Source organism: Pomacea canaliculata, linkage group LG5 (genome assembly GCF_003073045.1).
Source record: "Pomacea canaliculata isolate SZHN2017 linkage group LG5, ASM307304v1, whole genome shotgun sequence".
NCBI classification, from domain to species: Eukaryota; Metazoa; Mollusca; class Gastropoda; order Architaenioglossa; family Ampullariidae; genus Pomacea; species Pomacea canaliculata.
This window is the reverse complement of record NC_037594.1, coordinates 32,785,151-32,929,329: the sequence shown is the minus strand read 5'-3', so window position 1 is coordinate 32,929,329 and position 144,179 is coordinate 32,785,151. Positions and strand designations below refer to the sequence as shown.

General features: G+C 39.8%; 6 protein-coding genes across 11 annotated transcripts; 3 read left to right on the top strand and 3 right to left on the bottom strand.

Annotated features, from left to right (window-relative positions):
- Positions 1-52,807: 52,807 nt before the first annotated feature.
- LOC112563875 (116 kDa U5 small nuclear ribonucleoprotein component-like) lies at positions 52,808-75,238 on the bottom strand. Of its 2 annotated transcripts, XM_025238293.1 has the most exons (28): positions 75,088-75,238; positions 72,267-72,391; positions 70,895-71,014; positions 70,388-70,424; positions 69,928-70,006; positions 69,504-69,579; positions 68,716-68,781; positions 67,827-67,862; positions 67,557-67,647; positions 67,317-67,399; positions 63,221-63,387; positions 62,597-62,724; positions 62,085-62,148; positions 61,425-61,515; positions 60,287-60,422; positions 59,958-60,085; positions 59,585-59,778; positions 59,059-59,170; positions 57,420-57,560; positions 57,196-57,289; positions 56,584-56,674; positions 56,058-56,271; positions 55,440-55,527; positions 54,756-54,874; positions 54,441-54,535; positions 54,037-54,190; positions 53,504-53,611; positions 53,268-53,363 (listed from the first exon to the last, which is right to left on the bottom strand). In XM_025238293.1, exons 2-28 carry the CDS (start codon positions 72,384-72,386, stop codon positions 53,268-53,270), a joined length of 2,928 nt encoding a protein of 975 aa, XP_025094078.1. In that variant the 5' UTR covers positions 72,387-72,391; positions 75,088-75,238. The 2 variants fall into 2 exon arrangements, with proteins under 2 accessions (XP_025094079.1, XP_025094078.1); XM_025238294.1 differs by lacking the exon at positions 75,088-75,238 and having other exon boundaries at positions 52,808-53,363; positions 72,267-72,386.
- Positions 75,239-75,395: 157 nt separating this feature from the next.
- On the top strand, positions 75,396-82,441 carry LOC112563877 (methyltransferase-like protein 5). The gene is made up of 6 exons (XM_025238296.1): positions 75,396-75,556; positions 75,857-75,987; positions 77,380-77,494; positions 78,689-78,879; positions 79,777-79,859; positions 81,357-82,441. Exons 2-6 carry the CDS (start codon positions 75,873-75,875, stop codon positions 81,501-81,503), a joined length of 651 nt encoding a protein of 216 aa, XP_025094081.1. The 5' UTR covers positions 75,396-75,556; positions 75,857-75,872; the 3' UTR covers positions 81,504-82,441.
- A 13-nt stretch (positions 82,442-82,454) lies between these two features.
- On the bottom strand, positions 82,455-113,207 carry LOC112563874 (deleted in lung and esophageal cancer protein 1-like). The gene is given in 38 exon segments (XM_025238290.1): positions 82,455-83,119; positions 84,110-84,233; positions 86,378-86,531; positions 87,520-87,666; positions 87,899-88,087; positions 88,904-88,979; positions 89,271-89,362; positions 90,085-90,207; positions 91,130-91,368; positions 91,630-91,761; positions 92,369-92,439; positions 93,660-93,766; positions 95,456-95,607; positions 95,936-96,012; positions 96,218-96,388; positions 96,821-96,951; positions 99,075-99,185; positions 99,463-99,616; positions 99,982-100,124; positions 100,554-100,718; positions 101,092-101,222; positions 101,668-101,764; positions 102,226-102,365; positions 102,602-102,752; positions 103,420-103,633; positions 106,205-106,266; positions 106,268-106,368; positions 106,888-107,071; positions 107,601-107,734; positions 107,941-108,114; positions 108,312-108,399; positions 108,873-108,954; positions 109,208-109,422; positions 109,856-110,034; positions 110,555-110,665; positions 111,110-111,263; positions 112,073-112,314; positions 113,068-113,207. Coding segments are annotated over 37 exon segments (5,133 nt in total). The 5' UTR covers positions 112,307-112,314; positions 113,068-113,207; the 3' UTR covers positions 82,455-82,995.
- A 115-nt stretch (positions 113,208-113,322) lies between these two features.
- Positions 113,323-121,281, top strand: LOC112563876. The gene is made up of 2 exons (XM_025238295.1): positions 113,323-113,450; positions 115,647-121,281. The coding sequence occupies exon 2, from the start codon at positions 115,697-115,699 to the stop codon at positions 118,046-118,048; it is 2,352 nt and encodes a 783-aa protein (XP_025094080.1). The 5' UTR covers positions 113,323-113,450; positions 115,647-115,696; the 3' UTR covers positions 118,049-121,281.
- Positions 121,282-123,394: 2,113 nt separating this feature from the next.
- On the top strand, positions 123,395-132,226 carry LOC112564543 (sodium-dependent glucose transporter 1-like). 3 transcript variants are annotated; one of them, XM_025239426.1, is made up of 4 exons: positions 123,395-123,559; positions 127,377-127,569; positions 127,829-128,114; positions 129,368-132,226. In XM_025239426.1, the coding sequence occupies exons 2-4, from the start codon at positions 127,414-127,416 to the stop codon at positions 130,441-130,443; spliced, it is 1,518 nt and encodes a 505-aa protein (XP_025095211.1). In that variant the 5' UTR covers positions 123,395-123,559; positions 127,377-127,413; the 3' UTR covers positions 130,444-132,226. The 3 variants fall into 3 exon arrangements, with proteins under 3 accessions (XP_025095211.1, XP_025095210.1, XP_025095208.1); XM_025239425.1 differs by having other exon boundaries at positions 127,217-127,569; XM_025239423.1 differs by having other exon boundaries at positions 127,019-127,569.
- A 439-nt stretch (positions 132,227-132,665) lies between these two features.
- On the bottom strand, positions 132,666-142,830 carry LOC112564542 (putative aminopeptidase W07G4.4). Of its 3 annotated transcripts, none has more exons than XM_025239420.1 (17): positions 142,722-142,830; positions 141,344-141,490; positions 139,877-140,009; positions 138,234-138,299; positions 137,940-138,022; positions 137,235-137,343; positions 136,742-136,869; positions 136,251-136,350; positions 136,048-136,123; positions 135,711-135,796; positions 135,301-135,405; positions 135,026-135,101; positions 134,568-134,686; positions 134,298-134,381; positions 133,940-134,047; positions 133,537-133,668; positions 132,666-133,298 (listed from the first exon to the last, which is right to left on the bottom strand). In XM_025239420.1, the coding sequence occupies exons 2-17, from the start codon at positions 141,358-141,360 to the stop codon at positions 133,161-133,163; spliced, it is 1,560 nt and encodes a 519-aa protein (XP_025095205.1). In that variant the 5' UTR covers positions 141,361-141,490; positions 142,722-142,830; the 3' UTR covers positions 132,666-133,160. The 3 variants fall into 3 exon arrangements, with proteins under 3 accessions (XP_025095205.1, XP_025095206.1, XP_025095207.1); XM_025239421.1 differs by having other exon boundaries at positions 141,344-141,428; positions 142,722-142,801; XM_025239422.1 differs by having other exon boundaries at positions 141,344-141,431; positions 142,722-142,738.
- Positions 142,831-144,179: the final 1,349 nt, after the last annotated feature.

Below are 144,179 nucleotides of genomic sequence, written 5' to 3'. Positions count from 1 at the left end.
TACATCGGTTCAATACCCGTGTAGCGCAGCTGGCTCCGAGAAAGGTGATGTCTCTCACACCTCGCTACCTAACGACCGGCAAAAGGTCACGGGACGACCTTTACTTTTTACTGGGATGTGTGATTTTTTTTCTCTGCTCGCAGTGGTGGATACGCGAGAGTTTCACAAACAAGATCACTATCTCTAGCGATGCAAAGATTTATTAAATACTCTGATCGCCTGAGAGCACTAAACTATCCCTAGTGACACAGATGTAAGAGATGGATAGCCTGAGAGCGGAAGGTGGACTGGTGATGCACCCACCGAATGGCATGAAGGCTGCAATGTCGTGTACCCCTGTGTGAGCCCCTGTCACTGTGTGCCATAGCTGTGGACCCAGTCTGCGTGACAACAAGGTGGCGGGTAGCCACGTGTCCGATTATCTCACCACAAGCAAAAGACTTTGTTGGCACAAAGTGATTACCACGGGGCGCGAGGTGAAAGCGGTCTAACCTGACACACTATGTCATCGCCAGGTCGGAAATGAAAGGCACTGGCAACAGAAACCCACTTTATGTTTTTGTCATAAAAAAGTGAAAGAGTCGATTATTTGGTTAGAATTGACGGGGTGTCAATCACTCGGGGGGAGAAATGACGAAGCCTTAATTTAATCGAGAGAACATGAATGGCGGTTGCACTCTTGTAAGGCCTCCGTGTTTGTCCGCAGCGTGGGCAGTGATCAAAACATTCAGATGTAACAGCCAGCCAGCAGTCAGCAGGCCACATGAAAAGGACCTAGCTCAGCGATAAGAGACATTTAGAAGAATCATCAACACCCCACAGTCAAAGATGCAGAAAAGACGGAGGAGAAATCCCATCACTGATGAGGAGAAGTCGAATGAAGGCGGAAGTGTGGAGAACTACATCACAACAAGAAACAGAAATAATAAGAAAACCATGCAAAGTTTACGGACAGGTTGACATCTAAGAGAAACCATTCAGTCACATGAGGCGACAGCAGCGAAGTAAATTAAGAGGAGGCTGTAAAAATCTAGAAAACACTTTGGCCTTCAGACTCAACTCTTCTCTGGTGGAAATGGGAAAGTGAGGAAGGAGTCCAACATAATTACCCACCACACATTCAATGTGCACAGATGTTTGAGTGTTAAGAATATCTGTATTAATCTGTAATGATATCTGTAATAATCTATTACTAACATCTGTTGTATTCATTACAAACGTATTCATAATATTGGAGGCAGCTGCATTTTTAATAACCAGTAGAGGCCTGGGCCTGTGTGGGTGGACTGCTGTCTGTCTGCCGAGACCAACGCTTAGCCACACCAGTGTTTGATCCCTTATATTCATAGCAAACTCATTTTCTTTCTTTGTTTCTTTACTTTCATTCTTTCTTTCTCTCTTTCTTCCTTTTTTTCTCACTCACCCGTTCTCTTATTCCTATACGATGGTGGGTAGAAAAAAATTTTTTCTGGCTACTTGTAAGGGAGTACAAGATGAGTGTCAGCACAACATCAGCCTCGGAGATTGTAAGAAACATACTTCGACAACTTTCTCGATTTTATTTCTTTTTTTAACTGTGTAAGACTACCACCTGTGTCCTTTTGTTGTACATTTGTTCTTGTGCCACACCTGGAGCTGTGTCTGATGATGTGTGGATGGTGTTACATGGAAACCAGTTCTACACCTGCAAAGCAAAAAGTTGTTGTCTTGCAAGTTTAATATGTTTACCAAATGTGAATCTTAGTTTGTATAGTTCAGGCACTCAGGATCCAGTGTCTATTCGCTGGCAATCTCGGGGATCAGAGGTATGTGGATCCTGTCTTCGGTCTAGATGGCAAGAAATCCAGAACATCTGAAGAGACTGAGACACGTGGATCCTGCATTCACTCTAAGTGACAAGATATCAGAACATGATGATACTGAGACACATGAATCCTCTAGGTAGCAAGATACCAGAAGCCTGGACAGACACGAGATACAGTCGCCACTCGTTATCTTGCCACTGTTATCTCCCACACCTCGCCTTTCTCCTCACTCGCAGGACGACTGCTCCTCAACATCAGCCCTCAGTATAAGTCATCTGTTCTCGTTATGTCGCCACCCTCGCTTCTCGGTGTGGATGGGATGGTGACGAGGCAACAAGCTGAGAGTATATGGATCCTGTGCTCACTCTAGATGCCAAGATATCCAGAACTTCGGATAAGAATAACAGACATGGATCTTAGACCGTATAATACACACCACAGCCCGAACTGTGTAAGAAGATACTCAGGGTATCTCGTACCCAACATGTGCAGGTAACCAGACACTCAATGTGTACAGGAAACAATATACTTCGTGCGTTTCAAATGTTCACGTGCGATGCTAGACTCGTTCTTCCATTCACGTTATTTCCGTCTGTCTTCATCAAGTCTTGTCGTTGCATACAAATGAACTCCATGCGGGAGACATTTGCACACAAAACAAGCGGCGCACAAACGAGGTTATAAGGCAGAGAACTGTCACTCGCCCTCAACCTCCTCTGTCCATGGCACCCTGTCATTATGACACGTGCATGACATTAGTGTCTTCAGACTCGGTCTTAGAGCTGACAGCCAGACAGACGGACAGCCAGACAGACGGACATGACGTCACGTGATGTGTACAGCGGCATGCAGCGTGTGAACTCTCTTCTGTCGCTAGGAGACTACTGCTGGCATCTGCAGTCTTATCTTGAGATCAAGCGAAATGGGAGAAAAACATCAAATTTCATTTTACGTGTTACTCAAACAAATACACAGTTCGAAACAAGCAGACACATCATGCACGCTCCGGGTCACATGACATGTTAGCAGAGCATGCATGATCACATGGTAACAGTGTTCAACTATTATAAATGTTCTGTCTTATAAAAGTGGACATGTTGCAATGAACGGACAAACCTCCATGCAAGCGATTTATGTCTCCGGTAGGTGTCAGCAGCGTTTTCACGTCTATAACACGTGTCGGCAACGTTTCACGGAGGCTGACGTATGAGCGTCTTCTCCTCTGGACTGAAGCAAATTGTTATTGCGACACCTCAGTTTTTTTTATGATATTTCTAATTATTTCTGGCTCAACGGCTAAGAATCCTCTCCTTGACAACGTGAGAACCCTTTGTTTTATCGGCAATAGAGAAGTTCTAGATAATTAAATACGTGCGTGTGCTTTATCTAGAATCTCAGACTTTGAGAACTTATCTTCCTTGTGAAGCGAAGACATTTTTAATTAAGTACAACTTTTAAAACTGGATATAACTATTTTCGTTCCCTTTTTATCGGCTACTAAACTTTTTTTTTTTTGGCTACCACCAGTTTTAATTTGTCAAAAGGAGAAACGAAAGACCAAATATTAAAACAAATATAAAATAAACACGCAAGTGGCAGAAGATCAATCAGCTTAACAGACACCAGATGCTTCGTGGTTTCTCGTCTTCTCCTCCGTGTTTCCCTCCCTCCACCACTTCTCATGCCTTCGTCTCTAATCACTCAGAAGAAAGCGGAGAACAGAAAAGTTTTGTTAAAAAAAGCATGATGGATACAGTGGTTCCCCTCACGACCATATTCTGTCTTGTGGTAGTGTTTTTGTAACTTTTCTGACTGAGCAGATCCATTATCAGTCTCTCACAGAACTTGCACATCGTCCGCCATCTTTTTTGCAAAGGTTTTGCAGAATCTTCCTGATGTTCCATGCGAAGTTTTTCTTGGCCTCGTGGAACTCTGGATGATCGAGAATCTAAATGTGGCAAGGATGTGATTTGACACTAAGTAGACACCATTTCTCACCCTGATGTTGGTCCCTGCATTTTTTCTGAAACCCTAATTACAAAAATAGAACGTTCAAATTTTATTTATTGGTCTATTTTACTATTTTTTTTACTATTTTACTATTTTCTATTTTACTACAAAAGGCCATTCATTCCACATCTGTGGCTAATGCTACCTGCGGGTCTTCTTCATGTTTCTCGTTTTTAGATTGCTGCTGTCACTTTGTCTCACCGCTGTCATCTCCTTCCTTCCTTTTCCCCTTCATGTTGTCCTAATGCTGTCCTCATGTTGTCTTCATGTTGTCTTCATGCTGTCCTCATGTTGTCCTCATGCTGTCCTCATGTTGTCTTCATGTTGTCCTCGTGTTGTCCTCATGTTGTCTTCATGTTGTCCTCATGTTGTCTTCATGCTGTCTCTAAACAAGAGAGAAGGAGAGTATCGAGGGAAGAGCTAATTCACGACGCGCATGAGCAAGACCAAGTCAGACACTCGGCCTTTCCGCTCGTCCTTCCTGCAGAGCTAAGGTCGTAATTATTTTGCGTCTTCTTTTGCGAAATCAACAATGTAGCATTTGACCACTGTGTGAGTATGGGTAGGTTAGTGGATACAATACTTGTGTACCTCATACAGATGCCTCAAAGCTTACACAGCTGACGAAGGACAATCTGTAAATTTAAACATCTTAATTTAATTACGGTTCAAGACATTCCCACTGTAACATCGATTTTTTGAGAGTATAGCTCATTACCATAATTATTATTATCACCACCAGTGTAAACCCTGAATGCCCAGTAAAGATCTCCAGGCAGATCCGGCGAAACCACGATTAAGCAAAAAATCGCTGAAAGTTTAAGAGAATAACATTACAACAGTTTTTTTTCCACTTCCCTTTTCTCTCTCTGTCTCTCGTTTCCTCTCTATCTCAGCTATTTTGGAAATGAATAAACTGTTTTTTTCTAACCTCTTTTTCTCACACAAATTTCTGACTACGTGTTCCCAAAGAATGTTCTTGCAAAGGAAATTAGAAGTCAGCCATTATAACTAAGTTATTCAAATTTATATAAAAAAAAAGTATCCGTCAAGTTCACTCTAACCCTGCTGAAGCAGTCAGTGTAAGATGAAGGAGCATCGCCACCGATATTGTTTACCATATCAGCAAACGCGATGTCATCGGAATAACAAAACCCATGATGCATGTGTGTTCTTACTCAGTTGTCTGCGCCACTGGTCACCCTCCAAATACTGAATTTAAATTATTTTAAATCTTGCAGGTTTCTCCAAGCATGCATCCAGTCCCTGCATCATACCCCTTGCAATCGCCTCAGGGTAGAAGCACTTTCCTACTTAGCCAGCCAGCCAATTTTCTTATTCCTCTCAGTGAATAATTATATAATAATCTCACACAGAGAGCGAGAGAGTTAGCCTTGTCAGCGCGAGTTAACTCCTCTTTCACTATTGTTTCTGTCTTTTGTAAAGATTTTCAGAAACTTTTGTCAGTGGTATTTTTTCACTTTTTTCTTTCATTCGTGAATATTCCTCTTGTCCTGTCTGTTTATCTACTGCAGCTTGAGTATTAAGATCCACACCTTTTCACGCACCTTTTGAGTCAGCGACAATGGACCTGCTAGTAATTGCTTCAAGTGCTCTCTAGGCATCACATCTGACAAAACTCTGTTGGCACGCACTGCCGCTGCAGCTTATGACAGTCATCATACAGAGGGATGAAGTGCTTCGCAGATATTGATGAGCCTCGGTCCGTTCGCTTGAAGAGTCGGCGAGTGAACAATGTTGAACAACATCAAACGCCGGTGCGAGGATATTAAGAGGCTACTTTTGCTGCTCCGGTCCCTGGCAGCAGGCGTCAGGTGCTTGTGTCCAGCCCTGGTGCCCGGATGAGCCGGCAATCTCGGTATTGATACTTCAGAGAAATCACCCGCCATGGATGTCGGCACGTAGGGGCAATGACCAAACAAGGAGATGTGTTTTGCATGCATCGTCGTTCGCTGGATTGTCCTAACGAGCTTCGCAACTTTACCTGATGATCGACCTCCACGTAGTGTGGGAGGAAGGGGGACGTCCAGTCACATGATCCATCAGCAAACACCAGACCTGGTATTTACCCTCATCTGAACCAGCTCGTGCGATTTTAGGTTTGCGCGCGGAGCAAACACAACCTGCGTTGCAGGGTTCTGTCCTGGCAAAGGCCAAGACCTCAACTCCATCACGATCTGTCACTGACAGGCGGACATGTTCGCAAGAGCGGACGTCAGAGAGGCATGCACGTCATAGAGGTTTGCACGTCAGAGAGGTTTGCACGTCAGAGATGCATGCACGAAAGACGTCATACAGGCACGCATGAGAGACGTGTGGACGTCATACAGCATGACGTCACACGACGTGATGCAAACTTTCTTGGTGCAGTGACGCATTAGCTGTTGCCACCGTTTCAAGTGCTAAATATAAAATAGTATCAAGTGTATGATGATGGCTTTTGTCGCACACCTGGAGTACCTGGATTCTGGAATGGAAAGACGTCATAGACTGACGTCATTTTCCCTCTGTTAATCATTGAACTGCAGTCTGACGATGACAGGAAAACTCTAGTTACGTCTGACAGTTCCTTTTATTTTACCTTTGAACTTTGCTGACTGTCTAATTCGCTTTTTCGTGTTTCTTCACTAACTTAAAATATTCAACTGGGGAACAGGTGGGGCTGACTTACACTGTTATTAAAAAGAAGAATTAGTCTACAAGTTTGATATGATATTTCATTTCCAATCCGTCGTGGCCAATGCCTTACAATGCAGTCAAGAGCACTGTCCTGAGAGCTCCAACAATATGAAGTTTTTCAATCTCACAAGAACTCATCATGAACTGTAAGGTATATGATGGAAATAAACTGATTTGCCCTTTTCTTGCAGCATCTCAGGTAGAAAGCAAAGCATTGATACAAAACTTTCAAAGACTGTTTGTTAGCACCTTGTGCAGCAGCGCAAGTTGTGTTTCTCGCTGACAACAGTGGATTTTGTGATGACTGTCCTTTCATGAACTCTCCGGCTAAATCCTTTCATATCAGAAAAACCACAATGAGAAAAGTTCAGAAGTAGTATTAACATTGTCGTGAGCTCGGTTAGCCCGTGATCGCGCCGTGTGCAAATGGAGATGAGTACAGACCGAACTTGCGAGAAGCACGAAGACGGGAAAGTTGCAACAGACGTGCGGATGTGAAAAAACCCACAGGCTGCATCGCCAGATTAGGAAATCTAATTAATCGTCTGTTTTAAAGCTTTAATGAATAAAAGAAATATTTAAGATCACTGTCGGATAAGCGGCAAGTTCTCTTCTTAGAAGTCAGTCAATTCAATCGGAAAACAGACAAAGACGTCTGGACACAGACACGACCAGGTGACTGTTTCTACTCTCATCCAGTCATGTGATTCACCCGCATGTGAATCAGAAGGTGTGTGAAAAAAAAAATAACGATGAGAAAGAGGGAAAACAGAAATTAGAGCGCGCGTTGCTCGGCATCGGCATCTTTGTGAACAATTGATTCCGACCCTTGCTTTCTGTTGACTACGTGCCGACACTTGTCTCTCATGCCGTCACGTCTCTCCACGTGTCACGTTTGTCACCACGTGCTGCACTCAGAAATCTTTTTGTTCTCACTTCTGATAAGTTTTCTCATCTGCCGACTTATTGCATGCCAGCAATCTTCTTTCTGACCATACAAGCTCCCGACATTCCGCTTTACAGGGTAACACAAAGGGTTGAGGTGGCGACTTCTTCAGTCAAAGACTCCCAGGAGAAGCACACAGTGCCCACATAGTCCCTCTAGACACATCCTACCACTCACTTCATTCTCTTCTAAGCCTTAGAAGTCTACGTCTTGGACAAGTAGATGACAGATTGGAAACTAAGAAGGGAAGGGACAGAGACCGACAAACGCGTATGTAGAGAAGCCTCTAGTGAACACTTACAGACAGACGGACGCTTGTGTGAAGAAGTCTTCGAGTGAACACTCGCAGACAGTCGGACATGTAGACAGCCCTCAAGTGAACACTTACAAAGACCAGCTCAGTGCAAATTGTTTATACTGCGCATCTGGTCAGATGTATGGCTAGAGTGGTGGAGGGCTGTGGTTAAATGAGGGATGACAAGTACGCCAGGAAAGTCAGACTTCGAGATGTACGTCAAACTGTGAGACAGTTATGTACATTTATAGATTAAGATAGACCCTTGTTTATCACTTTAATAAATACGAGACATTTAAATGCATTTTCACAATCAGGTATTCTAAAGTACATCACCGGCCAGTACTAGTGGCCCATATACGTGTCTGCATATATCATTCACACACAAACACACACACACCCAGACAATGTGCGAACACGCAGCCAAACACTTAGAAAAAGCAAGTCCAGAGCATGGAAGGAGCGAGTACCAGGTGGCCAGCCCCGCCAGTGCAGGTTGACGTCACCATGGTAACGCTCTGCTGAACTCACGGCCACCTTTGTTGATTAATCTCAGCTTTACTTGATAAACCCAAACACTGTAATTAGCCTGTTTGAGTCTGTTTTGTGGCGTGGAGTTAATATAAAGGGAATGAAATGCTAATCCATATAAAACTCTACAGCAGGAAATATCAAGAAACCTCCATTGAATGCTGCTGCAAGATATCACACCTGTTGACTGAATTTGTGAGCTTAGTCAACACCTGCGTGTGACACATTGGACTAAAGTTTTAGGCTAGCTTTACATCTTTGACTAATCTTTATGAGGCTAGTCAGCACTTGTACTCTTGACTAAACTGTATGAGGCTGGTCAGCACTTGTGTATTACAATCTCGACTAAACTTTACCAAGCTCCCCAACACCTGTGCAGGTTCCGTGCCACCCGCTCTTTGACAAATGACAAAGTTCAAAGTCTTGCAGACCCTCTGTGCATTGAATTACCAGAGCATCAGACGTCAGAAGTGAAATGTGAAAGCAGACAATTTCCTCTGCAGAAGACAAGTGATCAGCATTTGTAGGAATTCACAGACGAGGCGGCACAAAAGGGTCAAGGTTAGCCAAAAGCAAATAATCTTGCGAAGAAGCAGAGAGAGAAGCAGACCTTGGTGAGTTAGCCACTCGATGGCTGAGAGGCACACTCTCGTGGTGACAGGACCTGAAAGTTCACTCCCGGTCGTAGTATCACCTGAGGCACTAGTATGGTCTTCATCATTGCAGTTCAGGTTATTGCCTCAATGACCTCTGACCTTCACAATGGCTCCCCAAGGTCGCTGATGTTGACCCTGCACTGATGTCCATAAATATTGCTTTTCTCTGCACCACTTCCAGCTCCAAAACAACCCCAAAGCAAGAAACAAACAACGACAATAACAACAACAACTAACAACCAGCACTACGGTTTTAGTTTTATTTTCACTCGCATTTGTTATGAAACTCGCATATTTAAAAAAGAGAAGTTTCGTAAATATGAGCGAAATAAATCAAGTATTCGTGGTTTATTACTGAGCAAAAAAAATCGGAATATCCGAGATGAACGGATTTATTTCTTAAAAAGCAGTTCTTCAAGTTGGGAGGCGTTGGGAAACGAGCACTCATTTTACGGTTATCTTTCTGATCGAATTCCTGTAACAATCTCTTAAAAGGAAACGTTTCTTAAGTTGCTGTGATTTTACTTAAAACTTTGACGAGCTGTTGAAGCAGTTCAGCGAATGTAAGAAAACATGGAAGCGGGAGAGCTGACCAGGATTTCAATCTGGAGAAAAGGGTGTGTGAGTAGTGAAGTGAATTTATAATGAAAATGTGATCGCAACCGGAAATCGAGGGGCAAAAAGCATCGAGGAATTAGGGACTAGCGATCTTTTGCTGACAATGGGACACTTCGCTTAGGTTTCTTACTTGTCAGTCAAGCTGGAGAGGCTGGTGAACTCCTGAAAGCTCTCCTTGCTCGCAACCACTCCAAGTTTTACACCACCATTGTCATTTGTCGGGAATGTGAATGTAGACTTAGGTTATAGATGTTTTCATAGGAACTTTATTTTCAAACAAACAGAAGATAATTTTACAGTGATTGAGATTTTTAAAAAAGACTGTCGAGTACAATGATTTGTTAACAGACGGCAAGCAAACACGATAAAAGAACTACACACAGCACAGAAGGTGTAAATAAGAGGTATTCAAAGGGAGACAGATGGGAATCATGGGATTCTGACATCGGCGAAGGTGTTTAGTCCACAAAGGTCTTGTTGCTGTGGATGCCACCAGCAGGGGAGGCTTCACAAGCTGGAGGCAAGTGAGGACAAGACACAGGGAGGCAGGACACGCTGGAGGCAGGAGACATTTGGACCTCGCATCCTATCCCCGCCGTGTGACCGATCCCCATCCAGTCTGGCAAAATATTCCTGTCAAACGAGGCTCGGTCCTAAGCTTTTTCGTGAGTTCTTTTCCCTCCTTTATAAAATGTTGCTGGTGAGTCCAGGTGAAATAACTGCGACTGTCATAACTACACTCTCTGGACATGTGCTTGTTTTTCAGCAACAGTAAAACGGTTTACCTTTCGATGAATCAAGTTTCTTGGACGAAGAAGTTTGATGAGGACAACATGGAACACTCCATCCTAACAGTGTGTAACTCCCGTCTCACTCAAAACACTTTTGAAACATTTACCAAACACATCTGCTTATGTTTTCACTTGTAAACTGGAGAGAGGAACTGGAGCTGAGGGTACATTTGTGGGCAGGGGTGGAGTTTAGGTGTCTATATATATATTTGGGAGGAGCGGAATGAGCAGATAAACTTTCGGTTGTAATCAAGATCTGATTGTCAGCAACTACTTTGGGATGTTCACGCATGCGTAAAACAGGTCTCTGTGAAAACATCGTGGGAAAATATAGTCTCCTCCCTCGCCAAACATCAGACTGACATCATCAATGAAAGACGGTCATCGTAGACTAAAGATCGCATCGTGCATGGTTCTCTAGCGGGGTAGCCGGGTAGGTGGTTAGCAGACGTTGACCTCAAGGACCTTTAGCGGCTTTTGGGAACAACAGTTGCTAATCATTAACAACGACCTGTGTAAACAAACATTAGGTACCAGCAACAGGTATCATCCCAGTGTAACTTGGGTATCTCTCAGCGACAGGTAAAAACGTCGGGTACCATCCCGCAGACAAGCAGAAACATCTAGAACCCAAAAGAGACAGGTGTTTGTAATAAAAGAAGCACCTGTACTCTTTTTCACGGTTTGTATCCTAGAATGAGAGCGAGGGTCACGATAATGAGTTAGTGTGAGGACTGATGTACTAAAGAGACAGTTTGGCAGGATTGTTGCTAACCCAGATCAGGCCTCCCTTTGTTGATGAGATGCTCCGCTCTCTCATTTCCTCAGGAGAGAGAGATGAGAAGGAAGACACGCTCTCACGTGGTCAGCCTACAGTCACTAATAGGTACTCGCCTCGGGGGACCGTCGGGAGGATCCTCAAACTTCTTCACTATTTTATTAACGACGGTACTGTTTGGAACATCTTGGGTACCGCAGTCACTTGACATTGAGTTAACGAGGTTAGGAGCACCCTCTGTATGGTGGTCATTAGACATTGTATAATTTAGAGCACTGTAGGGTGGTCACGTGACAGTGTATACAAGGGAGTACTGATTCAGACATACTCTCTATGGTGGTCGCGTGGGTGTAGTGTTCAGAACATCCTCTCTAGCGGGAATAGGGGGGTCTCATGACATTCGACACAAAACAACTATTGAAGCATTGGTCTAATTTACTTTTCGATGGTCACGTGACACTCTACACCGAGCTGACCAATGAAACCTTGAGTCACACTCCTGGATTTTACACATTTCCCTCATATAATACAAGGATCATCTGCTGGTGTTCACTGACAGCTGGATGAGGGTCCCACACAGCAAAGTGAAACTCTGGAAGGTATCATCTACAACTTTAAGTTGTGAGAAGACAAAAGCAGTTAAGTTGTGCTGGCAGTTAGATTGTGAGATGGTGGAGTTAACAGTCTGACTAACAACGGTTGTACTGGCCATCATGTTGCCTATCAGACTGTTAAGTGTTGGCGACCTTATAGTCTCTAGTCATTGTCCTTGTTCTGCTCATTTTGATATCGCTCCTCCTCCCAGAAAAAAAGGTTTTCTTTGAATAATTCAGCACATTAGTACAATAATTTACTGCAGTACGGCTTAATGGAGTGTCTTGTAGTCTAGTCTGTCCACAGACTGACACCACTGGTTGTGGGCGTAGCACCTTCCACAAATCCTCATGAAACATTCGTAAGCTGCAGTCGCCGTCTGTGCTGGTCTCGCAACCTGACAAGTGTTTCAGCACTTTCGTTTTTAAAATGGAGAGAAAGTTGTTCAAGCTTGAAACAGCACATGCGGAGTGACACTGTGCGAAAGAATGAGCTGTCCCTTGTTTTTTTAAGTTGTAGAATTTTCTAGAAAGGCAACTAGCCCTATATTTTGATAACCCGACCACTTTTGTACTTCTCTCAAGCCACGAAATCATACTGCTGAAGTACATGTAACACGTGAAACTGTAACTTCCTGACATTGTTTGTTTGTTTGTTTGTTTGTTTGTGGGTTTGAAAGTGAAGGGACCAGAGTAAGACAGCCTCCCAAGACAAGCGAGTCCAGAAAATGTGTTGTAACTAGAATGTCGATCCCAAGAGACGAACCCTACGCTGTCAAATCACGAACTTGTTTTACTGGACTGCTGGCAGACGATTTTTTCCAGTTAATTACTAAAACGAGGCTGACACCAGACTTGAGGTTATCACGAGCGAATGACTGCTGTGAACGATTTTGTGTGAAATACATGCACGCGCCTAGTTTTATACGCACGCGACCTCACAATTGCCGGTTTTCTCTCTGTTGCAAGACAGTTAATTGACATGCACACGACCTTTCTTTATTTATTATTAAAATTTTATCTTCGCATGCACAAGCAATACGCAACAAAGATTGAACTACGGTCACTCCCTAAGCATCAGTGTCATGTGCACAGTCTGTCTGTCTGTCTGTCTGTCTGTCTGTCTGTCTGTCTGTCTGTCTGTCTGTCTGTCTGTCTGTCTTGTCTTGTCTTGTCTTGTCTTGTCTTGTCTTGTCTGTCTGTCTGTCTGTCTGTCTGCCTGTCTGTCTGTTTGAAAGTTGCTGACCACAGATATGCCATGTTTCTGCGTGTGGTTGTCAAGGTATTTAAAGAAGCGATATATCGGCCATTTCCAAACTTCATTGTCATTCTAGAACATTTCCAGTCTCTTACAGGGAATTTCTACAAGGCGATGGAGTTGCTGTGGGCATGATGTCATCGATTGTGTGCTGCAGCCCACGGAGACCACTTACACACAGCGTGCAGAGAGGTGTTCATTGTAGTCAACACGCCTGCAGCAGGACGGGGGAGGAACCTCTCCCACACCTCTCGAGCTGTAAACACGCCCTACAGCTACACAACAAGTAAACAATTTCTCAGAACTCAGCACCGTATCATAGTTATCTTGCCCTGCTGCTCCATCACTGAGTGGATTGCCAGGAAAAAACGGTAAACTGGACTTGATTAGTGACAATCATTTGTCTGTGCAACGTTTGTATTTCTAAACATGGTACAGACAATGGTCCATCATATTATACTTGTATTTTATAGCAGTTGCTGCCAGACGGTCCGACGAGAGAGGTCATGTTTGTCTGTTTAAAGAACGTGGAAATTCTCATCTAAAGGGAGACAAATAAACTAGAGACAGATTATCCAGGAAAGGTCAACGGACGGCGACACGCCTCGCTGCGAATGACACTTTGTAAACTCACTTCTGCTTCACATCAAACATCTCTCCTCGAGAGGCATCAAGATGAGAGGATGATGATGGGCCTCACGTGATGGGTGAAGCGGTAACGGGGAGATTGCGAGTAGCAGGCATCCGCTGGAAACATTGAGACTGTAAGTGGCAGACGTCCGCTGGAAAGGGGAAAGGACACGTGACACGTGGCACGCGATGCACTTAGCACGAGCAAGTTTGTAAGTGTCGTCAGGTTTGGGGTTTGTTCTTCTTTCTGCCAAGTGTGTGACAGCGATGAATGCACTTGATGGCGATAAAACAGTTTATCTACTGTACATCGTAGCTCCAGGAACAGCTAACCTACCGTGTATATGGTACAAATACTCGCCAACCGTGTGTTATCTCTGTAAAACCTTTGTCCGCCATGTTTGTTTCTTATCCACCGTGTATAATGTTCTTAAAACTCCTCACATCACCACTCTAATCCAACTTTATTGTGAAGTCATCTCTTTACACCTGATGGCAGCATTTCATGATGAATTTTATGATGGAGTCAGCACTTAGCCATACTACCTATGATAGTCATGCCTCTGCTGAAAACAGGTTCACTTAACTTTGTAGTTCCCGCTAAGTGTTCCTGATGTAAACAATGACAACAATAATAACCTTTAACAGATCATGTTTCTCCAACAGCTGGACTCCAAGCGCTGTACGCAGGTTGTTAGCAGTTTATTGAGTTCTACGTGCTCACCTGTAGTCCTTGATGTGGCCGGTGAGAGAAGAACAACAAGGACCTTGACTGAAGACTCTGCCTCTCTCGTTGCCTGCAGTGATTTGGTGAAACCTGGTGGTCCTTGACTGACTGTAAGGGGCTGGACCGTGTGGTGCTTGCTTCCAGTGACTTCTGTCCCATAAGGTCACCAGGTCGTGGGGGTCAAATGGCGCCACACAGCGGCAGGCGGCCTCAAGTCATGGAGGACACGACCAGAGGCTTTCATCCCACCACGTGCTCAATAGGATGGAGCCGTGCGGAGCAGCCATGATGGCTGTTGACCCTCGCATGGTCCGAGCATCTGTCCGATGGCGACGTCATCAAACTCACCAGTCCCCTCACCCACTTCTCTATGGATCTGTATGTAAATGTACCCCCTACACCTCCCTCCCACAAACACATGCGTGGTTGGCGCAGTGTGACGCGATGTCTTGGAGTGAAGCGATAAGTTGTATGTCTTCTTCTCTCACCGACGACTTTTTCTAAAGCTTCACAAGTAATTGGCGAGGTAGATAAATGTTTACTGTAGTTAAAAGTAACGCTGTCGAGTCTTTTCTGAATCCCTTTACAGAAGGAGTGCGACTACCACGCACACTTGTCATCCAGAGAGAAAAGTGAAGTGGATCAGACAGAATTAACGACCCGTCGGACCCCGGCTCCCTGTGCTGCCCTTATGGCTTCCATTTAGATTTCAAAGCAGAACCAAAATGAAAGCTTTTTGCTGAATGTTTGAGTAAGGAATACTTTGTCAAGGAGATGACTCCTGAAAAACGATTTTGCTGAAGCTCACAGTGGCAGACTAGACTGTACAGGTCAGTTGTATAGGTCTGTATACGTCACCTGTATGTGTATACGTCACCTTTTGTATACATGCTTATGTCTAAATACGTCACCGTGTGTATATTTACTGCTTTTCCTTGTTATTTACTAAACTGCGTATTCATGTTTTACATGCGGGGTTTTTTTTTTACATTTTTTTTCTCTTCGTTTTTTATGAATGGTAACCGTTTGCCTGCCAAGCTGATGCCAAGATGGCAGCTCCACATTGCACATCAAGATTGCAACACTGACAGCTTCAATGACCACTAAACAGACTTTGTCACAGAAACAATATCAGGTTCCCAACAAGCACCGACATACAAATCCCTCGTATTCTCTGGCGGAATTCAAGCTTACCTGAAGAAAATGATAAAATCTTAGTTCTGATCCCACTTGTGTAATGTTGTTCATTAATCTGTTTGTATTGTAATCTCCTAACTAACAAACATGAAAGTGTTCATTTTGTTTAACGACGGTTATAAAGGACAGATGCCTATTTTCTTATTTAGGTTGCAGATTTCTTTCTCAGTTCAGTGTTAGGCTGTTGAGACATGTGTGTAACGTGTGACTGAATGTTTGCAGTCATTTCCATCTCTATTATCTCTTTCTCTCTCTTTTTTTTTCTTTTTCTTTCCACTGCAAGAACTGACCCAAGAAAAAATTAAAATAGAATAAAAGATGAAGGAACGGTATGCGTGTTTGTGAGCGCGCATTTCGAGTAAATACCCAAAGTGACGAATGTGTTTGGAGAGAAAATTTAAAGTTGACGAGATAGATGATGTTCACTTCAGCCATCAATGTGTGGATGAACACGTGTTTCCAGAGTTAATGTGTAGTTGATGGAGCCCGTGTTTTTGGCGGTAACTGCCGAGATGTCCAAAGTGTTGTTGTTGGAGGAGCCCGGTGTTAGGGCCGGGGTGCCCCACCTCGGTTCTTAGCTCCCTTGTCCAAACATCATTACCAGCCTCCTTCTATACCGCCTTCTCCTCCGTCAATGAAAGGAGATGCAAATCCGAAAAAGGCACACAATGCAAGCCGGTCGAAACTGTTTTTCTTCCGTACAGTGGTCCTAATGACTTGTAACTTCTTTTTGTTCTTGTGTCGACTGGCGGGTCTGGTGGAGCTTGGGCTGCAGGCGGTTGTTGCTTTGTCCATTCTGACCATTATGCAAGCTGCACGTTGGCTTGTGTGTTCGTGAGTCTGTTGCCCAGCACGAGGCTTGGTTCATAGCATCCCCCACCCACTCCTTGTACTGTCAATAAAATGTTAACATTGTTTGTGGTTTTGGGAAAACTGGTGTACAGTAATCAAATTGTTAGAATTGTGTTGAATTTTGTAGAAGGATATATCTTTTGAAATCCCAAGCTTGTCTAATATAATTATTTGAAATTTGTGAGCCAGTTTCACTATTTATTATTTGTATAATGTCACTATTTCATTTCATTTTTGCGTGTTACTATAAAACATCACTACTTCATTTTTGTATAATACTATTTTTTGGTTATTTATACAGTGTTATAATTTCATTATTTGTATAAGTTACTATTTCATTATTTCAAGTTCTGTTATCATCTAAAATGCTAGTCATTTCCAATGATAAGAATACAGTAAGCTCTTAACGCTTAATAAATTAAAAATAAAACATATGTTACAATATTATCATTTGGCTATCATTTGACAGGGTGACAGATGAAATACTTTAGGCGAAATTATTCTCACACATTAACTGCAGTTAGGTGCAGGAAGGAGAAAACGGAGTTAGATGTGAAAAGCTGAATGTAACCACGGATGTGTACAGGTGGACTGCTGTCTGCCGAGACCAACGCTGAGCCTCTTTGTGGAGTTCTCTACTGCTAGTCCCTGCGAGCCTAAACAATGTGTGTGTAAGCCGGAAGCTCTGTATACATCTGCCTCGGTTTAGCAGTTAACTGGAAAAAAGTCTGCAATCAGTCCAGTAACACAAGTTCGTGGTGTAACGTAAGATGGAGATGCATGTTCGGGTGATTTAAGAAAAATAAGGACGCTTCCTTAAAAAATAGTGCTTGTAAAAACAGTTTATTACCATGGCAACCATGTACTAAGATGCCGCTTTTCCGCTCGCCCTCTGTCACAGACTAACGCGCTCAACACTCGCCAGAACATTTTTGTGTTCTTTTTGGTTATAAACAAGATAATTAAATCTGCCTTTTGCAGGTCCTGTCTGATTTAATAATAACAGGAATATAGTACAGAACTCAATACAAAAATAAACAACGATAAATGTAGAAAACAATCTATTAATGCACGTCCAAAAACAAGTCCAATTATCTACCTAACAACTCTATTATCCACTATACTCATAGAAAATTTCTTTTAATCAGACTGATAGTCCTCAGAATTCTAGGACTTAGGAATAAAGTTACTGTTAAAACTGTTCACACTTGAGACTATAATCACGATTTAGTCACAGGGAGTGGTGTCCTCCTGTACTCTCTTTAAAAATCTGAACATAAGGCTCGCCTCTCTTTTATAACAAACCGCATCAAGTCTAGTTATCTACCTTTTTTTTTTTTTGAAAATGTATCTTCTAGCACCTGAAAATATCTGAAAAAATCTTGTAAGTTCTCTAACAGTCCCTGTACGTTTAGTTCGCAAAAGAGCAAAAAGCAAAGAAAGAGTAGAAGCGAAAGCAGAACAGTTGACAGACGAGCAATAGTGAAGCCAAGACCTGGCCACCCACAGGCACCAGCACGTGCTGCAACATTCACACCTAATTGTTCACTAGCAAAACAAAAAAATGAAAGACTTAGGGATGATAAAAACATAGCACGGGAGAAAATGTTCATTCCAGAACCTTCTTATTACTTCCTTTCCTTCATCTCAATAAAGGCTTGTCATTCACAAGCGTGTAATTGGAGTTTTAAAAACCTATCTTTTGGCGATACCCGCCTTCGGTTCATCGATTTGACTAAAAAGTTTTCCAGCAAAACCTCCAGCACCAGACAGAGACCTCTGGTGGTCGGAGAGCCCCGCCCTTTGCAGGCGGCGTGGTTACCGCTGTGTAAAAATGCTGGACGCTTTATCGACATCAACTTCCAAGACATTACTTCCAGCAGCGACTACCCATCGACCGATGGCCGGCTCCAACATCCTGCAGCACCAACCACCAACCCCAAATACAGTTTGTTCTTATTTCCTGCACTCCACACCAAGAACCATAAATATCGTTTCTCTCGGATTCTTGCAGCACAAATACATGAAGGACATTTGTATACGGTTTTTTTTTTCTTGATCTTCCAGAACCAGAGAGTATCAAACCACAAGGACGTCTCCTGGTCAGTACAAACTATCTACTGATACCATGGAAACATAAAGATGTACAGAACTCAGAATGCTGTGAGGTGACCGACGATTTGCTCGCACAGATGACTGGATGCCTGTTAAACATCTCCTGATGCCAGCTTCCTTTATTCAGATGGACCGTGAAAAGACAGACTCGGCAAAGCCTTGTAGCCCATCCGAACAACCAGTCGTCTGCTCATTATCGTCCCAGTTTGAATACTCCGATAATGGAGACACTGGCAGACCCGGTCCCATCTTGAGCACTCTCACATGTTAGATGTTAGTAGTTTACTCTCATACATCAAATTATAGACACCTCATAATTTTATACATCAAATCATGTTCAATCTTATCTCCATTAAATTATAGTTTACATCTTATTCTCATACATCAAATAATAGATAGCATCATCATCATCATCATCATCATAGTCCTATTGCACACACACCACACCACAAGATAACACAGCACAACACTCGATAAGCTCTCACAGATGACAGAGTCACAAGCTCAGAGGAATATCAATGAGTCACAAAGAAGATGGCGGAGAAGACCGTTGTTTTCCCGCTCACTCGGCTATTTTTAGGTGTTGTTGTTTATTTTGAGGGAAAGTGCTTCCACCTCGCGGTGATTTCGCACTGTGGGGGATGGGGATCTTTTAGGGTGTGTGGGTATGGTTGGTGTGGGTGTAGGGGTGGGGTCACAGTCTTGTGCCGCCCAATGTATTGTCTGTTTTATTTGTGCTCTCTTTTTCTGTTGGTGATTAAGTTTGCCGAGTCTGTTTTGGTGGTGTACTGTGCTTGTGTCCTCTGTTTGTTGTCACTTGCTAACTGTGTTTTGGACTCCTGTCTGGTCCGGAGGGTGGTGTATGGTTTTAGTCTTGGTTTTAGACGGTTTGGTGTCGTCTTTCTGTGGGTGTATGTTAGTTTTAATCTAGTTACCATCTCATCGTCTATCTTACATTAGTCTGGAGTTTGGTGGCTTGTTGCTACTGATGCCACTAATGAAAGTGTATTGTGCAACAGTTCCTTTGGAGGATTGAGGCAGCTATTAAGGTTTAGTGCCAGTCCATATTTGTCTAACAAGTGTTTTAGTTCTTCCCTTTCTAATTTGTTTTCAATTTTTTTGTTTCATTAAGCCTCATTCTGTCTGTTTTGGTTTGTGCAAACCTATTGGACTTGAGCAACTTCATTGTGTCTCTAGGCATGTAGTATGATGTATATACTATGTATATACGAGACCCACAACAACTCACTACACTCCCCTTCCTCCCAAAGAAATGAACATGTTCTGTATTCATGGTAAACTAATGATCAATTGAATAAACTAACAGTGTAGCCAAACAAGAGATACGACAGAGTAAATATTACCTGCAATACACACTATAATACATAAAGCTTTCTCAATGGTGTATTTACTTTTCATGTTGTGCGTGAAAAAATAGGCAATAAAAATATTGATGCGTAATAAATGTACATGTTGATATAAGTATACATTTTACACTAAATGTTAGCTAAAATACTAATATCCCAGAATCACATTTTCCCCTGAAAGAATTGCTTGTCGCAAGAAGCTCTAGAGCCTGTTCTTAATTATTTTTCCAGACAGGAGCCAGCAGCCATCCTCAAATCTTTCATCAAAACATCGCGAAATGCTGGCCATGAAAACGCCGTGGGAACGGGGTGAACATTATTACCCAATCAAAGGTGTTCATTATTTCCAGCAGATATGAACAGAAAATACACAGTGAGTTAATGGCCGGCTGCTAGTCGCGGGCCAAGTGAGGAAGATGAAGGACTACCACCAGGTGATCCTGCATTGGATCTTCTCAGGGCAACAGGTGACTGTCTCAGTGCCAGTAGGTGAAGTGATGGTGTTTGTTGACAAGACCTTCAGATGTTGGTGTGGGTCTGGCACGGGGCTCCTCGGCCTCTAGGTGCAGACGATGCTAGTCATGTGAAGGGAGATATTATTATTATTATTATTATTATTATTATTATTATTATTATTATATTATTATTATTATTATTATTATTATTATTATTATTATTATTATTATTATTATTATTATTATTATTATTATTATTATTATATTATTATTATTGTTGTTGTTGTTGTTGTTGTTGTTTATGTTGTTTATGTTGTTATTATTATTACAATAACAATAACAACAATAATAACAACAATAACAACAATAACAATAACAATGCAGTGTGAGCTGTTTGCATTCCACCATGTTTCACTCGCGAATAAACTGAAGTGATGATCATATTTTCTGCAGTTTCAGGTGATAAAATTTCTTCATATTCTCAAGAATACTCAATATCTTCCCAGCATTCTCTTGATGTCACTAACCTTATTCTCTGGTGTCGTTACCGTTAATCTACAGTGATCGCCCTTTACTGCCAGAACGCAGCGAGTTATCGCGTTGTGAACTTGTTCTACATCTTTGTTACTATTGTGTGATCTGTTCTACATGTTTGTTACTTTGCTGTTGTTGACTTGTTCTACATCTTTCTTACTTTGTTGTGATCTTGTTCTTCATCTTTGTCATTATTTTGTTAATTTTTTTTTCAGCGCAATGAGTCCGCCTTTGGCTGAGATATTGCGCTTTAGAAATTCCCACTTCTTATTATACTATCACAAATATCACTTATTATAATATCACGGACATCACTGACATTGTTAGCAAGCCAGTCTCTCTCTCTTACTCACACACACACAGACGCCCGCGCGTGAGCCACGGATATAGATTAGCAGACACTGAAACAAAGAGGAGTGAATAGATAAAAGGAAAATTAGAGAATGATAACAAGGGAACGGCAACATCGAACAGTGTCCCAAGGAAGCAGACAGCGATGATGAAAGTGAGTGTCTTTTTCAGTGCCGAGGGCAGAGCACTTCTGTGACCAATGCTGGCATCGAACCACGTCTGCAGGCCTCTGTCCGACTGTTGGGTCGTTACAGTCATCCGTCAGTCCGCCCGCAGCAGCGACATCTGTCGTGTCTCGGGTACCTGTCGTCTCAACCTCGCAGACACTTCAACACCACCGGACTCGTCAGTGATCGAAGAAACTTTGAATGGTTCCCAAACACTGGGAGCGGCATTCCTGGCGGCAAACCCCTTACACGTGCAGCTCGCACGTGCCTTCAGTCGTCCACTGAGCTTGTTTGTAATCTAAACACTCGCTGTTTGTTCTTGTCTTTGGCTGCTTCTGTGAATCTTCAAGTTGGGACAAAAAAAAATATATATATATTTTTTTTTTTAAATACGGAATATTTTGAGCAACTTCATTTTCTAAAATTATTTTGCCCCGGGGAGGAGGGTTCTACGCCAGTGTGCTGCCCAGTAATTTTCACCCTCTCTGAACAAGACAAGAAAATTTTGCACGTCCAACGGAGCTGATCTAGAGTTGCGAGACAAGGCAGCTCCAATACTTCATTATCGGAAAGAACAAGCTTTGAAGGGAGGAGATTTCTGAGTGTACGAGGCGAATGGCAAGCTGTAGATGTGTTTTTTCTGAAACTACTTTGACAAGGAGTCGATTCTCTTCAATGCGCCCACCTTTTAAGTTTTTTAAAGGGAGAAAAATCAATGTGTTTCAGCCCCGAATAAAGGGATGGCAAGAAAGTCTTCACAAGCATTGATATGCATCTCCGCGGCTTGCTCGTGGCCCCCGCACCTCTATCGTCCCGTCTCTGTTTTTACTGTCCTCCTCCTCCGCTCCTCCTCACGCGATGCACTTTATACAGACCTGGGCTTGCTGCCTGCAATGTCAATTAGAATAAGACCTAATCCTGTCTACCCGACGGGCATTCTTCTGTCATGGAGGCGCGAAAACTAATTAGAAATTTAAGGCTTCACTTGTTACTTTCTTCTGTCATCCTAGAGAGTTCTGTAGTTATTTTATGGCACTATGATATCATATAACATTCGTGTAACCTTATGATTAATAACATAGCAACTAAGAGCAAAACATGACTTTTTCATTTTTATGTCTTAGCCACTCCTGTTTGTTAGCAACTCATTATGTCTTTTATTTGCTTAACTCTAATTTATTGCTTAGCATATTTTATTATTTATTTTATTCGTCAATATCTCGTTTCCTGTAACTCTCTTGCTTGTTAATAACTCTTATTTGTAAGCAGCTCTTTTTTTTGTAATTAACTTTTGCTTTATTGGTAATAATATTTGCGAGTAGCTTGTTTCGTAACTCTTATTTCACAAGTTTTATGTGCTGCTCAAAATATTGCCATTTCATTATTCGATCCTGTCTTGGTGAATTTCATTTAAACAGACGATGTGCTCGATCTCGGTCCTCTAAAATTTTACTACAAAGACAGGCAGCAGCAGGCTAGCTCGATGGAGTGTGCAAGAAAATGAGTTAAGCTGGATACTCCCCCGCTTGAGCACCCAGAAGTGAGGTACTTGCGTCAGAAGATAATGTCTTTAAGAACCTCCATCATTCCCCCAACTATAGTCTCTACAACCTCTCCCTCCCCATAAACAAACCTGAGCTTGGACAAGCCTTCTGTCATAAGTCATACACACACCTGCCTCACGTGTACTAATCAAAAACAGCTTGACGACCAGTAGACGAAGGGAGAGGAGAGAGGAGACAGTTGACATTCAGTTGTAGTAGAGGAGATGGAAGTGTTGATGTTGGACAACGGTCAGAAAGGTGGAAGTTTGGAGATAGTTCACTGTTTTAAGGAGCTGCTTGAACACGTCAACAACAACAGTAATACAGCTCATCCATCGGATTGTAAAAACAGAATGTTGTTCTTCACAGATGTTGTCCACAGGTCTTTCTTCGTAGCGCCACAAGAACATCTCCAACTGCCTCTCAATGATGCACTCAAATAAGTAAGCCGCATGACACCATTCATATCATACACTAAGACACCATACACAAAGTAATGTAAAACATCATCCATACCCGAAGTCATGTAGGGAGGTTTGATTGATGGAGGCAATCAGATGGATAGCTTATGCCGATCAGTCTAAGAGTGTCGTCTGCAGTTGTCATATCTTTGCTACGGGTTATCTCTCTGTAAACGAGTGTCACCATTCTACAAGCTCCTTCTATCGACAAAGAAACAATGTTTAGCTTACGCTTGATGTGTGATCAGTTTTCCTTTCGATCCAAATTTCCTGTTTCGTTTAGTTGATTTGATGTGCAGCCCAAAATTCTTTCAATATTGCACCATTTCACCATTGCAGGATCCTTGATTAACAAGACATTGGCACCGTGAGAGAGATTCCCCGCTCTATAATTACAGATATTGTTAACCACTTTGGGGGGTTAACTACTTTGTGTTTCATTGGTCATCATGTCTTATGTCTTAGTCTGTAATGAATGACTGCCATCATGATCTTTGTGATGAATGACTATAATCATGTCGTATATCTTAGTCTGTAACTTTCTTCGCGAACAACGTGATGACTGTAAGCCGTACTTAAGGATGCGAGAATAATTTCTCATCCTTGCATTAGACATAAGCAGGCTTGAGCGTAGGATGAAGTGTTCTAAATCAGGTGAAATTCAGTGATTTTCCTCGAGAAGCCGTCATTGTCGTGTGATGATTCAGTGGGTCATGCGATGTGATGGCCGCGATAAGTGATGACCCATCAGGCAAAACAACGAGGGACTGTTTCCAGCGCCCTCGCCTGTCCACTGGCAGGAACTCTTCACGACGGGAGGGAAACACTTTCGGGAGGAATTTTCCCTGGAAGCAGTTCGCTTGCCCTGTGCGTCCAGCGTGCGAACTGTGACAGCGAAGCTCCATTACTGCCACCACAGCATTGTCACCAGCGCCACCTACAATCGGATTACCGTCCCGCTGCACAGACCAGGATGCACGCGTGTTCTTGTGGAGTAATCAAGCTGTCAGGCTCGGCGTCAGACTTGATCGCGCAGAATGAGGATATCGCACCTAACAAGGCTCGAGACAGGCGGGAGGTTGTTTGGGATGAAATGATGCGTCAGCATCAGGCATCATCCAAGATGGCCGTCAGCCTCGGGGTGCGTGTGTGCGTGCTTCTGTGTGTGTGGGCGCGCGCGGGGGTGTTTTGTGGGTACTTCGATGTAACGTGAGTTTCAATTTTTGTGTTAATGCAGAAGAGAAGATGAAACTGTTTCTTGTTTTATTTGTAGAATAATTACTTTGCATTTCCTTTGTTGGTGACAAGAACCAGAAATAGTGTCAAGTCATCCAGCAGCCACTCAAGCATCCTCTCTTGATGATTTCTCCTCCTCTTAGTAACCAACTCATTGTGATGGAGACTGTCTGGACAACTCTCATGCCAGAGGGGGGGGGGGGTCATTGTTTCCCTTTTTCTCTCAGTCGATCATTTCCTCTCTTGTACAATCAGTATGTAAAGCTGTCCTCTTTCTTGTGCCCCCGGTGTTGTCCATGGGTGAGAATGCACAGTCACAGACTGAAACACGAAACAGATGCCGCGGTTTTTATTCTGGAATTCTTCTTTAAAGTCACAAACTGATCAACAGAAGAGTTGACAAGGAACACAACGACTTCCGCTGTTTTACCCAAATAGTCCTCGATAGTAATCGCTAGTAGCATCTTAAATGTAAGCGCTGCATATCCTCGTCAGTAGTCTGAACTACTTCCTAACTACGTCTCTTACGTCGAGTAAGTGTTCCGTCTACGTCTTGATTTCTGATCAGTGTGTCAGTGTGTCAGTGTCTTGTCTGTATTTGTGATCACACCTACATCTGTGCCAGTCCAGACATCTATCTCCTTGTCAGTCCTCACATCAAGACATTTTGTGCTCACATCTAGATGTATCACTATCACTAATCCCATTTTTATCAATTAATTCCATTGACAATTCATCTGCAAGAACACTGATTCAATGGAATCTTCTTCAGAACGATCCCCACTTTACTATTGGGAGATACTGACTTATTGGTACTAAATGTCACAGGTGCTACAGTTTTTGAACTTTTCGCTTGACTTTGGCTTTGTACCGACAAAGTGCTTAGCGCCGCGTGCAATCTCAGAATCACACAGGAATACCTGTCACAAGGCTTAGCGAGGGTCGAGCAGTCTGTCCCCGACGGCGTCCATCTTTACAGTATCTTAAAAGTCTTTAATGTTTATTTTATGGACTTCTTTATAGTTTCTGCACAATTTTGCACCAAGAAAGAGCCTACAGTCAGATGTGGCCTTCCCAGGTTTAGGTCCGTTGAGGAAACACCCGCAATAAACTCAAAGACTAAATCTCCAGACACTTGAATGAAAGTGGCCAGACAAGCTCTTTAGCGCGAAGTGGCGAGTAAACCCAGCCAAAGCTGAAAACTCCTCGACACTTTAGACAGTCTGAAAACTTAGACCCTCGAGATAAAATAAGTAAAAAAAAAGCTTTATTATGATTCTTTAGCAAAAGGTTAATCGTTTAGTCATCTTGTCATCTTAGCTAGTCCACATAGCCACAGTTTAGACCGTTATTCCAGCCATCGTGACCACTCATTAGATCGTAATTCTATTCAAATGACCCACTATTTATGCCGTTATTCTCCTTTTCATCATTCTGCGTGACATTTTACTAGCCCACTTAGCCACTTTAACGTGCCGGATGGACACAAGTTTCAATCAGAATGGCTTGCTTAACGTCTCCATGGTGACAACGACGTGGGACCAGGTGTCAGTCACCTCTCGGTCAGAGCAAATTTGTTAGACTTTGCAAACACAGCAGATAGGTTGTTCCTGCCTCTCCAGACACGACCTCCACACAGAACCAATCTGCTTCCGGTACTCTTGCCAGCATCCATCCTCACTCCGTCACCGCAGCTGATGGCTTTGCCTTGACTACACAGCCGGGAAACGGATTGTAAACTCCATTGCGCCCTTGACCCTTCAGTTCAGAAAAGAACGCTTGTATATGCAAGACACGACCACCCAACTATTAAGTCTCAATATGGCGGTCTACCCTCTTCCTGTGGGCCAGGCCACCCGTCGAGCTCCCAGAAATGGCCATGACAGGGTTGCGTGGTACACTTCTCACTTACCGCTCCAACCGGAAATCAAACTACACCCAGGTCATTATAATCGCACTACAAACCAACGACTACAGAATATGAGGACGTACGTCAATATAATTAAATATGGTAACTAAAAATAACATGTAATATTTGACTGTATTTTTAGTTCGTATAAGTACAACAAAGATATGGAAGTGTTAGAAAACTAAAACGAATACAACCGAAAAAAATCAAACAGTAAAATATAAGGATGTCAATCATGCCCCCAGGATCCTCCCAACCCATCTGTCAAATAACCAGTCAGTTTGTGCGCGTGCACTGTCATTTCACTGTCATGTCACGTGTTTTTATGAAGCTTCTTGCAGGTAGGCCGAGATTCAAACTCCTGGCTCCAGGTTACACGACATCATGCCTCCAGATACCCGAAGCCCCCGTGCAGCACCCCGATCTTGTATGAGAGGTTCACGCCAAAGGGAACTTGCTGCTTCAACCACAGCTTCAACCGAACGTTGATCGACAACCTGTCCACAGCGCTCACAGCCCTATGGCTGCCTTCTGTTTACTTCTCGTCACGTGACGTAGTTTCCGTAGAGACGTGTAAGCTAGCCTGCCACACAAGTCTCTTGTATCACGTAGTCAGACACGACTTAAACTCCACTGATATTCCATTTTACAACATGGTTCTTTCTAAAACCTAAGACATCAGCTTGCTGCCGAGACATCTCTCTCTCTCTACCCACTCACTTTAATAAAAATAACAGAGAGAGAAAGCCGGAAACACAATGGCAGTACAAAAGAACGCCAGTTATTTAAAAAAAATAATGAATGATTGCTAGTGAAAATGAGGACCTTAATTACTGCCATGCAGAGGACATGTATTTCATTAGTGGTCGTTACTGTATTTCGCTCCAGCCTCCCATCGATTGTCTTTGAGTCTCTCAACGTACTGCTGGTCCAGCAACATGAGTCAGTCATTTCCCCTTCACAAAATATCGTCAGCCTCTCTCCCGCTTCATCGGGTCTCGTGAGGTCCAACATCTTCTGAAGCAGATTCTCTCACCGCTCACAGCTCAGGCCATACCAACCCTGATACAGATGTTGACGACATGTAACTCTATATTCAGACACCATACATATAGATACATTGGATTTTAAGAAGGCTTTTGACTCTGTAGACAGGGAAACCATCTCGCAGTTGATGCAGCATTACTGATATCCATCAAAGTTCATTGCCATCATCCAGCAGCTGTATAAAGACTCGACATGCCAGGTGATCCACAACTGAAAGCTGATTGACTCCTTCGTGAGGACTGGAGTGAGGCACGGTTTGTATGCTCTCGATGACAATCTTCCTGATCTATAGATGGATCATGAAGAACAACCTTTAACAGCAACACGGCGTTCAGTGGACCTTCGTCATGCAACGAGCATCTCGACTTTGCAGATGACATCAGCCTGTTGTCCCACAAACAACAACACGCACAAAGCTCACTCAGCTCTCAGAAAAAGCAGCAATGACTGGCCTGACAATCAACACCAAGAAGACGGAGGTAATGCGGGTCAACAACAAGCAAGAAGCCCCACTACAACTACATGGAGAATGTATTACAGAGTCTGACTGTTTCACCTACCTTGACAGCATATTCAGCAAAAATGGAGGTACAGATGAAGATGTAAGAAGCTGAATAGGTAAAGTCAGGCTTGCATTCCACACCCTACGACCTATCTGGAACTGCAAGCTTTATCTCTACACACCAATATCCCTATCTTCAATGCAAATGTAAAGTCAGTCTTTCTATATGGATCTGAGACATGATGTGTGACAAACACCATCACTAATAAGATTCAGACATTCGTCAACAGATGTCTGTGCCACATGCCCAACATCAGATGCCCCAAGAAGATCTTTTAAACATTCCATGCGAACGGTATAGATGTAGAAGTAATAATAAATTTTGATAGTTATTGATTCCATGTTTATTGGTAGACAATCTGCAGCAGTTTGTATGGCGTTGTGTACTACATGGCAGCACTGCCAGTTCCTAATAGTTGACACCGACAGAATTTTGCAATTTTACACAATAAATTCGGCAAGTGAAGGCCATTATGTACTTATTTGTTGTCCATTCCATCATCACAAGGTTTGTTGTGCGTGGGGTTAGGGTAACAAGAAAATAATGCCACGGGGAAGTCGAGGAACTCGGACAACCGTAACCAAAGAAGCTGACACCTTGAGAACGATGTCACGGACAGTCTGTTCCTCCCGTGTTTTTCAGAATATTTAACTCTTTTGGGGCTCACGAACTAAAGGTGTATGTTGAATGTATGGCTGAAGAGATGAAAACAGTAGATGGGAAAGGGTTAACTGTGACAGAAAGTGTTTCGTGAACACAGTTCACCAGTAGGTTTTGGCGGGAACGAGTTGAGGAGATTTACTCAGGCCCCGGATACCGAGAGAAGAAGACGTGATGGAGTGACGAGTGTACATGTCCCGAGTTGAGATTTGTGTGTAGTAGAGGATGGTGGCCATCGACACTGGATGCGGCGCGGTGCTGACCCCTTGTGGATTAACCTCGCCTAGACGAGGTATGACATCTTTTTCCGTTAGTACTTATGAAATTGTATTAATGACATCTTTTTCTAATATTTTTTGTGAAATGGTCATAGTGCTTACGTAGGTTTCGAAGCTGGAAACATGTGAGAGAAAGGAGTGTGAATTGGAGAACATTGTTTAGAAGTGTAATATAGTGTAACCTCGTGTTACAGGTTTAATAGTATGGGCTGAAGAACTGGAGCCATTCTGGAGAAGGAAGAATCGCCTCCCAGCACCATTCCACGAGACTTTGGTTCAGCACCCAACAGCACGTGCCTAGGAGCCTCGTGACGTCACCTCAGAGTACCTCCCCCGGATACCACCTGACGACACGGCCAGTGTGTACAGCCAGTGTGTTTGTTTGTTTGTGCTAAAGGATTCTAGTTGGCTGGACATGTGGAGAGACAACCCAAAGAGGGACGATGAACTGAGTAACGTACTCAACGATTGGAAGAGCGGACATAAGATGGGAAACAGAACTGGAACCTCGTTGTTAGGAGAGTGCGAGGAGTGCAATCTTCATACTAGGGTTGTATACTTGGACTATGTTGTGGTTGCTGTACACCAGCGATGTACCAGCGGCACCGTGCAACAAGATATCAGCCGGCAGGTCATCTTTCTGGTCACGCCTCAAACACCGGAGCCCGCGGAGCGACGAAAAATAAAAAGGATCAACAAGAAAACAGCAAACGGCAAAAAAGCCAAAACCGAAGGCTCGGGTGCGAATCAGTGAACGGTAATCAGATTTTAAAGACAAGCGGGACATTTATGGACTTGCCAGAGAGCGGGACATTGGGCCAGTCCTGCCCGGACATTTGCACAGGTGAGGTTTCTCATCTCTGTGAGCCATCCTGTGACTTTTTAAATCCACTAACCGCTTAAAGGTACACTTGTAAGCTTCCTCAGTCCTGTGGGTCACCATGTGCGCTTTTAACTGGTCTAAGTGCTTACAAGTAGCTTCATACAAATTACACTGGAAAGGTTTTATATCCCTGTGGATCCCCATGTTTTAAATAGACCGAGAGCTTAACCGTTGCCTTACACAAACTGCACTGGTGGGGTTGCACATCCCTGAGTCTGATTTTAGTTGCTTTCTGTAGTAATATTCATCTCAAGAGCTTTTATTTGATAACTAGGATCTTGGCCATAAAATTAGAAGTTCACGTGCGCATGCCAACAAAGCCAAAGACAAATTTTTGAGAGAAATAAAAATCGACGAAAACGGAAATCGACAATAATGGAGGTAAACAAAAACCAAGGTTTCGCTGTATGTTTTTTTTTTCAAGACAGGAGGGTAGTAGATCAAGTTTTACTTTCCTACCTCCCTCAGAATGCATATCGCCTTCCCTATCTTTCTGATCCCCTCTCTTTTTTCCTTCTCATCCTCAGAGCTGAAAACTTACAGCATTTCAATCCTGTCAAGTCAATGTCGCACACATAACTGACTGAATGCACCACAACTAGCTGTTGGTATACACTTAATAACAATCATAATGAGGACTTTTAAAAATTTTCTAGTCTAGAAACTAACTTGTCAGAAGGTGAGGGAGAATCTGTCCATACCTCTAGAACACCACGCTTGTATTTTTTCCCGTTCCTCGCGTCGCCTGCATCAACAGACGACAGAAAATGTTTTATAAATTGTATATTTTTATAATCTTTTGGAACGAAACCAGTAAATTACTATTATAATTCTTGCTAGCAGGTCCAAACATGTAAATGATTTATGCATATTTACGTGTCTTGGGCTTAAAGATTTAAACTTGTTGGTTTGGGGTTCAAAAAAAAAAAAAAAAAAAAAAAAGCGGACAGAAACATAAACTGTTGCTTGCTTAGGAGGCTGCTAAAGATGTTGAAAAATAAATATGTTTACATGTACACAAGCATGCATAAATGTAGGTGTATCCTTGTAATTTTTTTTTTTCAGCATGCACTTACCTCTCCATTGTATAACTGACAGACTCGGACTGTGTGTGGTGGTGATGGAAATTAAAATCATTGTTCATTTTCGCGCCTGAAACACTTTATTTAGCAAATTAGCTGAATTTAACAAGATGAATCTAATAGTGGACTATGAAAGACTTGGTGAACTAAGAAATTTAAAATATTTTCTAGAGAATATCAATAATCAATTGCAACGTTTTCATAACTGGAATGTAAACCTGTCTAATCAAGACTGAGCGATGAAGATGACTGACGTAGATGACAGCGATGTACAATGATAAATGAAGTTGACCATAACAAAATCAGCTGTTTACGTTGTGTTTAAGAAGACAGGGAGTTCTACCAATAAAACAACAAAACTTGAAGACAAAAAAATACTAGGCAGATTATTATTTATTTTTTCCAGCTTGCAATCATATCTTAAAAATCTGCAATATTCCGCGTTATTCATAACCGAAGGGAAATGTTGATGAGGTAAAATAATGTTGAATTAAGTAGTTCACAAAGTGTCCTCATAAAATAGAAAGGATACCTACTGTATGACAGCCTTCTCAAATATACCTTACAGACTCGGACTGCCATACTAATAATTGCCTCGGTGAACGCAACTCACTCTGATCTGTAAACAGGAAGCGTTGCTCGCCCGCAGCTTTGCGCATGCCCCGAAATGAGATTTCAGTCCCCCCTCCCCCCAATCCTCTTTTTTTTCTTAAACACGCTCTAACACAGACTGTTTGCCTCGATTATCGTCGACTTGCGTTTTCGTCGATTTTCTTTCATCTCTCTGTGCTCTCCACATCTTTGTGTAGCGGTCCGGTGGCGCAACGGTTAATGCCTGTCACCAAGACAGTGAAGGCTGGCTGCCCAGAGTTCATTTCTCGTCTCGGGCACGCTGTTCTTTCTCTGCATGTGGCATCTGTTTACAGGGCTGGCTGCTTGCCGTGATATAGCCTTAGCTGCTGACACGGCGTAAAACACCAATTCCCCCCCCCCTCCCCCACATCTTTGTTTTGTTCCGTGCGTTGGTATCTCATGAATGAGGACATTAGGAACACTTCGGAGCTTTGCCCGGTTCGCGGTTCAAAAGAAAAAATAAGTTATTTACGTCCAGGGACATATATATATATAGATAGACATTAGTGTTCAAGACTGTACATGGGTTGTAATTACATGGCCTTAAAGTTTGCTTGACTGCTCGTTCTCTTCATGGCGTGTAATTATGTATGTTTGACCTGTCGCCGGCTGTTCCACAAGACCTTCAAAGGTTGCTGCTGTGTAGGAAACTAAACATCATTGACAGGTGGAACATTTCTGTCGTGTGTCTCTATTTATTCCAGTGGCTTGACATTACAATTTTAAGCAGAACCAGATAATTGATTTATGTATTGTTTAATATTGTCATTAACATTAAGTCTCAAAAAGTTTACTCCACTGTAAGCCTTGAACGAGAGAATTCTGACATCTACAAGGTTTCATATAAAGGGTCAACTGCTATTTCCTTTGTGAATGTTCTGTCATCGGTTGGTATGTTGTTGAACAATTGAATTGTCTTCAATAGATCGCCACGTAAATCGTTTCTTTGAAAGTTTTGATAAAGCTTCATTTTGTGAAAGGCTGCTGAAAGGTTTTTGTCAAACTAAAACTATAAGAATTAATCTGTATATTTTTTAGAATATTTCAATAAAGAAATTACATACAAAACTTTGTCCTTCTGTTTTGGAAAGAAAGGATAATTGAACAGCCAAAACATTTTATAAACCTAGATTTCAAGAATATTAACTTCCCGGTTACATGGTTTTTAGCAGAATGTAGGAGGACATAGAGGACACAATTGCTGTGAGATGGAAAGTGTTATGTGCTGTTATCCGATGAGCAAACTGCCATCATGAGGGCTGACAGACTTGTTGTGATCCTAACGAGAGACGCGCGGACTGTTGTCTGCTTTGTAGCTGCTCGTCACCTCGGATCCACAAGACAAACAAACGACTCGTCACACTACAATCATTCACGAAATGAACTTTAAAAAATCCGTAAAGTGAATAAATTACTGAGTGATGTAGAGATGAATATCTGAATATCAACACACTGGCACAGAATGACAGTGATGTATAGATGAATGCCAAGCTCCAGCAAAGAATGGATGTGATGATGAACATCAGCACAACGGTAAAGAACGACCGCACGCTCGACAGACCAGCAAACCATTCATCATAGACGATGCTTCACAGAAAGTAGGTTAGATATATTTCAAGAGGAAAAGACGGGTTTGTCGACATCACTCACTTTTATCGCATCGGGAACAGAAAATTGGGGCAGAAAACGGTGGGTAGGCTTCAGTCTAGCGGACATTCGGCCTGGAATGCCTCCATTTTCTGAATCCCTCCTCCCACCACCACCATTACCACCACCACTACCACCAGCACCACCTCACCCACAGGTCCTGGGTTTGGGGAAAGGTCAAGGCTAAGCTAGGTGTATCGCTTTTCTATCTCCCTCCCTCCCCTCACTCCCCGAGCAACGGTTGCTCCAGTGACGCAGACCTGGACACCGACACCCGTCTTTCCCCAGTCAGCCTGTACTCGGGTGACAGAGCATCAGGGAGGTTCTCGTCTCACTGCCACGTCACCCGACCGACGCTCGTGAGGCCCACTGGTGTCGGCACCTCAAACTACAAAAGTAATTCCAAAAGAAACGTGATTTCTCCAGAGGCCACGAGCTGATAGCAATACACATCATACGCTGGAATCTCACTGCACATCAAATGATAGTCTGTCTGCCGGCCTCAAAAAGCCACGGACCACGCCAGTTCCGGGCGGAAAGGAAAATCTGATTTCACAGGTCGTCCTTTAGGGGGGTAAATACGACCACAGCGATCAGAGGAAAGGACGACGACTAACTGGACAGCCAGCCAACAACAGGTCAAGACTGTCGGGTCAAGAACAGAAGACACCATCAGTCTGGAGGAGAAAATTGAGAGGCATAAAAAACCAGTGATATGTCAGGGAAACTCGACTTCAAATAATAATAATAATCGTCATCGTCATCGTCATCGTCTTTTGCTCTCTTAGATGCTGGTCTCTCTCTCGCACACACACAATTATACAAGCAAAGTGTGTATACTTTTCTTCAACATTTTCAACACCACGCAAGAGCGCGCGCACACATACATATAGATTAATATATGTAAACATGTACAGGACATAATGATATAATTATATTTGTGCAATGTCACTTTGGCCGATAACTTATTACTGGAGGTTTCGTCTTCTTCCTGTACTCGCTGTGCCTTACCTCTCGTCCACAGCCGTTTGTCATGGTTGTTTCCACTCTAGTGAAGAATGTTTTGCCAAGTAGGACAGATTTATGCCAAAACAATCCGAGAAAAAATGTACGAAACACTGTCTCCATTTAGAAACAACCCAACCTGGCAAAAGAATCAGCCCTGGGAGGTAGGAACCCACTGCCAAGCTCTCCCATCAGAACTTTGGCTCTCACTCTCACAGTGGAACTTTGCGAAAGGTAAGGTGTGAGATCATGTTTCATATTTGACATTATCTAAAATACATGCAGAAAGCTGTGTAGATGACATCCTCTAAAACATTTCTGAATGCAAGTGGTTTAAGTATGACACTGACTGACACATATGTACACTTAAAACATTCGTGAAAGGTCCAGACTGCACAAATGACAATATCGACAATATCTCACTTTGGAGATTTGACAAATGTAAAATATTCTGTCATGTGGATGACACCATCGAAAACATAGGTGAACGGTCATGCTGCACAGACTTCACATTTTTAAAAAGGTGATATAGACATCTGTTTGTTGTATTGTCATGCGTTTGTCGCGATGACAGGATGTCAATGTTCAGCACTTTCTTGTCCAGACTTTTTTCTCACCATCTACCAAAAAAATGGAAGACCAGCAATTTTCGTCATCCGATGCTGTATTCAAATGTCACTCATTCCAAATGTGACCTAGATATAAACAGTTGGTACACAGGTGAAAGATAGACGACTGTAAATTCTCAACAGATTTATCGAGTTGGAATGGAAGAAGGAACAGAGTTTATGACAGCCATTAAGGAAGACAGAACGACGGTCAGAAGTTTCTCTGGCACTGCCCACTGTGGGGAATTCCACAGACAGACGGCAGCAGCAGTTGCGGCCGCTCCCCTCTCCACCCTTGAGACGAGTCTCCAATTCAGCCAATATCCGGTCGTCAGCAGACGACCAAAGGTCTCGTGCAATAATTCCGGCGACGGGCGCTGACCAGTGGCTGAGAGAGACGATATGTTGATGGCCATTTGCAGTCTCTTTCGTGAGGTTTGTCTAGAGTCAATAAGCTCTCTAACCTCTGCATCTGAATCATCAACGGTTTGCCGATGCTGCGAAAAGTCTGACAGCAGCACTTGACGCACCCGGAATCGACTTCTCCTCTGTACTTCGTGTCTTCATGCCACATGTAATCACACTCATCATTCTTCTTATTCTTCATCCTGCCTTTCGCCGCTTCTTACAATAGTAAGATTACATCAAACATTAAACACATTCATGCAGTCGGCACTTTGTCTGATGTTTTCCACAAGACTTCAGGACTGAAATAATACTTGACAACTGACGATGCTGTTCTCCATGGACAGACCGTCGCCTTCAGGTTGTACTTTGGTTGTCAGCGGACAAGAGAAAAGAACTCAGCCACCCTGCTACGAAAACGACCGAGTCCTTCCATTCTGCTTGGACAGTAATTCGCTGAATAAACTGACAGTTTTGGGTTATTTCCACGCGTTTTGAGTTCAGTGACGTCTGCAAGTGCCGCCGGGTGGCATGTGCTACAGAGCTGCGCAGAAAATGACTTCCGGTTTATTTGTCCGATTCCCTATTTCCACTGTGCCGGCACAGCGCATCATCGATGTCGGTCTCGGATGAAGACAGTGTGAGCAGACAGAGTATAGTGGGCTCAGACATATAGATCGCCATCTTACATTAACCCTCCTCAATCCCTCCCACCTGTGTGCCGCACACACACTCCTGCCTCCCCGGACACAGTCACCCCCAGTGGTGGGAGGGAAGTGTGTGTGTGTGGGGGGGGAGGTTCCTCGGCTCTGACGATACTCATCACCGATGCTGGTGCCCCTTATCTATGTGGGTGTTGAATATCTGCTCCACCAGCAGCTGAAACACAGCCAAAGCGGTTTACGGCGGCTCCTCAGATGTCGCTCTTAATATGACAGATGCTGCTTAGCAAGCAGTTTATGTGATCACACAGCAGCGGGTAGTATTTTCGCGTATCATCGGGTGCCGGTAATTGAATCCAGTGATAGTAACACTTTAATGTGTGGTCTTACTTCTGTGAAGTCTTGCAACACTGAGAAACATGATCCTGTAGTCTTGTAACATACTGGACAATATACTTCCAGTTGTAAGGTCGTGTAGCTTGTGTTTAGATCGTACAGGTAACAGGTACAATTAACCTTAGGTTGTTTGGGAGGGTGTAGTATAATATCTCTGTGCCGAGCCAAAAGTCACTATACTTACTTCACCACAAATCCGGATGTATCGTTTATGCCATCCTCATTATTTGCATAACTTATTTGAAATCAGATGGTTCATCTCGTACTGCCAGTATCACCAAGTGACTCTTTATTCTACGTTTCCTGCTGTGATTTCAGCGAGTCAGAAATGCGCTATCCCTGGCTATGCATGTATTTCATTTGTTCACTTTTCTCGAAGGAACTTTCTTCTTTGCTTGCAAACTAAAAGCAGCTTGTTCCTTGCTTTGAGTTCCGCCACAGACCTGCTCTTACATTTACATCATGTAACTTGCTGGCATCTTACATCCCAGCCACAGTCTCTTACATCCCAGCCACTGTCTCTTTTATTTGCAGTTAGGTTCAAAATTATTTTTATTCTTTCGCCCTCTCATGGGTATTGAGATATTCAAACTTTAGTCGTCCGCATTACATAAAGCCTGTATAGAAACATTTATTAATATTAAGATTATATTTATAAATAAATATAAACTGATCAATGTATACCAGCTAATACATTAATATTCAATTTTTTGCCTTTCTCTGTCTTTTATAATTTGCTTTTTCCTCCTCTAAATCTTCTAAATAGCAGCTACAAAAAAGACAGAAAATGTCATTTCGACTGCTTAAGCTTGCACAACACAGCCTAGCAGCTGGAATATCTCATTAAAACGACAAATCACAGCAACACCTTTATTTCCTTGATGTAGCCACCTGTTTGTGTGTCTGTGAGCGCGCTTATGTTTGCTAAACGGCCAATGGGTTAATGGAATATCGGACAAGTCGCTTCCTTTAATAAAAGTTCATGGTTCATCTTGTAGACAACTGTAGTACGATAGATCATTTAGGTAACTGATGAATCCCTTGGTTCAATGACAGGATCCCTAAAATAATTTACAGTCTTTCTATCTCAACAGATGCCTGGGATAATTTCCATGTTTCGAGTGACAATAAATTACTGAATATGACGATACAGAACCCTAAAAAAATATATAAAAAATACAATAGATCCTTGGAAAATTCGAGGCAACTTCACTGGCCCTACCCAGACTGGTCAGGTTTGTCGCCTTGCTTGTGACCTTTCACCGGGTCGGCGTGCGGCCATGGCCTGGTGTCGATGGCTGGAAGCCACCAGTCTACTCGATGTGTCTGGAACCACAGACCTTCATGAAGGGCCGTGTCTGCAATCGCATCTCATCTTTTGGCCCATCCTCCTGTTGACTACCTCTCCTTCGGCTTGAAATATCAGTCGTCTGTTATTCTCTCTGTCCCGGGATTCTGTTTCAATGCCCGTCGGGTCGTGTCCCACACGGTGAAGGTTGACAATGGCTTGCAGGCTATAAACTATCCCAAAGCAGTAAATTGACTGCAGTTTTGTAGAAACTACGGAATCTGTAAACACCATCCAATCTCTCATGAACTTTTATACAACCGGGCCGGGGACAAGGTCGGTTGAATAGAGCTCGCCGCAAGGCCAAATAAAGTAGGACAGGTCAAAGGTCAAGACAGTGTATACATTCTAACTTTAACGTTCCATCTTGGTATTTACATGTACTGAAAATTGTTCATCCCGACATTTACAAAATGTTGCAGGTAAACTATCCAACAGCAACTATAGCATAGACACTCCAGACACTACTCGGAGTTTGTTTTCCTGACCTTATATATTTATTATTTTAGTTTTCCATGCGGAATTGAAGACACCAACCGCATGGCAAGTAATCTCCTCTTGTTCTCAATCCAGCCTCATCAGCAGCTGAATGACGAGGCGCAAAATAACTGAAAAAAAATGAATTCGCTTGTGAATATTTTCAATTTTTGTGAGAGTCGACAGCACTGGCAGGTCAGCCATGTGCAGCGCAATCTTCTGCGCATTTCCGAACATCTGCCAGCAGAAGACCTCCTATAACAAGAAGTAAAAGAAGCTGATTGGCCACACGGCACCGCAGTGCATTCGGTCATCGACAATAACAATCAAGGTGAGCAAGTGTAGAGGCGACAAGCAGGTGTGACACCAACAACAGTGGATGTCTCAGAGCACGATGTGCAGCTTTTAATTCTACGCACATGATAAATAGTCCCCGTCTCCATCTTGAAGAATACGAACGATAGTATAAAAGCTGTAATCTTTCCGCAGGGACGATCGTGATTCTGACCGGTGTAGCATGTATCTTGATAAGATTGTTTTCGAACAAAAACTTTTTATCTGCTTGAAAATTGAATGACAAGCGAGCGCCAGTGATGACTGCCAATAGTGAAAAGTTTTGTATTTGTGTTGGGGAGCTCTTCTAAAGTGCATGCTTACAGTACACGATGATTAAACTCAAAAAGTTAATATTTTAGTGAAACTTAAACTGTGCTTATTAAACATGGCGCCTGTTGCAATCTTATTCAATCGCAGCTTACAGTAAACTATTTATCAGGTTGTAAGGTGGTGCTGCACCAGTTAACATACGGGACATTGCGAGACGAATGCAATTGTCATAAACATCCATACACTCAACTAGTAACATTTCCATAAAACATCAACATTGTAGCTCAAAGATGAGTTTACATGGGCTGCATTGCGAGTGGAACAAAGCCATTGGTGGATGAACAGTAGAAAGGAGTGAAGGATGGAGCGAGGAGTTGTTAATTAGTGTGGGGCGAGGACGGGGGAGACGCTGTTTATGCGACTCCGACTTCAGGGTCCCCGACATCAGACTCGGGGTTGGGTTCACTCGGTCGATTATCTCGGAAACACAACAGATCGACTGGAGCACGAGTCGTCTGCCCATCTGGCCCGCAGCTGTGGCAGGATGTGGCGGACATGATGTTCCGACATCGGCTGTCGGACGTGGGCCCTGCAGGCGGCGTTGTGCGCCACGTTGAGCACCTCCCTGGGCCGGCAGAAGCACGGTTCCGACCTGATCAAATCTTTATTTGCCCAGAAAACAACGGCTGAAAGCCTGACAGTCCGTGGTGTCTTAAGACGAACAAATAATGAGATAAAGATTATTGGCATGGTGAGATACAGGACTTCGCTACACCACATCGCTGTTGACCAAGCAGACATCGTCAAAGATGAGGAGCAGACAAATAATGAGTTGGCAATCCAATAAAAAGCATGAAGTGACCCGCTCGGAGGAAACCTCGTCATGTGGGGGAGTAAATGTTTTAGTGAGCACTCAGAGCCTTGTCGGGAGGCTTCTGATTCACTTACCACAAGGAAGACTAAAGTGACACTAATGTGAGCTGTCAGTAGAAGACAGAAGAGTAAAGACTCCACGAGAACGTGCGGCACCGAGAGGTCACACGGAGCCATTCTGAATCAGGGTGCTGTGTTCGGCTCGCTTCTTTTTCTTCTTTTTTAATTGCAGTCAAGTTTACTAAGGTCTAAAGTCTAAACAGAGTCCAGGTCATGGACAAAAGCGTAGTTCCAAAAAGCACTTGATGTATGAAAGATTACAAAACATGGCGGTCTAACGGCTTCCTCGCCTTGCACGCCTCTTTCCTATATTGGAAATTCTAGCTTTTTCATTCATTTGACGAACTCTATCAAGTTCCATGTGGAGTGTTAGAATGCATTCAGCCCTTATTCTTACTGGAATGTCAATAGTTTCATTTTTGCATCCGTCATATTGTCGTCAAAATGTAAAATCATAGAAAAGTTCAAATATTATTACCTGACTCCAACTTAGGACAGAGCGACGGTCCTGTTAATCAGAAACTCTAAGATAGTTTCTTAGATTTTTAGACTGTTTAAATGGTGTATATCTTTTCACGTGTGGTAGACGTGGATAATATTTATAAAAAAAATTAAACTCTCCTAGTTGGCGTAACCCTGAAATAGAGATTGATTGAAAAAGTAATTCATTCCACGCGAGTAAATTATATTCTCGCCCTAAGAAAACACAACAGATCATATTGTAAAATAATATGTATTTCACAGAACTGTAAATAAATTTATAAATCTTTCAACTTTATTTAAGTTTTAGCGAAGACATGTCAACAAGTAACTCAACACCTTTGTGCGACTCCTCTGAGAAGTGAGAAAGGCAGAAAATAAAAGATGAGAGTGAAGCAGTGGTGTGTCATCAATATTATTATCATCAAAAATTGTTAGCAGATACCAGTGGTGGCCTTCTGTAAATCTTCCTTCCGTCGTTTTAGTGCAGAATATTTTTACTAGAAATTATCTGGCAGCTCTCGGCTGTCTTTCAGTGCCTTTGGCCATTCTGATCCCGAGTTTTATCTTCTAAACAGTGACATCCGCTCCAGGAGTTGCTAAGTGTTGTCTCCTTAATAGTGGCATCTATTCCACAAACTACGAAGTTGTTTTGTTTTTTAATAATAATAATAATAATATAATAATAATAATAATAATAATAATAATAATAATAATAATAATAATAATATAATAATAATAATAATAATAATAATAATAATAATAATAATAATAATAATAATAATAATAATAATAATAATAATAATAATAATAATAATAATAATAATGTTGTGAGCCTTTACAGCTCGGTATCCCACCCACACCCAGGCTCTCCGCGCATTACAAACACAAAATCACAAGACAGACAAAATTCCTGTGAAGTTCATGAGAATGTCAGGTCGTTCTACTGGATAACATTCAAAGACCAAGATGTCATTGAGACATCTACAGTCTCTTTGGACTGGAGCAGAATAAATCAATCATGAAACACGTGAATCAAATCATCAGGAGAATTTCCAGATTATCACAATGCAGGAATGAGTGCAATGTTGACACCCATGACTGGAACTGATGTCAGGTCTGTCCCAGGGACGACTTGTGAAACTGAAAGCAACTGATGGCGCTAGTCAGAGAGGGTCAACGGCGATGAGAGAGCTGATATTAGCAGAGGAATAAACAAACAGCCACAGGCAAGTAAACAGTCAAACACAATGCCAATGGAGTCAGAAAAAAAGAGCAGATAAGTACAACATGCACTACAAGCACAACAAATCCAAGAAGAAAACAAAAATGTGGAGAGCTGACCACCTCCAGCCTGTTAGGAACACCACTCCTGTCCTCCCCCGAGCTGCTCGTGTTTTTCTCTCATCTGTGACCTCCGCTTCTAAACTGCTAACTCTTGTTACCTCATGGCTTGTTTACTGGTTGTCCTGTCTCATGTGCGACCACAACCATCTTGTCATTTCAGTTTGTCGTTCCTACCTTTTTCGAGGGCGATGGCGTGGGCGGGAGCAGATCGTTTTTCCCTGACGAGTTTGTGATTTTACTGTATGTTTATTGGTTTGTTTGCTGAAAACAAATCATCATCCGTCTACTTATGCCCTTCTTCTTCTTCCGAAGAGCAGACTTAATTAGTAACAAAGTTTATTTTGTTGTGTGGAATTAGTTCTGTATTACTAATGAAAGTTTGTTGTGGAAGTTGCTAACTTTCTTGTCTGCAAAGGCGAAGGTTACTTCGGGAGAAATGCTATCACATCATCTAGTCTAAGAGCAACTCGCCTTTGGATGAAAACAGTCGACTGTTTTGTCAAGAAACTGTTCATTGCCATATAAAATTTGAGGCTATTTTTGGACAAGTGACGTCATTTCCGCTGCCTGTTCACTTACAGAAATCTCCACATCAGCACGCGCTGGGCCCCACACATCCTGTCTGACTTTGTTTACTGGTAACCTTATACATTCGAGACACAAAAATTATCATCTTCAGAGCAGCTGATGTCATACTGCTGTATTTTTCATAAAGAAATGGCGACAACCAATAATCACCGTCCCCACTTCACTTCCATTTCTTCAAAAAAGGATTTCCACTTTTTTTAAAGCGGTGTGTGTTGCTGGACTTAACTCTCTTCCTTTTTTCTAATCACGATTGGCATCTTTAATTCTTATTTCTCAAAGGTTCTGTGTCATCGTGAGTTCGTGTTGTTATCTCTCACAGTTAATGGGAATGAAAAGACGGTTGCCTTTCTTGAAAGGATTACAGTCTCCACTTGGTGTGAATGAAATGTAAAACTGCTTTTTCTGTTGCTCTTGTTTGGTATAAAATAAAATTGTATTCTATTTAGATTTTATTAGTCTTTTATTAGTCATCATCAGGATGACTTCATCATCATCCTTCCGTCCTTGTCTCATCGATAGGAATATGCTCCTTACAAATCGAGCATTTTTATTTTTATTATTATTATTAGAACTCAACTAGTTATTAGCAATGACAGTATCTTCTGCGCTACAAAAAGCATGTACTGAGAAAACTTATCCAAATCATAAAATCTGTTTGTGATAGTTGTCATCAGTAATATCACTAGTTTACGTCATGTTAAAATATTTGTCATTCTAAATATTTTAATTATTTTAAATGTTATTAAAATTATTGCCATACATAGTATCATTAAGTTTTTTTATGAAATACTTATATTTACTTTTATTCAAGCTCTGTGAAAATTGTATGGGTCAACTGCTTTATGTGTCTAATGTCAATTTATCTACCCCTCAAGGGGCTAAGTGAATAAATTAATACTTAATGTCTAATGTTTAGTGTCTTATGACATGACACTGCCATGATAAATGCTTGTTCACGAATCAGCTCCAGGGTTCCCTCTACTCACACTCACAGGCTTCACATTTTCTACACCATCACAGACTTCTAGACTGGGAAACTACCTCCGCAAGAGATGTTTGATCTCTCTTTCCCCCTTTGTTCTAGTGCCAAGCGCAGGTCAGCAATCGTTGTGCCCCTCCCTTCATCGTTATCGCTTTTGTCAGCTTCATTTTCCTCCACTGGCCTTATTCCATCGACGGATTTGCCTTCGACTATGTTTCTGCATAAAAAAAATAAACATGACTACATCACAATAAACAATTAATTGAAATAATCGACTGATCAATGCTGACTTGGCACGACTTCTTCCTGGAGCCATTACACGGGTCAAACGGCCATCAACATCGTCTCACCATGGCGACCGTCCGTGTTGCAGGAAACAAACCAGTGTCTCACGGAGAAAATGGGTTGCTATAGTAACTTCCGACACTGTAGAAACATAGTAAGAACCAAATGGAATGTGGGGAATGGAAACAATTTTCTAGATAATATCAGGTTTATGGACACCAAGAACGAGTGTAGCTTTCGTCACTAAGTCGTAGAATCGAAGCGGATGTAGAAGATTCAGATACAGAGCAAGCTGTCAGTCGTGTGGTTTAAATAATCTTATGAATAATCATCTGAGAGTCCAATGCGAACACTGCTGACATTTTAATAAAAAATAAAAGCAATTGCATGTGACATCAAAGAACATATACACACTAAGTTACACCGAGATATGAACTACAATACTTTGCTCACAAGCCCGGTGCACTCATGAACTACGAGCACAAGAACTGTGCTAATACCTGCTTCCTTCACAAAGAAGTTCTCGCCATTCATTTCCGGCAGAATAAACATCAAAAGCCCTACTTTCTTTGTATATTCCAGATCGATGCTGTTTATCTGAATTGTCATTTTTAAGTATAAATGACATGTATTGGAAAGGTTTCGAGTTGAACGTGACAACTGCAGCTTCAACATCTCAGTTTAGCATCAGGTGCTTAAACCATAGAGACACCCGTGAGCTGTCATACCTGACTTGTATGGTTACAGTTCAATATTCAAGCTGAACAGGCCTCACCCTCACCTCCCGACATGACTGCTGTTGTCTTGTGCGTGTCCATGACAACGCTGGGTATCACTGACACGGCGACACTAGTCTCGGTGTTTCCATGACGTCTGCACTTGATGCATGGTAAATATTCGTGCCATCCGAGGCTGTGTGAAATCGTGATACCATGAGAACAGTCTTAGTGCAGAGGGGACAAGGCAACCAACTAGGTCGTCATCACGGGTGAACCTCGCAAAATCTCATTCCCTCCCTTAATCCTGTCTCTCTCAACTTTTTTTCAGTATAAAATCCATCCATCCTTTTTCATTTTGAAAGGCTGAACATCTACCTTCCCCCCTCCCCCCATAAAATCCTTCTTTCGGCCACATCTCCAAGGTGAGGGGCACTTGCTTTTTAAAAGTGCTTTTTAGACTATACGAGGATTTTTTTGTACCTGGTTAATAATTTGTATCTTGAAAACTCTATAGGCTAACCAATTTAGTCGATTTACTTCGCACACAAAAAACTGTGCTAGAAATTTTGTTTTAAGACATTAATTTCTAACTAATGAATTGGGTATGAGTGCTAAGACGCTCAGGCGATATACAGAAGAAGATAAAATAAAAATACGAGATGGAGTATTATGTCTATTTATGTATGTGTGATTGTGTTTGTGTATGTATCTATCAATGTACATATATGTATGTCTATATGTATTTATAATGAAGTGATGTGTGTAGGTGTTGTGTGTGCACGTACGGTATATAAACGGAGTGGCAGAAGAGAGAGAGAGAAAAAAAAGACACAGAAAGACAGAGAGATAGAGATAGAAAGACAAAGAGACAGAAGGAGAAAAAAGAGGAGACCGTGAGTGAGAAAGAAAGGCACATCCCACACAACATCAGGTCAACCAAAGGTGCGATGGCCTTACATGTTCCAGAAGAATCGCCGTATGTATTAAAGGTAACTTGAGCCAGACGATGAAGAAGCGAAAACTACTTTCAACTTTTTCTTGCCTTGACATATTAGCCATCGCTGAAACATGATCCTTGATGTTGTTCCTGGTGTCAGATGGCTGAACGGGTGAGGTGCCAGCTGCAGTCTCGGACCAGACAGAAAGCCAGGATAATTACCGCGCCATACTGTTGCTGACGTCACACAAAGACTTGTTTGCAATCGTTTTTCCTCCACAAGCACGCGCTGAGATTATAACATTTTTATTTTATTAGTATTTTAATTGTTTTAATTCAAAGATTAATTGAGCCGTCCTTTCCTGGCAAGAGTTTTTGGGATTTTTGTAATGCAGCGGAAGCTAATTTCTAATCACTTTTTTATCTGAGTTTTAGAATACGTTTACATACTAATTAACTTGAACGTTAGCTATAAAAAAAACAACACAAAATTGCAGTATAAACGATTGCTTCAAGCTAATGTCATCAGCTGTTGACCTGTCTCTAGTCATCAACCTTCCCACCAGGTGAACGGAATCACGGCCATTGGAACAGTACAACGATGACACTGGAGGTGGACCTAGCTTGTTCTTACAATCAAACTCTCTCCCCCCTACACAAATCCTTCCTCCCCTGTGTTCAAATGACTTTGTGAGACAGAATAATCATTCACCGGCCATAGAGATTGTAAGAAGCTTATTGCTTAATGCCCTTCCTGTTTATCGATGGGTTGCACAAATAGCACGTGATCCAGATTATCATTTTTATCATTTCAGCTCTAGTTTATTTTCTTAACCAAGACAGAAATCGTCTTTCTCCACTATGCAAGATTCCTTTATAATCCTTTGAGGATTTGGCGATAATCCTCTTACATCGTGATAATCATTTCACGTGTCACGTTGTTTACTCCCCCGGTGTGAATCAGGCATAAGACATCTGTTGGTGTACACGGCTTATTTTCCTTGCATCTTTCTAGCTTGTCCATTTAAAGCTTTCTTAAATTTCGAATATTCTGTGAGTAAGTGTAATGTAATTATTGAGACTGAATGGAATTGTTAAGCTGCGTCAAAAGAAGACAAAATCTTGGAGGTCTGCTTCACTCTTTTTAATAAAAAAAAATTATGCTTTGAAATAGAAGACGAATTCTATGAGAGAGGAAATGTAAAAAGCCCCTTGTCAGAATGCGGTAGGCTAAAAATTGCTTTGTGAGTCATTCAGAAACGGACACAACGTCTCCAGACTTCTGGCTGCATGGCAACCAGACTAAATAACAGTTAGGTTGCATTCAATAAAAAGGGAAGCAAGTTTACATCTCCGGAGCCCTAATCTTTGTCTGTAGAACTTTATTGAAAGGTCGGAAAGCTAAGAAAGGAAGATGAGACAGCAGGTCCACAAATGAGCTTGCCATACCAAGACATGTTTGATGCTTCAGTAGTTGGAATAAGCAAAAAGGAGAGAATGCTGGAGCACACTCAGGTGCGTCTCTTATCTTCAAAGGCTGCTGCAACTCTTTATTTTCATGCTTTGAAAACATTCTCGAAATAGATCATCCCTAAATACGCCCATAATGCACACATACCAACATACATACAACCGTAGGCGTGCAGTCAGCAAACTAGTCATAATTACATGTCACATGAGTCAGCACAGTAAGAGACAACCGTTATTTCCACATTTGAAGACACGACATTGCGAGACATGTTCTCTCGGGGAAAAGACAGGGAATACCACTTTCTTTTCCGAAAATATTTTTTCAGCACTCTCAGTCTCCTTGACAACACTCCAACACTGCCTAATGGCAGAGGTCGCTGGTGCACAACATCTAACATTGCACTGCATGATGGCGGCGGTATTTAATCTTCACAAGGCTTTCCTCAACACTCCATCTTTAAATTTTGTTACAACTTTCTCTCTCTCCTTTAACTTTTCTTTCGGAACTTGTCCTTCGACATTAATAAGGTCTCCTTTTTCGAGCCTCGATCCGCTGCCTTAATTTTATGCGTGTTTTTGTTGTTGGTTTTGTGTTACCTTGGATGCCGCAGCACATTAGCACCGTCTCCGGTCATGCGATCAGCCGACTCCCGAATGTTCGATGCATGTTGATTGCGACATAGACGTCCCTGGCCCATCACTCTCATCATCTCGGGTACTTGCTTCCTTCTCCACCCGCTAAGCACTGGAGGCTCGTGGGTGCTGCCACCTGCTATGTTTTGTCGTTAGATGTTCCCCTCTATCCCATCCACCCGCCTTTACCTCTTTTCTGACTTGATCTTCTACCCAGCACAGCAAGCGACTTAACATTTCATCATCGCAAAATATTTTTTTTTTAGAATATTCACTTTCAATTACTTTAATACTATACAAAGTTAGATTCATAAGGTAAGAATATACTTTATCACGCATACATAATCCCTAAATACTCCGTTTTACATCTTTCATATTGAAGAAGAAGGAACATTTCCAACAAAAAAAACCGGCTCTGCCTCAGTCTCATTTAAATTAGAATTTAAAGAGGCATAGAAATACTTTGCTTTCCTGCAGTCAAATACTTAGGTTGTGTCATAATGATGTTTAATATACATGTATGTCTTTTAGTCTGAACTACACCTCTCGGCTGTAAAGGGCTCTAAAGTAAGTATGTAAGACAACATATTGTACTCTCATGGCCTGATAGTCAAGAGTGTAACAACATATAATAATGTAGACACAGAGTACACAGACTCCTGGTGTCGCAGTGGGTGGGGAGCAGTTACAAGAAATGTGAGGAGACTGGTGCGGACAGGCTTGATCTTCCACTTTGTAGATATGAGAGTCTGTAACTTGCTACAGCAATGTTGTTAGTGCTTTGCTTATAATGACAGTAGCAGGAGGATTGCTCACAATTACACTGGTAATATAGGCGTCATAATCACACTGGCAAGAGGACTGCTCACAATCACACTGGCAAGAGGACTGCTCACTAACCCAGTCTCAGTACTTCTACCCCAATCTTTCATTTGATCAGCATCAGTGTCCTGCGACCTTCTCCACCTGTCACCTCCACCGTCCCGACCTCTCCCCATTCGCATCATTTTCTCACAACACTGTAATGTTGCCTCTCGCAGCTTGCTTCTCCCCGGTTTCTCAAGCCCCCGTGAAAAGCCCCTTTTCCCAAGTGTTTGGTGTTTCGGGTTTCGGATTTCTTGCGCTGATTGAGAAAGACTTTCTTTTGTTCGGAAGTAACGTTGGGCTCACGCTTGTCTGTCCAATTTTCCTCCTGAAGAAGCTTGGGCGAGATAATCTGGGACTCATTTTTGCACGTAAAACAAGTGTGGTAGTTACAGAGAGACATCGCTTTCCTGGGGCTAACAAAGCCAAACTTAACATCTCCAGAAGGAAACAGCAAAGAAAGATCATAAATATTTGATGCGCACTTAACTCTCTCTCTCACACACACACCCACGCGCACATAACGAGATGCGTGCGTATGTGCGTGTGTGCGTGAAGTTGAATGCTGTTGTGTAGGTTTGTGCTTGACATCACTAACAATTGCAAAAATAGCCAGTCCGAACATTCCATTTACATCCCAATTGCAACTTCAAACTGAAACAAGATTCATACAAACCAATCTGGTTTTTTTTTTTCAGAAAAACAGAGAACTGGGAGAGAATAAAAGCAATCTTAACTCTCTTCCTCGTTGCGCTGTAAGAATCTCCTGCTGGAGAAAGAAATGTTTTAGAATGATAAAGCAATTCCCTGGTCCATGAAAGCTGAAAGCTACCCTGGACCTGAACCTTGAAGGTATCCAACAGACATTTCGTCCCTCTACGTCTCTCATTTTTCTAGGATGGATGCTGCTGCTGCTCCTCCTGTTGTTGCTGCTGCTGCTATGTGGAGGTATTTTCAGGCCACAAGGACCGCTGGAGTACAAGGCAGGCACTACAACTGACTGCACTTTTATGCCACTACAGATCGTAAATACAAAGGATAGATCATGTTCACGTCTGGAAAATTCGCGACGCGAGCTCCCCCGAGCGAAGATGTGAGGTTGGGTGCAAAAATGCAATAAAGAACACGAAATGTCGACAGAGGCAATCAGCGCCATGTTCTGTACATATTCCAAAATTCGTTTTCTTACCAAAGACGAAAGCTCTGTGATTTTCGCAGCAAAACGTTCAGTAGATATAAAACTGGCCTTACCTTGGCCTTGAACGGCTGAGCTACTTTCACTGCATTTTTTTTTGTTGGATTGACAGTTCAGGCACAATTAACGCCAATAATTAATCCATATTGTTACGAAACAAGCAGATAAAAACAAGGGCTTGAAAGTGTGGCGCGTGTTTGGGGCGCTGCGTTATGCATGAACTCGCGTCACGAGTTATTTTGATATTTACTATGTCTGTTGTATATAATTCGACTTCACCTCCCCACGTACATCATTGAGACTACATGGCAGACACCGGAATTATGCGCCAGCAGATAAACTCTCCAAGTGACAGAACCTGATTGCTCTCTTGGCACTTTCTGTGGAATACATCACCTGGCCGAGCAGTTATCTCCCATGATGCTCATTTCTTAACAGCCATCAGTTGAAAGCCAGCAGCCGCCTCATCAAGACGGGGAGGGGCGAAATGCCCACCCTTCACCTTCTTCCTTCCGCTTCTCCAAAGCTGTTTAGAGTGACGTCAATGCCACATTCCTCCAACCAGCTCTGCGACATTCCGGAAAACATGATGGCGGCATGCCGTCCCTATTTCTGTCAGGGACGAAGACAAGTTGATTTCCTGTTCTGGGATATGGAAGTCTCCGAACTCATCTTCATATCACAATAACTGGCCTTGACAAGATGCTGCTGTTCAGACCCGTTTATGTACAGACATTCGTCGTCATTTAAGTGACGTCCAGCAACAGCAGCAACAGCAGCAACAGCTGACAACAGCGCCATCACTGCTCGTGCTTATTGCATCAGCTTCAGATGCACACGTAGACATCCGACAGGGACGACAATTAGGCAGCGCACTAAAAGGCGCGAGTTGTCTGCCTCGATGTCTGGGGAAATCTGTCTTCCGGTTTCCAAAAGTAATCGATCACAGATCAAAGATCGTCTTCTAGAAAAGAGGATCGCCACATCACAGCCAAAACTACTTTCATATTAGGAGGGAAATAACCTAGCCAGTTCTTAGTAAAGTATTTTTAAACATAAAACGTCAATCATCATAAAAATATTTCAGCAAAAAATGCATAACCTTTTATGACAACTTCCTAAAACAGTCTTTCAATGTCTGTCATGAGAGAGACACTAGCTATTCACCTACTGGAGACATCTATTATCAGACATTACTAGTTCCACAACTAATGGAAATATCTGTCACGAGGTAGAGGCTGTCTGCAGTAAGTGTGACTATTTTTAGGCTAATAATATTAATACTACAATTAACAAAAAGGTAGATTAAGGCTTCTACCGCAGACTAACAGCGTTTTCGTTCTGAAGGCAATGTCTCTCTCTCTCGCCATGATGCAGATTGCGGCTTACAAGCTCCTGTCTCACATGTTCAGTGGGCGTGTGTGTGGATGAGGACGACAGGGTAACAGCCAAGTGATGAATTGCTTCCTTAGTGCCGTCCAGCGACGAGGTCATTAATATGCTTTACAAGCTGACCGACTGGCGGCGCAATTACTGTATTACCTTGGGCCGCCGCCTTGCCAGTCTTCGCGGGCTTCTCGGACCATTGTATCTTAATACAATGAAACAAGCACACTGTGGTCGACTGGGGGTTGCCAAAGTTTCCACTATATCATTATATAAATCTCGTTTCCTCCAGCGTTGACTGGCATTATCGCGGCCTTTAGTTGTTCTTGCTCGAGCTGACTGCCGTGTAATACGGTTTTTAATTTACTCTCGTCTTCGGGGTGATTTAAATAAAGTCCACTGAGATTAGTCATAACAGTTCAAAGCATTCGCTCCATGTCTGAGATTAGTGAGCGAACTGGAGTGAAGCAACGGCCTTGACCGATGGAGAGAGAGAAAGATGTAATTTATTTGCGGCGCAAGTCCCGTGCACAGTATGGAAAAGAGATACAACTCAGTTTAAAGCTTCTCGTTGCCTTGGTAAGTTCCCCAGTTAGGACAGGATTTTTTGCTTTCTCACACTATGTATTCTATAGCTTTCTCAGAGTATTTTGTTGCTTTCTCGTAGTATTTATAATATAGCTTTCTCACACCTAAACAAGAACAAAAACATCACCAAGCTTATATAATAAGAAACCGAAGCACCCAGACAAAAATCTGCAAAATACATGATAGTGATGCGACCAAAATACCCTCAACCTTATAACGGAACAAGTTTAAGTGAGAATTTACTATAAACACGACACTGTGAGAGAGGGACGGGATTTCAGAAAAAGAACGAACGTACACAATGAAGTACTCGTTCGTAGTTTCCAAGAACGAAATAATTCTCTTGGCTTTTAGTTTGTCATGGTTTAGCTATGCATCGATGCCATCGCCATCTCATAACACCACCCACAGTCTTACCCTCACTACACATATGCACCACACACACTATATATATACACACACATCAGGAAGTCTTACATACACACAATTAAAAATACGCCCGCGTTTCCTTTATTGCCGAGTATTTTCTTGCCTGTGAAACGCAGTTTCATTATTACTCTTACTGTTAATATTATTACTGTTCATATTCTCAGAGTTTTTGATCAAGGGATGAAGCACAATAATGGCTAACATGATTGTTCCAATATTCTTCTATAATGACGTTTTCCTCAGCACGAATCTAGCTTTCATCTGCTTCATTCATCCCTAACAAACTGTGTACATGAGTATTTATCTCGCCTGTGACATCGCTATTTCTCATGGCGTCCAGCTCAACATCCAGCCAGAACAAGAGCAAGCGACATATTGGGGAGCTTTGTCCGGAGAAGCCGTCGAGCGATTCACGTCCGGCGAGACTAACAATGAAGTGGGGAGGTAATTACAGGAAATTGCACGGCACGCGTGTGCGCATGTTGTTAGCTGCCCCTGGTGCACTCAAGCGTGTCACTTCTCTCCCCACCACCGTGGCAGGGCCTGGGGCCGCAGCAACACAAGACCATTCTAGTAAGACAATAGCACCGGACACGGTTTCCACCGAAGCGGAAATGTTACTCATTTTTCAAACTCCAACCCAGATCTTATCTATTGTTTGCAAAATGTATCACATTTTTGTGGGCCTGCTTCATTACACTGCTGCTGTAGTGGTGGCAACCCCAGGTGCTTTCAGACATATACCTGCACATATCTAAAAGCCGAAATCAATCAGCTATGACTGACAAACAAGCAACACAGTGATCATGGACACTTGAGAAATCCCCTACCATCCTCCACACAGCATAAACCCAACCCCAACTGTCAGCATCTACCACAACAAAAGGCTTGCACACATAAGATATTTCAGTAATGTACCTTTCTTTAAATGACTGTTTAGTGAATAAGGTCTCTAATGCTGTTTAATGTGACCTAGCTATTACATTAACCAAACATTGAACTGAAGATCTGTTGTATGTACAAGGCTAAATGTTGGCATAAAGTTTTGATTTAAAATTCTAAAAGTATTCATGAACCCACATGCACAATGCAACCAATAAATGCATGCACATGCGCACACACACACACACAGAGAAGCACATGAATTTTTTTAACTAAGTTGACAGAACTGAAATTTATTAAACATGTTTTCAACATTTAATGGTCTCTGGCAAAATTTCATACTACCACCACACTTGTGCATGCATATACATAACACGGCACAAACTCCTGTTCTCTCTTATACACACACACTCACAATGCACATTGCTTCATTTTTTTTTTCTTCAAAAGGTATGCAGCTGATGCTAATGCAAATCTTAGAAGATTCAACAGAATAGAAATGATTTAGTATTCTTGCTATTGATATTAAAAAATACAAACAATACACCCAGCAATTGTTGAGTCCACTTTCAACAGAAGCTGTGCATTTCAAGTTTGTATAAAATGTCTGCAGCAAAGGTCTGCTTGACTTTTGCACTAGTAAGTCCGCAACATGTCTGTCTGCACACCAGGATCAGCACCATCAGATGCCCAACAGAATCTGTTGCTCTTCACTCTCATGCCCTACATTGGATAGTTGAGTAAGACATCTTGCTTGGCCAGCTCCAGCAACATAGGGTCATCAAAAAACTTGTTGATGCTGACATCCTCACTCAATCCCTGAACACAAAGCACCATTTCACAACAGATATCAGATTCGTGTGGAAATCTAACTGCTCATAAAACTAACAGCTCGTTTATGACATATATATACACAAGGCAACATATTAGACAAATACAAAATATAACCATTTGACTACCTTGCGACGCCGAGTCTTGATCATGAACTCGCGGGCTAAGTGAGTGGCTGGCTGTGGCTCTAGAGGACGGATGACAATGCTCTTGTCTAGGGGATCACCAGGTACAATCTGCAATTATGTCACAAAAATATGCAATGGCATTAATAAACATTTTTTTTTTTTTAAAAAGACACAAAATATAACAAGCTGCCACTGTCTGGGCCGTCACATTCAGTGTCTGACAACACACAGTTGAGAAGGAGAAGATACCCAAACCTTAGTCTGGGCAGAAATAAAGCTGATAGAAAGTAAATTATGTCTGTGCTGACAGCTTGTAGGAAATCCTACAAGCCAGGCATTATCAAGAAGCAGACAGTGTTAACATGCTTGGCTAGCTCACATTAGATCAGGTGCTCAAACAAGTGGAGAAAAACGGATATACACATTCAAAGGGCAAGAAACGATGTGTCAATTAGAGCAGAATAAGCTCTGATTGAGTTCAGGCTATAAGACATGGATGGCTACAAGAAGAAGAGCTCAAACAAAATGCATACCTGCCAGTGATGGAAGACAGACAAGCAGAAGGCCTGGCCCTGGGTGTGAGTGCGCAAGTCAGTCTCAAACCCAAAAGAGTCGATAGCAGGTAAGAATGCCTTGATGGTGTAAAGAGGTGATCCAGGCACTGGGGCATCCTGCGTCACATGACCCCTGACCAAACACAATGGTTGCATTTCTGATTACCTGGTATTTCTTTATTTCATTAAGCCGAAAAGCAAAGTTTTCATTCTTATCTATTGTTTTGCAAATCTATTGTTTTTATCTTATGATAAAGATCATAAACTTGTAAGACTTAAACCAGCATAAATAACCACTTGGTCTTTTGGGATTTATGGTTCAGGTACAAATTATACAATTTAAATAATTTTCTTAGCTTTTAAATGGTAGTTTCGAATCTTACCTTCTTTTGGCTAAGACAGTGTAAACAGCAGAAACACAGTCAGCAGGGGCCATAACTTCTACAAAACAGTAGGGCTCCATCATGCGAGGAGTAGCCTGTCCATAAACATCACAATCATTATAGTAAATTTCTACAGGTTTGCTCAATAGATGAAATTTACAGTTATACATTTGAACCACTCATGCATTTGACACTTTATGAGTCACACTCCTTGCTCACTTACATTCACCTTAACAGACACATTGTCACTAAATGCAATTTTATAAAAATTTTAGTTTACATTTTAAATTAAAGTTTAGAAGAGAAATTTCTCACCATAAGAAAAGCTGAATATGCCACTCGGCGGGCTGTTGGGATGATCTGACCACCACCACGATGAATGGGCTCACCAGCAATTGTAGCATCAAGAATCTTGAACTTGACATTGCGAATTGCTGTAATATTAAACAATAATAAAGTTATTTTATATAACGAAGAAAAGTGGTGTAGACAACAAAATTAACCCAGGAATACATGAAATTGCATTATAGATGCACAGATCAATATTGCACACAAAACTTCACTCAGATTAACTGGAAAAGATGAAAAGTGACGAGAGCTAATCCTCTCTAGCCAGTTAGGTGAAGGGACATTACTCTTCATCAAAAAATAATAAACAATGCTAAAAAAATATATAATTTTTGTCAAGGAGATACCAGACCGGACTATTATCCTACCTAATTAGTGCTCTTATTTCTGTCTTTTCCCTGTCAAATCTTCCAAGTGACTAAAAGTAACCACTGTCTTTAAAATATAGAAACCTTCATGTCCAAACTTTTGGAAAGTAAAATTTCACAATTCAAATAAATTATGGCACAAAACATGAAATTCCAAATAAAGTAGATAGCTATAAAGAAAGACAATTAGGAAGATGTCACTATCTTATTTAGCTTGTCACCACTAGACTGCAGCACAGTGTCTTTCCTAGGGGTGATGGGGAAGAAGACTTCACAAACTTACGTTCATCACAGAGGGGACCTTCTCTTGTGGCCCACTGGAAACCTTGAACTATGCTGTCTTTCACAGCACTCAGCAAATTTTTGTCCACCTAAAAATACAAAACAAACAGTCATTCATCTGCAAGACAGAAAATTATAAAAGATCTGACTACTCCAATAAGTTCCTCCACAAATGGCAATTTTCAGTTGGCCTTTTGTCAGCAACAAGAATCACAATGTTTTCATTGACAACCATCACTGCTATGCTGCAAGCGAAATCTTGCACATGCAAACCTTAAAAATATTGCACTTCATGGTCATGATGTGTTTCATCTTTAGGCTCACTATAGCAATCTTCTCCTAACTGCTGTGCTTTACCCACTTCAATATAAAAATTAAACAAAATAGCCACCACAGAAAGTGTTCGCTAAGAATATACATGGCCAGAAATTCTTACTTAAGGCATGACTGTAGCTTTGAATAAATTGACCCCCACAAAAAAGTGTTTTGGTAACTAAAACAGAAAATTCAGTTCGATTTAATTTTAATACACTGTATTGTGAGGTGGATATCCGTAGCAGATGGGAAAATCTTACAGTAGGCAGGTCTGTTATACAAAAATGGACCAAAAAAAGCATACCTCTGAAGGCAAAGTATCGTCTACTAGAATATTAGGTCCTGTAGCATCAGGACCAAAGGCCCAGATTGATCGGGCAGCCAGCAGATCCCAGTCATATTTAGTCTGGAAAAATTCTCCAAGCTTTTTTCTGGGCCATGAGATTTGTACAACTTCATTCTCAATATCTTCTGCCAGGCCCTTCTCTAGAGGCTCTGCGATCATGGTCAGCTTGTTCCTGTAGGAAAAAATTGTCCAACAAAATGACGAAGTCTGCATTATTCACATCTAGTAAAAATCCTGCTCTACTTGACATTCCATATTTCTCAGTCTTATCAGTTTCAGTAAATGTTTTGCTGACACTTTACTTTTCCCACAAGATAATGAAAAAAATACATTTATGGCATTCTGTTGAAGATCCTAAAAACGAACAAACCTCCTCATTAATTCAAACAAAAAATTTTGTAAAACTCTTTTTGCTGAAATTTGCCTTAAAATAATAAGCAAAAGTCCTGCTAATGGCACATCAAAAACCACTGAAATTTCTTACTTTTTGTTGGGTGTTTCAGCAAAGCATTTTAAAGAGGATGTCTCCACAACAGTCTCGCAAAATGACACCACTGGATCAGCAACTTTGATGTCTGCAACACAGCAGTTAGCTTCCTCAAAAGATGTGAAAGATGAATATATGCTCTCCCTGTTTCTTGATTTCATCATATAAAACAAAAACACCTTCACTGCCATGCTAAATGCATGATAAAAAGATGTTAACAAATAACTGTCAATTTCACACTTCTCTCTTTATATATCTTATTTTTTAACGTACAATACAGTGCAAACTACTTTAATAATTCAAACTGACTTTGCAGAAACATATTTCTTCATATTTACTGATTTGCTATATTTCTTCATTACCAGTCTCCACCAGCAATTTGAAAATGCTGGGCATCAAAAGGTACAAGTTACTGCAACATGTTTACTTCTAGACTTCATTGGTTCACCTATCTCAGAGTATATCTTACATCATGCATCACAGTCCAGGTAAAGTTCACCTACCTTAGTACATCTTATGCACGTCACACATCACACAGTTCAGATAAAGCTCACCTACCTCAGAGTACATCTTGCAAATCAAGCATCACACAGTTGAGACAAAGCTCACCTATTTCTGAGTACATCTTGCGCAAGTCGTGCATCACACAGTCCAGATAAAGCTCCCCCGTGCCGAGCACTATGTGCTCACCTGACTCCTCCACCTGTTTCACAGATACATTTGCCATAAAGAGACTTGACCATTATAAATCACTAACTGGCAGGCAATTCTCATGTCTTAGCCCTTCAACTTGTTTTACAACCATGCAGCTCTATGATGTGCTACTAACTTACCTTTGTGGTCAGCAAAGGATAACTCTTGTTGACCTTTCTCAGGCCATCTAACATTTTAGGTAGCTCCGATGGATTGACTGGTTCCACTGCAATCTTCATCACTGAGCCTGTGTTGAATTTGAGTGGTCGAAAGATGTAAACCTGCAATCATTCAATAAACTTAAATCCATAATCTGATTTACATGCAGTCCTCATTTTCAGACTTGGAATTAATAACACATAGCCATAGCACTAATTAGAATCTGCCAACCAGTCAGATACAACCATTTCCATATGTTCCAAAACTCTGTTTCAATCACAGTAATCCTACTGCTGTGCCCTAAAATGCTTTGCCACAGTTTCATAAAGGTGTTTAACTTTAGAGCAGCTCTGTGGTAAATATATGTGCCCTCACAAACACATACCTAACTCTATATTACTGCCAGTATCCCAAAGACTACAAGTATAATTGTTACCACACATTCATGACCTGCACTTTATAAATTCAGGATGTACAACACTCATTTAATCTTCTTAAATTTTAGATGATACCAAACTATTTACTCTGTTGAGGGTAAATAAGCAATCAAGATCATGGCAATGCCTTATTAAATTTTGTACCTTGCTATGATTAGAATTTTCTTAAACTGAATGTAGATTAAGACTCAAGGGATGAGCATAGACTGAAGAAAAATAAAAGATAGTGTTGTTCTCAGCAAAATACACAAAAAACCTGTTGAGATTTTTGACTCCTTTAGGTACCAAAGAGACTATTTGTGATTGCCAGCTTAAGTTGGATGTAAACACTAACATACCATTACACATGGTCAACAAACAATAAACCTTCTTTGCACACTGAATTGTTTTTCAGCCTACACAGCTATCTCAAGCAATTTTTATGTCTTTCATTGAAAGTTTCTTGTTCGTTTGAATGATAGTTCAGCAATATGTCTCTCCATGACAAAATAGTTTTGTCCATGTTGTTTTGAGGTCATTGGTGTCAAGTAGAAGGGCTTTGCTTCTTTTTATGATCAGTAAATTGTCAAAAGAGCTTCCAGTAGTTCATCCATACCAGAACGTGTCCTAGCATGAGAATTTGTTTTATTAAGTTCAGACAACATTGTGCTATGCCTGGATGTAGGAGTAATAGGCATATGAAATAATCTGTACCCTCACAGGTCCAGCTGCTCAACCAGAGATGAAATTCTGGTTGTGTAAATGCATCGGTATGTGATGATGTAGGTTTGCTTTAAAAATGTTTTTCATGATCCACATCAATATCAGAGAAACAAATTTCAGACTTTTTCTATGACAAACTTCATTCTTCCAATCCACCCAGTCATCCAGCATCTCTAAAAAAAAGTTTCTTCTTCCTTGCCATTAAGAATAACTCAAAAACTTGTGTCAACAGTTTTTTTTTTCCAAATACTTTTTCCAGGGACTGGAAATCATTCTTTAAAGTATACGGACTTATATGTTTCCTGTGTCGAAGATGTTTGATAGCATGTTTTTTAATTTGCTATTTTTTTTCATAACCAAGCACATTTCCCAAGTTAAAATTGCCCATAAGGATTTATAAGGTTGGTCATTCTTATTGTCACTATCTTAGTATATAACATCCCTCTGTCATCAAGCAATTTGCACAGGAAAACCTACTAACCTCTTCGTGTGGTGTCATGTCTGTGATGGTGGATGTTTTGACCACTGGCTGGTCAATGCCTTCCATCAGTATCCAGTTGCCAGCTGACACTCGGTTCACCTCCACCTTATACCTGCAAAATAAATATCAGATATACAACTATCAACTGCCACCGAATAAAGGACTGTCATTATGCATATTCAAGGAACAGTGTTAATTTTCTTCCTCATCTTTTAGCCATCCTCTTCATATTATTAGCTGTAGGCATTTAAGCTCTCTAAATGGTTTTTAACTCTACTATACACCTACACACACATGTTCCCACAATCACAGTAGCAAGTATATTTTTTCAGTTGCTTCAGAGTTCTGTGACAAACATACCACGTATGTATATTCTCTCTTAAAATGTCTGTTCAGCTACCATTTGATCTCTTACAACATCTATTCAGTGTTTGGGCTACAGTTTTAACATTTTCTAAAAGTATATCATTTAAATATATCTTGATTTCTTCAGAAAAAGTATTGTTCCTCTTTACAAGCTAAGTACCTGGCTTCAGAAATCCACAGCCGTCCAACCTGTCCAAAGCGAGAGTCCTCTTCATCCTGCAGTGTATAATTTTCACCCAATATTCGAACTTCTTGATTGGAATGCAATGTCCCATTCATAACACGTCCAAAGACATGGAAACTAGTACCATCCTGTGTTGGATAAAGCTTGGTTGTGTGAATGACCAGTGGACCCTGTACAAAAATAATAGATGTGAGTAACAACAACAATAAAAAAATCACCTGGAACACAGAAGCTTAAAAAAATAAAATTAAAAAAAAATAAGTCCTAACAAGAATACCAACAGTTAGAGGCCTCTCCAGATCTTGTAAGAACCAGTAGAATTAATTAAAGATCTCAGCAAACAACTCACATCTGCTGAACAAAGGCACATCTCCTCAGCTAGTTCTGAGGTCAAAGGTCCAGTATAGGCATGTTCAACCTTTGAGCGAGCATTAGATACAGGTGATGATATATGCTCCACGCACATGTCCACAAACCCTGTAAATTACAATAAATAGTTGCGTAATTTGGTAAATTCTCTGTTCTATAACATATTCATCCTATTGCTGTTGTTGTTTTTATGCACCTAAAACAACTTCAAATAAGTTTTTTATAGAAATTTTATTATAATCCAAACCTAAGATAAAAAGGATAACTTCTTGCCTTTTCAAAAGATTAAATCCTTATCTTTTACATTACCAGTAAAGTCTCCAAAAAAACGTCGACAAACAAGACGCAGCAAAGGCCGGATGTTGAGCTTTTGTTCCTCCTTGGTCAAGTGGACCCCCAGTTCATCACATACACGAGGTAAGCATTCATCCACATCACCAACAACCTGGTCAACACAGAACAAGACAATTCTTATATTTCTCCTAAACTGTAACCACTGACCTTTAACCACAACTGCTTTCAGCCTATTGCTCTATTTTCTATATCCTGTATAAAAATGTTTAAGCATAATTCTACCTACATCAGACCCATTTTACACTCTGCTGTTGTTAAAATGTCACCAACTTTCTTATGATCATAGATATTCTTGATGACAGTGAAATCCCTTTGCCTAGCTGGCTCAAGGGTAACTACTTCTTCATCTCTCATTTTATCTCATTGTTTATCTTTTCTCTGCCTTTGTCAGTGATTTTCGTCATTCTTATATAAACTGTTCATCTGTATTTTTGTTCAGCTGCCTGCTTCTCTTCAGGATTATGTTTTATGCCTCCACCAGCTTGTTCTCATGAACTAATGGTCTCTACAGTCATATCTTCTTTACTTCACACTTTAATTTTTGAACTACTTGATTTACTTGGTCTCTACATTTAAAATTCTGGATCTCCATGTGTCAGCAGCATAGACTGAAACCCTCAGATTTCTCAAGCACTGTTCTGCTACTATGTTGATAAATTTCTACCAGCAATGTGCGTGCATGTCAGACAAGGATAACCATGTGTCTGCTCATCTTTGTCCCATTCGGACAAGCATTAACACTTTGCACTGGACATCTCAAGTTGTGTGCACAAACTACTCAGTGCCTGCTGAGATTCATGTTTCAAATAGTTCAACACAGCACTTTAAAGTTCACCTCAACATGACTGCCCATCCTTTAGATGCCTTGTATTTCTGTCACTATGTCTCTGTATAATTGTTTGTTTATATGATCTGTGCTTGAAGGTGTGCTATTCATTTTGAATCTGTATTGTCAATGTTACTTGTTTTTATTTGTGTAAAGCAAACTGAGTTCGCTCTACAGTGGAGAAATGTGTGATATAAATTCTTCTTCCCTACACTAATATGACAACTGTAACTAACTGTAATTAATCCAACAAAATTTCAAGCTTACTTGTGCAAAAATTTTGTATAGTGGCTCAAGAATGAACTCAACAAATGATCTCTGGGAGGTACTATGGGATGGTTTCTTGCTGAATTTTCGCCTGTGAACAGTGAACATAAGTGAAGATTCAGTTCCAAATAACTTTAAAAAAAGCATCTTTCATTCACTTTCAATTTTAAATACTCTGCATGGTAAAAACCTCACTTGAAGTTTTTGACAGCATCATGGAAATTGTAAGTATAAGTGAAATGACTTTAGACAAAACAACTTGTACATAGACTAGATGACAGGCACATCAACAAAAAGTAAGTTCTTATAGTATATTTCTGGACAGGAAAAAATCCCCAAACAAAGACCCATAACATGTTGCAGAAAACATGAGTAGCCAGAGAAAAACCAGCCTAGACATGAGTGTATGAAATCCCCACAGTGATCCCAGCTGGGAATCAATTTTTATTTCATCAATAATGTTGTGTGTCAAACATATTTTTCTGTTTCTGTTTCTTCTCCTAGCACAATGAATGTGCACAGAAAAAAAGAGACCGAAGAAAGCAACTGCAGCTTGAAAAACTACAAATGTACCATTAACCTCAAGGAACAATTTTTTAATGCAGCTTGTTTAAATCTTAATACTGAGTGGGGCAAGGAAAACAAATATGCAGTACATACGTCTTACTGTTGAAGTAGACATCTCCCCACAAACGCTCAGCAAACTTTTTCTCATTGATGCCACCTGCAGCAAGTTCAGTTTCGAAAGTGAAGGACAGATTATGAAGTGTCAAAAAGCAAAACAGCTAAATATTTTGCAGGAACAATTTTGACAGGGCAACGTAGTAAAAGCTTGTCCAATGAAAGCCTTGATTTTTTTTTTTTTAGATTTTCAGTAGCATAACCCAAGGCTCAGAGACAATATATGAATAGCCTAGAAAACATCTGATAAACTAGAAAAAGACTATGTCCAACACCTGATTTTACATTTGTTTTTCTTCATCTTTAGCAGAAATCATATACTGCACTGCTTATTCCAACACTCAGACATGAATATGCAGTCATACTAGTCATACAGCACTAGCTGTAAATGCAGGGTGTAAATGCAGATGGTCAGATTAAAAATATTTTTAAAAGGGCAGTTTTTGTTTCCTTTACTAAGTAGGGGTATGCTTAATTGTGCAGCAACTTACCAAAAGAGTCAGCATAAATGTGTGCAAAGGATTTGAGGGTGAAGCAGAAGCGATAGTAGGAGCTGGCAAAACACACATTGCCCAGGACAGGGGAAACCGTCTGTGATGTTTCATCCTCTGCATACATGCTATGCACAGAACACAACAACAAATCCAACTTAAATCTCTTGCAAATTTTCAGCCATGTTTCCAATACGTACAAGTATTTGTGAAGAGAAAGAGAGCATGATAAATTATCAGATAATATAATCACTGGCATAGTTTTTTCTTAATTTTACCAGCATCCTTAGTCACACTGTAAAAATAGATCTGATTGCTTATGAAAATATCTGGTAAAAGATTTTATTTCTCATCAAAAAGGGACGATAAAATGAACTAGTTTACGTGAACAAACAAGAAACTGTACAGCGATATTGTGGTGGGGGTGGGGGTGGAGGAATGTGAGTTGGGATTAATGTCTACTAAATCTCCAAGAGCTGATACATAGTACTTTACACCTCACACAAAGCTGTAACATTATCTGTTTACTGTGATTAGTCCTCTAGTCTTCAAGCCCTTTGAGATTTTGTTCCTGGCCCCATATATCAAAGCCAATCAGCTAATGTGCTAACTGTGATGACAAACCTAATGATGGCATTGACTTCATCAATGATATGGCGAAGCTTAAAGTAGGCATCAGCTGGGGGCAGCTTCAGTTCCAGGATGAGACGATCTATTTTATTGATACAAAGTGTAAGTGCGAGACGTTCTTGGAGGGCATGTTTGATCAGTCGCTCAGTGTTCAGCATTACCTAAAAGAAGAGACAAAAAGATCTAGCATCAATTAACAGTAGAAACACTAATTTTCTGTCATCAACTGCAATACTGATGCTAAGGCTTCTGTCATCCTGACAAGGTACGGAAGGGAAGAGTGGTGTTTTTTGTTGAGCCAGCAACTAAGGCTATATCATGGCAAGGCAGCCAGTCCTGTAAACAGATGCCACATGCAGAGAAAGAATAGCATGCCCGAAATGAGAGCTGAATCCAGGACAGCCAATCTTTACTGCAACTAACCGTTGCACCACTGAACTGCCCTTTCATCCTGACAAAGGAACAACATATTAATGATTAAGTAAACAATAATGATAAATGACCCCTGTGGGACCCCGGGGTATGCTTGCCTAGCAAGCATTGTAAGAATAGGGTCCCTGCCATCCAGCCAGGCATGTCGTAAGAGGCGACTAAGGTGGACACCTCACCTAGAGGTAAATTAGGTTGTGGTAGGGCTAACAACCCCACCATGTAAAAAAAGTATGTTACAGAAACTAAACCAGAGAACTCGTTACAGATGGCGGAGGTAATGAAGCACACCAGGTGACTGGACTAATGACGGACGACAGCCAAACCGAAAGGGAGCTGGCGCCCCGACAGTGGATTTACTGAAGCCGAGGCAAAAGTTGAGGGTGGGTGCTGGAACGTGCAGACCTTGTACCAGACTGGCAGGATGCTCCAACTAGTCAAAGAGTTTGACAACTACAACTTGGACATCCTGGGAGTCAGTGAGGTCAGATGGACCGGCACGGGAAAGAGGAGACTAGCGTCAGGACATACCATCTTGTTCTCAGGAAGATCAGACGCTCAGCACTCTGAAGGAGTAGCTCTACTCCTCAACAAGAAAACGGAAAAGGCACTGCTGGAATGGAAGCCTTATGGACCTAGGCTTTTGAGAGCAAGATTCCATTCAAAGTACACCAAGCTGACAGTGCTAGCCTGCTATGCACCAACAAATGACTCTGAGGCAGAAGACAAGGATGCTTTTTACGATCAGCTCCAAGCAGCCTCAGAGAGCGTTCCAGCCCATGACATGTTGCTCATCGTCGGCGATCTCAATGCCAAGGTGGGAAGTGACAACACCTGCAGGGAGCATGTCATGGGCAAACATGGAATCGGAACCATCAATGACAACGGAGAGAGACTGGCAGACTTTTGTGAAGAAAACAACCTACTGATTGGTGGCACACTCTTCCCACACAAAGACATCCACAAGGCAACATGGACATCCAGATGGGACCACAAAGAACCAGATAGACCATGTCATCATCAACCGAAAATGGAGGAGCTCACTTCAAGATGTTAGAGCCTACAGAGGAGCAGACGTTGCCAGTGACCACACTCTTGTGATAGCCACAGTTTCTCTGAAGCTACGTCGATCACGAGGAAAACAGGCACGTCAGCAGAGAGTGGACTCTGGCAAACTGAAAATCCAGTCATCGAAAGGGCCTTTGCTATGGAAGTAAAGAACAGGTTCCAAGCACTAGGAGACCAACAAGAGATGACCTTAGACGACTTCAATCGAGTCTTACAGGAATCAGGAGAGAAAATACTGGGCTTCCAACGGAAAAAGAAAGAACAGTGGATCAGAGAAGAGACATGGAAGAAGATAGAAGAGAGAAAGTCAGCCAAACAAAGAATCAACAGCACCAGATCTGAACGCCTGAAAGAACAACTCAGACAAAGATATGCAAAACTAAACAAAGAGGTAAAGAGGATGGCAAGAACCGACAAAAGAGACACATAGAGAAACTGGCAGATGAAGCAGAAAATGCAGCAAGTAAAAATGACCTGAAGACACTGTACAAGATAAACAAACAGCTAAACAACGGGTTTAAGAACAGTGATGTGCCAGTGAAAGACGTGAACGGTAATGTCATCGAGGAGAGGCAGAAAAACTACAGCGCTGGAAGGAACATTTTGAGTCGGTTCTGAACAGACCAGATCCCCTCAGCTTGCAGACATCCAGCCAGCAGCTATAGACCTTGACATCTGCACAGACCCACCAAGCCTGGAAGAAGTGACAGCAGCAGTCAAGACAATGAAGAGTGGCAAAGCACCAGGGGCAGATGGAATAACAGCAGAGATGTTGAAAGCAGATGTGAATGTGACAGCTCCCAAGCTGACTGAAATCTTCAAGCAAGTTTGGGAATCAGGGCAGCTCCCTGTTGCTTGGAAGACAGGGCTCATCTTCAAGTTACCCAAGAAAGGAGATCTTGGAGACTGCAATAATTGGAGGGGCATAACACTTCTTTCCCTCACCAGCAAGGTCTTCAGCAAGATTGTTTTGTCAAGACTGACGGCAACTCTTGAGAAAGACCTCCGACCACAGCAAGCAGGATTTCGTCCTGGGCGATCCTGCTCCGAACACATCTTCATTCTGCGACAGATTCTGGAGCAGAGCAATGAATGGAACACACCGCTGTACATCAATTTCATCGACCTGGAGAAGGCTTTTGACAGCATCCACCGCGAGTCCTTATGGAAGATCCTGAGGCATTACGGAGTCCCTGCAAAACTTGTTCAGGTCATTGCAATGCTGTACAGCGATTTCAAATCCCAGGTTGTCTGTGACACGGAGCTCACAGACCCCTTCAACGTCAGTACCGGGGTGAAGCAGGGCTGCATTCTGTCGCCGTTCCTTTTCATCCTGGCCATGGACTGGATCATGAAGACTTCCACCGACAGTGAGAGGAGAGGGATCAGATGGACCATGACTATGACAGCAACAACAACGCTGGAAGACTTGGACTTTGCTGATGACATTGCCCTGCTGTCACACCGCCACCAAGACATGCATGAAAAAACAAAGGCCTTCTCAGAAACAGCTGGAAACCTTGGCTTGAAGGTCAGCACAAAGAAAACGAAAAGTATGAGAGTGACGCCAGAGTCCAAGACGGCATCAAACTAAATGGAGAAGAGATTGAGGAAGTTGACAGTTTCACCTATCTTGGGTCCAAAATGTCAAACACCGGGGATGCGGAGGTGGAGATTCGAGCCCGACTGGCGAAAGCCAGCCAGGCCTTCGCCTCACTCAGGAGCACATGGAAGGCAAAAACATCAGCCAGAAGATCAAACTGAGAATCTTCAAGTCAAATGTGATCAGCACCTCCTTTACGGATCAGAATCCTGGAAGATGACCAAAACCATCAGTAACAAGCTTGACGTCTTCCAAAACAGATGCCTCAGGCGCATACTTAACATCTTTTGGCCAAATACCATCAGCAACGAAGAACTCCACCGAAGAACTGAAACCGAGTCCATCACCACGCAGGTTCAACGAAGGCGTTGGCGATGGATTGGACATGTGCTCCGCCAGCAGACAGCAGACCTTTCCAGAGTCGCCCTACGATGGACTCCAGACGGCCGAAGAAAACGAGGCCGCCCAAAGGAAACTTGGAGAAGAACAGTGGAAAGGGAGATGAAAGGAAAGGGCTGGACATGGGGTCACCTAGAGCGGGTTTCAGCCGATCGACATCGGTGGCGGACTCTGGTTGAGGCCTTATGTGCAACCTGATGCACGAAGAGGAATAGATAGATAGAATGATAAATGAATATGAAATTATCAAGGTTACAATAGAGTTCTTCAAGAAAGTTCTAGACTAATGGTTTCTCCAAAGCATGAAGATGTGGAATTTCTCCAGCTACAAAACATTTAACACATTTTCCAAATATTGTCATTAGATGGCTAGGAAAACATCAACATCTCCAAGCACTTGCTATGTTACTATCTAATGCAGCATCACCACTTTTGACATGCATGAATAGCATAAAAGCAAACCATGATAACACCAATAATTATCAAAAGACTAGCTTAGTTTACAACAGGCAACTATAAACAAGTTTATTGTTCTGTTTCTAATCTGCTTGAGTTTTCCTACATCAACAAAATAAAACAGTTTATTCTTACCCCTTCTGCTGCATCCACAAAGACAACAACACCATCGCTCAAACGATAGGCAGCAGTGACTTCATCAGAGAAATTAACATGCCCTACAATGTGGGGGAAAAAATGATTAATGAAAGATATTATCCAGCATCTCATTTACACTTCTAGCATTCAACACTACCATTTCTAAATGAAGAAGATTATTACTGCACCTGTGCAATCATTTATAAAATAATTTCATAAGACAAAATACAAACCCACCAGGAGTGTCAAAGATGTTGATCAAGAAAGATTTGTTTTTAGTGTCAGGCAACACCAAGGTGACAGGTGTAGATTTGATGCTGACCCCTCTCTGCAAAACATAAGCACAAAATGCTTTTAGGAAGTCCAGTTTGTGCAGGCTTCTCTATGACAGTATACATTATTCATGAATCTTTAATGGCTTCTTAGAAAAATACATGAAACAAAACATTTTGCATCTACATCAGAAAAAAACATTTTATATTTTGATCTCATCTGAGTAGCGCTTACCTCTTGCTCAGTAAACAAAATGTCTGTGTATCGCATCTGTAAACAAAACAAAATAGTTATTAAATGTCAGACCAACAATTTAAAGAGATTAATTAATCCTAACTTTCATGAGTACAAAAGATTTAACGCCAAACTATAAACAGTTTTCTTATTGCGCTTCTTTGGAAACCACTATGAAAGTTTACATAGGCCCTCTTTGTGCTGATTAAATTACATAAAGGTGTTAAAATTTCCAGAAATTTTTATTGTAAATTGTCATTCTTCTACACCCAACTATTAGAAGCTCTTTAAAGCCTCCCGAGTGTTAGATTCTAGTAGGTAGAGACAATATTTCTATAAATTTCAGAGCATGAAACACGGCCATTTATTTATTATTTAACTTTAAAGTTGGCAACTTACACCTGTGCTTAACCAGTCCTGCAAAATCGCACTCCCAGCCCTCCCTACTCTGCATGAAAAGACTACCAAACTATCTTTTTCTGAGCTTATTATAGTGGCCTAGGGTGAAAGCTGCTGGGGTCACTAGTGACAAGGGCTGCTAACCCCAATGATCAGGGGCAATTATTTGGATAATGTGCAGTTGTAACCCCTAAGCTCCTAATAGTCAGATCATCTAGCAAAGTTAAGAGAAACGGGTTTTTCTTTTTAATGATATGAAACAACATTCAGTTCCATCTGCCTTTTCTGCAAATTGTGTTAAATGCTACTCCTATTGCTATGAAGCTCAATACTCAAGACAAGCTTGCTCTGATAAAGAAATTTTTAGAAAGTCTTAAAAAGAACATACATATCCAGTGAAACTACTACATGTTCTACACAACACATAAATTTAAACAAACAAACACAAATTAACCAAGATTTCAAATCTTTTCACAAAGTTAATACTTACATCCCTGTCATAACCTCCTTCAATTTCTGGATGAGTCTGTTCTATGAGGCAATCAACAAAGGAAGTCTGAACAAGAAAACAAAACCACACATACATGCCGTTTCTTAGTACCAAACAGACACATTTCATAGGTCCTGAATGTTTGATTATTGGATTACTGCTCTAGCGTTACCAACACCCTAAGGCAGCGGTTCTCAACCTGTGGGGCGCGCACCCTGGGGCGGCGCGACGTGCTTAAAAGGGGCGCGCGAAGGTGGTCATTTTTTTAAAGTTTCTTATACCGGTATTAGTGAAATTAGCTTACATTGCTGGCTAAGGGGGGCGCACGGACGTACCTTTTTTTGTCAGGGGGGCGTCACAAGTAAAAGGTTGAGAACCACTGCCCTAAGGTATAGATTAACTGACAATGTATACTGTTCTCCTATAAATAAATTAACCTATTGAATTTGTCTCTTTGCCTTGTTTTCAAATGCTCACATCAATGAAGTTTGATTTTTCCAGGACTTTGTGACAGAAAGATGACACTGTTATTTCACTACATAAGTAGGAAAAAGTAAATATTTTATAAACAGGGACATGACTAGCACAACAAAGTAATGGTGAGTCAAGGTTTAGGTGCAAGCAAAGTGTTGTTATTCTCAGGCAAATAAAATCATGGATCCAAAGAAGGAATATATATTTTATTTGTGCACAGCTTATTGTAGGCTGTAACTCAGTTGTGTAGGTGGTTTTGGTCAAGCCAGATTTCAGGAGATCTTACTTTTACTCATTTTTACTTAAAAAATTACCTTTCCGTGGTGCAGATGTCCACAAATTGCTACATTCCTGATAAGCTCTGGAGTATCCATAAGATCTGCTAGAAATCTGAAAGAAACAATACACTTTTTCACTGCAAGCTTAAATGTGTGGGGATGCAGAAGTGCACATTGGCCCACATACTCATCTACACTCTTTGAAACACTGTGGCGATTAAGATGCCTTTTGTAAAATGTTGCCCAGAAAATGTGAACTATCACAGCATGAAAAAGCTAAACTTGAAATTGAAAACTGAGCTAAAACGAAGCTAAACATTTCCATCTTTTCAAATACAGCTTAACGTTGTGCACTGTTTGAGACTAACATAGGTAGTCTCTCAAAGACTAAATGCACTGTGAACATGGTGAGTTTTTAGAAAAGCTTACTATTATGTGACTAAAATAACTTGTGACTTACTCCATATCATAGCTGGTGTCTGGCAAATCCTGCTCAGCCATGGAGAATTTTTTCTTCTGTATTGGGGTAATAATAGGTTCTGAAAATAAAAATCAAATAACCTTCATGCATACAAAACAACAGATGGACAAAGCTGGATATCACTTTTACAAAGCCAAAATATAGCCAAATAAGACGTACTGTCAAACATTCTTTTTTTGTTTCACACCTCAGTTATGCTGCCAAAATACTATGAACTAAATTAAAAATGTATCTGAGCAGTTATCCATTTTAATTGTGATATCTTGCAATAGCATAAAATCTGACAAATTACTTTAAATATATTAGGAATTACTTTTTCAGAAAAATTAACAAGACTGCAATTGTGATAGAAAATCAAGGCCTAAAAGCAACAAAGGGAAAAAAAAAAGGATTTTAGTGTGTATATGATGCACTTAAAATCCAGTCTGTCTTATCACACCTGTCAAAGGTTGTGTGTCTTCTTCTTGTACAATTGTCTGCAACAAAATTCAAAAATGCTAAGAAACTAAAAACATCAATCTGCTTAGAAATTTAGAAAATTATATTTTGACAAACAAAAAAGTCTTCATGGTCAGACATTTCACTTCTACTAATGCACTGAAAATATTAGACCTTTACTTCCTTATTCCAGTTCTACTTAAAGCCTGAACTTTCACCATCCAGCAGGAAAGAATGGATCTGATCCAGCAAAGTTAGGCCAGAAGTGATTTGCCAAGCTTGATCAGTAGAGCATCTGGCACCACATATGCCCCTCACTTCCTTCAAACCATTCTTTCTCACCCCACCCTAAGATAGAAGTTCAGCTTTTAAAAATTCATGACAGTTCAACTGAAACTTCACTGAGGTGCATTTAACATTTAATGCAACCGTGAAAATACAATATGGGCACATCCATATCAGAAACCACTGCATCCACAAGCTTGCCATAATAAACTACAAGACCTACCTCAACGTCAGGGCCATAGACTTCCTCAGCAGTAGGGTAATACTTTTTGTCCTCATGGAGCACCACTTGCATGTCTCCTACATCATCTGTATCGTCCTGATCCATGTCAGCCTCATCATCCTAATAAAAGATATCAAAAGCATAAAAAATAGTAAGTGCCAGTCAAAATTTTGTTTCCTGTTTATCAATTTGAAATAAGTTTTGCAGTGAGGTGTATGAAAAGACAAAACACTTAAGGTTTTATCTATGTTAGAAGCAAAGATACACAACTTTAAAGGTGTAAAGTTGTTTTTGTTATATTTTGATAACTCAAAAGGTACATTTACAGGCAGTGAGAAATGGATAACAAACACACACACAAAGTTTCCATACATGTATTTACTTGGCTACTTAATATTATGTCCAGGTAAAAATCCTGTGATTGTACAGTATATAGTTATAACATGCTCTGGGTCGCAAGATCCTTAAAAGCGCAGTATAAGTACTTCCGTTTGGTGAGCCCTTCATCTGCAGACTCTATCTTCCAACAGTCTTTGCAGCCTAGTATTCATCTAGGCTCCTTTGTCCATGGTCTTAATGGTTCATGGATTCTTGTCTCCATTTCTCATTAACTGTACCTTTTTCTTTCTAATCTACAGGCCATATACTTGTCACATTTTCTCACCTTGTGCTTCATCACATCTTTCACTACATTTAGATTTTGGATCTGTGCATGTACATGGCAACTTTCAGGGAGAAATGTGTTTCAATGGTACTCAATTTTTATTGACTGATGATTTGTGTAGACATATAACTGTGAGTTCCATATATCAAATTATTCAGTGGAAAATAAATTTTCCAACAAGACGGACACTAATATGTAATTTCCAACAGATTTTTCAAGGGAACATGTTAATGGTTACTATATTTTGTAACAAGAATACTTCCCCTGGTCCTAAACCAAAAATTACAAAAAGTAATAAATATACAAAATAAAACTGTGAATTTTCCACCTTTTATCAGCTATATTTTAGAGATCCTGATCCATATAATTGGCAAGTAGCATGGAATTTACCAAGAGTACTACTACTAGTGTGCGGCCCTATGCTTCACTAGGGGTGATTAGGGACAAGAAACTACTACTAGGATATTGTTTTCACATTGTCAAAAACAGCTGTTGACGGAAAGCAAACTTGTGTCAAGTACAATTTTCTTTTGAGTTGATAAGGCAGTTTGTCATCTGCCCAACTGCTAATCAAGCAACATACCAGCTGAGTTATTCAGCTTGATCTAACTTTCCAAAAAAATCACAGACTTAAAAATAAAGTCAGTTAAAAAACAAATAGCGTCCATATAAAGATCATACCATAAAAAGAATATTTTTACTACTCACATCTCTCTCCACATATTCAGCATCTTCTTCTTGATTATCATCATCATCAAAGTTATCATCATCACTGTCGAGTTCTGGACCAATGTAGTTGCCAAATTCATCATACAGCTCTTGATCCATGATTTCTGTTATGAAAATACTATATAGTGATAGACTGTGTACAAAATGATGCATATATGTACCTAAATGAGGTGGTGAACATTTGTAGACAGGTACACATAATATAGTATAAGTGTGTCTGTGTATGTTGAGGGTGGGAGGAGGAGGAATTGTGTGTTTTATGCCAAGCAAGCAACTAAGGCTATATCACAGCAAGCAGCCAACCATGTACACAGATGCTACATGCAGAGAAAGAACAGCATGCCCGAGATGAGACTTGAACCCAGGACAGCCAACCTTCACTGTATTGGTGACAGGCACTAACCATTATGCTACTGGACCGCCCCTTGAGGGTGGGAGAAGAGAGAGAAAGATGGTGTGGGAAAGACAAAGGCTAAGAAAATGGAACAGAATATACAATAAAGAGAGGGAACCTGCTCAATTTAACTTTCTATTGTCTAACACTCTTGTCATCAATACAGGAGCGCCACAGGGGTGTTTTGTCCCCAGTTCGGTTCTCTACATACACCAGTGAAGTCTGGACAGAATGTTCCAATTGTGACCTATCATTGATTAAAATTGCAGATGATACTGTGTCGATTGCTTGGTTCAAGGATGAGGACTCGGTGGCAAGCTATTTCCTTCTGGTTAAGAGAGTACATTCATGGTTAGAAATGAATTTTCTGGTCTCAATGTTTTTAAAACTAAATAACTTGTCAGTGGCCCTGTACGCTAATCAGTTTATCGCAGTCTGATCAAAAGCATTTTAACTTTCAATCTGTCAGTGTGGTTTAGTATTCTGTCAAAGATGAGGCTTGTTTAATGAGGGGGATCAACATTGCCAGCAAGATCACTGGCTTTCCTGGAGAGACAATTACAGATCTGTGTAAATCATGTCTCCAAATAAATACTTGAAAATGGTTTCAAATTTTCTCCTTCAAAATCTGCCTGCATCCACTTTACAAAATTAAGAGGTCCATTTCTGAACCTTCTTATCCTTGTAATGGAGTGGCATTCAAAGTAGTAGAAGAAATTCATTTCTGGGTATTATTTTTTATCCAATCTCTCCTTCCAGAGCCACCTCAGCCATTTTCAGAATTGCTGTCTGAAGGCTGGATATACAGATAGTGATTAGCAATACAAAATGGGTGCAGATCAAATTACTTTACTGTCTATATCGCTCTCTAGTGTGCTTAGATTGGACTATGAAAGCATAGTCTATGGATCTGCCAGAAATATACCTAAAAAGACTAGACATTGTACATCATCATGGGCCTCAGAATTTGTCTTGAAGCATTCAGGACTACCCCCATTTACAGCCTATATGCAAAGGCAGGTGAAACATCGAATAAAATTAATTTTGTCCTGTAACTATGACCTCTACTACAAAAGCCTGCTTTTCACTCAGTTTTTTCCCTATAGTTTTTAGATAAGTATAGGGCATGTGAACATGAACAAAAACCTCTACACGTAAGGGTTTATTCCCATTTCCACAAATTGGAAATGGACCCCAAACAGCAGCACCATTTACACTAACCAAGACACCACCATGGTTACTTCCTGTACTGGAAATTCGTTTTGACCTCTCCAATTTCAACTCTTTATCATCCTTACTTGCACTTCACTCTCAACGTTTAGATCACTCACTATTGGTGCAGTGTTTTTTAACTTCTCCATTCATTACAGACAGAAAATATTAACATTATTTTTATTTGGGTCTCTAGCCGTGTAAATATTCCAGGAAACACTTGAGCTAATGAGGCAGCAAAAAAGGCCCTTTAACAACCACTTTTTCCTCAGACTAGTATGCCTCTGTAAAAGTATATACTGCACAGCTCTGGCAGCTACAATGGGATTCCATGAAACACAACAAATTCTACTAAATTTTTCCAAAACTCTCTGACTGCATAACCCAGCAACCTCTGAACTGACGAGAAAAGGTAAAAAACTGACCACACATTTATTGCTCATCGTTTTTAACTTAGAGGAGAAAACTCCCCACTCTGTTCTTGGTGTCATGACACGTTAACTGTAAAACATTTACTCCTTACTTGTCCCAAACTCTCAAGAGTTTATCAAAACTATTTCACAGCCCAGACTCTCAATGAACTTTTTGTAAAGTCTTCGTCCAAATCAATCATAGCTTATTTTAAATCTATCCAAATGTTTCACCTAATAGACCCTGTTCATTCAAAAGATTCTTATTGACAATAACAATGATCAACTTTATTGGTCCCAGTAGGCTATTTTAACATGGGAAGGTGCTCTAGTTACAGTATGTTAAAAATAAAGTAGAACAAGTTCATTGCAAGGTGAAGCGTTAAGATGTACATAGCAAGTGAAAGGAAGGCAAATTATATATATGTTATAAAACAAACAACAGCTTGCAAGAGTGTAATCGTTAGCAGAGACTACGCTATAGACTTCAACAACAAAAAATTCCCAGAAACTAGCAACACCTTTTAAACGAATAAAATCTATGGCATACCCTTGATAATAATGTAATTCTATCTGCTTTCGCTGATCTATCACTTGAATTTTTATTTTAACAGCAGCATAGGATTTATACGATCTTAGTCTACGTACTGGCATTACCCACACAAGTTTACTCCAACTACGGTTCACTACTGGAGTCCAACAAAACTTAGATTTGAATGACTGGGTCACGATTTTCGAAAATGCAGTACTTGCAATCTGCACAGTTAGAGAGTAAAAAACTTACTTCAGATGTTGAAGATATCTTACAACAAAATGATCACAGCAAATGATGACTATCCGAAATCATACACAAAATCGTATTATTTCCCTCGCGATACGCACAGCGTGTGTAAAGCGGAAGTAGCGTAGTTGGAACGTCAAGTAGTATAAAATAAAAACTGGAAGATAGTTTCTTTAGATAAAAAAATATACTATTAGTAGTAATTTACAAATTATTAAACTATTTAAATTATATTTTAATATTAACAAAAAGATATGGTAGTGCATTGTGTACTTAATAATAATTTCTAAGACATTTTTCGTGTGGGTCGGAGGATGGGAACGGAATTGGCGCGGTTGTCGCAACACGGATGTCGCAAAACAAAAATTATATAAAGAGTGGAGAGGAGAAGTCGTCATACCTCTGTCTTGAATAGAGCTAGCAGGATATTTAGCGTCTATGATACAGAATTTTACAGTTTTTAGAGTTTCAGGTACATTCTTAAGGATAGTGGATTTCTACACGTTTTTAGAGGATACAACACACAGCTGCTCTACTTCATAATAGTATATCAATAGCATAGCATATCAATTAATATTTAAAAATATTAAATTTGAGGGTTTTTTTCCCAGTCTCAAACTTAATGTGCTCACAGCTCACACACAAGCGCTGAAAGTTACCCTATCGCCATTAGTGTTACCTTTCCCACTGATGAATTGTTTTCATATATATTGTTTTCATATATATTCATAATAATTTATGCTTGTTTGATTTTTGTTTATTGTGTATGCAGGTTTGCTGATATCAACATGTCTCGAAGAAGTGTTTCACGAAAGAAGCTGGAAAGTTATCTTCAAGAAGTTGATGTGTTTGACAATCCAAAGATGCAACTGGAACAATACCCTACAACACCACACTTAGCAGGTTTGAAGAATCATGATTGTATAAAAATAAAATTGATTACATTTACAGTATTGTGAACAACCAAATAAAAAAATAAACTAAATGCATGCAAAGGAAAACCCCTCGTTACTGTCAAAAAACAAGTCTATGTTCTAAACTGTTAAGCCCTGCTGCACCAACTGAAATGGTCTCCTTGGTCTTCGTACTCTGGTTTTTCTGTCTCCTGTATAAATGGTAAACATTTCGGGCATTACAGTGGAATTCTCTGCCCTTTGCCCCAACTATTGTGTTTTCAGATGGACAACATTCAAGTCAGGTTCACAAAGACATCTCTCCCACCAGTTTATAACTGGTGAACTGTCTACCATCTATAACCTACATGTCTTTTTGTTCTTATTATTTTAATTTACTTGTTCAATTCATTTTAAATGTGTTATTCTTTTTTACTATACTGCGCTTTGAGGTTCATAGTAAGGACAGATATGTTTTGAATCTATTAATATGGGCAGCTGGTGCTGCATGGGCTAAAGTGAGAATCAAGTGTGGTGGGTTGGTATCTAGGCTCTGCCATGCCTCTCTCTGAATGTGACCCTTGTTTACACAGCTGACCAATGGTGGGTTTCTCCAGGTACTTCAGTTTCCGGCAATGTGTTTGTGTGAGAGAGAGAGACTGAGTAGTTATGATTTGAATCATGGGGGATGAATTTGAAAGACACATTTGATGCTTACTAATAAGGATGTGCTTGTGCCACTTCATGAATATGTCTTGAATCCACCTTTATTGGTGGGATAAGGTGCTCTGTAATTTTATGTAAATATAAACATTATTATTGTTATTTGTTTTAGGCATTTGTATATAGAAATAGTTCAAAGTAGTAAGCCTTATTAATTAAAACATCTTATAATAACCCATAGTCTACAGCAAGTTTAGTATAACCAAACCAGTGTATGGTGGACTCATAAAATGTCATATTCATAAATGCATTAAATTTCTCAGCCTTGTATCTTTTGTCAGGCATAACCTTGTCCAGAATATTTTGTCTACAGCACCAAAAAAATTTTTGTCCCCTTATTTTTTTGGTACAGAAAGTACTTCAAACCTTGTATACCCTGTCAGAGTGAACAAATTCTATGAGTAAATCTTCACTTAAACAAGTTTAACCATAAACACCATATGAATGAGCTTAGTTTACATCATTATCACAATATCTTTGCATTTGTGCTCAGTAGTATGATCTTTTTCATAATCTAATATGTTTTTATGTGTAGTATGCCCAAACCCCCTTTGTGCACAGTTTTCACTGACTTTTTTGTACTAATTTGATTACATTTTGGTCCGAGATGAATTTAAAGCATAATCTTTTGTGTTTACTTCTCTTTGTGTCATGTTTATTGAGTTTTTCTTTGTTACAGCTTCAATGCTTCACACAATCCATACTCATTTTAATGACTTGGAAGGCAAATGTGTAGCAGATCTGGGTGTTGGCTCTGGGGTTCTTAGTCTAGGTTGTTCGATGCTTGGATGCAGGTGAGTGTTCAAAACAGAGCTGGCTTTAGTTTAAAAGAGTGTTATTTATATTCTGCTACACATTTCTTGCATCTGTTAATACATTTCACGTAGTTAAGTCTCAACTGTTATTCCAAAACTGGAACATGTTTTGTGTCATCTTGTATTTTAATCAACTTTTAATTTTGTTTGAACTATAATTTATTAATATCAAACATTATTTGTTGGAGTCCCATTTGCTTAACATATTTACCCTTCACTTTCCTTATGTGGAACACTAGCCCTCATAGCCCAGACTAAACACTCATTGGGGTTGACATTGCAGCTCATGGTACACTAGCTATTCGTGACCGATGTCTTGCTGCTTCACCTGACTTGATCATCGAATCTCGTTAGTAGTTACACTTGCCTATCCAGACGCACCAGTAGCTATCATTCCATTTCTCCAAAAAGCCACGGCCTAAACTCTAGGAGGTGTTTTTGTCAGCCAGAGTTCAGGACCAGCAAGCTATGACAATGCATATTGATCATCAATAGCTGCTTCTGTCTCTGCTTTCTATTAGGAAAATTTTTTTTTGGTCCTGTTGATATGCCAGGTTTACTGGAAATAATAACTTCTGTCTTTTATCGTGAAGAATCCACTAGTTTTGTTTATTCCTTGCTGCTCCTTGAGAAGCATAGGGCTAAGGCAACCCTTGCCAGCAGACCTTGTTTTGGGCAGCCCCCCTCAGTTGGGGCCATGTGGTTCTGACATCCTTTGCCTCGCTTTCTACTGTTCTTTTCTGAGTCTTCTTTTTTCTCTCTACTTCTCCTGAAGGTTCCAGTCAAGTGCCTGCCTGGCAATGGTGTCAGCAGGTTTGTGCAGTGTGTCCTATCCAGCCTCAGATGTGTATTTATGGCTGGTGTTGCATTAATGTAAAATAACCAGAGGTCCATGATAGCTGTGGTCATAATCCAAGCCCAGTCTGCCACTATACCTAACTTTTTGTTTTGTGCACCCAAAAGGCAATGTGTAACTATGTATGTCACATATGACTTTTAAATATTTTATATAATCATACAGTCTTGTACTCCTTTATTGCTGTTACACGAATGTTACTGTTACCAGATGCACATTTCAGTATGAGATCTTGAGTGGAATATTATGGAGCTTATATAATGTGTAATAATAATACTGCAGTTTCATTTGACTCGGTGTTGCTGGACTGTTTTCAGTTATGTCTTAGGTGTCGACATTGATCCTGAAGCGCTTGCCATATGTGCAAACAATATCTCAGAATTTGACATCACCAACATTGACCTACTGCATTGTGATATTAGAAGCCTTGTTAACCACCCTGGCCGTCTGCATGGTGCGTTTGATGTTGTCGTTATGAATCCTCCTTTTGGTACAAAAAATAATCAAGGCAAGTATTGTGCTTTGTTTTCACATGGAACTAACCACATTTATTGTCATATCATTGTGCATATCATTGTGCAGCAATGCCATTCAGCTAGTGGAGTTAATGTACCCATAGGTTATTGCATGCTTCTGGCTTGTAGCAGTCAAGAGCCTAGAGTATTTAGAAATTTGAAATGTTAACAGACCAAAACTAGCAATGTTCAGATCCTTAGACCAGCTAACACCCATTTTGGGACACTTTTGGTCTACATGGATTAGTTTTCACCCTTACAACTTTTAACGGTAACCCTGGACAGTGCATTCTGGGAAAAAATTTGTTCTCTTGCCTGTTACAAGTGGACGTTTTCACAGGAATGTCCAGTCTCAAACAAAGTTTGATTTGTTTTCCTTGGATGGTTAGTTTAGTTTATTCTTTGTTGCTCCATTGAGGAGCATAGGGCCACAATATTTCCTTGAATGGTGAACCATTGTAAATGTCAGTTTGTCATCGGGTGTTTTCCCTTCTGTGTTTAAAAACGCCCTGGTGAAGCCACTTCAGAAATCTACACTATTTTTTTGGCATTTATTTCAAGGATAGAAAAGATTATTCACCCAGATTTTAAGAAATAGCTTAAATCATTAAAAAAAAAATTACTAGACCTTTAACAGTACATTAAAACAATAGTAATCTGTCCTTGAACAGTAGATTAAAACCATAGTGACCTATCATTTAGCAGTACATTAAAAATCCATCATTAAACAGTAAAATATTTATACCAGAGTGACCTCTCGTTTAACAGTAAATATTTATACCATAGAAGGATGAGTATTTCTGCATTAAACCTTTAATAATGGCGTGGAGTTGAGTTTGGGAAGTGTTCTGTTTACAAGATTGTATCTTATGTCAGGACATGTTTTTCAGGCATAGACATGTTGTTCCTGCAGGCAGGGTTAGCACTGGCGCGCACATCTGTATACTCTCTTCACAAGACTTCCACAAGAGAGGTAGGCAATATGATGCAGTGAGCATTAGTTGACATCATTAGTATGAGTCTAAAGACAGACAGGTACCCAGAGGACAAGGACAGTGTAGAAATAAACAGGATGTGAAGGTGCTGAGTCTTAAAGGACACAGGAAGTGAAGCAGGGTCGTGTCATTCTCTAGCACACTTTATTCTACCCATCAGGTAAAGACCCAGACTGTACCAACACCATTCATAAGCTGTAGAAACTGTGAAGCCTATGATGATGCATGACATAATCAGGTCAAATGCAGCAGACACCTTAAGTAAAGTCAGAAGAGTGACATCACCATGAAGAGTACACAAGATATCACCCGTTACTTTGTTTCCCTGTTGTGGAAAGTTTGTGAAGCCAACACTGGTAGAGATAATAATAACTTCACTTGTATAGCGCCTTATCTTCCCTTTTGGACAAGCTTAAGACACTTCACAGCTGACAGACGTGAAAGTAAGTTGACATGAGAACAAAATGACTGTACTCCAAAGGTCAGCGTCTACACACAACACAAACACCATGCACAGACCAAATATCAAACATGTCATACAAGCCAGAATACACTCCAAACAGTTCCAAACAGCACATCCAACAGACGGCATCTGTAGTACTGGAACAACGAATGAGCCCCAGCATACACAAAAGTACTGATCAGCAAAGGCCAAGCAAAGGTGAAGCTCACTAAACTGCACTGATCATCAAGTTTTCATGTCATAAAGGAACTGTTGCCACAGAAACAGAAGAGGCACCAAATTCCAAATGCACCATGGCAGGCACATCAAAAACTTGCACAATCACAAGTCACAAGGAAGACATCAGATAAGACAAAAATACAACAGAGCTCTGCCCCCTCCAGCCAGTCAGGCTTGAAATCTTTAAGTGAAAAAAGGAATAACAGGTTAGAGACATGACAGTGACAGTATGCTTACATCATTTTGTAGGTTAACAAACGTAGTCTTTAACTGTCATAAACTGTCATCAGAGGACAGACATTGTACATGTAAGGGATATAGAAAACCTTCAACAGTAATGAGGTGGGTATTGGGTCGACCAGGCAAGCTGTCGATTTATAAAATATAAGAATCTTAAGATCATCTGGAAAAGTGTTATGTAAACATCAGGTAGTTTAGTTTATTCCTTGTTACTTCTTGAGGAGCATAGGGCTGCAACAAAGATCAGGTAGAGAAGTCTTAAAATAAGGTAAAGAAACATTCTTGGAAATTATGGCATGTATTATGTATTATGGCATCTGATCAACTTAACATTGATTGTCAGCAGTCTTATATGTTACTTGATTAAGGAACTTGGCTCTTGTTTTGTCCTCTATGTCTTATCAAACCCCAACAGTTCCAGAACTCTGTCGGACTCATACTTTAAGCTTACAAATGTATTTGTCTGGCAGTGCCAATTTGTGTGAATTAATGTGTTCAGTAATTGGAGATTTGTGAATATTATCAATGGAATGTTTGATGTTCTTTAACAAAGCACATCTTGAGGACAGCAAAACAGTGTGGAGTGGAAGCAGAAGTGGTGGCTAGACTAGAATTTGACCTTGCCAACACCCTCTGGTGCCACAAGAGTGAAAGTGTGGACATTAAAGTAGACTTTTATCGGTTTTCTCATAAAACATAATATCTCAAGATCTGAAAGTTAATGATGAAGTTTTTGTGAAAGTAGCATCTGGTTAGTGTGTCTGGTGAGCATCATTGGAGCATGACATCAAACATCATGCAAAATGGAGGATTACACAATGTAATTCTTGTAGGGTATTTGTGGAATCAGCTACAAACTCAAGGTTAGTATTGACAGTGGTGTGTTTGATCAATGTGCCCAAATGTAGTAGCTTGCAAAACTGCATGACGCTTGTTGCAAACATTATAGTGAAATAAACAGAAAGATTTTAGATTGTGTAAGTCTTATGACTTATAATTTGAGCAGCACATGATTGAAGTCATTTCATTTGTGATTAGCTTTGAATATTATTGATTTTGCTAATACATTTATAATTTATACGTTTATAATTTAAAATATAAATTTAAAATAAAGCAGTAAACAGAACAGCAGCAAAATGCTGATAAGTGTGTGTGTGTGCACATCGGCCTGTTGTTAACCAGTCGAGCTGTCATTGAGACTCAGCCTTTTGTGATTTGGAAGCTTTCAATAACTATTAAACCTTTTACCAAATGTGATTCTAAATAATTCTGTTATCTTCTACAGCCTTCATTATCATAGTTAAAGCAAAGTTTTTCTTGGAAAACATGTTTCAGCTGTTGGCAAACAACAGATACTTTTATTGTTTCTTAATCATTGTTTCTGCTGCCAGTGCCTGGTATATGGGAGGTCACTGTGCTGCTGCTCTTAATCACTAGCTTCATTCATGTTTATAGGTTAAAGATTTTCTGCAAAATATCATCATTTAGTGAACAGTAAATTGTTCAAGGCAATAACTTATTTATGTACTTCATATATTTATCACAGATGTCTTTTGTTTGGGCACAAATGAAAGAGATATCTTAAGCTCTGTGAATTATGCTGCTCAGACTAAACTGAAAAATGAAGATAACACTGTATATGTTGTTTTTATTTTATTATAATTTTACATTTATGCTTTGTATAAACATATATATTTTAATATGGTATTATTAAAACTAAATAGTTTGAAAATTATTGTATCAGTAATGTTCTCATGTGCGTTAATGTATTAACATCTTGATGAGCAACAGCTCCAATAGATTTTATTGCAACTGTAATTTACTAACTCTGCCAGGAAGGATTTACAATAAAACCACAAGAAGAGATTTATAGAGGTAAAGGTGTTATTTTTCATTCTCTCATAGTGTTTGATGATCATGTCCCATTGGGACCAGTCTGTGCACATTAAAGAACAGGGCACATCTTCACAGCAGCAACAGCCTCACATAGCTTAACAGTTTTTGTTGGTTAGATAAACCATTCTCAAACCTGAACTTCAAAGGTGCTGATCTTTGCTGAAGCCATATGGCCAAAGATTGATCCTCTGTATTCTCAAGATCAATGTGAATCAGTTTCATTTGTACATTTCACTTTTTTCTCTTGCATGAAGTGTTGGAAATTCGAAGCTACAAGGTTATGCGTGAAGAAACAATCAGACATTGAGTATTGCCTCATGCTTGCCATCATAGGATCCTTGGCCTCGTAAATGTAGACGCTGTGCTGACTCTCCTAAAACGCCACCAAAGAGGATCACTGCCTCGTATGTTTCAGCATGTCTGTAAAAAAAAAAAAAATGGCATTTTTGCTTATATGTCTTGAAAATACTTTCTTCATATCTCAGGAAGTTGAATATTTTAGAGTGCAAGCCCACCACAACATTTAATGTAAATTCATAACAAAAATATTAAACATATCTGTGTCAAATTATCATTGTATTTTGTTATCAAGCAAACCATTTGTTTTATAACCTCGACTAAAAGTATAGTTTTTATTTTGTATGAACTACAGCTTTTTAAACTAAGTTGATTTCTTCCTTTAAAAAAAAAACAGCTGTTATTTCCTTTTAAGCCTGAAAGAGAAACATTTCTATGTAGAGCTGTTTACTCTTATGATTTTTTTTGTGGAAAGTCAAAATATATAAAAAATAGGGGTTTTTAAAATATTTTTACTCAATATTCCTGGCTGGATATGTGTGTATTATGGTTCACATCATTGCTAACGTTAGTTTGTTGGTGTCGGCAGCCTACTCTCTAACATGGTTTAGAGACGGTACAGTGCAACATTTGCCTCTAACCCCATGCAAATTTAGGCACAAAAATCTAAATTGTTTTCCCTCCTGTAAGCCTTCTTGCTTGAACCAAATGGATTATTTTTATTTAGAATTTAACATCACCCCCAGCTGTAATTTGATTGTGGTGCACGCTGCAAGAAATATGTGCATAGAACAGCACCACCGCTGCTTCCAGATTGCGCTTAGGGAACTAATGACATCAATAGAGATGTTTAAGCTAGAACTAAATCATGGAAAGAAGTGATGCAGTTGGGATGGGGTGAGGGGAAGGAAATTCAGGCAGTTATAGCCCTTTAAAAATGGCTGTGGGATAGGGAAGATAACAGGTTTCTTTCAAATTATTAATGCATCTTTTCACTGTCAGCATGGTCCCATGCTTTACTGAAGGCTAATTCTTTCAGGTCTGCTGCTAACTAGATCAATGAAAGAGTGCTGACTAAAAGATTAAAAATTAAATGCTGCTAAGGAGACTTACTTTGCCGTAAAGTAGACACTGAGTAATGTCTTGCTATTGCTGATGTGAGTGATGTATGCATCCAGCTGCCCATGGGTTGGACTGATCTGAAAGGTGTCCTGTGTACAGGTGTCAGACTTGCTCTCTGTAATTTATAGTGTAAAAAGTACGATTACCAGAATGCAGTAGAAATGTCACTTCACGGTAGCCATTGCACACATAAATTTCCAGTGTCAAGCATAACTGATATTACTTCTCATGAATGCAAACACATCCATTATAGTAAATAATGTATAATTTCGTACACATGCAAAACATTATATTATACAGTACATCAATCATCACCATACAGTGAAAACACAATGACCAAAAACATTGGCCTCCCCGGTAATGACTGCTTAGTACCACAAATTTTTTTCAAAGCACACTCTGGCCTGGTGCTGTAAGTTGCAGTTCTTCTAGGGCTGCAACCCACGGTTCTTTCATCCGTAAGTTGCAGCTCTGTTAGGCTTAGGGAAGTAAATTAAAAGTATCCAATCCAATTGAAGTGTATTAAAAAAAATTTTTTAATTGTAGTTCTTAATTGGACCATTATTGTGAACTTGAAATATTAAAATAAAAATTTTTGTTTTGTTGTCTCAATATACACATCATTAGCGGAAGCAGGTAGCCTATATGCCCGCCAAAACGCTGTGCATCTATCGAGATTTTTAACCCCCAATTAGGTTAGTATGGAGAAGTATAAGAAAAGAAAAATATCTAAGAAAATAGAACATTTAATGATGCTTGGGCAGATTCATTTGCATTCACCTCTGACAAGAATGGCCTACCACTGTGCCTAATTTGTGGCAAGAAACTGGCCGACAATAAAAGATCAAATATCGCAAGACATTTCCAAAATAAAAAACACTGCCTTTGCTGAAAAATATTCTGAGGGAGAAGAGAGAAAACAAGCTGTTTCGGAACTAAAGGGAAAAGCTGATCTGAGTAAAAATCAATTTAAGAAATGGATGAAATCTGCAAATTCAACTACCTATGCAAGTTTTCTGGCTGCTCATGAAATAGTCAGGGATGGGAAGCCATTTACAGATGGAAAATATATGAAAGTCATCAAGATTTCAGAGCATCTATTTGTGGACTTTAAAAACAAGAGTGAAATTGTGCAGAAAATCAGAGACATGCCTCTTTCTGCTAAGACTGTCAGAGACAGAACTGTAAAAATGGCAGAAAAACAGCAAATTAGAGACGTCTTCCATTTTCTCTGTAGTACTTCATGGATACACACTATACATGTACTTGTTTATACAAAGCGTAAATGTAAAATTATTATCATTATAATCAAAACAACATATGCAGTGTTATCTTCATTTTTCAGATGTTAAAAAGTATTTGTGGCTCTTGTTATTTTGTTCCCCTGGTGTGGGGGACATCTTAACGTTGTACACCTTCTCATAAACTGTCCAAAACTTCAGACCATTCGTCAACAATTTTATACAGTAAATTCATTATATGTTTTATTTAGATCCATCCCATCGGCAGCTATTTGTGGTTTTTTAAAAAGGATAGGACTTTTACAACAAATTTAAGTCTGATCATTTAATTTCTGGTTTGTTGGCGGCCTTTTTGGGCTCCACCACCCATTTTACACCACACTTGTTTCTTTAACATCTAGTTAACTTATTATCGTGGTCTGATTTTAAGTTAAATAACTGGAGGAAATTTACCCTGAAACTTTTAAACATAAAAACTTTTTTATTGCCATGATATAGCCTTAGTTGCTGGCATGGCATAAAACACCAAAAAAAACAAACAAAAATTGTTATTTTGTTTCCGCAGAAACTGGATCCAAATTGCTCTTTGAGTGTTAAAGGTTGCTGACCACTGTTCTAAGGGTTTTGTTTTGGGAGGTGTTGTCTTTTAGCTCAGGGTAATGTGATTGGCTTGAGGAAAGATGGAGGAATGGCTATGTAGCAAGGATCTTATTCCATGGCTGGAGTATTAAACATAGCCTTGATTATCTGCTGATCTTTACCTGTCACTGGACACACAGTATTTCATTGTGCCTTGGTTTTCATGCCCCATCCTATTTCAGGATGGTCTAGTGCTGTTTCCACATAGGCCATTCATAGCCAACCTTCATATCTGTAGGTCATTATGCAACATCTAACCCACTGGACTTGGAATGGTTACCCAATTACCACAAGGCCCCAGTTAGATACCTGGTAACAATCTAGTCACCAAACATCCCAGTTTAGGACTGTAACAAGAGGGCAGCTACAGAGAACTCACCAAAGCTGGCAGACCACTTGCAGTGAGAAGCTGTGGTATTTGAAATGAATATTTGCAGCTCACGCCGTTGGCCCACAAGACAGATACCAAAATCCAGTTCTGAGCATGACAAAACCATGTTGGGCACTGCTACCTTTGCCCGCAGAGTCACTTTCTGCACATAGGAAAGAAACCATCAGTAGACATTTGCATTAAAAAACAGGCAATTCTCAACAGCCACTTCCTCAAATACCAGAGTAACAGCTTTGACTAAATGAGTTAGTGTCGTGAACTCTGGGTAGTGAGCACGCGAATTTACATAACCTAGTACACTACTAGAGTGCTAGACTACCTGACATGATGCCTGGATTCATCAGGGAAAGGGCTTGATAGATGTTCTTCAGCCAGGAACCTTGGTTTTACTGTGCTGTGTATTATATTTAGAGATATGCTTGTTTCTAACGTCTGCAGAACTGCAATGTTTGCCTTTCACAGTGTCAGCACAATCTGTCAGTATCCTTCTGTTCAAACTGCCCTCATCTTTGCCTTTGTTGTATCAAGTCTTGACAATTCTCTCTTGTCCAGCTGCATCTTCTCAACAAAGTCCAACAGCTCCAGAATTCTGCATCACTCTTCATACTCCAAGCACACAAAACTTCTATATAAACTCCACTGGCTTCCTGTCCAAGCTTTCATGGAACATAAACTTGCTATACTTTGATTCCGGTTCTTTGTAGACTCTGCTTCTTACTTCTGTGACCTTCAAACTCACAACAGTTCAATCAGGCATCTCCATATTTCTGAAGATATTCTTTACTTTTCCTAAAATCAGGAGAAAAATGGATGCCCATTCAACATCCATTTGTTGGAAGTGCCTCCATTATGTGATATGCCGTCAGCAGACAATAATCTTTCAAACATGCCTTTTTAAACGCACTTGGCCGTTATTCCATTTTTGTTGGTACTGTCTGGAGCATGAAGACGAAAGTCAAACAAAGTTACAGAGCTAGCAGAGACAGCAACTACTTTGGATCTGTGCTTCTCAGACATAAGTTAACACATCACAGGATCCTACAGACAATAAACTTGTAAAAACATACCAACGGTAGTCATACACTGCACTAAAAATATGACTTCAATGAGAAAATAAATGCTATTCTCACCTGCTGGGCTGAGTTGTTGAATTCGATAATCAGATCATCATTAATCTCAAGGCTCTTCTCTGTAGACAGTTGTTTCCCTTCGTTCTCTGTGCAAGTCATTTGATACTCAGACAGCAGTGTGGGTGTGATGCGCAAAGCCACCTTTACCTAAACAGTACAGACAATATGATTTCAGACTTTATTGCCTGTGCGGTACAGCATTCTCTTAGGCCTTTAGTCATGAGAACAAATTGTTTAACCTTCTTTCCACTTGGAAACTCTTAAAAATTTTAACATAGGTCAGATATTTTGGTGACTAGCGCAACATTGCAAAGATGTAAATTACATCATTCTACAAATTCATTAAAGCAGATATAGATGGCTATCAAGCAAGTCATACCATAATGTGATGGCTTGGTTTTAAAGTATGGAAGCCAGTTTCATGAGATCTAGTGGCGTTTGCGGTGTTACTGGCTGGGTTAAGGTTAACCATGACAAAAGGTGGGTTCACTTTCAGACAAAATGTCAAAGGTGTCTGTGTTGTATTTGACAGCTTGACACTGCAAGTGTGCAGGAACTCAGACATAACCTGTAACACAGAAGACCTTGCCTTAAAAGAATCTCATTTGTCATATTCTAAGTTCATCATATTCCACGTACAAAGAATTTTTATGTCATTCCAACCTGTTCTTGGATCATGTTGACAAAATACCTGGTTGCAGACACCTAAACACTTAAATATTGTATTTCACCTCTTCAAGAACTGTAATATAAAAGAAAACAGTATCAAAAGGCTTCTTCAGTACTATAACAGTAGACTGGGCCATCATGTTATTAGTGCACTTGACTTTGGAGCAGAAAGTCATAGGTTCAAAACTTGCTGAGGCCAGTGGCAGGAAAATTCCCTCTGCCCAACCACACAAATGGTGACAAAAATGATACCTTTTCAGTTACTGAGGAGTGAGAGGTTAGAGGTTGTGCTTCTTTCAAGACCAACTTGATGTCAGGGTGTTTCCCATCTCTACCTCAATAATTTTCTGTTCCCAACCCTTTAAGGGCTCAACCAGGTCCCCATGCAGCAGGGGAATCAACTTTGGAAAGTATATGTGCTACATAAGTTAGCTGATATTTAAAGAAAAGTAAAGATGACCCACTGAACTGTTATGTTCACCTTTAACATGTATAAATCTACAAAAAATCATGCAATGCACACCTTTTCAAACAAGCCAGCACTACTGAAATGTTTTTCAAAACTGTCCACAGGAGTGTTAAAGGCTGTAAGAAGCAACTACATGTCTTTCCCCCTTACAGGCACCACGCTGTAGGACCTTTCCCTTTTCAGATGTTCAGTTTTATGATAGAAGAAACAGTGCCACATGAAAATCTAAACTATAACTTTGCATACTTTTTCTCCATCAAGAATGTCGCTCATTGCTGCACAGTAATACATGCCATCCTCATCAGCCTCTTCAACAGTCAGTCTGTAAAAACAATTATGATAAGTATTTTTTATTTTAAATAAATTTTTAATGTGTCATTTTCATGTGTTCTCTAACAAATTTGCGTTATGGTACTGCATCATAATTTGTGCTGTATAAGAGGCACTTTAACAGCTGCAGCTAGAAGTGAACTGATGTAAAGTTAACTGTGCTAGAGATAGTGTGTTATGTCTTTACAAGGGTCTTGGGACTCCTGAATCCCAAATTTCTATTCATTTTTATGAAGCATTTAGATTAGCTCCCAACTCTGCACCGTCTCCAAAGAATACTTACAAAGCAGGTTTGACATGAGCTGTAAAGTCCACTCTAAGAGTTGCTGCTAAATATCCTTCCGATCTCTCTACTGTGCCAGGTATATTTGCGTTCTGAAACAAAAGAGATTTATCAACAATTCAATCCACACAACACTAACAAAATGAGTCATGACATAATTTTGTCACCAAAAATATACAATTTTACTAACACCTGAGTAGTATTACTAAGTAAAAGCTTGTTTATCACCCTTCATTTAGAAATGCCAAAGACATATACTTTACCTAACCCAAGAGTTTTCAATAAAAAAAGAAAAAAAAAACTAAGATTTAAGATTTGATTATTCAAACATAACACTTTTGAAAAGAAAAAAAAAGCACTTATTACTTCAGTCTAAAAATGCATGACATTTTCAGTGATGCTTTTAGCACATATTGTGTTCAGTGCAGTACTCAGCTGTGTACAGTTTCACATCAGCTCTATTGCCAAAATACATAAAGCACACACACTGTAAAATTTCATCTGCACTAATAAGAATAGCAACCAACTTGTTTAGTGACCATATGACCTGAAACTATTTAAATTGATAAAAGAAGAAATTTGTGATCTAAGAAATCATTGACAATTTCATCAAATCTGAAAAATTAATCGCCATAATTCTACAAAACAACTAAGATTTTATATTTGTGATCATTCAGCTCATAAAGAAACAGAATCAAATAAGCTGCATAATACAAACATAATAATCCTGATGGGTCAATCTTCTTTTCAGAAATACTGCATGAACAAAACATCCAACGCTTGTAGCCACTTATAGCTATTGTTAACTACATACCATGCTGTCCAGGCTCATAAAACCCATGGCATAACTGATGCAGTCAGTGGGCTCTGTCACTTCTTCAACAGGTGGAGGTGTGAAGATCATGTGCACTCCTTTGTGGTTATAAGCTGGAATTACCTGTATATTATATTTTAAAATATTAAATATCACATTAAGTTCCACTTTGTTATTGACAATTATCTAGAATCAAAGCACCTTGCAGCAAACAGCGAAAGTAAACATTTCTCCCCACATTTCAGAATGCTAATGAAGTTTTTTAATAACATCAGGTGATAGGGGACACTTTGATACATCAGGGGAATGTACTATGTTTACTGGAAAGAATGTATGCAGACACATGGGTGTCAATGTGTCTTCCCTAAGCTTGGGACACATTGGGAAATGAATGGGCTAAGACGGGTTTGTTGCGGCCCTATGCTCCCTAAGGAGTAACAAGGAATAAACTAAACTAAGATTGGGGTTAGAGTTTTATTTAGTTGTAGGATTTGCAATGGGGCAGTAGGGTTGGGTTTGGAATAGGATTAGTAGTCATCGTATAGTGAAGAAGGTGCATGTGTGTGCTCACCTAAGTCTGCATGCAATGACACAACTGATAAATCAATTATTATAGTTCAAAATTTTAAGCAACAACTTATAAACAAAGACTAAAGCTGCCACCATATCAGATTAGTTCAATACTTGGAAAAAATTATAATTTTAACAGATTGCAGTCAGGGTCATCCAGAAAGTCGATAAAACTTATTATTAAATGGTCTGCACTAATTATACCATTCACTTTTGTAGATCATTTTTTTAGTTTATGGCAATCACTTTTTCATATTTATCATCTTTTGGAAATAAGATGTCTGCCTTTATTGCAAAGATAATCACAATATTTCTAAAGCATTTTTCACATCAGTAAATAACATTCTCACTCCATCTTTGCTGTAGACTCAACAAAAAGAAAGTGACTGAATATGCTGCAGCACCTAACAGCAGGGCTCCCAACTCTCACCTGAAATTCTCATTAGCAGAATACCTAGTTCACCTCATTGCTTACCAGCTGAGAAGGGCTGATGGTGAATGGCTTCAAGCCCTCCACACCATCATGTGGCCTGAGGAAGAGAGAGATCAGTTTAGGACGATCTCTGAAGGACTGCTCTGTATTCCCATTGCTTCTCACACTGTCCTGACTGTCAGCACTGACTGTAGCATCATATGAAAATTCCTGGGATTTAGTTTCTGCTGAACCTGGTGCATAGTCAGATGGTTCTCTTGTGGGAATGGCTGGTCCTGCATCTAGTGAATACGCAATATTTTATTACGCAACAATAATGCAAATATAAAGGTCCATAATAATGCAAATATAAAGGTCCTTGTAAACTGATATTTCTTTATATCCTTCACTTTTTTCTGCTTTGTGTGTGTGTGAAAGAGAGAAAGACCAAAGAAGTCTGTACATGCATGCAAGTGTTTGGGTGGGTTATGAGGTGGGTATGTTCTTTCCCCAACCAATTACTTATCTTTACATAAAAAAAATTTAACAAACAGCTGTTTTACCTGTCACAGAAGGTACAACTTCATTACCATAAGCATCTCGTTGGGGAAAAGCTCTGCCATAGCACACAACTAAGTCCAAAAGCTTCTCATCATTTGAGAAACAGTTAAACACCTTCCAGTCAAGCCGCACATCTAGAGATGATATGATGATAATAATAATAAATGTAAAATTTGTAAAATGCATACTCACACTCCTAAGGAGCATGCTCTTAGTGCCTAAGAACAAGAACGAAATATGGACAGCACCAAGGGACAGGAAAACAAACAAATAATACATATTAATTGTAAAAGAATAAACAACAATGCTAATGAAGAATAAAATCAAATACAGAAAATGCAAAGAGGAACCAAATAACAAGAACTAAGGGTAACATGATATTGTTAAAGGGAAGGTATGAAAAAGCACTAGCATTGTTCTAATACTCATATCAGTTACATTACAGGACATCACTCCTGGAATTCATGTAACTGTATAGGTACACTCTATCTTTTTATTCATCAGATAGCTACATAATGTTCACGGATCAAAGAAATGTGATCCAGATTGCTGCCATATAAAAATATAGGAAGCCCATGTATTCTTCTTGTTTTTCCATTATACTACTGTCTGTCACATAAAGACCTGACAGATTTTAGCATGATTTACTGTGGTGCGGTCATAAAGGCCAGTAACTTCACAGATTTTACCATGACTTGTTTTGCTATAGAGTATAAAGATCTAGAGAATCTGACAGCTTACCATATGGGCTAATATTATTGATCTGCATAAAGCGAGTCACTGGAGCCACACCTGCCACTAGAGTGCCATATCTAGATAGAATAAAACACAGCCCTGTTAGCTTTCAATAGCATTGCATGTCATGAGCTAAAACAGAGAATTAATTTGTATCCATGGAGCTGTAACAGAATTAATAGTACCCACAGACAATTGTAACAAAGAAGTAACCATATCTATAGACAGCTATAATAGACAATAGTAACTTCTGACAGCCGTAGTAAAGAATAGTACCCACAAAGGGCTGTAACAAACAAAAAAAGTACGCATAGAGAGGTATGACAGAATACTGCCCACAGAGAGTTGTAACAGAGAATTAATAGTACACACTGCGAGCTGAGGGGGAAAGGGAAGTCTTTGATTGTTTTGTGTGAGATTGGTGAAGTGATGTTGTATCAATTTTGGTGCCATTATGTTTTGTTTTGATAGAAAAATTACATTATGAATAGGCAGCTGAGTGGCTGGGTCAGCTATGCTGTTGAGAGTGGAGCATGTATACTATAGTCTGTTTGGGACAAGCTAAGCCAGGGAATCATGTGCTGTGGAGAAAAGTACTTCAATTCTGGCCACAATCCTTGTGGACTGTGTCACATTCTGCCTCTTTGGTGAGAGGAAGAGATAGTCCCATGATCTTTTGGTTTCAGGGAAGTGAGGTGTTAAAAACCAGATTTTTTCATGAGGTCATCTTTTTGTGAAGGTAGTGCCCATCTCCTCTCCCTCACTGATTTTCCTTCCCCAAGCCTCTAGAGAGTCAAGAACCCATTTAACAGGTGGCTTAAGGTCAGCTGCCAGAAATCACTAGTGCCATGCAGACAACAAATTGTTCACTTCAAGCCTTGGACACTGGTGCTCTAACCACTCAACTGTTCACATCAAGATGGCTAAATCAGTGAGTCATGTGCAATGAAGGAGGAAATGAGCATTTAACTGAATTAGAGTTCACTGATCTTACCACAGGTCTCTGAACTGCCTAAACTTGTGGGATAGCACAATGTCTACAGTCAAGTGGAGGAATCATCTAGATATATACATATAAGTGTCATGTTATTTATTGTAAACAAATGCATGCCACAGTACTCAGAACATCACATCATCAACAAAATTAAAATACAGTATAATCCAATGTTTTGTTTGTCTTCTTTTTTTGCAAAATTTGTGAATTCATTGTCCCCCCCAAAAAAGCAGGTGACAAGACACAGTCTTAAAGCAATAACTTTGTTTGCCACAATGTTTGACAATCAACTGTACTTTGTACCTGAGTGTAGTTTTTTGATCAGGATTAGCAGCAGTCATCTGGAAGTTAAGCGGACACCCTGTGATGTTGATGTTTACAGGTATATAGGTAGGATCCAACTCACCTACCTGTACAAATCATGCAACATGCTATAAATATTAACTTCTCTCACAAAAAATGCAACTTTTATTGCAGTTTAAGAAAGAAAAGCAAATCAGGTAAGCACATTTTAACGATTTAATATTACATTTAAAATGCAATATTGCAGTCTGTAAGTGACTTGTGACAAAATAATACCTATGTCAAGTTTTATTTTAAGTTTCTAAAATCTTGACATCTGTGCAAGCTGCCAACCGTACAAGGTGTATGTCAAGTGGTAACTCAAGTAGGATATAAAACTGCCCTCAGTTTGGGTCTAGTTTGGATGTTCAATACGTCCACAAGCTTGTGTACAGGCTTTCCAAGAAGTATGATATGAGGAAGGCAACCTTAAGTGGCTAACACTCTCCAGTGGACAGAAAATAATTATCAGAGGGCTCTTCCAAACCTGGCTGACACCTTACTCGCATGACAGAAGGAGAATAAATCATCTTCTCCTCCATACCACCTGTATGTGGGGTGTGGCATTCTTCTTGTCCACACTGGCAAGTTGTGGATTGGATGAAGGATGCTGGGTGTGTGTGCTCATCCAATGGCATCCCTTGTTTTGTTTGTGTGTGTAAATAAGTGAGAATGTATGAAGCAAGGAAATGAGAACATTACAGGACACTTTTCAGCAAGTCTCTGTGAACTAAATACTTGGTCAATAGTTAATATGTCTTCAGCTTTTCTTCAATGCAAAGAGAACTTAGAGACCAAGACTTAAGCCAGTAGGGCAAAGACACAGGAGAAAGTTAAGAAGCTTGAGTTAGAGATCCTTGATACAAGGGGCCAGTCAAGGACAATCGACCATCAGGATTGCCAGCTGTCATCATGAATCTTCAAGGACTATGTGACCAGAACTTGGGCTACCTGTCAAAATTTTAATGCCAAGGTTGGCAGAAAGAGCTGTCATTTTCAAGGGAGAGGATAACATCTCTGTGCATTTGCCTGCACTGGAGTGGGGAGGAATACAACGCTTCAGGATGTTTGTCGATGGCTGTACATGGTATTGTTCATCATTGTGTACTCTATAATAGGGAAACAAGCAGTCATAAAAATGTACTATCCCTGGACTAGAACAGCATTTGGTATCCATGTCCCTGAGACAGCAGTCATCACTCTCTGACATGGGTAATGACGACAGTCAGATACTTAGAGAGGAGTCCTCAGTGTGCTGCCCCTGCTGACTGGGGACCTACCACTCATGTCATCACAACATGTAGAGACTGAGATGCATCAAACATTTTCAGTACAAGAGCAGGCAGTAAATGGCACATCGTAAAATTAGTAGTAAGGATAGCATGGATAGTACTGGGACTTCTTTAGATGAGCCAAATTGTTGTATGTACTTGTATAATTTGTATGTTTAATAAATCTTTATTGTTGTTCTTACAGTCATATGCTGTTAGGTCTTTTGTCTGGGAAAGAGCAGGGGTGAGGGTTTATAAGATGTGTGGTTAAGTTTTAGTGACTGACAAGTGATCGTTGTACACATTTCCCCGCAGGTTAATGTTAACATGGGTGGCAAAAGTTATATCATAACCGCCATCCACATGCCCTGTTCCTTGGGACCAATGTTCACCTTTGATGTAAAAACGGAGGAAGTGTTTATGATTAATGGCCGAGAACCGAAAATTACTGAGAAATTAAAAAATAAAAATAATATCCCCACAAACCTTGCAAATAATGTTGTCACAGTAGTGACCCCACATGTTTGAAAAAGCAGTGACGGCAATGATCTGTTCACTGAATGGTGTTAGTGTGCCTGAAGAAGGCTGAAGAAGGAAGGCAAGTCCTCTTTTTAGACCAAGTACAGTCCTTTTCATATCTGAAACACAATTAGGCAAAAATAACAAAGTGATTCAAAAGAGGCCTTCATACAATTAACATCTAAATAGCATTTTTCTTCAAAAGCTTACAGAAAATCTTGATTCAATGATTTTCTTCTTATATAGTATCATGCAGGGGAAGTAAAATGCCAATAGCTTCAGCACACATATGTTGGAAAAAATTGAAATCTCCTCTGCATGAAAGTATAGAAATTGACTAGAGTCTTTACATTTAATTCAATGGTCACTAAAAATATTACTGCAAATCTCTCCTTAGCCTTTTAACCACAGCAAAATAGAAAAAAAATGCATTCCGGCAGGACTCACCAGCCATAGACTTGACAGGCATCTTGCTCAATGGATCTGCCAGATTAGGTGTTCGTATAAGAGAAGGTCTTCCTTTGCTGCACAGAAAGTTAATAAAAACAAAGTTCTCAGTGTCAAACTAAGATCATAGCATATTAAGTTCATTATAATGCTGTTTCAATGTTAAGCACCACAAGAAGAGATCTTTTAGTAATTGAAATTATGTACAAACTTAACTAAAAATTAAGCAAATTGAATTACGAGCTAACTACCATATTATAATATTAAAGATCCAAAGATCACCTGTCAGAATGTCCAGGATGGTTGAACTGTGGCGGTGATGGAACTACAGCAGGAAACTTTTCCATCACCAAAGAGAAGTCAGCTGTTATCGCTGTCTGGTTGCAGATGTGCAAGTAAAATGTCTTTGACTGACCCAGTGTCATATCCTCAATATTTAAGAAGCAGTCATCCCTGTCACAGGCATTACATTACAGTGTAAAATAAAAGTTGTTGTTTTTTTTTTCTTTACAAAGCCTTAAAAGTTGAAGCCCGTGAGAAATATGTCTTCTAACTGATCAACCTGTGTACATCATGACTGCTTATATCCCACTCATATTAACATTTGCTACCACACACACACCACAGAGTCTTTATGAACTACAACTGAAAGAAAATGGCTTACATTATCGATAAAAATTTCTAACTTTTAATCATTTATTGTGCAACTGCACAAAGCATTCCATTTCATATTACATGAATCCTTTTTGATTTTCAGCCTTTGGACCAAAATCTATCTCTATCAAGAATTGATTTTCTTTTATAGCACTAAGTTTCCAAAGTTTAGTTGGGATAAAACTTAAGTTAGAAAAGTTTCAACTTCATTTTAACATCCAAGAAAAATACCTGATCAGCAAGCCATCAGTACAAGTTCTGTATCTCACTGACAGGCCCAAGACTGTGCAGCTGATGTTCAGGAAAAGAGGTTCCTCCTGACCCTCAATAAAACATGGAATCCGCACTTCACTGAAGTCTCCCTGGAGAGTTACATCTCTTCATTAAACTTCAGTTCTAAAAGGTATTACAATATTTCATGGTTCTCAAAACTTTTTACATCCAGCAACATAGTGACAGATTGAACTTTGAACTCAACAAAGCCTGGAATTGCTTGCCAGTTGTAGATCCTACCCATTACTTCTAATCAAGACAAACACAATGTACAATGATTTAGATCAAAATTTCCCAAGCTGCAGTTTTATGGAATTCTCAAAACACTGTGGGACTAATTAAAAATGAGACAAACACAATGTAAAATGATTTATAAGGGTTTTTAACTATAAAACTTTTATGAGGCATAAATTTTGTCTTCAATTTTGAACAACCTTGTCAATGGTAACTTTAAGTGAAACAGAACTATTTCCCTCAATTAAAGTCTAGACTATTTATTTAATAACTTCATTTCCACAGCCAGAGAACCTTAAGTAATTATAAAGGCCTGTGTACAAGCTTTTAGAGGGCACTTATGTAAGACAGCCTTAAGTGACCATAGAGAGCCAAGTGAGAAGAGTGTGCCAGGGTGAGGTGTGAATGTGGGGCAGAGTGACCCGTTGTGACAACTGGACAGAAAAAAAAAATCAGAGGTCATTTTACACCTGCTAGGATGGTGAGAGAAATTTTCTACTCAACCCTGCCACCTGTAAGGGGATAGAGCTAGCCACTGGTTGGTGGGTTGGGTAGGGTGGTCTTACGCTCTACGCTGGCTAGTGGATGATTGACATTTTTAAAGGATACAGGTTGCGTTCATCCAATGGCACCACTAGTTGAATGCCATGTGTGAGATTAAGGAAACAAGAACTTCTCCAGGCACTTCTCAGCATGTCATCAGTGCAAATGGAACACTTGGTCAGCAGTTGTCAATATATCTTCAGTTGTCTTCAATGCCAAGAGACTTTTCTACACACCAAGATGAGCAAGGAGGGCAAAGACTTGAGAATCAAGATAAATTTGGGACACTTTGGTTAGAAAACCCTAACACAAAGGGTCAGTCAGCAACAACGGACTGTTGGGACTGCCAGCTGTCACCACGAAAATTCCAAGGACTACATGACCAGAACTTGGGCTACCTGTGACAGGTAGAAGTTTAACACCAAGGCTTGAAGGAGAAGTCAAAGGAGAAGAGAAAGTCTGTGTATTCACTCACACTCCAGCATTCACTCTGGAGGATTACAACACCTCAGGGTAGTGTTTGTTTGGTGGCTGTACATTGTTCATCCCAGTGCAGACTATTGTATAACAGTGTAGTTGGGTGAACAAGCAGTCACTGAAATCACATACCATCCCTGGAAAGGGACTGTGCTCATTACTCATGTCACTGGGAGAGCTGTCATTGCTCTCTGACATGGTTGGCGAACTGAGTGGGAGGTGGCACTTCAAAAGGAGAGTCATTGGCATGCTACAATTCGTGTCATCACAAGTGCAGACTCTCAATGACTGAAATGCAAGAAGAATTTGCATTACATGAGCAGCAGTAACAACTGCCACTGCTAAGTTGAATTGCGTGTGTATGTGAGAGTGGATGGTGGCTTAATGGGAGTTAATGGCACTGCAACATTGAAAGTAAGGATAGCATGGATGGTACTAGGACCCCTTGTAGATAAGTCAAATGGGTATCTACATATTTTGCTTCACTGGTATGTTTATTACGTTGTTTCTTGTAATTTGCATTGCACTTTGTTGGGTTTTTCATTCGTGGAATAGCAGGGGCGGAGGGTTATGAGCAGCCCGTTGTTAAGTGACTGACATGTGAACATCATAGTTAACGTTTCCCCTGCAGCAGTATTATTGGTAGTCAGAGTTATGCCCTGTGACACTCATGTGCACAGTTCCCCAGGACCTATGTCTCACATTTGATGAAAAAATGTGGAAAGCTGTAATAAACCTTTAAAAATATAACAAAGTATTTTGTAGAATCAATATGTTTAAAAATAAATTTTATGCTCCTGAATGTTATTCTTTTGCATAGTGTCAACAACATAGCTAAACCCCAAAGCTTGTGAGCAGGATTCCAATTGCATCACACTTCCTCGCTACAAAATGTGCTGTAATTATACAACATATAATGCATTCCCACTGAATGAAAACTAGACTGTTTCCTACTAACCTCTCGTTGTGCGCAGAAACTGAATGACAAAACACGTTGCTCCCGCTCTGTCAGCAAACCTCTAGGCTCCCTAATATTGATGATGCAGTCACTAGCATGAGATCCCTCTGGCTGCAAAAAAAGCTGTACTATTTTAAGACTTTCTAGTTTTATCTTTAATAGCCAAGTACATAGAAAAAGTAGAGAGAATACTTTTTTGACATCCATGAAAGTTTATGTAAAACTTTCCTGGCAAACACAAGCACCTACAGATGATGATATAATTTGTCTTTATTAAGGAATTTGTTTCATGCTACAATATTTTTATTATTATATGACCTTCAATGCAATTAATCTTAATGGTATAAGCACCAAGTTAATTCAAGTTTATCAAGAATCATCCACATACTGCATCCCAAGCAAACTTTGAAGGCAAAAGTGTCTGGTTGTGGATAACAGCAGTGAATTCAGCAGGGACACCCACATAAACCTCTGGAAGGAGGATGTTACAAGCCAGCAGACATACAACAGGCTTCTGCACTTCTGCGCAGACACCCAGTGCTCTGAACATACAGATGAACGAAATTTATTGCATGCCTAAAATTTTCCATTCTTATAGAAATGTTCATTGTAAAATAATTGCTAATCAGTGCAATTGATATGCCACTTTAATATCATTATTTCTGATTCTTCATTTTTTTTTGGTGTACAAATGGCCTACATTTTTAACTGCTTCTTTGTCATGTAGTACATCCTGCCACTGCATATTACAAGATTATATTATTGATAGATCAGATGTAACTGAGGGAATTCTTTTAAAATTACAGGGTTTTCAAGATGCTTTTTTTATTATAGCTTCACTAATTTGTTAACTCATTATAGAATCATTTTCATTGTGATCTTAACAAGAAGCTAATTGTTGACTCACACTGTGCCACCATTTTCCACTTCCAGGAGAAAAGTATTCTGTACAGTCTTCGTGTCAGTTGGTTTGTATACTACTGTAACTTTTGTCTCCTCTAAGGGTCGCAACTCTCCAGAGTTAGGTATAAAGGTGAATTCACTGGCTTTCTTTGTTGTGAGGAGGAAATAAAACCAAGAAATAAACATCTCTCAGCATTTCTAAAAAATCATGCTGTGTTTTTGTGAAGTATTTTGATTTTTTTTTTTTAGCCAACCAATTTATTTTTAAAACATGCACAATAATATACTACACATATATATACACAATCTGATATGATCTTTGTGTAAGAACATCTATGCAAACATATCACATGCATGAACAATGAACAAGACAGCAGTGCCTGACTATAGTAGATATGCATATGAATGTAAGTATATATATACATAGTGTGTAGATGTGTATCAGTGTGTGTGTGTATTTGTGTGCTTGTGTATGTGTGTTTATCATGAACAGAATAATATATATATATCCATGTTTATGCATTGAATAACTATTTTCTAGTAGCAGTCAGTCCTTTCATGATATAACCAACTAACCGAAGCTTCTATCATGGATTCTGACTGTAGATGAGGCATATCCTTCAGTGTCCACTTTGTGGTAAGCTGCACCATATTGGTGAGTGTCAACTCCTTGGCCACTGTATCCCCCAGACGTACAAGGCCAAAGTTCAGGTGTGGTTCATCAATGGTTACCTCTGGGCCCTGTGTACCCAAACATCATTGCTGTTAATGATTGCGTGCATCAAAGATTAACCTGGACACATGGAAATGCTCATAGGGTTTTTATCATACTGACAGAAGTGTTTTATTTGTGTATGAAGTACATTTTAATAGCATTGTCCTGACCATGAGCATGCCTATGGTGTGCCTGTATTTAATTTGTGTATGAAAGGGTATTTCTAATGTAGAAGTGAGTATCTGGTATATGTGAATATGTGAGCAACATTGTTGGTGATTCAGGTTACTTCAGGATATCATGTATATAAATGCTCAGAATCATTATTATAACTACTGCTACTGAAACAATTCTGATTTCCTTCTCTCAAAAAAAAAAAAATTTCTTCACAATGATTACCTTGATGTCAGCTTCAATGTGCAAATGCAAAGGCTCATCAAGATTGAGCACTGAGCAGTACAATGTCTGACTGATGTGGCCAGGTGCACAGCCTGTGATGCTCACTTCCAGATCCATTGCCATGCCAGGGTCTGTAAAAGCATTCAAACAGTTCGGGTGTGTTGATCAGACAGGTGAAATATAAAGTTAATATTCTTTTATTTTTAAAAACAGATTAAGCAAGGGTTCTGTGGTCTATTAATCTAACATTGTTTTACTGTAATCTGCTGTCATTCAGCCTCATTAATTATCACGACAGACTGCAAAGTTAGTCAATACTATGAGACATTGCCTAGTAAGCCATTACCATGAAGGATTATGAAAACAGCGCAATGACAGATCATGGTGACAGTACTTACTGTGACAGATTATAGAGACTGACATTACTATGGTAATACTCCAGATAAATTAATTTTACTGCAGATATCTTCCATTTGATGGTAAAATTCCATAATATGAATACAAACATTTAAGTTTTGATAATAACAATATACTTTTCAATGAACATTACAATTCTAGAGACTGAAACACACTGACCAAGTTCACCATAGGGTGGTTCCACTTCCAAAATTATTTGTGAGTCATGCACTGCCTCCCATTGGAAGTTTATGGTAGAGAAGCTATGGTTGGCCATCTGAAGGAAACAAGTTACACATCTCTTCTTTGGAACGTCCAGTTAATCTTCAGAATCATTTTCTGAACACTGAACACTGATATCTAATCTTTATCTGCCCTCCACCTGCCCCACCACCACTACCAGCACCTTGCCAATCTGTTTACTTTCTTGCTTCTTGCTTTGCTCTCTGAATGTCACACACCAGTGCACTGTCACTTTAAACATAAACACATTTGATGCCTCGCAGGTCTCAACAAAACCTAACCCTGAGCTTTCAAATGGAGTGTGTTCTGTTCTCATATTACTTTCTTATTAGCAGAATGTGCTTCTCGCTATAAACTATATGGGGATGGCATGACTATATAAGCTGCACCAAGTTATTTAGCACAAGTCTTTGTTTCTGAACATTGCTGTGTATGTTTGGGATTTATGCATTTGGAATAAGCTCTGAACTTAAAAGAAGATTTAAGGTAACTCACAGTAAAAAGTTTTTTGACTGTTGTGCCAAAGAGATGGCTGCCAGATAAGTACAAAGCATAGGGATGTAGCACAACATTCAGAGGAACACTGCGGCCCTTCAGCTCTATTTCCAAGCCTGTGAGGTCACAAAATTTCAAATCTGCAAAGAAAGCACTCCTATCAAAAATAAACCTAAAATAAGCCACTTTTTTGTGCTCACAACTCATCCTTCTGTGATTTTTATTTCTTCATTTCTGCTTTAAAGCAACTTCTATTGATCCGCAATGCATTTATGCATTTTTTTTAACCTCTCCTCCCTTGATGTTCTGAAACTTACTTCTGTATCATTTATCAACATTCTAGACAATATCCTGTTGTTCTTAAGTACATTCCCACCTTGGGGGTCAGAAGGATTGAGTTCTGCATAAAATTCATCATTTTCATCAGGAGAAGAATGTTCATCCTCACTGATGGCAATTCTGACCCCCTGACTAGTCGCTGGCATTTGCTGAAGGAGAAGGTGCACCACACTGTGGAACTCACTGACCTGAAATATTCCAGGAGAGGCAATACATAAAAAAGTAGCCATGCAACCTATGTCCCTGAAGTGTGAGGTATCTGAGGTAATATACTTATCTCAGCGTGCCCGTCTTCTCTCCCTTGCTACCTTTCTTTTCCCAGCTTAATCAGATACACATTCACTAACTGGACAAACTGGAAGTGTATGTTGTGCCACACATCAAACCCACTAGTGTACATGTCTTGAACAAGAATCTAACCACTCATCTTATGCACTTGCTAGTCATGCACAAAGGGTTTTAAAATGGGCTTATGGGCTGATGAGACTGACAGACATATCTCTTTATAAACAAAATGGTCACCATTTAGCACATACTGCAAGCAACAAATATTTTCACTATATCTAAACTATTAGATAGAATACTGGTTGAGGCAAAATGTGTGAACTCAAGGCCATGGTCCTCCTACTGCATTACAAACTGAAATAAAATGCTCAACAGTGAGATGGGAGGCAAGGTCTTTATCTGAAAATATGTTCTGAAATTTCTTTTCTTTTTTTTTAATTGCTCTACAAGCACTTACTTGTTTAGACAATGATTCAAAAACTGGTTGATGATTGCAATCTGTAAAATATGATGATGAAACATTGAGGAAAAGCGTGAGTCTGCAATGCTACCAGACAGTTCCACACTCACAACAGGTGGGGCAAAGGTGATGAAAAATTCCATGGTATCTGCAGGCATTAGAAAACCACGTGATGGGTGGACACTAAAAACAGAGTTGAGCTCAGGTACACGGTCTTCTTCTTGCTCTGATATAATCAGACCATCAGGGGCAGCAGCGTTTTCTGGAAGACCTCTAGGCATCTGAGGCTTATAAACCATCCACTGGAATGGCAGCTCTACGTCCCTGAAATTAGAAGACAAAAGATAGACTACACATTTAGGAGAGTGTTGCACATGCCACCTCTCTCATCCTCCAGCTTTAATAAGTGTAAATCTTCATATGTCTACATATTTGAGAAAGATGACTCATAATGATTGAAAATGTATCTAAATAATAATAACAACACACATGTACACACAGCATACATGCACACACAAAAAGGCACCGACACAAAAAACAGACACGCACTCAAGCATGGAAGGTAGGAAAAGAGAAGAGAGAACATTAACAGTTACTTAAAGTATTCACAGAAAAGATGAGTCTTAAAACCGGATTTGAAAGCATCAAAGGTGGTATGTGTGGAAAGTGATGGTGGCAAAGCATTCCAGACAATGGAGCCAGAGAAAGAAAAAAGCTGTGGTCAAACTCATCTTGCCTGATATGCACATCCAGGAGGTCGACATGAACAGATCAGAAAGGTGTTAATAACTCAGACTGATATCCCAAAGTAAAATCATGGAGACAACAGTAGCAAAGTGTGGCAAACAGACAGCCAGTGCAGCTTAAGGAGGAGTGATGTCACATGACTGGATTTGCACCTATATAAGACATTGCAGGCAGCATGGTTCTGGGCTATTTAAACCATATTGTGCAAGCTGTTGGGAAGCTCATAGGAAGTTGGAACAGCCAGGATAGCACAATTACAGATATGTGTTTTTTTTTGGTGGAAGAAACTGTTAATAAAAGTGACTTCTGCAAAGATCTAGAAAAATTGGTGAACAGACCACTTTAAAATGGTTCTCTAGTGAGAGTGATACGCTAATGGTTGCAACAAGATTTATCAATCATCTGATAGAGTGGGATACTCACAATTAGAGACAGTTAGATGAAGTTCACTTCTGAAATTCTTAAACTCAGCTGTAATTTGTTCATTTTCATTCACTCTTTCACTGAGTTCACAGTAATCTCTGTGGTGGTAGCAAGCTGCTGTACCTCAGAAACAGGACCACAAACAGGTAGTTATGTATTGTCAGCAGACATGGCACTCACTGGGTTCCCAACGGACAAATAGCAGGGCTCAGCTGCTGGACATAAAAAAAGAAGATTGGCCCATAAACAGAATCTTGTGGCAACCCATACTTCCTGCCAGAAGGTGATGTGAAATCTTCGATTATCACAGACCATGTGCTGTCTTTCAGGTAAGACTGAAACCATATCACAACAGTTCCAACGAGGCCAAACATTCCATGAAAATGATGTAGAAGGATGCCGTGGCAGCTGACAGACCAAGCATTGACAGTTCTGAAATGTGATCACAATCACAGGCTGACAGGAAAACCCTGAATACACATTGATGGTATATCTCAGTGAAATGGTGCTCATGGTAAGCAGAATGAAATGCCTCTAGTAGCTTATGGGCTCCCAAGTGGTGATGTAGTGGACAAAGCACAGCTTTTTCCAGTATTTTGGATATGAGATGGAAGTTCTGAGGCAATAGTTTTTGAGGCTGTTAGGGTAAAGATTGGACTTCTTTAGCAGCAGGAGGAAAATAGCATGTTTGAAAGAAGAGTATACTGTGCCAGCTGACAAAAGAATTGTTGATGATGGATGTAATAACTGGAATCAGCAGATCCAGACACTAATCTGGATAAGAGATGAGTGTGATCCAGTTCAAGGAAGCAAGACTTTTGAGACAATAATGATATCTCTAATTGTGGATGGGGAAGAGAGACTGAAGCTCATCGAAGGGTGTCCCAAGGATGAAAGGGTAGCTAGGACTGTGATGATTTATCCACGTCTGCTCTGATATTATTTGTTTTTACGATAAAATATTTACAAAAGATATTTGCTAGCTGGTCAAGTGGAGTGGTGTTAGACAAAATATGCTTGCTTTTACCAGTCATCCAACCAACCATCTGAAACTGATCTTTAATTTCTTCAAGAAAAATATGTTACACCTTCTGACTGCTGCACTTGCACAGTGAATCTTTGCAACTAAAACCAGACATTTTGTTACCTTCCTGCAATTCTCTATGGATCAATAAGCCTGTTTCTTCATTGACATTAAGCGTATCTTCTTTACATCTATCAGTTCAGCAGCAAGCCATAGAGCGACATTTCAAGAAAAAAGTGGAGCATGACTTTCAAGTATGACACTTAGCTACAAATTGTAGGAAGATACAAAAATGTCAAGATTGTCACTTTGAAACTTGACAGCTATCAGTCCTGAATGCAAGAGGATCGATACAAGTGTCTCTTGATGTGATGACATGTTTTGGGGGTTCTGGTTTTTCACAGATGATGCCAAACAATACTGAGAAATGATCTGACCATAAATGCTCTTAGGATTTATTTCATATGATCTATTTTGACTTTAAATGCATACCAAACTGTTCTCCAGAGAGATTTTCACTGAACATGACCACACATGTGCATGTAAACTAAAATGCAATAAATCTTGTTCCCTTACATAGTTTTCAAAATCAGGTGACCTTGTATGTACAAAATCCCCAATCTTGAAGTACTAACACCATTTTAACTTGAAACATTGGCAGACACTGATTCTTTGTAATAACTGCATGAATCAACACTCACGTGCAGTTCTTGACAGAGATGGCTCGCTCTGTGTAGGTGAACGGGTTTAGATCATCAAACTTTGATGAGATGTTGTGCTGTACAATCACGCATTTCTCCTGGAAGTGCTTCTTCCTCTCCTCGCTCTACCTGTGTCAAGGTCACCTTCACAATCTGTCCTTCACCTGCCCATGTCATCAAATGAGGAAGCCATTCATTATTTACAGAATTAAAACTGAAAAACCTTTTGTCTTAATGTCACATAAAATCATGTTATATTACTTGAAACAAATGCAGCACAATCATTTAATAGATTATGGAATTTTTTGTGTAACGTCTTCAGCATTAATCTTCAGCTTTATTCTGACCAGAATTTTATGTAAAAATTAACTCCAAAGACCACTTACTTAAATAATTCTGAGACCAAATAATGCTTGGGGTTAATGTCAAGGAGATTAAGAATCATCTTTCATTTTCTTGATACCCTTCCCACCCCCACCCCATTTCTTTCTCTCTCGCACACATATATATTACACAACACACACAAACACAACACAGCATACAACACACAAACACATAAATGTCCACATGCATGCGCGTGCACACACACACACACATCCAATACACACACACACACACACACCCACGGAATGTCCTAGTCATATGTGCTTACTGCACAACAGTGGTTTTCTGTGTTGACACACCTTTTAATGTAAAGTGCTTTGCATGGCAGTTGTCACAAAGAATTGTGAACTCTTGCGTGTAGATCCGTACAGCTGTTGGTCTGAACATAATCTCTATCACTGTAGTTTGTCCACTGGCTAGCTCAATTGTTGAAGGTCTTATCTCAAATGGGGTAAGAATCACAGATCCATTTACCATCACACTCTGAAATTGAGACAGAAACTTGTGGTGGTGGAAATTAACTTCATAAATGGCACAAGTGTAACTGGACATCAATTATGCCTGTGTAAAAATATAATAATGCCTGTACGCAAAGAATAAACTTGTGCCCAATACACATAGGCATCCATGCGCACACACACACACACTAACTCTCTCTCTCTTTTACAATGCATATCTGTATATTAATAAATCACTACATGTAACATTTACTTCCAAGACGTTTCCTGTAGTACTTAGTTTAGCAAGCAACCTTGGACATCAGCTGCAAAGTAACCTAATGTATTTTTCGCTACTATAGCGATGATGAAGATTAAATAGCTTCAGATCAGTCAGATGATTTAGAATATATGATTATTGAATAGAGAGAATCTAAGGTTTTGTGAGCCAGACCTAGCACAAGATAACCAGTTTCTGACACTGCTTATTTCCTCACTGTGGACAAATGGTGAGCATGTTTAGTCAGGTCAGTGAAATCAAATTGTATTCCAACTGTATTTCTGTGTAACATTACCTTGAAATTAGTTGCAGGCCATGAGGTCCGTGGCATGATACAGAAGCGACCAGGCCCTCCTTTATTACACAAGGCAAACTGCGTCACCTGGAAGCCAGCCACAAGGCAGTATCCCACATCCAAATTAGAGGGCACTGGTAACATAATATGCCATAATATGACATGATTAAGACAATTTGTTTCACCAGATTTGTATACAAGTCAGAAATGTTTGGGAATTTCTGAAAAGATATTCTTCTTACTTTATTAACATTATATGTCACAAAAAATCCCTTATTATTATTTCTAATTATATTATGTTGGGAAGCACACACAATCGCAAACTATTATTTCTACTAACAGGTGAGGACTGGAGGTTCTCTGCGTCCCTGTAAATGGATGACCAGTGACTGGCTGGCTTGTGTCTGGATGATGATTTTGTCATCATAATCTTTCAGTGAGTCTGGTGCAAAGCGAACTGGATACAGACAACTCATGCCTGGAGCCACAAGTCCATCATTTCCTGGAAACTGGCCTGCATCAACAGTTCATAAATTTGGGCATATCATGGTGTTATGTTCAAGGTGGTGGTAGCAGGAATGATAATGGCACAATAAATTATATAAACATAAAGAAAGCAGCAACATGCAAGGAAACATTTAGGTAAATGCTAACAAGAGCACGTGCATGCACACACACACACACAAAGACATAATAGTCTGAGATATTTACCTAGCCCTACAGAAAAGAATGATGTGGTAGGAGGAAGCACTCTGCATGATCGCATGACTGTTGAAACATTCTTCAGCTCAAGGGTAGTCTGCAAAGAGCAAGATGGTTTTAATTAGCCAGACAGACTTACTTAATAATACACAGACAAACTTAATAAATAAAATTATACTTAAGCAAATAGAAAAACATTATGGCAATACATCACGATACACTTAAACATTCACCTGCACTTGTTAAGTTTGCAAGATGTGTAAAATGCACTGATTCATTGAAAACACTTCAGGGCACTTGGGAGTTTGAGTTTTAAACAGCTGCTTGAAACCAGTTAAAGAAGGAGCCTTTCAGAGCTGAATTGGGACAGTGTTACAAACAAATGGACCAGCATATTAGCACACATTAACATGTGCTCAAAGCACCAGACAGACAGCAGTATTCTGAACACATTGAAGGATGTGGAGTGTAGTATCACAGAGGTTAGCAAAAAGGAAGTTGTCCTAAAAACATAAGAAAAACGAGACAATCAGCTTGATGGTGACATCAGTACTCAGACTGTGACATTACCTCATAAACATGTCCTACTTTGTAGTCATTAAAAACCACTACTTTAGGGGAGGCAATAAACACTGGTGCCTCTTCTTCCTCTCTGAAATAAAATCACAGCTTTCTATCAATTGACACTGTAAATTTTAAGAATGATTAAGTGCAAACTTTGTTATTTATCTCATGAAGCAATTTGTTCTGGTTAAAAAAAAAAAAAGCATGTACACTTCACTTGTATATTTGCTTTACAAGTAACTATTCAAGCATTTAAATATGTATGTGGTGGTGAGTGGTTGAGTTTGTTTGGAAGTTTCATGTGTGAATAGTATATTACAAGCATTGTAAAAATCACTTACTGTTTCTCCGGTTTGCGCTGGATGTTGATTTCCTTTGGCTGCCGCTTTGGTAGTTTGATGAGAGACTTATTTCCAGATGCTAGAGGAGGAATGTAATGAGCGTTGCGTAAGAAGTTGGCTTTAGCTTGTAAATTTTCTAGACTCTGTCGTTCTGCTTCCCGCTCTTCAGTACGCATGTGAGTCTTCCAGGCAGATTTTTCCGGAAACTTGTCCTCCTGATATACAATGTAGTTTTAAGGGCAACTTATAATTCTGACACATTGAAGCCCACAGCAATTGTAATAGTTTCAAGCGCATGTTAGTTATTTTACAATGTTGACTTTTACAATGTTGCAGGACGTGGGATTTTGACCTCTTCCCAAAACACAGCTGAGAGTGTTAGCTTGTAGAAGTTCATATTTTGCAAACAGAACAAAATTATTGAGACTTGGGAATTACTTCTGTAAAAATTCCCCAAACCAAAGCCACCACAAAATTTATTTTTTCTTTGAGTGAATGTAATGCAGAACAAAAATAATGATTCATCTCTTCATAAATGTGTATCCTCTTCCTCATCATCTTTTCATGTGTGATAGTGCCAGAACCTACAGATAATACAGGCACTGAAGAAGCCTAATATTAGGACATCAAGACATCAAAAGCAAATACCATAGGTACAGGCTTGTCTACTTCAAATTCTTTTTCACGGGAGTCTTCTGAGACAGATATGGAATATTCTAGGCTTTCTTTGGAGCCAGGTGACTCAAAGGGTTGTGACTCTGTTTCATCCTGCTGACTATGCTGATGTGACGATAAAGTTTCCCTTGCATAGGAAGGTATAGGAGGACCTGAAAACAAGACTGGCAATGCTAAAACGCAATATCTCAACAAAAGGTTTTGGGAATACTTTCATATATGCAGTCCATTAAATAATAACTACTAGGTTTAGCATTTCATGTGCCCATTTGAAGGTGTGCATGTAACTGCATGAGTGATTGTATGCATACATCATGAATTGCTATTATAGTGGGAATGGTACATGCTTTCCTGTCTGGACTTAAAACCTATCTCTTTAGGAAATACCAACTGTAATCTGTCTAATCTTACTGTTCCTTGTTTCACCTAGATCCTATCTCTGCATTCATTAATGTTACTGTCAATGTGCTGTATTATAAAGTATTAATTGCTAACTTTGTTTAAAATACTAAAAGCAATAGTCCAAAGGGAGGGGTGTTAGGCAAGAAGCATAAGAGGAAAAATAACTAAATTACTAATTATGCAAATCATTGAAATGAATCATATCAAGATAAAATGGACACTAAGTGTTCATGCTTGTACACTACAGGCCTGATTCTGAGCATTACCAACCTGAAGGAAGAGGTACATGCACTGGCTCTTCAGTAGCATAATCTTCAGGAGTCAGCAGATGATGTTCCCGAAGCAGATGATTATCAATACAAGACTTGAAGTGTGCTCGTTCTGCACCATTATACATAAAGCTGATTAAGGCATTATAGATATAGCATGATTGTTATGCATAAGGCTGCCTAAGACACTGCATCAAGATTGTTCATCTTATCATGTTATACGCATATTTCAATTCATATTCTTGTGATTTTGATACTAACTATAATAATTTATAATGAAATAGCATATTAAAATTATTAATGCTGCTTAACCAAAAATTAATAACTGAAAATTGAATGCAAGGGAAGTTTCCTCTTTAACTAATCCACAAAAATTCCTTTACAAAATTCACCAGCTGCACAAATGACTGTAATAAACACCATAAACATTCCATGTTAACACATATCAAAATGAAACCTGCATCAGTTCACTTATCTTGAACACCAGTTATATGCTACATACTGTCAAAAGCTGTATTCAATTGTAAAGCTAAGCCCTGTTTGCCAATACACTTACGTGGAGGCAGACCCAAATCACTGTAGTGGCCACATTTCTTGTTGGCTTGGTAAATGTCACGTTCATCAGCAGACATAGCACGTGCCTGTGCCTGCATGATATGTCGCTCAAGCATGGCAACTGTTTCCATTCGAGTCTGCCATTCAGTGTACACCTTTACAATCAATCATTAAGCAATGAATAACAGAACGCAAATTAAGCTTTAGGTGATTTATTATTATTAAACCTTTTTAATTCTCCCTGCGTGTGTTATTTGAAGTCTTATGTTATCAGTTTTTAAAGTTTCATAGCATTTGATGCAGGACAAAATATATAAAACTATAAAATTAAACTCATCTTAATTTTATAATTATGCTTATCATCTGCTCTCTTTCTGTAATATGCTGAAACAATAAGCATAATTCATCAAATGCTAGAGTTATGTCTCTCAGATGCAGGACTTCTGCTGAAGTCAGTTGTTTAGTCCAGATAATAAACTCCAAATAGTCTGCTTTGGTTGGCTATAAAGTAGTGTGCTAAACTGGTTACAGCTTGACAATACCCATACTGCAGATCTATTAAGGCAAAGGAATTGAAATAAATTAATAAAAAATTATTTTATAATTTTAAATATACTTTCAAAAAGGCCTCATTTTATCAACAAACTGTAAGACATGCTTTCATCCATTTGAATATGACGCTTCTTTGATTGAATTTTGCCTCGATTTTATTATTGCATCCTGCATTGAAATGTTCTTTATTCCCCTTCCACTCTTGTATTATTTTTCATTGTATACTCAAAGGCTGAAGCAGAAAAATGAGGTCATAGTTCAACCATCAATTAAGCATGTAGTGTATTAGGATTTTTTTAAATATAACAAATAATACTCTAAGTGAAAGGATAGAGATGATGCACAATACTGTCCATTGATAGAAGAATTTGAAATATAACTTTGATGGCATTTTCTGTAAAGATTTACTTACACCCTGCAGACGTTCAACATAGCGCTCATGGTAAGGATCGTCCCCTCCTTTTGAAGTTCTCAGATTCTCTACTGTCTCTTGTCTTACTGCCTCACGCATATACAGGTCACGAAAACAACGTGCAAGAATATGCCGCACATCTTGTGAGCTTCCTGATGAAGGACGCTGCAAGAACATTGCAGGCTCCTCTCCATTTGGTGTTTGCAGAATTTTGGACATGGATGTGTTTGACATCTTTGCAACTGTTGAGCAAAAAATTTTGTAATGAAAATACAATGAAGACATCATCATCATCAACAACGATTTTTTTAAATTAAATGATTGTCATACTAAGAAAAGGTAATTTTCATCTCTCTCTTTTGAGATCACCAAAATGTCAAAATAAATAATCCCTTCTGCTAAATTAACTCTTTGAGGACCAAGGTACATATTAGTCCCATATTTTTAAATGGACCCTAAATGCGATTGAAACAACACGATAGAGCAGTAAAATTTGTATGAAACCATTTAGCATATCACTGACTTTATATAAATAAGGCTGCGTGTTTTAATATGTATGCATTAGTTTTATTGTCAGATTGAGAGGAATTTTCTATTTGAAGACCACTTGTAAAAGTGAAATTTGATTTTTCTTTTTGCAAAACAGCATGCCAAGTGCATAAACTGCCACTGGTTTTGCTTGGGGATGTCACTAATGTAATGAATTAATTGTTTTGTTTTGGGATTGTTGTGCTGGCTTTTGAAACTTATTTGATTTTTTGCAAGGGGACATATGGGCCATAAGAAAACCAACTTTACAACCAACCAATGCCTTTGAGATATTTCAAAAATCCTGTGATTTTTCTGGCTTGACAGCTTTTGTTGATGAGCAAAGTACTGCAAGTAATCTGCACGTCATTTGGTAAAATATATGTCAGAATAACTAAAATTATATGCGTACAATCCTTACGGTCCTCAAAGGGTTAATCTGAAATTCTCACTGGACTGATACTTACCCTGTATTTATATTCATCACTAGTCACAAATCTATAAGCCGAAAATGTGTTGTGGTACAATGAAGTCTCATTTCTCAATCGTCTCTCGTCAGGATGCCGCCATTTTGTTGCTATAGCGGTAACTAAGCATTTGGAGGTACAAGCGACAAAGTCAAAACATTTATTGTCTTCGTCATTTGCTAGTTAACTCGGCGTTTCTAAAATCTTTAAGTTTGTTATGTGTAACATGTTGTATAAACCTTGATATATCTAACATTATTTATGGGCTTTTATTTGTTCGTAGTTTACGTCACTCAAACCGTGAACTGAACAGTGTGTATTAATGGCGCATGGGAGGTAACCTTTCACATCACTAGTCATTCGGTTTGGAGGTGAACGCTGCTGTAAGTGCTTCATAAAACTGCAGTTGCTGACTATGAAAATAATAGTCTTCAGTAATTTTGCCACACTTTGATTTACTCGTGGCAATCATAGTTTATTTTGTGGTTGTATATTAAGGCAATGAATCATCGTGTGAAACCTCCATAATTTTTGTTTCGGCCAACAGATCGTTAATTTTATAGTGTTTCAACGTTTTTTTTTTTTTTTTTTTCTCAATTAAAAGATAGTCTAGGATTATTTAAAACATTGTGCAATCCGTCAGTTTCAGCTTATTTAACTGTGAGCCATTAGTCACATTTTTTCTCTTAAGTTAATCATCATGATTGAAGTCGAAAGAATTTATGTTATTTAATGGTACAATTATTTTTTGGAAGTATTCACAATTTACTTCAGACCACAGCGCACGTTTTGCTACCGATAACGTTATAATTGATTTAATCCACATATGTATACCCAATAGATGATTTTTTTTCTGCCTGCCACTTTTCCAGCTCATTTTCTCATTCTCCCTTACTATTCGTTTTTCCAATAAATTTCCTTTAGTCTTGTCATTTCCTATACTGACATTTGTTGGCACATTTTGACACAGGCACACATGTTCTCCCACACTGTATAAACTGCAGTAAAGGCAGCCATGTGCAGCACTACTTGTGCATATAATTAGAATTCACTGGTTTTGTAAAATGAAGACCCTTTATAATTCAAAATTGTTACATATGCGCACAAACACACATTTTACCATTGTTGCCTAATCCATTTACCATGAGGTGTTCATAGTCAATCGTTTAATTTTCTTTATATTTTTGTTCTGTTTTCCTTAGAATTATATCAAAAATAATTTTGTCCTCAAAATGATTGAAAGATGTGTTGTAGACATGTTGTGGCCCTTATTTTTCCTTCCTTTAGTCTGGGATCTACAACTTCACCCATGACAATTTATTGTCAGCCATTGATCTTTCAGTTTTAATACAGTAGATAGCACACATGTAAGAATCTAACCATCTGCACATGACACAAATGGGTTGCACCATCCAATTCGTCACATGATGTTAAGGGGATCACATGCACTATTTATTTAGGATTAGGTTTACTGTTTAGAGTGAGGGTGATATTTGTTGGTAGGGTAGAGGCTGGGTAAGATGCCAGTCTCTACCACATTGAGTCTTCTTGGAGAGATCATATCAGATTATCAACTGGGCGAAGCAGACTGTCTTCTTTTTTGAATGCTCAGTCAGTAACTCCAGAGGTTATGCACTGCAGACACCACAGGGATCCAAAGATCTTTTCTTTTGTCAGTGCAGACTGAGATGTCATATCTTGTGCCATGTGTGGTGGCAATAATGTGGATATAAAGTGGGGGATGGTGGCAAGCAACAAGGGAAAGTAGCCTAGCTGAGACTGTCATGAACCCCTCTACCCCTACCCATGGATAAAATGCTTTTAGGTTTAGAAGAAAATTATATGTTTATAAATGATTGTAATGAAAGATGGTAGGAAAGATTCAGTGGAGGAGAAAAACCTTCAGGTAATTAATATTTGCTACAAAACGTGTTTGGGGGGGGGGAAGAAGGAGGGGACAAGAAGAAGGTATTGAAATAGTAAAGCACTCCTACAACTAAAGCCAGAGAATAAAACAGTAGTAAAAGCCATATTTGTCTTGGAAGGTCGGAGTGACAAAAGTGCCTCTGTTAACATTGACCACAAACAGATCTGCAAAGTAAATTCCAGTTATTTGCCATGCATGGTGAAAGATGAGCAGTGAGTGTTTTCTATCAAGACATTGACATACAAAACATTTACAAATTTATACTACAGCAGTTCACTATATATAGGATCACTTTTTTTCTGGACTGAAAACACTTTTTTAATATTGGGATAAAAGTGCTGATAGTATCATCTGTATCTTTACTTACTGTCATGTGTGCTTCATGCCTTCAACTTTCAAATTCATTTAAGCTTATATTTATTTGGCAACTCATGATATCTGTAGATAAAACTTTGGTTTTGAAATGGTCTTAAGAGCTGAATTAATAAATATTGTTTTTTCTAAAATAAAATCTCTTGTACGCAACAGCAGAAACTTGGCCACAATTTTAGCACTAGGCATCTGTGCTTTATGAGATAATGCTTTTTAACTAGTCCCATATGATGTGCAAGTTCTAGTTACACAATATTTAAGTATGCTGATTTTCTGACAGGTGTGATTTGCTGAAGTGCTATAAGAAACAAACAAAAGACAACTGGTATCATGGCAGAACAAATAGAAGAGACCAGCATACAGATGGAGAATGACTACATGTGGTGCAGTCAGTCATCCGATTGTGATGAAGGAGCTAGCTGTTCTAACCGAGTTGTTCCAGATCTACCTAGCAGCATTCTTTTGGATATTTTCTCTTATCTCCCCATGATGGATCTGATCATGGGAGTGCGTTACACATGCAGGCATTGGAGTGATTTAAGTTACCATAGCAGCCTGTGGCGGCGTATCAATCTTGCTGATTCAGGTTTTAAGGACTACATGTTTGAGGCCTTGTTACAAGAAGTTGGCGAGGCTGTAGAGGAACTGAAGATTGGTGATAGCAATAGCATATCTTCAGCTGGTATTGTCCATAGCAACATATTCTGCCCCAATCTAAAAAAGATAGATCTGTCTGTTTCAAATTTTGCAAATGCACGGACAGTAGTTTCTTTGGCTCAGAAATATCCTACACTGCAAGGGCTAGATATTACACTTTGTTCTAGCATTATGCTTCGTAACTGCCTAGGTGCCATATCATCCCTTAGTGACCTACGTTTCCTTGCTATTGAAGACTTCCATGAAGCAGTGCATGATGGTTCTGCATGGTGTAGTCAGCTTTGTAAGGCTATTCACCATTGGCAAGCTCTGCAGCATTTTGTGTTTGACTGCATGATAAATGACGAAGTGATCAAGACTATTCTGACATATTGTACAAAACTTCAGGTCTTGGAGCTCAAGTCCTGGATAGATGAAAATGACTTGTTGCCAAGTGCTTTTTCGTGCAGATCCCCCAATCTTACTCTTCACACACTAAAGCTGAAAGGCTCAGGAGTAATGGATGCTCATTTAAAAGTAATAGCTGACAATTTCCCAAACTTGCAGCATCTGGGAATTTTCTCTGAAGCAGTTACACATGTAGGTATAAATGTTTTGCTTTCAAAGTGTAAACATCTTCAAGCTCTAGGTATGGAAAGTTCAGAGAGATCACTGGAGCATGGGCCAGCTGTGACACTGTCAAATGAATCCCCCAAATCACCATGTTTGGGCAGCACAGCACTTAAGCAGTTGTGGGTCAGCTGGCCATCAGAGCTGAATGACTCTGACATTCTAAGTCTTGCCCAAAGGTCACCACATCTGACAGTTCTGGAACTGAACTGCTGTCCAGTGACTGCAAGAGGGGTAAAATCACTGGCAGACAACTGTCCTCATCTCAGGTTCCTCAACATCAATGACTCTTCCACACTGACACAGCAATGTCTTGGCTACCTGTTGAGCAGATGTCGCAAGTTGATCACATTGATACTTGATAATGTTGAAGCGGATGTGAATGAAATGTGTGCGACAAGTGAATTAGATCTTGGAGATGTTCTGGCTTGTGACCGTACTACATTTAAAACCTTCATGCAGGGTCCACTTTCTTGTCTAAGTAATATAACTTTACTGCCACCTCACCATGCTGACCTCTCAGGAAACGTGGCCAGTGTTGTAGACTCATGGCAGGAAGACAAAATAAATTTAACAGAACACACCTTGCTTACAGCACCCAGCTACTGTGTGGTCAATTGTGGAGAGACTGTGTCCTTATCGGTGACTTGGCTTGACAAAGTATGTCATGCACTGAACTGCTCAAGTGAAGAACAAGACACATACTTGTCATCAAACTTCTTCCGTCTAACTGAGCTGCTGTGTGAATCTTGTGCACAGTTCCAACTAGAGAAAAAACTGGATGGGGCAAACAACAGCCACACAGAAGTGTTAGATTCACTGATAGGGCGGCAGTGTTGCCCTCTGCCATGTTACTGCTCAAGGAGAATGCCTGTCATGGATGTCAGAGCTTTTCACTGTCACTTAACCTCACTTCATCTTGGGCCCTGCAGCTTCTTGCAAGACAGTGACCTACAGCAGATTGCATTTGCATGCCCAGACTTGCAAAACTTCAGCATTAGACACTGCAGCTCAATAACTGATGCAGGTTTTATAACTCTCTTCAAATGTTGCCCTCAGCTTTGCAACCTTACCTTGGAATCCTCATTAGGCTTTAGGGGTGTAACAGACAAGACCATCTTGGGTGCAGGCCAGCATGGGAAGTCTCTACGCATTCTGAGCATGCCTGACTCCCAGTTTACCATGGGGGCAATAATCACCACGTTGTGTGCAATCCCTGACCTGAGAGTGGCTAATGTTGGGGTCATTCCATGCTGTGCAGCTGGAGAGCTAGACCAGAAGGAACTTTCTGAGAAAGTTAAGCAAATTTTTCATCGCCGAATTCAGTACAAGACATCAGTCCATCCAAATTTTAAGATTAAATTTTCTCAGAGTGGCAACTTGGGCAATAAATTTACTTTTTCAGTGTATTTCTAGTTGTGTAAACATTTTATACTTTTTGGGTTGCAATTCGACTGCATTCAGAATGAAATACCATTTTGAATAATAAGTAAAAATGATAATAAGTCTTATGACCTTTTGGTAAGGGAGATGTTAGAGACAGAACTTAATCATGGGCCCAGTTTTTGTAAGGGAGGTGCTCTTTTCCTCTGCCTCACTGCTATTCCTATTCCTTCCTCAAATTGTTTAAGAGGTTAACCCATTGAACAGATAAAAAGTATGTTGTATCAAGTGGGTATCAATCTTGTTAATGACTATTCACTTCCCTATTTTAAAGTTAGTGATATGTTTTCTGAACAATTCTGCACTGTAGGCATCATTCAACTCAATAGCTCTACATTAAAATACTCATTCCAGATGTTTGCAGCTATGTAGTGCTGAATGTGTTGTGGTTGTCATAAAAGTGCTCAAATTCCAGATACGACTAAAGAAGATAATTTTTTTGTTTACATCATAGTTCCATGTATTTAACAACAACATTGAATGTCAAGCACTTCTGTGCCAAATGTGTGGCCTACCTACCATAAGGCCTTAACATTTTCATGTTTGAGCAGCACCACAGAGCCCATTCTTGGATTTCATGGTGCCTTGTGTCTGTAGAATTGGTGCTGCAAGAATGCTGCTAACATGGTAGCGAGAATCAGATTCTAAACCAGTGGTTCTTAACCGGGGTTCGATCGAACCCTAGGGGTTCGGTGAGTCGCTCTCATGGGTTTGGCAGAGCCTCCGCCACAGAGGTCAAGACATACCCTCAATTCGTGATGACACTAAAGAAGGATTCGGTGAATGTGCATATGAAACTTGTGGGTTCGGTACCTCAAACAAGGTTAAGAACCACTGTTCTAAACCAAATCATTTACCTGATGTAGGCAAGTTAAAACTATCTGATAGACGTCAACAGGTGCAACTTTGTGTCTTCTCAGTAAATATTTGGGCACATGTTGATGAAAGGTTTGGATTAGAAGTGGTATATTGGACTCTAGTAATTAAGTAAGAATACATTGTTTCCCTAGGGCAAAATGGGAAACGAGGAAAAAGGTCTTGTTTTTTGTAGTTACAGTGTGCTGTCCTAATCTTGTGGACACTACTTTATGTTTCTTTATCCCGAGGTATCTTTGCTTCAGGGATAAAACAACATCTGCAAGGTCTGCACACAGCTTTAAACTTTGGAAGCATTGTTTTTCCTTGGATTTCCCATGTTGCCCCAGCCCAGAGACTTCACCTCGCTTCATAGCTACAGTCCCTGATGGTTTTTGAAAACAACTCCACGTTCTAGCTGATGGTGAACAGATATATTAAAAAACAAAGACTGGCACTTACTGGCAGATAGTAAGCAGATGAATCAGCAGCAAGCATGTTGGTGTAGCTCCCAATTGTACAGTCATATCACCTACACTTAGTGAGGAAGAGGCAACATTAAAACTCATCAAATGAGGGAACAGGATATCTGAAGAAAATATTTGGAACTTTTTTTTCTGAATATGCCAACTCTATGGCTGTGTATGCCTTGTATTGAACGATGAAAGATCAAATAAAATGGTGACCAAAGAGATACTAGGTAAAAAAATAACAAAATAACTCAAAAATGGTGATCCAACCAAATTATATGAATCATACACATGCCAAACATATGTCTTTTCAAACTTGTGAATTTTATTAATGTAATTATGATAATGTTTATGCATTTGTTATGACAAATTCAAGAACAATACATACAAAAGTAGTTTTTGTTTTGAAGGCACATTAGAAATATCTATGGTTTTGATCAGAAAAGGAGATTTTATGGGTGTTTAAAAATTGTATTTACGGCACGTTGAAATCATAGCGAGGTGGATTAGACAGATACACACTACATGCCAAGTTGTCACAAATCAGTCATGCTTCAGTTAGTAAAAACCAATTTTTAGAAACACTGGTTTCGTGAAGACACTGTATGTGGCCTCATTTTGTAATTTGTTATTGTACAAATCCTGTGAATGTCATTGGCTCTCAGTATAGGTTTATGCAAAGAGGAAACAGGTTCATTTTATGAAACTGTCAAGTTTTTGCAGGGTTATTTCTTTGACAAAGCATACTATCTGAATTGCTAACTACAAATAAGTATCTGGTAAATCCATTGAGGCATGAAAAAATGTTGTTCAGTGGAAATCTGGCACGAGAAATATCAATGGCTCATCTCCTAAGCCTTAGATTGACTTTGCTCAGTTTATTCTTGATTCTTGAGCGAAAAGTTTAAGTGGTAGACATTGTGTTTAATAAATCTGTGATTATCTTGGCTTTTTCATCTGGCTGCATCCAGGATCATGTGAGGAGAAAGGCAGTTATCCTCAGGGTTTTTGTGGAAGTTTGTTATGTGATTAATATATCTTCCAATGAGGCATTCAGTCCTTGTGCTATCTTCTTTATGATGCTTAAAGAGCAGCTTGTGCTCTATTTTCTACTGAATTGCAAGGCTTTTAGTGTGGTTGTAGAATTACAAAAGTTGTATAAGAATCTAGCCCATGATTATTAAGATATGTTCCTTTCCACAGTGGTCTGGTGTGTATGATTAATTTGCAAGTCATTTCATTCTTAAGTGATTTAACTACCAGCATGTTAGACAATAACGAAAGACAACAGGCTTGGTGCAATGATGTGATCATTATGATATTTGTAGGATGTTTTGTTTGAAGAGTAAATATTTGTGCAACTTGTCCTTACCAGGAGGTTACAAAATCAGGTTTTATATAGTACTAGCTCTGTAGTAGCTGAAATTTGTTGTAATAGCAGTGTGTGAAGTGTATTATTTATTAACAAGGTTGTTATTCACATTATTGTGGGCTTGTAGTGGGGAATCTTTTGAGAAAAGTGTGCAATAAGGCTGATCGAGTTTTCAAGATATATGCTGCATCTATTATGTTGTACATTTTTTTGGTAATGATAAATATGGTTCATGTGACTCAGGAAAAGATCTTTCCATATCAAGCAGACCTGTCTTCTGGAGAAGATGAGGGATTTCCATGTACATTAGAATATGATTTGACATCTTTACTCAAATGTCTCACACTCTACAATCCTTGTTTTTTGTATTATGAGGAACAGTGATGATAAATTCTGTGCATTTCATTTATCTTATGGGTTATGTTGAACTTTATTTAAGATTTGTTTTAAAAATATGCTTAGTTATTGTAATACAATTCTGCCAAGTCATTATTTCATCTCATAGTTTTTATTGAGCGCATCTCTTAGGACTGAAAAGAAACGAGAAAGTGTTTAAAGCCAACTACAATAAAGCCTACAACAAAGGGGAGAGGTATATATATAAAAAACATGCTGGGTTAGTCGTGAGTTGAAATGCAAAATATTTACATTCTCCAATTCCCTCTAGGGAAATAGAATGAAAATATTTTGTCTCCTCGGTAGGAAAAGGATGAACAAAACAAGTAATAGTTTATCTTGTGTTAGCCTCTCTTACTGGCATCGTAGCAGAGATTGGTGAGCAATCGCTTATAAAATTTTTAAATGCTATCTTTAAATAGGACTGTATTAGCAAATAAGTAAATTTAAATGAATATAGAAAAGTATTATTTACTTAGGTAATGCAATTTATGCATATAGGGGCACACCTTTAATAATAAAAAAGTAAAGGTGATGGGTTCAATTGCCTTGTTGCCTATAGAGCAAGAAAATGTAAGTGGCTCACTGGATCCAAGTCAGCACATGACATGTGGCTCCAAACCATCTCCTACCCCCAGTGGCCTCCACTGAATAAGTCTGGTCTCCTCCGCTTGGTAAATGAGATGGGGAAGGGGGAGTTTTCCAGTCTGACGAGCGTTTTTTTTTTCTCTCGAGCTTATAGCTTGAGTGCCTTCCTCGGATGTAATTAACGCTCTTCCCTGTGGAGAAAATACTGAAGCAAATCTTACTGGACCTTGAAGTACTTACAGACTTAGTCACATTTTTTCTGACCTGGGGATCTCTCAGCGGTGGATGACCTGACAAGTCTCTAATCATAACATTGTCTATGATACTAGCAAAAAAATGCACCCACTAGACCTTTAACACTAGCCTCCAATGCCTCGGACAGGTCAAGATAACACTTACATGCAAGATAGGACGAAGAGGGCTCAGGGTCATCAGAAAACATTGACACGTGCAAACATGCACGGCACGCTCCCTCGCACACCAGGGGTGATAGCTATAAAGTATCTAAATAATAGTCAGTCTCTGCCCTGGGGCAACATGGGGCACTCAAGGGCAAGCGTCATGTTTCCAAAGTTATAAAGCAGTGTCAAGAGTCCCTGGAACTGCAGTTATAAAGCGTTCCCAGATGATATGTGAAGTGGTATGATCTGTTACTTATTTTATGTCCAACATCAGGGGCGACCCTGGACAGAGAAAGAATCGGCGGCCCCTTCCCCCGCCAATGTCAATAAAACCAAGTGGCGGCCCGTGATATTCTCATTACGGTACAGTGTCATAATATTACACATAGCTGACTGCTCCAACTCTAGCAACATCAGTAAATACAGTGAACTAATTCACAAGAAACAATGTTTTCAGCCAAATTGCCGTCAGCTGCATATGTCGTTATTTTCTCTTTCTGTTTTATGTTCTATATAATATATATATTGGCGTGGCAGCCCCTGGGATTTGGCGGCCCTTTGCAGGTGCACAGTTTGCACTTGCCTAAGGTCGCCCCTGCCCGGAGAAGACAAAGATAAGAATTTTACATCTTTTGCATCTTTCGTATGACATGATGGTTTAGAACAGCTTCACCCACACTTTTTGCTTTTTTGCGTATCTTGTATAGAATTTTAATTAAACATCGATACCTCTATTTGACGAAGCATGATACAAGTTGGAGTAAAAGTAAAAGCATTCACATTATGGAAAAAGCAGGAAGGGTAAAACACCTGAAAACTTGTGAGCTTAACAGAGGTGTTAGTATTACCTCTGTGAAAGGTTCACTGCACAGTTTGAATGGCCGTACAGACGGAGAGGTCGGTTTGCTAGAATAGGAATTAAGGTGGAGCTGCTGGGCGCTGGTCAGCTTAAAACAAGACCGTTATTCTGCCACGAACATCTCTAGCACAGAATTAACCTACCAAGAACAACAGCAGCAACCACAACAATGATGATATTAATCACAATCATTGTCCTGATCGTCGCTCTTAGCGGTGTAGTGGAAGTGGGTGGTGAGGTAGTGGCAAACACTTAACATGAAAACACTTAATGACACGAATAACATCCGCGAAAAACTGTCAAGGCCATGTCAGTGTGTAAATAGCCAGGAGGTCTCGAGATACCTCGGCATCTTGCGAGCAAGTTTGTGTAAATGTTTCATGTTGAGACCAAACACACAAGTTCTTCCCTTGTACGCACAGCGTGGTGACCCATCCTGCAGCCTGACCTTCTGTAGCTGACACAACAGTGTGAAGCCACAAGTTGTGTAGGTCCACCAACTGTACGTGTATGTCTGGATAGTGGATATGTAGCAACACGTATGTAAGTACACATTGTACAATCATATCTTGATGTGATGACACGCATGTAAGCACACACTAGTATTGTACAATCATGTCTTGATATGAGGACACGTATGTAAGCACACACTATAGTATTGGACAATCATGTCTTGATATGAGGACACGTATGTAAGTACACACTATAACATTGTACAATCATGTCTTGATATGAGGACAGGGATGGGCAAGCTACTTTTAATTTGTAGCCGGCTAGGCTACAGCTACTTTTTTTCAAAATGTAGCCGGCTACACTACAGCTACAATTTTCCAAAAAGTAGCCAGCTATTTTGGGCTACTTTTAAAATGTAGCCAGCTTCTTTTGGCTACTTTTAAAAGCGTGATGTTATAACAAGTTAGCTGTAGCCAGCTGGCTGTAGCAACATACACAAACATCAAACATACACACAAAACACTATTACTTGCTTTACAAAGTTTTTATTATAATAATGAAACGGAGAACTGCGATATACCGACAATTTTATTTAGTGAATCCATAAATGCTTTCATTCATTCCTTGCACCCTTCCTCCCCGGCCTTTTTCACACAATAAGTACACGTATTTTACGATTATATTAAACATTTCTGGATCTTTTTCCTCATCCTGTTTTAGTGACAAAAGAAATTATATAAGTTTTCCGATAAACATTTGTTTTCTATAACTATTTGTTCCCTATTACTTAGAAATGAAAACTAAACAGATGCTTAAGTATCAGGTACCTGGTGGAATTTTTCAATAAGTTAGGTTATGTGGTGATGAAAAATGTCAACCTCTTATCAATACTGTGACAATGAACAACAGACCATTGAAATAAATGAGTTTGCATGGAATATAAGTAAAACACTGCTTAATCTAATTTAGGCAAGCAGATCATAAGGCATTTTTTTCTAACACTGACACTGAAAACAAAGAAAGGAACACAAACTAATTGTTTCCAAAAGCTGATAGGGTGAAAAGTATAGTCCTGGCATACTAGAATAGACTTTAATTATATAGTAGGATGTCAAATGTAGCATATAAACACTGAAATATATTTTTTTTAAATGTTCTGATACAAGATATATTTATTTTAAATCTTTAAGCTTGAATTTCTCTGTTTGTCGTTTTTGACATCCAGTCCTAAACTATAAAAACATATTTCTCAAGATTGGCTTGTGCTACAGCAGTAAAATTTTGCAATTTTGTTTAGAAATGCATAAGCTACAAAGTGATGCATTTGAGAATATGGTATAAACATTACTTTTGATAAAATTAACATTTTTCTAAATATTTTCTAAATATTTAATTGCCACATTCACACTGAGTAGGGGGGTACCATGTCTGATTTTTTATATCTCCTAGAAATCTTGAGATATCAAAACGCCTTATGCATCAGTTTTCTTATCAGTGCCTCTAGTTTACAAAAAATCCAAAACCTTTGGTATATGACTTATGGTATTGTGTAAATTTGTTTTTTAAATGCTTGTACGTTTTGAAACAAAATCGTTGATTAAAGTCACAATTTTCACTTTAGGTACTTAAAAACAGTTTTAAAGTGCTATATTTATTGTTTTTGTTACTCTATATTTAAAAACCTTAAAGATATTTAAAATATGGATTTTAATTTTTGGAGTGTACCGTAACCTTAAAACAAATCTACATTCTTTTAGTCCTTCATGGAATTGAATTTGACCAGAACTTTGGCCTCGAAGTTGCTGTCTGTCACCCTAGTGCGCAGCTTTTGTCATGATAAGTCCTGCCAGACTGAACAATCTCTCAACAATTCTTGCATTTGAAACTATACCCACATTTTGTGGCTTCGCAAAATGTAAAAAATTTCAAATAAGGCTGGAAATTGATGGGTACATCCATCTTCGTTTTTCAAATCGCTCCCGCCACATGGACGACCCGGTACCCAGAAATAACACAGAGATTGAATTCCACACTGAAGTTTTCTTTAATTCAGTACCTTTTTCTCAGCAGCTGGCCTAACTTCTCTCTCTCTCCAATTCACAAAGAGGTCCCACACCACTGTCAGCCCTGCTATTTATTCTCCCTCCCCTCGAACATTCTAGCACAGACATTATATTTCGTCGCAATAAAGACATTTTTGAACATCGCTACATTGTTAAACATCATTTCCTCCCTCGCGCAAAGACAAGACATTTTTACTTTGAACATTGCTACATTGTTGAACATCATTTCCTCCCTCGCACAAAGACATTCTATCTTTTACATTGCTGCCGTGCTAAACATTCTGGAATATAGATGCAAATCTACAACCCAAAGACATTATACTTTGTACACTACTAGAGTGCTACAGTCGTGAAAGTAGCCAACATGTAGCCAAGCTACAGCTACTTTCTAAAATGTAGCTACGGCTACAAGCTACTTTTTTTTTAATTTGTAGCCGGCTAAGCTACAAGCTACAAAATTTGTAGCCGGCTACAGTAGCTGTAGCTAGGCTACAGCTACTCCCCATCCCTGTATGAGGACACGTATGTAAGTACACACTATAACATTGTACAATCATGTCTTGATATGAGGACACGTATGTAAGTACACACTATAGCATTGTACAATCATGTGAAGAGAGATTAGCATTGTTTTCAAGTTTTCTGTCCCCATTTTGGTGCCAGTAAAGGCCATCATCGACCTAAGATTCAGTTTGAGCATTGCTGCCTAATTCATCGGTGTATCAGACATGTGACTAATAAAAAATAACAGTAACCTAAACATTCAGCTAACTGCCAGATGCATAAAGGAAATAATTGATATTAACGACGAAGCATCCTTCCCATCTGAAATAACTTAGGTGCATATTAAACTAATTTTTATCACGGATTGTTTGTCACCCACAGCAACGCACAGCGAATTGTAAATGGAGAACATCTCCATGCTCTGATTTTCATAAAGATCTGCTGCTGCTCCTCTGTGGCCTCTCGAAACAATGTCCGACTTCTGCTTTGGCTCGACTTTATCTGTGTTTTATTTGCTTTATATATTTTTTAAAGTAGGATGATTTAAGCGATGCGGTTTGTTTTTCAACAGTTTGTCACATAGTCGTTGCAGGCTGGCAGCAGTCATTTCTGATTTCTGTGACAACTAGCTCAACTCTTTCGCTGCTCTATAGGTCAGTTGCTCTTGGGAACACTAAATCAGAAAAAGAATTTAAAAAAAAAACTGGAGCCTGTACTTTCCCAATACATCCATCAGAGTTTTAAAAACCAAATCACACTTAGCCAGATAAAAGAACAATGTTAGCTTCTGTGGCGCCATTAACCCACTCTGATAACTTTGTAGAAACAATTTTTCCAGACATGATCAGAACAAAGAAAGAACTAGTATTCAGCTGTTCAGGATGCAGCAAGTATACAGGGTATATGACACGGATAAATATCTGTCCTTGGTGTGTTGATTACTGTCACCTCCTTTATGGAAAGCCTGTAATTGTTTCCTCAGCATGGCGACTACAGAGGCGGTGCCAGCAGCGAGAACATTTGGAAGGCAAGATGCTGGCACAGATAAAATGGAGAGACTGGTCGTATCTCGCTCACATCAAAGCACACACGGCATTCAGACTGCGGCAAGCATATCTGTTCTTTAGTAGGGTATTGTCGATGTTTATTTACGCCAAGTTTATTTCATTCCTTCTCACAGAGGCGGAGCGTAAAGTGTCTTTGCAAGCACTCGGTGCACACGATCGCACAGATGAGGGCCTTATTTTCTAGGCATGGGGACTCCATTGTGTAGATGCTACAACAAAAACAGTGGCTAGCGTATGTCAGTGGTGCTTCTGTCTTCTTGTCTTTTGATCAAGTCGTTGTGGACGTCGCCGGTGACACTGACCGTCTACTATGAGACTCAAGGCCTTTACTGTTCTGGCTCATGACGGCCGTGGGACAGGTAGAGGGAGGCAGCAGGAGGACCTGCCTGGCCACGGACTTGAACGCTTGCAGTACCGCCGGAAGGTCGTCCACACCGTCTGGCTTTCTCTAGCTTCCTTCGTCTGCGTAAGTTAGAGAAGCTCGCGTGTGTGTGTAAGAGAGCGCATTTACGTGCCTGCATGAACTATACTTACTGATTTTGTTGTGAAGTTTCATGGGAAGTCACTTTATCATGAATCAATGCACTTCCGTTACTGCCTCAATATGTGTTGTTGCTGCTAGTACATTCGCAATGTTCTTTCTCAGCTAACTGCCATTCCTTAAAGGGCCACGTATGCTTTTTAAAAACACCACGGCAGCTCAAGAGAAGGCATTTCTTCTGTAGGGTTGGGTGGTGGGACAGCGCGGACCCTCCATCCTGGAGCTGGCACGCGCCGCTGACTTGACCGTGAGGAGGAGCTCCACCCTATTTGCACTGGGTGCCGGAGGCTACCTGATGGGCTGTCTTGCCAGTGGAGTGACATTTGGGCGTTTCCACAAGTTAATGAGCCTCTTCTGGTCTGCCATTGGCCTGGGCGCCACCACCATCGTGTTGCCCTTGTGTTCTTCCTACGAGGTCCTGGCTGCCCTGTACTGCTTTAACTTTGTCTTCGTCGGCTGGCTGGAATCAGGTACTCACTGCCATTTGCCCTCGCTTTCACCTGCTCAAAAGAGAAAACATTCAGCAAAGTACAGATTTTTGTCAACTGAGATCAATCTGTTATAAATGTCGAAGGTATTTTTATCTTTATTATTTCGCTGACCCGTGTGTTTTCTATTTTAACGCAAAGTAATGACTGATTAGCGGCCCGGTGGCGCAACGGTTAGCGCTGTTAGCGCCTGTCACCAATACAGTGAAGGTTGGCTGCCCTGGGTTCATTTCTCGTCTCGGGCACGCTGTTCTTTCTCTGCACGTGGCATCTGTTTACAGGGCTGGCTGCTCTCCGCCAAGGACGGTCCCAAGCCCGGCCGAAAAAGGAGGAGGGTTGGGCGTGGGGCCAGCACCCCCACCCCGTAAAAACAAATCTTTGCTACTAAAACATCGACAACAGTAAACTGTCGTCGATGGCCTATGCACCTGGAGGTGCGAAGGGCAAAAAAAAAAAAAAAAAAAAAAAAAAAAAAAATGACTGATTCTTGACTCTTGGAAGCAAAGTGAAAGAAAAGAGCAATAAAAGAAAAAATGAAAAAAATGACAAGGCCAAGGAATTAAAAAATGCTTAATACAGTAGGGAAATTATTGTAGAACGCTTTACTCAGTTTCATTTTCATTGTATTATGATTGTTATATATATATGCCGAATAAATGTTGATATTCTGTGTCCCGATTGACGTTATAGTTATCCTTATCACGACAGCCATTAACAATATTTGTACAAACACTTTGACTTTTCCGTTAACATGAAATCTATTCTCTGACTTCATTTGATTGGAAAGGGATGTTTTTATTTTAATTAACAAGCAAATTAATAAGACATCTATAAATGGCGATTCATTTATTGCGATGACAAAAGAAATACCCGCAGAAAAAATGTCATCAGACACAATCTGACAGATGGAGAACGAGGCTTTCTTGAATTAAAAACTAACAGCTGTAAAAAGCTGACAGCTGCTGTGTAGTTTGACAAAATCTGACGATCGTAGAAAACATGTCGCATGACAAACTCTGTTAATGTTTGTAGATAATCAGACAGCTGGATGACAGAATCTGACAGCTGTAAATTATCGTTTGACAAAATCAGACAGGTGTGACATCTGACTGCCGTTGAAATTCTCCGAGAATGTGACAGCTGAAGATTTTCATTTCCAGAAGTTAGCCGGAGCAGGACGGGCTACTATTATTACAGTTGAAAGTTGTTGTTTTTTTTTTTTTTTCATCTATCAGGCTCGTGTGCAGACGTCGCCAGGCTGTGGGGTCTTCTGGGCATACGTGTTCTACAGGTCCTGCAGCTGGCGTACATCACAGGTGGCGCTGTGTCACCAGTCGTCTCCATGATCTTCCTCGTCGATGGGTCGCGCGAGGATGGCGTTATCGACAGAAACGAGGAGGCTCTTTCCTGGAACTATTCTGTGGACGATGTGCGTCAAGCGCATTCCAACAGTCACGAGCCTATTGAGCAACTACTGCGTCGACCGCTAAGCGAAAACGTCACTGTGCGGAACTCACTGACGTCACTGGGCACGCACAGAGTTCACTACGCCTACGTCATCAGCGCCCTCTTGTGCCTGGTGGCAGCAGCGCCATTCCTTGTGAGTTACATCACGCGCGAGAAGCAGCGACCCTCGACACACAGACCTCGGGAACAGGAAATGACCCCGGAGCAGAGCCGCTCAAGGCCGCTGCAGACCGTCATCTTGACTCTCACGGGCATTTATTTTTTCCTAGTGTCTGCCGTGGAGGAGACTGTCCACCAGTTCCTCTTCTTGTATCTGGTTCAGGAGGTGGGATGGTCGTCCCATCGGGCAGTCTTGGCCACGTCACTGTACTGGCTGTCTATGGGTGTCGTTCGCCTCCTGGACCTGTTCTTGCCGCAAGCGTTGTTGAAGATACTTCTTGTCCTGGCCACATCCTGCAGCGCATGCGCTCTAGGGGGTCTTCACGCAAGTGTCGTCATGGGGTCAGAGGCCGGTGTCTGGTCCTGTGTGGTGTTGGTCGGCGTCTCCAACTCGTTTATCTTTCCAGGAAGCTTTTCCTGGCTGGACTCTGCCGTCCTCCGCGTCTCAGGCAGCGTGGCGTTGGTCATCATGCTGGCCGGTTCTGTGGCCGGAATGGTCAACCCGCTGGTGCTGGGCCCGCTGCTACAAGAGTACACCTACGCCTGGTTCGTCTACCTGCTGACGTCAGAGGTGACCCTCAGTTTGCCGGTGCTCCTCGTCATGTACAGAATCGCCAGCATCTCCCCTGTCAACCGCCTGCAGCAAGGGAGTCAAATAGAGAAAATCACCGAAGAGGAAGTGTGAGGCACAACACTAAAGCGGTTTGGACACTATGTCCGTAGGAAACTACGAAAGATCCGAGCTCCTCATGTCGGAATACTGGATAGTTGAAACAAATTTAATTATAAGTAACCACGGCCAACACGCAGACCGTCTTGAGGCAGACCAAGACACTTCAAGCTCCTACATCTTTTGCGTCTTTATATAGATATATACTTTGTTTTCTCTTCTCTCTCTCCCTATGTGTGTGTGTTATTTGTGGACAATCAGCAAATAGGCACAAAGATATGATTGTTTGCCCGGCATCAACTCTCTAATTGCTCTCTCTGCGCTCAGCCACATGTCAGACCCGCTGCCAAACATGTGCACAGAAGGATACGTATGCACGCCCTCATGTGCAACTGCTCGAGTGATACAATAGACATGATGGGGGTTTGTGTTGTCGTGGCTTGAGTATTTCTCCTTACTGACAACTACTCAGACTTGGCACAACCGCACAGGTTGCTACTGTTGTGACTGAGTATTATTACTCTGTATAGAGTGTTGTAGGCGTGTTTGTGTATCAGTACTGCGGGATGAGGCGAGAGCGCTACTGTTGTAATATTTTACTGCCAATCATTCTTTCTTCATAAAATCCACAACTCCGTTGCATGTTTAATGTTTAGAGCTAAGAAACTGGACCATATATCACTCCTCTCCTTCACATTTTTTGGGGGGATTGTCTACCCATTCGTTCTCGAATTCGAGATATACAAACTGTCTGCGCTGTGTTTGAATTTCTTTGCAAGCTCTTGTCCTTCTTCTCTGAACTTCTCGTCTTCAACATCTCGGCTCTTCGTCTGATGGACGTATGCCATCCCTGTCCCCAGAACAACCACATATGGTTACCTCTTCCGTATACATTATCCAAACACCCTTTCCCACAATGCAAGTCCTTTTTCACACCCTTCCCTGCTCGTCTTCTTTTTTTTTTTTAGTCTCAGTTCTTGTTCTTTGGTTCCTCTTTGCGTTTTCTGTATTTGATTTTATTCTTCGTCAGTATTGTTAAAAGTACAAATACAGAAGCAATTTTTTATTCTTCTATAGTTTATATATTATTTGCTTGTTTTCCTGTCCCTCGTATTCTGTCCCTGTTTCATTCTTGTTCTTAGGCACTAAGAGCATTATCCTTAGGAGTGCGAGTATGTGCTTTACAAAGGTTGCATTTATTATTATTATTCTATTATCACCGAAGTTTTAGTTACTGTGCTGCCAAACAGTGGAGCTCTCACCCCTTCCATATTCGCCACTATTGAATCCTTTAAACGTGCACTACAAACATATGTTCCATGAGCATTACTCCTGACACCAATCCACATAATGCTTTGTTCTGACGATGCATGTATCGTGCTGTAGTAGCAGTTTTTCAGAACCGGAGGAAACTGCACAAATAAAAATGTACAGGTTCGAGCCTGAGAGTTCCCTAGTCTCAAACACATCGGAGGCACATAGCGATGCCGATGACGAACTTCATATTAATTATATTTCCAATACTCGAGTCTGTTTTCATCGCGGTTCTGAAAAACTGCTACTATAGCATGGTAAATACAGGCTTTGGGATTTAGATTAATCTTTGAGGATTTTTTAATACAATCGGTGACACCACTGACTCAGCTATCCCGCCATTAGCTTATAGATTCTTCCCACTCGCACAGAGGTGCGCACGTGCAGTTTGTAAACAAAATCATTGATGATAATCTTGGACACTTTTTTGTGATCGGTCACGCAGCCTTCTTACTTTCTACAAAAATAAAGGGATAAGTAAAAATTGAAGTTCCCTAGTTGTATTTTTCTGAGTCACGGATATGACTTTGACCCTTCCTTCTCGGTTCTCATTTTCTTTTTTACACAAGTGCTCCGACTCGTCCTTGGCGCTCAGTTTTCTTGTGTTCAGGGAAGTGTGTGTGTGAAATGTTATCAATCAGGACGATCACTGCATATGCACAACAGGATGTTTGTAGAAGTTTAACAGACAACAGGATATGGAACAACTTTTACTTGTGATGCCATGACATACAACCAAGAAGGGAACAACCCACAACCCTAATTCTCCCTTTTCAGTTTTGTACAAAAGAAAACATTTTGACCCTACTAAGAGGTGTAGGCTACGAGTTTGGTTCACTTTTTGTGTGTGGTGATTATCATATATCAGGTAAGTGGGCATGGTTACTATGGTCCCATATACAACTATGATGAACACTATGAAGTGAACTGATAAAAAAAACTTTATTTTTCATGAGGAATGTCATATTTTTCAGACACACAAAAATATTGCAAACATGAAAATATATAAGAAAAACTATTTGAAGCTTAAATGTTCAAACCACTATCAGATATTAAAAGAACCTCAGTCTCTTTGTATCTTTATATCAGCAATCATTACTTGTGGGTAAATGGTGATACATTTAAAAACTTATACACTTATGAAAACAAAGAGCGTTATAACTGTTAGAAACTGGTTTCTAAATATAAAAAAACATTTTTATCTTTGAAAATATCTTTGAAATCCATATGTATCATTCTATAGATTATCTAGCCATATATAGATATGCAACCTGGATTGCGTAAAAAGTAAAATCTTCCTTAGGTTTATCAGGACTTGATAAACTAATAGTTAACACACCAAAATAATAGAAAATATTCATGGATCAATAAACTGCATCAAGTGTTCCTTTTGCGCATTAATCCATGTCTGCAGCTTTTCATGGCAAGCGAGGCAGCACATACTGGGCTGCAAAAGCGAGAATGGGTGATCCAGTGGGGATTCCAGGGAAAGGACCACTGGAGCCTGCGATGTCAAGATGGGAGTAAGGGTAAGGTTGATCAGAATCTATTCCATGCTGAAACCAAGCACAAAAATAGATAAATTTAATGTGTGGATGTATAGAAATGAGTGTATAAATGTAACAATGCACTGTGCTAAAGCAAACAAGCAAAAGTGCATGCACACACACACAAAGAAACCAAAAAAAGACAGAAAAACCAGAGAAATATAAAGATGCAGAGTGAGAGAGCTTGCAACAGAGAATGGCACAGGGGTAGTAACTCTCACTCATAAAAAGAGAGGGCAACTCAAACCTTGTCCAAACCAGAGGCCATGATAAGGAATGCAGCCGGAGACTGGTGTCCACGGGGTGTCTGAGAGGATGGGAGATTGTTACACTGCAAAATGTCCTCATATTCTGATGGCCCTTTGTGGAAGTCATAGTCCTGTCAGAAGCCAAATATCAGATCATAATCACATTTGCCTCATGTTGACAAGATGCATTATGGTGCTATTATTATTATGTTAATTTAACTTTGTCATGCTTGCATTGATACAATGTCAAGTATTTTCATGCTTTCTTTGAATTGAAAAAAAGAACAAACTGAGACATGCAACATATCCCTCTGTGCATTTCAATTTCAGGCATAAAGCCATTGACAAGAGCTTAATATTAATGAATTAGATGTTCTGAATGGATGTAAATCAAACACTGACCTCTTTTCGAATGGTGGATATTTCAAAGGGGTCTGCAAAGAGGTCACCAGCTTCTTGCAATTTGCAAGCAACACTAATCTTCTTGGCAGGACCATTGTTCAAGATGATCTGATGGCACAAGAATGTACAAATCATAACAATTCCACTCAAACTTCTGTTACTTTAGGGTTAGTACAAACATGCTAGTTACTGTGGTATTCTAATACTGCAATTTTAACATGCATTATTCTGAATGCTTATTGCAGAACAATGCCACTCCCGATTAAATTAATGTCACATGTTGATGCAGTAAGAAAGAAACATTGATAAATCTGTCTTTAAACCTAGCCCAATGTTTTCATCTGAGATCATGTCTTACTGTGTAGTTAGGTCCAACAGCACGAATAGCATGGCCAGTTAAAGTTGCAATTGTGAACAGCTCTGGGTTTTTCGCGTCTGCCGCCTGTGTTCACATAATATAAAACAGAAGCATTAAAGTTCAGCACAGACAACAACACGTCTAGCTGAACAGTAATAATGCATACATGATGGACATTTACATGCATATTGCATGAAACATGAGCCCGTCTCTCATCCAGCTCCTCATTCTGCAAGTTCATGCATTGGTCTACTTGTCTCCATTACCCACCATTTCCTTAAATTTGCACAGAACATCTGCCATAACCATTCGTCCCTCAGCATCAGTGTTTCCAACACGCACTCGCCGCCCAGCTCTGGAGGTGATGATCTCATCAGCCACATAGGACTCTGCCAAACATTGATTTCTACTTTATTGCCATTTAGTAATCATTGCTAAACACAGCTGAACTATTTAACTTATATAATAATCAGCCAAATACCAAAATACTGAATTTATATATGAATATTTTTATCATTAGTTTTTATTATTAATCAATTCTTTTTCATATAGGCTTATTATTTGTATATCTTTCTCTAAAGTTGTTAAGATTTCTTAAGGGTTAATGCAACAAACTCCTGTGAAATCTATAGACAGTTTGGAATACTTCTAGATGCAAGTATGTTTGTGTATCTACGTCTAATATAAAAGTGGACATGCAATCCATAAGGTCATATCTACAATAGTACCCTCGCCAACACTGTTCCGGACACATGCCATGCCACCAACAACTCTTAGTCCTGGAGGCTTCAGTTCAGCCAAAATCTGATGAGAGAAAAGTTCAAATTTAAACATGCTCTAAAGAAAATATGTGGTGAAAAAAACTTTAACATAAGATGCATGCTCAATATTCAAACTGCATTTATAAATACATAAATATGTTGTGCATGTTGTTAGGATACACACTCTACTTAAAGTATGTCTGACAGAGAAATACACCAGACCAAAACATTGGTCATCTGACCTTAAAGAAGCCAGCAACAGCTGCTGCACCACATTTGTCACGGTGCATGCCAGCCATGATTCCTCCAGCCTTGATGTCTGCTCCGCCAGTATCATAGGTGATGCCCTGATATGTCATGCACACGCACAAAAACACACACACAAGCACATGAATATTTACATGCATACATGTGTGCACATGTTTCAATACACAAAAGATTTATGTCCATTAAATAATGGCACCATCATCTTGATATTCATCAGCATTGACAACATTCCTATATTTTTATTTTAACTATAACTCTGCATATTGCTGCATGGTTCAGACTGCTTCTGTTACATTCAGTTCATTGACAACATTAGATGAACAAACGCCCATATTGGTATTCAAACATCTATAATCAGAAAATCTTTATGATGTTTCTAACTTACCTTTCCAACCAAAAATAGTGTCTTGCTAATGTCACCATCCGCTTTGTACTCCAGCTGAATCACACGAGCCTTGTGCCTGTCAACCACTGTCGAAAGAAATTACAAACAGCATGAATTAATGAGGTGATCATTGCAGAAAGATCATGTTAGTTTCCAACCACAATGAAGGTGCACTTGCAATTAATAAATTCAAGATCTCTTTAAATACCTGATTACTTGCATATACAGACTACTACAGATTTATTTTTCGAACAATACTTTCTCCACATTGTTGCAACGCAATGTTACAATACTAGTAGCTAAAAACATGTATACTGAAAGGCAGAATGACACTCACTATTTGCCGCTCTGTTCACTGCCGCTAACAGTGGAAACTCTTTTTTTAGAGTTGGGATGTCATCAGTGACTGTTACCTGAAATACAAGCCCCCAATGCAATATTATGCTGATTGAGAAATTAGTTATAACAAAACTCAGGAAACAGATATTTAATTTAAAATATACAAATTGTGAGATTTTGTAATCCCTCTAAACAGCTTACCTTAATACAGGTGTCCTTGAAAATGCTCTGAACATACTCAGCAATCCTGGGTGCTGCCATACGCTCTGGGTCTGATCCACCAATATCACGGGTCACAATTCTACAAACAAAATTTTGAGTGCTGCTCTAACCAAGTACTTTTCAGCATCTAACTATATCTATAAATCAGCAGTTCATCTCTTTGATGAACTTTGTATAGTCAGTAATCAGTTTTATTGTCAGTTGTTTGCTTTTTGTGTGTGTGTGTTTGTGTGTGGGGAAGCTGCTGTTGTACAACCTATTCATCCAGGCTACTGGAGGTTATGTACACTCCTAGTTTCAAAGTTAATCCTGAATGAAGCCGTTACAATTGACCCATCTAAGCATCAGCATACAGTTTTTCAGTGATCACAAACATATCTTAAATTTGGAAGTATTTGGTTCAAGTTACTGCTGATGGATTTATCCTGACATTTAGATACAATCATTTTCTCTGTAAGGTCAGCATATACCTTCCTTTCTCCAGAGCCTCGGCACGGGCAATATCCTGCTTCCAACTCGACCAATCTCCATCGACAAAGATTCCCAAAGCCTCTGCCTTTTGCTTTCTATCCTCACAATCTTCCCGGATCTCTAGTGGCTACACAGGAGGAAAGAGATATGATGATATGTTAATGAGGCATCTACTTGGGACGTTTATGAGCGTAAGGATAAAATGTCTGTAGAGCATACATTTCAAGTAAAATAAATCAGCTGATTGTAATTTTAATTCATCTGAGAAAATATGGACTAAACTCTGTGGCGGCACAGCTGGAATGCAGGATGGACTGAGGTAAACAATTGACTTCTAATTATTAATTACATTTTTTTAAGTTTATGTCCAGCTATCTGTTATATTTAAAAAAATATTTTTTTAAATGTAATTTCATTTAATCCTGGGAAGCTAACTCAACAAGCTCTTGAACAAGTTACACAATGCATATCACAGACAAATAAGCAACTGACCACATAAAGAGCACTCAGAGCCCCAAGGATGGAGACCACTCTGGCTTTGGAGAAGAGGGCTTCCGCAGGACACACAAGCAAAGGCTTTTTACAGCCAGCACTAAGTGCCCTGAACAAGGCAAGACCAAAGATCAAAGTTAGAATATTCAGTCATCTGTAGCCACTCTGTGGTAATACAAACAGGCAACAGAAATGAAGTATGAACCCCAAACTTGACTTTTTAATTAATAACACTTTTATGCTAAACATAAATATTCATGTTTGCAACAATGTGACAATCTTGCAAATGATATTCTGTTTCTGCCACCTGATACTTTTATATTTTTCCTCTGTCAGCCACAGCTTATTAAAGTAAGTCTGCTTTGTCGACATTGTAAAAGGATGACAATGCCAGTGCAAATGGCAAGAGTCAAATCAGTAAGTAAAGTTATTCTGCAATGGTCAATTTCTAACTTGTATAGAAAAATGAACAAGCACATTCAATATCAAAAATAAAGCTTCAGAAATTTAGCACAATCAATTTTAAGCAAATATTTTTTTTTTTATTTTCCCCTGACTTTAAATGAATTTCTTCAAATGCTTATTTTTCCAGGTGCTGGAAACCTTTTTTCAAAATATACTGTCTTTTCCAGTTTTTCCTGACCCATATAGACACTGAATAAAGCTGATAAGGGATCTATAACTATCCTGTTCAAGAATGCATACCTTTTGATGCCTTTCACAGAAGCATCGGTAAACCGTCTGACATCATCGTAGTCACGGTTCAGGGGACCAGTAGGAGAAAAAATCTAGAAAAATAAGTTTCAAATCATTTTGAAGGGCACGGATTGTATTTAAAATTTCTCTCTATTTAGCTCTTGTACCAAGCAACAAAGAAAATGAAGCTTGTGTCCTAATCATTACTTTCAATACATTATGCTTTATCTCCTGAGTAAGACATCATCGTGCTTAGAATTGAACTTAGTGAACAATTTGACATTCTTTTGGAAGGTTACTAACCAGTCTTTGAGAGGGCACAGCGTCAGTCTGAATGAGATTCACACTCTTTGTATAGTCTTGATCTTTCTGCAGGAAAAAAATTGCATATAAGTATAAAACATTTATTGCTTTCTGTTGCCCTTTAAAAAAATATATATATATGTATAGAGCATTTCCCCGTGGTGTAATTGCAGCCCTATGCTCCACTGGGGGGCGTAATGAAATAAGAATATGACAGTGCATTTCCTCACACCAAGGTGAGCTCAGTGCATTTCACAAGAGACCAGGGGCAGTGGAAAAAGAGGCCCATGTGATGTAGACATCACAATCGAGTATAAACAAGCACAACATACATATTCAAACATGCCCCGGTTAGCAATACAAGAACATTAAGGAACTCAGGGGTGTGGGGGAGAAAGGACAAGTTTCCGAAAGACATATGTTTTAAGTCTATCGGAAGGCATGTACCAACTGTGCTGTGCAGAGATGGTGGCAGTTCATCTCAAATGCTGGAGCCAGAGAAGGAGATGAAACGATTCTGATATGTGGAATAGAGAGAAAACCAGGGTGAACCGAGCAAACTGGTTTGTGAGGCTGATATGACAACACAAACTCAGACAAATAGATTGGGGCAAGGCCATCAGCAACACTAAAGCAAAGCATAGCAATCTAAAATTCGACATGAGCTCAAACTGGCAGCCAATAAAGATCATGCATATGTGGTGTGGCATGGTCAGCCTTCCGCTTACAGAGTACAATAAGGGCAGCACTATTCTGAGCTCTCTGGAGTTTGTCAAAAGGCGACAAGCAAGATCTATGAACAGAGTTACAGTCGCTGTCGCTAAGTCTGAACAACACAAATGCTGACATAAGTTGCTTGGTGGGGGCAACAAAGAGGAGACGGCTGAAACAGCTGATCCTGTGCGGTTCAAGGAAGATGGATTTGCAAACTGAGTTGGCATGGTTCTCGAAGGACAATGATGTGTTGAAAAAGAACTCCAAGATTTCTGACAGACTGGGTGAGAGAGATGGTTGATCTGCAGAAAGTGAGTGATGTAGATAGAGGCAGATGTTTAAGTGTATGTGCAGAGGCTGTCTGGTTGATTTCAGTTTTCTCCCCATTGAATTTCTTTTTTATTGCACTCATAATGCAGTGTGAATTGTGTTTCTCTCACAGATAATACTGTACCATTTATTATCTAATTTAAAGAAAATTTTCTGCATCATGTTCTTGTTCAAAACAAGCAAAAGCCCAAAACGGTGAGTCAGACTTATTGAGGAAACCAAGGAAAGGAAATTTTAAAAATACTGAAGCTGAGCAGGAAAGTATCAGTCACTGACTGTTCCTAATTTAGACAAGAGACTATCCTTTGTTTTATCCTAATCATCTTGTATATAATGTATAAAATTACAACAAACAAGCAAGTCAGATTGGAGAATTAGCTTAATATTCTTACAATTGTCTTTCCTGAACTCTGAAAGGCCATTGTAACACTATGCCACGACATGCTACCACAAGATAAAAGGAAATTCAACCACCATTTTGTCATAAGTATAGTATATTTAACTCTATGCAGTTTAGAGTTTCTTCCTTAACACTGAGTAAATGTGGTTTTTTAACTGTTATTAGTGGCCAGAAATAATATCAGAGCTTATAAACTGACTTTGCCATAGTTGTCAATGGCCTCTCCCAGACTCTTCAAACTGCCTGTTAATTTGCTGGGACTGTCAGTGACAACTACCACCCCATCATATTCTTTTTCTCTCACGTCCAAACATGGCACTAGCTGTGGCATTCTGAAAAATAAGAAGATACATAACAGACTTCCTGTCACAAACCTGTTAATGGTATGTGTTTAGATGTGTAATAATAATATGAAGGTGAACATGTACATGAACACTGGAATCTATTAATAGCTTACTTTTGCATCTTAAATCATTTACTTTGACGCACAACCAGCGTTGCTGGTGGACCTTTGCAGAATTTTATGCTATATGATCTAAACTTGCACTCAGCATTGAATGGAGTGGTTTAATTCTTTCTCTACCAAAAATGTCTAGTTTTTATATAATGTTGACTGCTTGAGAGATTTTCTTCATTTAGTTCATGCAATAACTCTAATTAGAAGTAAGATGAGCTGAAAGATGTTACTTTCTAAAATTGCAATCAATAATACAGTAAAAAGTTTGGGGAAGCCTATTATAAGACACTAAACAGCTCTCTTACACACACAGTCATATCTACATATGTGTCAAGGTAATCTGCATAATCTTATTTGGAAATCAGCTAAATAAAATAAGTTACAGTTCTTTCTGTACTACAAGAACTATATATTCTGTATTTGTCAGTAGTGAAACTCACTGCATGTATGACACTTATGATGATGCATGTGAGCTGTACATTTTGCAAACAGTGCATAAAATATGTTGTCCTTTTTCCCCAAACACATTTAGTCAAGTGTAGTACTCATACATTTCTGTTCAGTGACAGAGGCATACAGTATTTATAACACAATTGAAATGATTCTTTTCTGACTTCAGCTGTAATCAAGATTGTATAACAAGGTCAAAAAAACATGCTGAAGCACCCTCTACATATAGATATGCCTGCATGGTGATTGTGTACTCGGGAAAATACACCAGTTATAAAATACTGAGCTGGATCTCTGTAAAAGAATGGTGCGATGTAACTATCTAGGACGCACTTGATCCTTCATTGTCGCAAATGTCCTTTAGATTGCAGTTAAGGTGAACAGCTAGATTGCGATTTTGCTTTCCACATGCTGCACACGCTCTTTTTAACTACTGATTGTGCTTCATAAGAAAAATCCCAACGACCCTCAATATTCATGGGCCTGATTTGTCAAATACTGTATAACATATGTTATGCCACTATTGTCGTCATCGTGGTTACCAACAATTAATAAATGTTTTAACAGCGATGTAGTGATGTCGACAGTGTGCATGAGGGGGTGTGTTCGTGTCCCTGCGCGTGCACATTATGACGAGTTGACCACGCGTGCACATTTATCGTGAAATATATGTGTTCACGATTTGATAAAATAAAAACCTGATGAAAGAGAAAAAGTACCGAGTAATAAATAGTTTTAACCAAGAGCCACCACACTTACCCACTTGCCGCTGCCATTTTTTCAAAGGAAGCGGGTTCTGGTCATATGAGATTCGGGTCAAAGGTCAAAGGTCCAACGCGTCAACCTGCTGACCGTCACACTCAGATAGCGTGACCAATGCACGTGATATCGTCTTCTCCGTTTATTCTTTAATTATAAACATGGATATTATAGTTTATACATTACATGACAGCTTGTATGTACCTATTTTAACTATAATATATGTGTTTCAAGCGCATACACATAGGCAAACACACACATATGCAGTCTGCAGCACTCGATCGTTTAATTTCTGTATAACGAAGCAAGTATATCTATTTTACTCTAGAGCGTATCTTTAAACTGCTCCCAGAAGCCGAACAGAGATTTAATTGCACCTAACAAACGGCAGCGCAAGTCAATCAAAAAGATTCTAATCCAGCCCATCATCTGGCAAATGTGATCCGCTGCCTCCGGGTCGCGGAATTTTTCCCCCACCATGAATAGGGCAGGAGGAATTTCAGCCAATCAGAGTGCACAAAATATATGCCCTAAAAGGTCAGTTCAAAGTTAGCAACGGGGAAACCTACGTTAGCTGAAGACCGTAGATTAAGATTGCTATCACCAAGCAAACTCGAAATGACGGAAATTTATACTGCGTGCGCAAGCTTCTGTGAGCAGGACTCTGAATCATTGTCTCAGCTAAAGGCATGTGAATTTTATTCCTAAATTACTAATCAGAGCTTGAGTCATGCCGTTCTTTAACTTTATATTTTTGCATGATAAGGTAATTTGGTGTTATATATATATAGTACGTCTTTGAAAGTACCTTTGCAAATTATATACAGTTGCAGTGTACATATAATTATTGCAGTATCTGTATAGTTAAATAAAATCTATTGTAGTATATATGTTTAAAAAAAAAACGAGAAGGGTGATCAGGCAATTTCATATTTGTGTGTGCTATTATAATTGCTATATATACCATTAATTATTATACTTTCTCCCAATAATATCCATAAATATTTCTGATTTATTTTTCCTGTTGTCTTAGGATTTATTACCGGAAGGATATCAGCACCTTATATATATCTGCTAATATTGTACGCGTGACCAGTATAGTCTACAACTCTACATGGTGATAAACAGATGCAGTAAACTCGATTATAAATTCTTGAAATAATTAATTAATAAAGAACATGACCACTATATATATATATCTATAATGAAGCAGCTTTTGATGCTATATTTATATATTTGTTCTGCTGACATTTTCTAGATAAGATGCATTTTCAGATTCTTTTCCTTTACATTAAATAACAACATGTAATTAGTTTGTATACTAATTTCAGGAAAATGTGCACATCAGTGTACACAAATCGTTCATTATCAAACTTACCGCCACGTACCGAGGCCAGTGAGCGCGCCGATCTGTGTGCTGCAGACGACCGGTCTATATATATATGGGAGCTGTGAGTATTTATAGCTCGGGGGGCGGGGTTTGTCGCCCGACTTACGGTGCTACGCTCGTGCCAAATTAGGAAATAGCTTTGGCAGAAGAACAGATCTAAAATAAATTTATGCTAATTCAAAAAGGAAAGGGGATCAAATGGGTTGTGGGTAAAATATATTGGGAAATCGAAACATCCCACTATACTGCCTCTAAAATACTCGAAGTTGACTTCGCCATCCATCAATGCTTAATTACTGTAGGTCCCGACAAGCTCTTGCATATAGTTTCCTCTCAAGAATCACCGAGTAGATCCAGTATCGACAGATGGCACTGCTTTCTGTGGTCATTTTTGTGGAGAAACTTCTATTGTCGAGAGACGAACTGTTACCAGCAAAGGGTGTTGCCTTAATTTGACGAACCCTCACATAATAATGTGGGTCACCTTTCGACGAACCCTCAAGTAACAAAGGGAAAACGTTTCCGGCAACTAAGCACTTTTTTGTGGTCACAGGCGCCAACCCAAAACACGAGCTTTCATTAGTTCATTCAGTTTTCTTTATTAGAAGATAAATATCGTCGATTTTATCTCACAAATCCGTGTGTATTGTTTGTTGGATGTAAGAAGGATGTAAGACATGTCCGGACCGTCCGGTATGCTTGCAAATCGATTGTTGTGGAGATTTTCCTGTTTCTATCATGTGAGTGTACACAACAATGGACTGCATTCCTTTCGAACGGTCCTTTCAGTTTACTCTGTCCGCACATAGAGACAGTCCTTTCTGAGTGTTGAATAGTCAGTTTATAAGGTCGGTATCCTTTCTTTGTGGCTTGATTATCGAAGGTCATTGGCATGGCCGCCGAATGCCGGCACTGGCCCCGGGGCAGACAACTTTTCAGGGTCCCTTGTATTAATCATTAATTGTACTCGTTTATTACTTTCCTAGTATGCTACGAGTATGCTTAAATGTTATGATTCGACTGGCAATATCTATATTTCATTCAGTAACTTAATATAGACACCAAACGTTAGGAAAAGTGTACACATCTATAAGGATTTTCTGAATGAAATGAAAATCTTAGGGCTGTGTACACGTGAATGGTCAGTAATTGAGGAAGAATTACGTGAAAAGATCGAGCTATTCCCACCCCTTCTATAGGAAAATAGCACGAAAAAACGGCTGACTACACTTCCATATGCCTAGTTACTATATCAATCAAAAGCGCGGGGCCCCTTGAAGCGCGGGGCCCCTTGAAGCGCGGAGCCCTAGGCAGATGCCTCGTCCGCCTGCCCCTAAGCACGGCCCTGATTCCATTTCAAGCTGCTCAATCCACTGATTTTGACTGCTATTAGGGGCACTGACAAAAAATATTGTGGTATGTCGATCGAGAACTGTTACAAAGAAG

Coding starts and splice junctions, on each gene's coding strand:
- LOC112564542 (XM_025239420.1), bottom strand. Junction 138,300..139,876: donor CCATTGACAACTATGGCAAA/GTCAGTTTATAA, acceptor TTTTTCCTGCAG/AAAGATCAAGACTATACAAA. Junction 135,102..135,300: donor CTGTTGCTGGCTTCTTTAAG/GTCAGATGACCA, acceptor TTCTCTCATCAG/ATTTTGGCTGAACTGAAGCC.
- LOC112563877 (XM_025238296.1), top strand. CDS start 75,873: ATGTCTCGAAGAAGTGTTTCACGAAAGAAGCTGGAAAGTTATCTTCAA. Junction 75,988..77,379: donor TACAACACCACACTTAGCAG/GTTTGAAGAATC, acceptor TCTTTGTTACAG/CTTCAATGCTTCACACAATC. Junction 78,880..79,776: donor TGGTACAAAAAATAATCAAG/GCAAGTATTGTG, acceptor CATGTTTTTCAG/GCATAGACATGTTGTTCCTG.
- LOC112563875 (XM_025238293.1), bottom strand. CDS start 72,386: ATGGATCAAGAGCTGTATGATGAATTTGGCAACTACATTGGTCCAGAA. Junction 67,863..68,715: donor AAGGAGGTTATGACAGGGAT/GTAAGTATTAAC, acceptor TTTTGTTTACAG/ATGCGATACACAGACATTTT. Junction 61,516..62,084: donor GTCTACTTCAACAGTAAGAC/GTATGTACTGCA, acceptor CACTGTTCACAG/GCGAAAATTCAGCAAGAAAC.
- LOC112564543 (XM_025239426.1), top strand. CDS start 127,414: ATGAGACTCAAGGCCTTTACTGTTCTGGCTCATGACGGCCGTGGGACA. Junction 127,570..127,828: donor CTCTAGCTTCCTTCGTCTGC/GTAAGTTAGAGA, acceptor TTTCTTCTGTAG/GGTTGGGTGGTGGGACAGCG. Junction 128,115..129,367: donor CGTCGGCTGGCTGGAATCAG/GTACTCACTGCC, acceptor TTCATCTATCAG/GCTCGTGTGCAGACGTCGCC.
- LOC112563876 (XM_025238295.1), top strand. CDS start 115,697: ATGGCAGAACAAATAGAAGAGACCAGCATACAGATGGAGAATGACTAC.